Genomic DNA, 144,179 nt, shown 5'->3' with positions numbered 1-144,179 from the left:
CTCCCATTTATATACCAATATGGTAGTAGTTAAATTACCAGGTTCTAGTCTTATCATTCCCGTACTGACAAACAAATATTCTTTATTCGAGGCCATTAGTAACATTGTTCTAAAACGAGTAATTTGTTTTTCAAGTATTATAATGGGTACAAAGCCAATATTAGTTTTTATTAATCTTAAAATGCCAATCCAATTACAACATGAAAGAATCATTAGAACGCAGTCTTCATCCGTATTATCCTTTATATTCACACACGTGACATTATCGATAGTGGTACATATAGGTATTCTTTTAAATATGTGAGCTTGATTGGTCCCGTCGTAAATAATTTCAAATATTGTTCCTTCTTTGGACACAGCTAGGTCGCCAATTTTAGTGTGAAATATTTTTATAAAACTGAAACCTCCGAGGACCATATTTACTTTATTTGTTCTTATTTGTTCTATAGCTTTACCCGAAGTAATAAGTAGAGATTCACCAGAATCGGAACTATTAACGCCAAATATCGGTCCGAGCAACGAGTGTTTTTTTAGTCTTTCCATAGTTGATAGTGTATAACTATATAGTGTGCCATAGTTTGTGCCAATACTTAAGTAGTTATCATTTACAGACAATGATGTCACTCTGCCTCCTGTATAATTTGTATCGACCATTTCCGTTTTCAGGTTAGCATGTTTTAGTAAAACAGTATTAATGGATGATTTATCGACTACATCAGGGACATATTCAGGCTCCATAGGGAAAATCGACATTAGCCAATCTGGATGTGCTGCACAGGAATGGGTAAATTCTGGCACTGATCGAGAAGATTCCGCTGTTGAGTCATATAAAAGATCATATCTGTAGCGGTCCTCAAAACTATACAGTCTTGAATTATCGAGAGTTCTTAAATCGGATATTAATCTTTCATTCATTCTATGAAATATGTAATTTGTTTTGAATACTCTCTGTGTAATTTGTATGCTAACAAGCGCTTAGCTTTAGTAAACGATGTACTTATGACCGACAAAGAAATATTCATAGACGGTATTATTAGATGAATAAAGTAATTTTCTGTATTTAGTTGACGTTTTATAATTTTGAATTGTAGGTTATAGGTTTTACAAAAGATTATTATACAATTGTATGACCTTTTCCCAAGAAGTTGCTTCCTTTTGTTATTTAGTCCCGAAGCTACGGTAACTAGTTCTTCAGGTGTAAGTTTAATGTCTTGCCAAATACCGTTTATTTTAATTCTATATGGCATTCAATTGTGTTGAATGTAACGATTAGCCAACAGGTCTATCGTTACGCACGTCAAGAATTAAAGGTTCGGTTATGGCTTCCAATGAGAACGTATGATCCAGTAATGGTGACGACAAAAATGTTGGAAGTAGATCTATTTTTTCGACTAGTAACACGTAAAACTCGTTTATAAATTGTTTTTTACAATATCTTGGTATTGGGAGATTTATCGGCAAAATAAAGACAAGTCCTTTTTTCGTAGCGTTTATCAGTTTATACAAAATATCCACACACTTGAATACTTTTTCTCGGTTGAAATCAATTAAGCTTTGAGATCGGATTTCAAATTGATTAATCGGTAGATACTTAAAAATGTAGAGATAGCTTTCAGCGATCTGCTGGTCTTCGTTAAATGTTGATTCAGTCAAACGTTTGTTGCAACCGCGACAATGCAAAAGCATAAGATTATCGTCAACCACAATATGACAAAAGGGACAATAGGAATAACAGTTGTTATTCCGTGGTTTCCCGTACGGAAAATATTTCGGACACATACAGTCTACAATAAATAATACTATTTATTATTCCAGCACCAAATTTATTATAGTTTAATTATTATAAAGAATACAAATATAAGGGTATATAAATTATTTGTATCGAATAAAACTATGTTGGCAAATAATATTCCCACTAGGATATCCATTTATGATTTGTGGTAACTTATTATCGCAACGAGTACAACACTTTCCAGTTAGTGGTAAACGGTTTATCAATAAGTATCCATTGGTTAGTCCGGTAATCATTAACCGGTTTTTAAATTTCTGTAGAAATGTTATAAAATTTTCCATTTGAACTGTATACTTGACTGTCATGAACTGTACATCATAAACGTATATTAAGTTTAAATCACATATGACCATCATTTCTCCGGCTCCAATAGCAATTTTCCTAGCATGAGACTCCGATAATCGATATGTTTGAAACTCCAATTTGGCATGTAACATAGCCTTGATGTCAAAAATATAAAGCAGCTGTCCACTATCTGTTTGATCAACACCTACAATCTTCATTTCCCCACTAGTATATAAGTTAAGTGGTTGGTTATCATATGACAGCAATCTTGTTTGATAAATTAGCTCATATTTGAAAACGTCATCGTCATAATAAACTCTAATGAGTGCAACGTTTTCGCCATTTTGTAGAAGTAGAATAAGTCCGTCGTTGGGGTAGAAAAACCGTCGAGCGGATAGTATTCTAAAATCCGTGACTCCTGTGGCCAAATATCCAATAATTTCGTAAGAGACATTGTGAATATTGGCGTCATTGATTTTAAACAATCGCCCCCCATATGTCACTCCAAGTATGCCAAACTCGGTCTTTTGTAGGGAAACTACGCGTTCTTCACCGATGTTTATAATGTTATACGTGTTTGCATTAAAATAGTACATGTTGCTATTGTCGGTAATTATGTACATTCCATTGTCGTTAATTGGTACTATACATGTGATATCATCGGTTGTGGCTATCATTGAGAGACGAAATTGATAGCCGTCGAGACTGTAGACGTAAACATATCCAGTGTTGAGTCCAATGACAATTTCTCTTGACGAGATACCAACTGCTGTCACGTACTTATCAAATGTTTGCCAATCATCGGCTAATAAAATTTCCGTTGGAGCCATTTTCGGATTTATTTGTGTGTATTCCATAATGACATCAGGTTTCAATTGTTCCATCCAATGTATATCTACTGGTTTCAGCTGATCCGATAACCACCAATTACCGTCAATTGGCACTTGTAGGCCAGTGTCCGATGATTGTGTTAAGTCAGACTCAGTTTTAACTGTCATCTCACTCTCATAACAGCCGTGCGAATTTTCAACAAATTGAACAATTGGTTCATCAACCGCATTGAAAATATTAGCCGTGTCATCGAAAGATTCAGTTTTAAATCGTTTAGGTGATACACCATAGATTGCGTCAGTGTCTGTACTGGAAATAGGTGACGTTCCAGACATCAGTTCATCAAACCCAAGAGTATGCATCTCTTCTAATATTTTATTGCTATCGTATGCGGATAATGTATCGAAGAAGTTGTCCATTTCTTGTTTATTAAGTGGAGCAAAGTCTGGACTTTCATATGACGTTGAAGGTTTTGGTTCCATACTACGTAGTGATAAATGTGTTATAGGCAACGCCCTAAGTCGTCATGCTTGGACAGGCCTATAGTTTGTGTTGAAAACTGGCTACGCCCAAAGCCATTCGGCTCGGACTCAGCGCCAGTCGGGTATCATTTGATCCCTCATCGTTGCTCACCAAATGTAGGGGAAGTGGGGTATTACAGACATTTAGGACTAAGCTAAACTAACTTATGTAAACCAAAACACTCGGTAATATACCACCGGCCCTTACGGTTGGGCTCTCAACCCGGTCGGTTTCGTGGTGTGTGGCTTAAGGGGCGAGCGGATCCCCTTGTTCCCCGACATAGTCGGGTAACTCCTACTATACGGGAGTAACCGTGTTCATGTTTATAGTTGACAACGGACATGTCATCGGGTATGCAATTACCTTCAGGATAGGATACCTTATAGATAGATTACCATATACGTAGGTTGCTTTATAGGAGTTAACCCATAAGTAGGTTATCATATACGTAGGTTGCCGTATAGGTAGGTTATCTTATAGGTAGGTAAACATACAGGTAGGTTATCTTATAGATGGACTACCATTTCGGCAGACAACTATAGATAGGTTACCGTGCAGTTAGATTACCTTATAGATAGGTTACCGTATAAGCAGGTTACATTATAGATAGTTTACTATATGAGTAGGTTCCTTATAATCAGATTACAATATAGGTAGGTTACCTTGTAGGTATGTTATCCTAAAGTATTGCATACCTCAGTGCCTCTGTCATGTCGTTAGTTTGGTTTCTCTCGTAGGTTCACCTGTAGGTACTCTCGTAGGTTCACCTGTAGGTACTCTCGTAGGTTCACCTGTAAGTACTCTCGTAGGTTCACCTGTAGGTACTCTCGTAGGTTCACCTGTAGGTACTCTCGTAGGTTCACCTGTAGGTACTCTCGTAGGTTCACCTGTAGGTACTCTCGTAGGTTCACCTGTAGGTACTCTCGTAGGTTCACCTGTAGGTACTCTCGTAGGTTCACCTGTAGGTACTCTCGTAGGTTCACCTGTAGGTACTCTCGTAGGTTCACCTGTAGGTACTCTCGTAGGTTCACCTGTAGGTACTCTCGTAGGTTCACCTGTAGGTTCACCCGTAGGTTCACCCGTAGGTTCACCCGTAGGTTCACCCGTAGGTTCACCCGTAGGTTCACCCGTAGGTTCACCCGTAGGTTTACCCGTAGGTTCACCCGTAGGTTCACCCGTAGGTTCACCCGTAGGTTCACCCGTAAGTTCACCCGTAGGTTCACCCGTAAGTTCACCCGTAGGTTCACCCGTAGGTTCTCCCGTAGGTTCACCCGTAGGTTCACCCGTAGGTTCACCCGTAGGTTCCAATAAGAGTTCGGGTGTGAGACGCCCCCGTATACGGTACGGTGCCGGAGTTCTCATAATAAAAATATTTACTTACGTAATAGTTGTTTAACGTCCGCGTGGTTATGGATGTATTCTGAAGGCGTCCCTTAAGATGTCCAACGATTGGTCCGCGTCGAGAAAGTAAACACACACAAAGTAATATGCAAATACTTTTATTAATTCACTTTAAAGCAATACACGTAGTATGACTCCAAGTGGAGAACTGATTTTGGTGTTTGAGAGACACCTCTATTTATACTAAAGTGTACGTGAGGAAAAAGTGTGTCACATTGAGTCAGGTTTTAATCACTATTAAAACTAGGAGTTTACTATTCACTTTTTTATATAACATTTCAGTGCATTATTTTAACACTGCAATATTGAATAAAAACAAAATAAAACTCTGTTAAAAACAAGGTGTTTACCTTTAGTTTTTCGGTATAACATTTTAGTGCTTTTATAAATTTTTAACAAACAAAAAAGGATAATTTTTGCAATAATTTTTCAGAGAAAAATAAAACAAAAATTCATTACAATATAATTAGTAAATACAACCTTGGCTTCAATATAAATAATATAAAATTATTTAAATGCAACAAAAATTATATTGTTTATACAATAGTTTTTATTAATTAGAAATTTTTGTTTATTCTAACTTATTAAATGTGTTATTTTATTTAAGGATAAACTTTCAATAAAAAACAATTTTAATAGTTTAATAGTTGTTTGCCTCACTATTGTTTGACCCACTATTGCAATAGTAACAATCAGTATTTACCTTAGTATTAGATTCAGTATTAGGCCTTAGTATATCACTACTTATTATTTGCAATTGAAAAGTATTATTAAAACAATATTAAAAAAGTATTAAACTGCAACACACTAACCACTACTTAACAATATTATATAAATATTATTTATATCAGTATTAATAACAATTAGTATTATTACAACAACTAATAGTATTAAACAATTGTATATAAAATGTAATAATTATAACACAAAAGTATTATTCAGTATTACTAAAAAAAACTATATAGTATTAGTACAGTATTTTTTAAGTGCAAATTTACATTTACAATATTCATATGTACTAGTACCAGTAAACCTTATCAGTATTATTAAGTTTACAATTATTTGCATAATAAACAAAATTAATATCAATAAATACTGATATAAGGCATTATGATAGACGTAATGTATGTGTGAATGTATTCAATGATTTTCAAATTCAAACAAACAGTGATGTCATCGATAAGTGTCTGTAAATTATTTAATACATATAAACAAAACACAACAACACGTGAAACACAACTAATTAACAATAATTATAGCGATATTTAAGACACAGTTTTGTAAGTTTTTGTTGTTTTTTTAGTTAATTATTATTTTGATTGCAACAAAACAATGAATAATAATAATAATCAATACAACAAACGATACGGTTTTGTTGTAACCGATTGTTATAATAATAAGTTTAATAAAGTTATAAAATATAATGACATGAATGAAATGAATAATAATATTTATAATAATTGTGAAATGAAACACACATTTGATGATAAAAAATTGATGAATCAATCAATTGATTATCAATTAAATGATAAACAAGTAATAAGTGGTAAAAGTATTGCAAACGGTTTTGTTGTCACCGATTGCTATAATAATAAGTTTAATAAAATTATTAAATTTAATCACTCATTAAGTGAAAGTTATGAAAAGTTTAATAACAATTGTAATAATAATAATACTATTGACAACAAATGTTTGCAAAGTAATAGTAAATATACGGAACAATCAATTAATACTAATAATAATAATTCAAATGATTGTGTAATGAGAGACACATTTGATAACAATAAAGTAATGAATGATAAAAATGTTGAAAACTTTGTGACAAAAACAAATATAATTAATAAAACTAGTATTGAATTCAATACACAATCAGCCAATGAGTATTATCACACTAGTAGTACTAGTGATTATAGTAATTGCAATACTAATAATAATAATGATAATAAATGTTTTGTTAGTGATTCTCCATTACATGTATTAATTCCCTATACTTTTATCGGACCAAAAGAAAATCAAATTATTAAAGACAACAATTTAATAGTAATTAACACAAAGTTAAGTAAAAATGAAACGAAAATATTGACACAAAATTGGCAACAGTTTTGTGATGACTATCAATGCAATGAAAATATGAAAACACGTTTATTAGGATTTTTTTCGTTCAGCAATAACTATACTAAACAGGAGAGGAAATCGTTTCGTTATTTTATGAGAAGCTCACAGTTTTTGTTGCGATTGGCCAACGGTTTGCCTAACCGTACGATTGTCCAGATTTATAACAACGCAAGAAATAAGTTCAATACATTGAAAAGTATGACTGAGCTGTCAGATGAGGAAATAGATAATATCCTACAATTGCGTCGACTATACGGTAGAAAATGGGCTAAAATTGCCGAAAAATATCAGTGAAATCACATTATGATTTCTATTACGACCAAAATGGCGAACCATATGATACGGGAAAGTGGACTCTGGATGAAGACCGACGAATGTTTGATGCAATGATATGAGTGCTGAACACCGATGATCTCAAACAACATATTTATACCAAACAATTGCCGTTCAAACAGTTTAGGGATTCGTCCGAATTGAATAGGAGTGTGTATAGTGTGAAAAATCGATGGAAATCTAATCTTCGGTGACAATTAGCACAATGGGATCAATTGGAGGACAGTTGGACACAGAGAGACACCGCACGACTTATATATTGTTTGTTTAAATATAGTTTTACTGATGAGTCGGACATCGATTGGGATATAATTAAGGAAAAGTTTGTTAATTTTCTTTGGGATAATTTTTTGCCACAATTTATCAAAGACAGTTAAAGGTGTCGATGAATTGGCAGAGTTTGAAATGTTTTTTAATTATTGAAAAATATTGTTTGATTGTTATAATAATAACTTAATTATTAATGTTTATATTACTGTTTTAATTATTGTTTAACTTATTTGTATATATTGTACAGTTTTATATATATACAAATACCGTAATATTCAAATGTTTAGCATTTTTATGATATTAAATAATATTAATAAATATTGTAAAATTTGTTGTATTGATTATTATTATTCATTGTTTTTTTTGTTGTTGCAATCATACGTCAAACTAAATAAAAAACTTACAAAACTGTGTGAATTAATGTCTTATTATTGTTAGTTGTGTTTCACGTGTTGTTGTATTTATTATGTTTAGTGACAAACATATCGTTGACATCACTGTTTGAAATTGAAAATCATTGAATACATTCACACATACATTAAGTTTATAATTATATAATATGTATTTTTTAATATTAATAGTTTAAATAACTATTATTTTCTGTAATTTATAATTTAAAAAAAAATTATATATTATATTTAATAATACTTAATTTATATTATTTATTTAGCAATCTATTTGTTTTATTTTATTTTATAAACTCTTTAATAAAAACTATTGTATAGTAAAAATTATGTTCATTTGTTACAATTGTTTCAAAAACAATTCATATGTGTTGTCAATGGTTGTGACAAAATTTTTATTTTAAAAATCTAAACTTTTAAATCACAAAAACATACACACATTTTGGTATAACTTATATGTTATTTAAATGTAATGTCAATGAATGCAACAATGAAAAAAAGTTATACAACAAAACCTGGATTTAATTATCAAAAAATATTTCAAACTCTTTTAAGCCGTCGTCGTCTGGATTGAGATATTGTGGCAAAAGATTATCGTAAAGAAAATCAATGATTTGTTTATAAGATTTCGACTCAAATGTGGGAACCGTTTGTTTAATTAAACGCCAGTTTCTCATCAATGCGTTGAAAGACGAAATGTTTGCAAACTTTTCCTTAATTACATCCCAATCGATGTCCGACTCGTCGGTAAAGTTATATCTAAACAAACAATAAACAAGTCGTGCGCTATCTTTGTGTGTCCACTGGTCCTCCAATTGATCCCATTGTGCTATAAACCAACGCAAGTTAGTATACCATCGATTAGCGACAATAATCTCACTCCTATTGATTTCTGCCAAATCCCTGATCTGTTTGTACGGAATATTTTTGGTGAATATATGTTGTCTGAGATCATCGGTATTCAGCACTCGTCTCATTGCAGCCAATAGTCGCCGGTCTTCATCCGGTGTCCACTTTCCCCTATAATACGGTTCGCCATTTGAATCGTAATATGTTATATAATATGTGGACAACGATGAAGGATTACATTGATATTTTTCGGCAATTTTAGCCCATTTTCTCCCATAAACTAATGGCAACCGATTGACATCAATTTTGTCGGCATCTGACAACTGACTAATCCGTTTCAATGTATTGAACTTACGTCGGGCTGTATAATAGATTTCATGTATTGAACGATTAGGCAAACCATTGGCCAGTCGTAACAAAAACTGTGAGCTTCTCATAAAATAGCGAAACGTTTTTCTTTCCGGTTTGCTATACCTATCGCTGAAAGCAAAAAATCCTAATAAACGTGTTTTCATGTCTTCATCGCATTCATAGTCATCACAAAATTTTTGCCAATTTTTTGTCAATATTTCCAATTCATATTTACTAAACTTTCCGTTAATTACTAACAAATTATTATCAATTAATAACTTTTTATCTTTTGAATTCATTCTCGCATATGGTATGAGTCGATGTAATGGCGAATCACTTAATAGTGTTTCAATATTTCTATTTTTGTCTCTATTATTATTATTACTATTACTATTGTAATCACTGCTAATAATAGTGTTACTAGTATTGCAATTACTATAATCACTACTACTACTACTAGTGTGATAATACTCATTGGCTGATTGTGTATTGAATTCAATATTATTTTTATTAATTAAAGTTGTTTTTGTCACAAAGTTTTTGTCAATACTTTTATCATTCATTAGTTTTTTGTTATCAAATGTGTCTATCATTTCACAATCATTTAAATTATTATTATTACTATTAATTGATTGTTCCGTATATTTACTATTATTTTGCAAACATTTGTTGTCAATAGTATTATTATTATTATTATTATTATTGCTATAATTGTTATTAAAGTTTTCACAATTTTCACTTAAAGAGTGATTAAATTTAATAATTTTATTAAACTTATTATTATAACAATCGGTAACAACAAAACCGTTTGCAATACTTTTACCACTTATTACTTGTTTATCATTTAATTGATAATCAATTGATTGATTCATTAATTTTTTATCGACAAATGTGTGTTTCATTTCACAATTATTATCTGAATTATTATTATTGTTATTACTTTCACTTAAAATTTCACAATTATTTATATCATTCATATCATTATATTTTATAACTTTATTAAACTTATTATTATAACAATCGGTTACAACAAAACCGTATCGTTTGTTGTATTGATTATTATTAATATTCATTGTTTTTTTTTTGTTGCAATCAAAATAATAATTAACTAAATAAAAAACTTACAAAACTGTGTGAATTAATGTCTTATTATTGTTTGTTGTGTTTCACGTGTTGTTTGTGTTTTGATTGTATTGACAGACATATCGATGACATCACTGTTTGAATTTGAAAATCATTGAATACATTCACACATACATTACGTCTATAATTATATAATATTATAAAATGTATTTTTTTAAAAATATTAATAATTAAATAACTATTATTTTACTGTAATTTATAATTTTTTATTAAAATAAAATTATACTTTTATATTTAATAATACCTTAATTTATATTATTTAAATTATTAATTAACAATTACTTTAATATTTAGATTTTATAGTTTATTTTTTATAAATATTTATTTTACCTACTAATTATAAATAGACAATAATTAATATATAATTTTAATTTATTAGTATTAATATTTACATAGTTATAGAAAAATACAGTAATCACGAACTCCTGAAAGGAGTACGTACTGAATTCTATATGTCCTTCCGTCTGTCTGTCTGTCTGTCTGTCCTTCCGCATTTGATTGAATTTTGAAATTTTGATTTCAGATTTGGATTAAGCATCAAAAATAAGATATAGGGGATCAGCATTAAAATTTTGATATCTCATCAGAATATAGAGAAAATGGCGGCCAAAGTTAAAAAAAATTTAGGTAAAAATTTTTAAGTATAGATTTGAATAAAGCATCAAAAACTAGCAAAGGAATTAGCATTAAAATTTTTATATCTCTTCGGGAACAAAGAGAAAATGACGTTTACAGTACAAAAAATTGAAAACATTATAAATATAAATTTGAATAAAGCTTCAAAAATAAGATATATTGATTAGTATAAAAAATTTAATATCTAAGAACGTATATAAAATGGCGGCCAAAGTACAAAAATTTTAAAATTAATATTTAATACTTGGATTGGAATTAAACATTAAAAATAAGTTATATGAAATTAGCAAACAAATTTTTATATCTTAAATAAAATAGATAAAATAAAGCTTGAGTTAATATTCTTTAAATTTAAGTTATATTTATAGTAAAAATAATAATATATTTTAGTTATTTGATACTCTCTATGAATTGTTTGAGTTTATTTTGTCCTACTGTCATTTGATACCCCACATTACTAAGGTTGAATTTATTTTTTGCATATTTAGTTATTTGATACCCTATGTGAATTGTTGTTTATTTTTTTATACTGAATCATATGATACCCCACATGACTAAAGTTAGTTTATTCTGTCATAATGAGTTATTTGATACCCTACATGGCTACAGTAGTTTATTTTTTTTATACTGAGTCATTTGATACTCCACATTACTAAGGTTGTTTATTTTTTGCATACAGTCATTAGATAACCTATATGAATTGTTGAGTTTATTTTGTCATACTGAGTCATTTGATACTCCATGTTACTAAAGTTGAGTTTATTCTGTGATACTGAGTGATTTGTTACTCCACAATGTGGAGTCCACCTCCATGTCATACTTAATCATTCGATTTTAATTTAATTTTTAACTTGGATTAGGAGTTCGTATGGAAATGCTTTCTAGCATTCTCAACTGGTTTTTATTATTATTTTGTAAATGTAGAATTTTTTGAATATTTTTTTTTAAATATCAAATAAACTATAAATTTTAACATTAAATTTTTAAAAAATTATGTAGCTAATCGATGGTATACTAACTTGCGTTGGTTTATAGCACAATGGGATCAATTGGAGGACCAGTGGACACACAAAGATACCGCACGACTCATATATTGTTTGATTAGATATAACTTTACCGATGAGTCGGCCATCGATTGGGATGTAATTAAGGAAAAGTTTGCAAACATTTCGTCGTTTAATTCATTGATGAGAAACTGGCGTTTAATTAAACAAACGGTTCCCTTAGTTGACAGCAAATCATATAAACAAATCATTGATTTTCTTTACGACAATCTTTTGCCACAATATCTCAATCCAGACGACGACGGCTTAAAAGAGTTTGAATTATTTTTTGATAATTAAGTCCATGTTTTGTTGCATAACTTTTTTTGTTGCATTCATTTAAACATTACATTTAAATAGCATATAATACCCAAATGTATGTAATGTTTTTGTGATTTAAAAATTTAGATTTTTTAAATAAAAATTTTATCACAACCATTGACATCACAATTTTGAAACAATTGTAACAAATGAACATAATTTTTATATTTACAATAGTTTTTATTGAAGAGTTTATAAAATAAAATAAAACAAAAATATTCCTAAATAAATAATATAAATTAAGTATTATTAAATATAATATATATTTTTTTAAAATTATAAATTACAAAAAAATAATAGTTATTTAACTATTAATATTTAGAAAAAATACATTTTATAATATTATAAAAAGTAATGTATGTGTGAATGTATGAAATGATTTTCAAATTCAAACAGTGATGTCATCGATATGTCTGTCACTAAACATAATAAATACAAAAAACACGTTTAATATTAATAGTTAAATATAACAATAAAACATTTTTTTCAGTATAGTTGGTCTAAAATATCATAAAAATGCCAAACATTTGAATATTAATTTATTTATATATATATATTGTATATAACTGTAATTTCAATAATTGTGATCAAATATACAATATATACAAATACGGTCTTTAATTAAAACAGTAATATAAACAACAAAAATTAAGTAATTATTATAACAATCAAACAATTTTTATCAATACTTAAAAAACATTTCAAACTCTGCCAATTCATCGACACCTTTATCACTGTCTTTGATAAATTGTGGCAAAAAATTATCCCAAAGAAAATTAATGATCTGTTTATAGGATTTGCGCTCAAATAAGGGAACCGTTTGTTTGATTAAACGCCAGTTTCTCATCAATGCGTTGAACGACGAAATGTTTGCAAACTTTTCCTTAATTATGTCCCAATCGATGTCCGACTCGTCAGTAAAACTATATTTAAACAAACAATATATAAGTCGTGCGGTATCTTTGTGTGACCACTGATCCTCCAATTGATCCCATTGTGCTACAGACCAACGCAACTGTTGATACCAATGTAGTGCCACATGAGTGGAACTCCTATTAATTTCGGCCAACTCTTTGATTTCATTGTACGGAATATTTTTGGTGAACACATGTTGTTTGAGATCATCGGTGTTCAGCACTCGTCTCATTGCATCCAATAGTCGTTTATTTTCATCCGGACTCCACTTTCCCTTATGATATGGTTCACCATTTTTGTTGAACGATCGGTGATAATAACTAGTTATCGTATACGGAGTACACAAAAACTTTTCGCCAATTTTGCTCCACTTATTGCCATACAATGTATGCAATTGTTTTATCTCATCGATAGTCTCCACCGACATCTCACTCATACCTTTCAATGGCTTGAATGAAGTCCTAGACATATGATAGATATGTTTGATCGTACGGTTAGGCAAACCGTTAGCCAATCGTAACAAAAATTGTGTACTCTTAACAAAATCCTGAAACTGTTTGCGATCCTCTTTCGTATATTTGCCTATATATGCAAAATATCCTAATAAACGTAATTTCATCTCAACATCGCACTCGTAGTCATCACAATATTGATCCCAATTTTGTCTTAATAATTGTATTTCTCGTTTAGTAAATTTTGTTTTAATTACTTTTAAATTTTTATCATTAATAAGCTTATGGTCTTTCTCTGAAATAAATTTATTGGGAATTAATAGATGTAATGGAGAATCACTTATAAGACATTTATTATTTTGATTTGTATGTCTAGGATTGCAATCACTATAATCACTACCAATAGTATGACAATTAACTGATTGTGTATTGAATACAATGTTTGTCACAAAGTTTTCAACACTTTTATCATTCATTAGTTTTTTGTTATCAAATGTGTCTCTCATTTCACAATCATTTGAATTATTATTATTACTATTAATTGATTGTTCCGTATATTTACTATTATTTTGCAAACATTTGTTGTCAATAGTATTATTAAAATTATTATTATTATTGCTATAATTGTTATTAAAGTATTCACAATTTTCATTTAAATAGTCATTAAATTTAATAATTTTATTAAACTTATTATTATAGCAATCGGTGACAACAAAACCGTTTGCAATACTTTTACCACTTATTACTTGTTTGTTATTTAATTGATAATCAATTGATTGATTCATCAATTTTTTATCATTAAATGTGTGTTTTATTTCACAATTATTATCTGAATTATTATTATTGTTATTACTTTCACTTAAAATTTCACAATTATTTATATCATTCATATCATTATATTTAATAATTTTATTAAACTTATTATTATAACAATCGGTTAAAACAAAACCGTATCGTTTGTTGTATTGATTATTATTATTATTCATTTTTTTTGTTGCAATCAAAATAATAATTAATTAATAAAAAACTTACAAAAACTTACAAAACTGTGTCTTAAATATCGCTATAATTATTGTTATTAATAGTTGTGTTTCACGTGTTGTTGTGTTTTGTTTATGTATTAAATAATTTACAGACACTTATCGATGACATCACTGTTTGAATTTGAAAATCATTGAATACATTCACACATACATTACGTCTATAATTATATAATTTTATAATAATGTATTTTTTAATATTATTAATTTAAATAACTATTATTTTAATGTAATTTATAATTTTTTTTATAAAAAAATTATACTTTATATTTAATAATACCTTAATAAATATTATTTATTTATTTAATTTATTATAATTATAAATAGACAATAATTAATATATAATTTTAATTTATTAGTATTAATATTTGCATAGTTATATAAAAATATAGTAATTTTTTAATATTATTTTGTAAATGTAGTATTTTTTGTGAAGTTTTTTTTAATAACAAATAAACTATAAATTTTAACATTAAATTCTAAAAAAAAATTAATTTAATTTTTTTTGTTGAGTTAGTTAAAGTTGATTAACAATAACTTGTTTTCTATGCAAATATATAATCAAATAATTTGTGTTATTATTATTATTATACTATAATTTTTTTTATATAAAAAATTAGTTTCAATTAACTCCTATGGATCTGATGTTTGTGATAATCGAGACCTTGTTTTGATGTAAAACTTTTAATACAGTTATCAATATTACAATTGAATATTAATTGGTTTCCTCTATGGCTGTGATTATGCATTAACAGGTGATATCTATTACCAAATTGTTTATCACAACCATTAACATTACATTTAAAATTATTTTTCCAAATATTATGCAAATGAACCGTACGTTTGTGTCGTAACAGTTGCCGATAAGTTTCATAATGATTATTACAATCATTATAATTACAGTTAAATTTTTTTCGTCTAATTAAATGCGTCCGTGATTTGTGTGGTTGTTGTTGTTGTCGTAAATGATTTTTTGGCAAACTTTCATCAACTAATGAACCATCAAATTGTTTGCTATGTTTTTTAGCCGATTTATGTTGATTTAGATCATAAATTTGTGCAAATGTTTTATTACAACCATAGAAATCACATTTAATTGGTTTGTATTTGCGATTACCAGACAATTGTTGTCTATTATTATCTAAAACATTATTATTATTATTATTTGATAGATTTTTGTTGCAATCATTCACTTGGATATGATTGTTATCTTTATGTAATCGTAGTTCACTAAAAAATTTATAGGATTTATTACAATCAGGATAATCGCATTTATAACGTATGCTTAAATGTTTGACAGTATTATGCAAATGTAATTCATTTTTATTGTTAAATATTTTGTTACAATCACTGACATCGCACTTGAATTGTTCACTATTTGATTGATGATTATTCAATTGATGTCTATTTAATTTGGATTCATATTTAGTTTTAAACCAACAGTCGGGCCAATAGCACGTGAAACGCGTGCTGCTGTCGCTATCCTCACATGTGTTGCTGTCGCTATCCTCACGTGTGTTGCAGTCGCTATCATCACTTGTGCTGCTGTCGCTATCCTCACGTGTGTTGCTATCGCTATCCTCACGTGTGTTGCTATCGCTATCCTCACGTGTGTTGCTATCGCTATCCTCACGTGTGTTGCTATCGCTATCCTCACGCGTGCTGCTGTCGCTATCCTCACGTGTGTTGCAGTCGCTATCCTCACGTGTGTTGTTGTTGTTGTTGTCATATGTGTTGTCAATATATTCATTGAGCATATAATCAGAAACTTTCAATGAATTACAATTAACTGATGATTGATTTAATTGATAATTATTACATTCAATCGCATCACAAATACTAACAAATTTATTGCTAGTTTGTTGTAAACTATTTGCCAAACATTTCAATTGAATTAATTGATTTAAATTCATATTTAAATTGTTGTCTTTGTTGTTGTTGTTGTTGTTGTTGTTGTTGATTATGACTTAACAATAATTGCTTTTAGAAATCTCTTATATAACACATTTAAAGTACACACCAAAAAAATAAACAGTTAGTTATAGAGAATATTATATATATACAGTATATATATATTACTAACTTATAGTATACCTAACTTATAGAAAATACCTTTCATTTGATTCATAATATGATATGACTTTAACTATTAAACTATTAAACCATAAAATCATAAACCGGTTTTATTATGCTATGCTATTTATAACATTAAAATTTTACACTGAGTATTACACTTTAGGTATATAGGCTATAGATTGTATGCATGTGCTGTCAATTATATATTAATATATATATATATATACTGTATATATATTATATTTACCGATATATGTACAAGGTTAGATTACAAATAAAACGGGTTAATCTATAAATAAACTATTTTCGAAAAGTTAGAAATATGTACAGTAAAAGTATAATCATTTGTTTGCTTTTCAATAACATATCAGTAAATTTAATGACACTATAATAGTATAATATGTAGTAAAACTTTAGCTTATATTAGTTTCTTATATATTATGTGTATATATTTGCTATATATATATATTGTTCTGTACTTATAATTCAATAATTGTCGGCTAATATCCATCGGATGTGTCTATTGTTGTCACGCATTCAATGGCGAGTCAATGGATACCCGTTTCGGATGCGATTCAAAGTCAAACTAATGGCTTATTTTGAACGACTGTCCAGTGATCGCAAAATCGGGGTTTAAATATCGGACTAAATATAAGTGCAATGACATTATTATTACTGTTTTTATCAGATTTTTAATTTATTAAAAATAATTAAATATTATGTAATTTTTTTATAAAAATATTTATTTATATATTTATTAATAGGTTATATACTAAAATATTGTCGTTATTATTTATTGGTCTAAAAATTTGCTAAAAAAAATAAAATAATTGTAATTTATAATTTCAATTAATTATTTAATACCTACAATATTATCATAACAAATATAATAAATGCAGAGATCTATTTTAATTTTATTTTTTATAATATATTATAAAATAAAATTTTAATGTAATGCAAATAAATCAATACAATTAGACAATCAATTATATATACATTAAATGTATTATATATCTATAGAAGTAGTAAAATTAAAAAACACTATTTATGATTAAAATAAAATTTTTAAAAATATTATAACAAATAGTTGAATAATATGATTAATTTATTAATATTACAATCTATTTATATTTAAATAATTAATAAAATATTTATTTTAATATATCATAAAAATCTACCATAAAAAAAATTCAATAGAAAATAATAAAATACTTAATCAATAATTTCATATATATATATATATATTCTATAAAATTATATATTTTATAATTAATTATTTTCATTATACAAAACATTTTTTTCAAGAAAAAATATTCAATATTTGTTTTTAATATTTAATATTGTTTAATAATTAAATAAACCTAACTTTTATCATTTGGTATAGTTCTCATGTATAATAAATATAATAAAAAATTATTTTTTATAAATAATACTACATTAGATAATATTTTTATTTTATAATATATTATTTTCGGTATTTAATGTATATTTAATATTATTATGTTGTTATTTTACTTTTAAGTTTTTAAAATTTTATTTATTTGTTAATACTATAATTATAATTGTTAATTATTTTATTATTTAAAAGATTTAAAATATATAATTATTTAAAATATAATTTGATTTAAATTAAATTTAAATATAATAGTATTATTATTATTATTATTATAAAAAGACCTGTAATTAAAAATAATTTAGTTATATGTAAATTTAGTTATTTTGATTATACAAACAATAAATATGATTTATTTAATTATTAATTCACATTTAAAACTAATGAATATTATTAAAAACTATTATTTAAATTTGTTTTATGAAAAATCCGAGCAAAACAAAGCTATCAATTTTATTGAATACTTAATATTATCGACATTTTTGATCGATATTATAAAGTATATATTATTGATTAATGTTAGTAATATTAATATACATTTATTACACTACGATATGCCCTATTTTATGGGTGGTTTATATTTATATAATTCAATATTTTTTTGTTTATCGGGAATGTTTTTTGGCTATCTATTCAAAATATTACATTTATCACGTTATCAAATGTTGTATAAACCATTGAAAGCAATTGATGAACAATTGGATATCAATGAATTTATACCAAATTTAAAGTTTAACCATGCTACTTTGTTAAAAGCAAAATACATTGTTAATTATATTTTTACATTTATTTATAATATCAATTTATTATTAGGTAAGTAGTTATAATAAAACTATTAATTATTAGTTGGCATAATAGTATAAGTTGTGTATTACATACTGTAGTATATATAGTATAGTAATACTATTAACTATAAATTTATAACTATTTTTTTACAGTAATAACAATAACAATAATATGGATCTCAATAATCTATAGATATTATACATTGAAAACATTTAACGATTCAATTGTATGGCAATTGTTACAAATGATACCGATGTATGTCTTAATTGTCGACACTTTTATCTTTATATCGTGTATTATTTCCATTAGTTTTATATCAATGATGTTTATCAATAAGATTAACAAAAATTTATTAATATATAATTCAATTGAAACATCAATTTGTAAATGTGTTAATCACTATATTGAAGATCACAATAGTTTTTGCAAACTAATCGTTGAATACAATAATTTTTTATCAAAAATCTATTTGGCATTTATATTAACAATAACACCAATTAGTTTGCTAATTATACATCAAGTTTTATTTAAACAATTAGATTTTGCGATCAAAATATTTTTTATTATTTTTATTTTGATTGTATGTAATACACTATTTATAATGCAATACTTTTACGCAAAACTGTCGGTTAATATTCATCGGACGTATCCATTGTTGTCACGCATTCAATGGCGAGTCAATGGATACCCGTTTCGGATGCGATTCAAAGTCAAACTAATGGCATATTTTGAACGACTGTCCAGTAATCGTAAAATCGGTATAACTATCGGACCAAATATGTATGTCTTGACGATGACATTATTTTCACAGGTTATTAATATCATTATTATTTGTATTTAAAATTTTTATTATAAATAAATTTAGAGATTGTATTTTTTTAAATTATTAGATTATCATCAAATATTTTCGTTACTATTTATTGGTTTATAAGCTAACAGAAAATTAAAATAAAATATTTAAAAAATATATATATTAAATATAAACTGTATTGTAGTTATAATCACAATATTATTTTTAATAATTTGTTTTTATAGTCTAAATAAAATTTTAAACTTAAAAAAAATAAATTTAAACATAAAGCTCACTTAAAGATTATAATTTTAAAAATTATATCTTAACAAAACTATAAACTTTTTTTAATTTATAGATAAAAGTTATATTAAATTGAAAAAAAATAATTATTAATCAATAATAATTATATTACTATATTTTTCTCTGCTTTAACTGTATTTCTAACATTTTTTTTTGTTTGTTTGAATTAATTAAATAAAATATTAGTAAAATGTAGTAAATAATTATTAATTTATTTTATTTATTAGAAACAAATATGTATAAATCTTATTATTATTATTATTAATTAAATATTTATATTAAAAAGATTACATATATTTTAACATAAAGTATATTTTTTTACTAGTCTATTGGTATTATTAAATAATAAGCAAAATGTAATTTATTTTGAGATTTTTTTTTGCAAACTAATTAATGTTGTATTATTAAAAGTATTTTTTATTAAAATCTTATTTCATTATATATTTTATAAGTAAAAAAAAATATTATTTATCTTTAGTCGTATAAAAATAAAGAATAAATATAAAATATTTTTCATAATAACATATTTTTATTAAATCTTTTGTATATTCAATAAATTTATTTTCTAAAAATATTTCTGGAATTTAATATTGATATATAAATCTAATTTGATTATACTGTAAATAATATACAGTATATGTTTAGTATATTATTTTTGTTTAGTATTTTTTAGACTATTGTGAACAAAACTAGTTTATTACAGTAACATTATATAACTTATACTGTATATACAGTAAATAAAAATATTTATGAAACTTTTTAAAAAAAATATTGCTTACGAGACTAATGTAAAATTATAATAAATATATTTGTAAACTATTTGAATATAATTAATATTTATATATATATATATATATATATATTTCAATGTGGTGATTTAAATTATTTTATTAAAAAAATATATAATTATTAATTTATTAATACTTGAATAAACAAATATGATAAAGTTTATACAAATACTGTTTGGTCTAAATAATAATTATAAAACTATAAACAATATATTTACGGGAATAGCACTGACAACATATATAATGTTAATATTATTGACATTTCTATCAATAGTTTTTCCCGTAAAATCAGATGATTTGATAATCAAAATCTTTACATTAATAACATTCATTGGTTTAATTATTTCGTATATTTATGTTAAAATTAATTCAAAAATTACCGATGAAATCAATTGTGAACTTAATAGTATGTACGGTAAATACAAAATTCACCATGATAAAACACCTGAATATATCTACATAATAACAACGTGTGTATTTTATCCAATGATTATCTATATAACCTTGGTTGATAATTATATTAATCAATTATATCAATCAACAATTTCACCAATATTGTTTACACATCATACTATGTTTAGTGTTAACTATTCAGTCAATTGGCTAATCTATTGTCAAGTAATGAATTTGGAAAATATAACAAAATATTCAACTGTTGTACAGAAAATGTTGAAACAATTAAATAATTTTAATAAAATTCCTTTAAATTATTGTTTCAAAATTGCCGAATGTATTCATAATTTTCAAGTGGACACTAAATGTTTGAATAAAAACTTTATTAAACTTCAATATTTAATTTATTGTTTATTTATTTTGTTTATTACCGATTGTACGGCAATTATATATTATCATATTAATCCAATTGCTAAAATAATATTTGCATTATTTGTATTGTTTTTAATATTATTTTTAACATTTGTCAAATACTATATTAATCATAAACTTATGGTTATTGACAATGTTATCAATAAACTTAATAGTTTAAAATATAATTAACAAAATTTATATCTTATTAATTTTAATTATAAATACTATATTTAAAAAAAATGTTATTTATTATTTTATATATCTTCAATGACATAGATAAACTTAATAGTTTAAGATATATGTAACAAATTTTATGTTTATTGAAAATGTTATATAATCTTATTTTTTATATATCAATATATTATTTTATATTAAATTAAATATTATTATAAAATCAAAAACAAAAATATTTGATGTAATTTATTATTATTATTGCTAATATGTCTACATTTAAATGATATGTTTTTTATTTTTATAATATTTTTTAATAATCTATTAGTATAAATAATAACTAAAAGGTATGTGAATAAAATTTAATGTTAACATTATGTAATATTTAAAATAAAAAAGTATTTATATATTTTATTTTATTATATTAAAATATAATATCATATTCTAATAAATAAGTTTTAAAATAGAATTTATATATATAAAAAAATATTTCTAATAACATATTTTGATTAAATATATTCAATATTTACTAAAAATATTTTTGTATAAAAAATCTAAAATTAAAATATTGATATATATATATATACTAAACATATACCGTATATGTTTAGTATATGTTTAGTATATGTTTAGATTATTATGATATCATAACTAGTTTATTACAGTTAAATTATATTACTGATTTTTCGGCACTTATATATTATCATATTAATCCAATTGCTAAACTAATATTTGCATTATTAGTAATGTTTTTAATGTTATTTTTAATATTTTAAAAATATTATATTAATTGTAAGCTTATGGTTATAGACATTGTCATCGATAAATTTAATAGTTTAAGATATATTTGTAACAAGTTTTGTAAATTTTATTTTTAATTTGAAATGCATACAAAAATACATGTACTGTATATAAATATATATTGTTATTTTTTATGTATGTTAATAATATTTTTAAAATATCATATATTAATATTTTATTACATGGTATTCAATGCCATAAATAAAATGAATAATTTTGAATATATTTAACAAAATATTTGAACTAATAATTTATAAAAATGTTTTATTATATTACTTTTATTAATTATATAATTTTATGTTGTCATTGCAATCAGTATATAAATTTATATTATTTTTAAAAACTTAGTAAAACAAAAACATTTCTAACATTTTTTTGGGCTATGTTTTAATAAAATATAATATTAGTTATAATTAGTAATAAAATGTATGTACAGTATATATTGATTTAATTTATAAAATTTTATTAAAAATATATGATTTGCAATTATTATTATTATTATTATTATTATTATTATTATTTATAAGTAAGAATTTTATTTATTAATTTTTTTTTAAAATATTATTTAATGTCATTTTCAAACAAACTTTAAAAGGTTTGTTTTATGGATTCTATATGTTTGTGTGTGTGTGTGTGTGTGTGTGTGTCTGTGTGTTGGTTTTCAAAGTGCGAATTTTAAAATTTTGATTTCAGATTTAGATTCTCCATCAAAAATAAGGTATAGAAGATCAGCATTGAAATTTTGATATCTCTTCAGGAACATAGAGAAAATGGCGGCCAAAGTACAAAAAATTATGTTATCAGATTTAATAAGCTTAGATAATCTTAAAAATTAAAAATATTATGATTCTATATAAAATTTTATTTTATATATACATAAAAATGGCTGCTAATATACAAAATTTATTAAATTAAAAAAATAGTATATTATTTACTACTATAGAATACAAATTTAAATTTAAACAAAAATAATGCACTTTTATATAGTAATATATAGTAATACATAGTAATATATAGTAATATATAGTAATATATAGTAATATATAGTAATATATAGTAATATATAGTAATATATAGTAATATATAGTAATATATAGTAATATATAGTAATATATAGTAATATATAGTAATATATAGTAATATATAGTAATATATAGTAATATATAGTAATATATAGTAATATATAGTAATATATAGTAATATATAGTAATATATAGTAATATATAGTAATATATAGTAATATATAGTAATATATAGTAATATATAGTAATATATAGTAATATATAGTAATATATAGTAATATATAGTAATATATAGTAATATATAGTAATATATAGTAATATATAGTAATATATAGTAATATATAGTAATATATAGTACTATAATACATAGTAATAAATGGTAATATATATACATACAATACATACAATACATACAATACATACAATACATACAATACATACAATACATACAATACATACAATACATACAATGCTTACAGTACTTACAATACTTACAATACTTACAATACTTACAATACTTACAATACATACAATCAACATTAATAATTGCGTTAACATTAATATTGCGTCAACATTAATATTACGTCAACATTTAATAATTGCGTTAACATTAATAATTGCGTCAACATTAATAATTGCGTTAACATTAATATTACGTTAACATTTAATAATTTTAAATAAAGTGAAATTATTATTTCAAGTCTCAGTTCAAGTCGAGCCATCGAAGGGAATGTACTATCGTACTATGTACGTAATATTTATTTTTAACTAATCATATTACAGATTATTGTATTATATATTAATTGAATATTAAAATTCAAGTCATATTTAAGATCAAGACATTTATGATTATTTGAATAAAATGTCTACTAATAATATGTGCAACATTTGTCAATTGAATGTCGAACTTATTCAATTTGCTCTAATGGAAAAACCTTGTATTCACCGCTTTTGTCCTTCATGTTTGATGTCACTTATAAAGACTGCATTCGATCAATTTAAAGATCTCAACTGTGCATATTGTCGTAATTTATGGATGAATAAAAACGAACTTAATTTTGGAGTAAAAGCACATCTTCTTCAACATCCTAATTACTTTGATATTCTTGAAATTAATGTAAACAATAACTATAATATAGATAATCAAAATATTATGATAAATGATCAAATCGTGTCTTCAGAAATTATTTTTATTGAAGAAATAATTACAATTATTGACTATGAAATTATAACTATTGATTAAATAATTTGTATAAATTTCATTAAAAGGAAATTAATTAAATAAAAATATTTTTGAAAAAATTAATTTGAATAATATTTTCTTTATTTATGTGATTACCTTTTTGTTGCGTCAACATTTTATTGTGTTATAAAGTAGTAATTGTAAGTCAAGTCATTTAAAATCTGTCATTTTAAGGCGAGCTATCGGAGAGAACAGTCGTAATTAGAATAAATTATTTATAAATCTAAATTAGTTATCTTTATTCATAATAAATATAAATATTAATATAAAATAATTACTTTATTTATGTGATTGCCTTTTTGTAACATCAATATTATTATTGAGTCAACATTATTACGTCAACAGTTTATTGTAATATAAAGTAATAATTATAAGTCAAGTCATTTGAAGTCGAGCTATCGGAAAGAACAGTCGTAACTATTATAAATTATTTATAAATTTAAATATGTTATGTTTATTCCTAATTGATATAAATATTATTTTCTTTATTTATGTGATTACCTTTTTGTTGCGTCAACATTTTATTGTGATATAAAGAAGATATTGTAAGTCAAGTCATTTGAAGTCGAGCTATCGGACAGAACAGTCGTAAGTAATATTATAATTTAAAAACGTCTTAATTTTATATAATTATTATTTTTAATTATTTAATAGATAAATAAATATGTCTGATTCACAAGATTTTGACGATGAATTAGATGCTATTCTTGCAAACATAGAATTTGATGATAACGGTAATGTTATTGATATAGCGCAAATATTTGACGAAGAATTTGATGAAAGCCTTCAAAATATTGAATTTAATAATTATGGTCAAGTTATGAGTATAGAAGAAATAGTTCATGATGTTTTAAATCAACTTGTCATTGATGTTTCTCTTGAAATTAATGCTTCTGAATCTTGTGAGGAAACATCAAACGAAACTTCTGACGAAACATCTGGCGAAACTTCATCAGAAATGGATTTTGAAGAAGAAAATGAATCAGATGATGAAATGGATGACGATATTGAAGATATATTAAACAATATTAATACTAACAATGATATTTAAAGCATTGTTATTACATCCATTGTTATTAATCTATATAATTTTATATAAAAAACAATATTCTCATTTTTAATACTATTTGGATTTGTTTATTATTAATGATTAACTTTAAAAATAATTAAAAAAAAATTTCTTAATTACTTTATCAATTAATTTTATTTAAATCTTGTATTTAATAATTTATATGTTTAAAATAAAATAAAAATTTTATATAATATTGAGTTATTTATTTTTAATTAAAAAATCTTATTAAAATGCAAACCCTAATATATGAGTTTTTAAAGTTTGTTTCTGGCAATGCTTTCTAGCATTCTCAACTGGTTTATATTGTACAATGTACACTATATGCTAATACAGTATAACATTTTATATGTTATAATATGTTTTATTAAATAGTATTTTTTTTTTGAATTATTTATATAGTAATTCAAAAAAATATTTTATGAAAATTATTATTATTATTATTGCTTAAATATTTATATTGAAAAGATATTATAATTAAATAATGTTTTTTAATAATTTATTTGTAATATTATTATATATAGACTATTGCTTTGTTAATAACAAATAAATAATATATAGAGAGTCAACATTATATAATATTTTAAAAAGTATTTATATATTTTATTACATTATATTTGATATATAATAATAAATAAGTTTTTAAAAATATTATTATTTATCTTTAGTTGTATAAAAATTAAAAAGAAATATTTCAAATAACGTATTTTGATTAAATCTATTCAAATTTTAATAAAATATTTTTCTAAAAAAAAATTATATTAATAATATTGATAATAAAATAAATAATTAGTATTGAAAGCATATCTAGTATATTACAATTATATATAAATACAAAATTTTTGTAACTTTTTTAAAATATTGTATACGATAGTAAAGTATACAGATTGTAAAGTTATTATAAATATATTTTAAAATTAAACTATTTAAGTACAATAAATATTTTACTGTACTATATCTTACAACAAACAATCAATTATATCAATCAATAATATCTCCAATATTAGCTATACATCATTCAATGTTTAGTGTGTATTATTCAGTCAATTGGCTAATATATATTCAAGTAATGAATTTGGAAATTATTACAAAATATTCAACTGTTGTACAGAAAATGTATTTAAAATTAAATAATTTTAATAAAATTCGTCCAAATTTTTGCTTTAAAATATCCGAATGTATCAACAATTTTCAAGTGGACACTAAATGTTTGATTAAAAACTTTATTAAACTTCAATATTTAATTTATTGTATATTTATTTTGCTTATTTCTACTCTTTTGTCATTTATATATTATCATATTAATCCAATTGCTAAAATAATATTTACATTATTTGTAATGTTTTTAATATTATTTTTAATATTTGTAAAATATTATATTAATTATAAGCTTATGGTTATAAACAATGTTATCAATAAACTTAATAGTTTAAGATGTATGTAACAAGTTTTGTAAATTATTATTTTATTGTAAATAATATATATATATATTGTATATAATTTATTATTTCTATATAATATAGAAATATTATGCTCAACTATAATAAATTTATGTTTTATTTCGTATTATAATATAAAAAATTTATTAAAAAGTATATATGATGTCTGAAACTATTTTGAATGTTAATATTATGTGATATTTAAAAAAATATTTTATACTTTATTTCATAATATTTAATGTATTAATAATATCATCTTATAATAAATAAGTTTTTTTTAAAAATAATTATTTATCTTTATTATACTGTACTGTATATATATAAGTAGAGTATAAAAAAATAAATATATTTAATAAATATTTTTTGATTAAATCTATTCAATATTTAATAAAATATTTTTTCTGAAAAAATATTTATATATTGATATACGAATCAAAAATTTTAGTAAAGAAAATATTTAGTATCTTTATACTAGTCTATTGAGAGCATATCTACTATATTACAATAATATAATATAATATACATTAATATAAAATATAAATACTTAAAAATATTTGAAACTCTTCAAAATATTATTTGCAATAGTTATGTAAACAAAAGTTATAATTATAATAAAATAAGTATTATATTATTTTTTAATTCAACTATTTAATAACAATAAATATTTTATTATATTTAAGTGTAATTTATTATTTAGTAATAGATATTTTTTGTTTATTAAAATTATTAACAAATTAATAATTGAATAAATTAAAATGATTAAACTTATTAAAATACTATTTGGTTTAAATAATAATTATAAAATTATAAACAATATATTTACTGGTATAGCACTGACAACATATATAATGTTAATATTGTTAACAATGAGTTCAATAGTATTTCCAGTAAAATCAGATGAATATATAACAAAAGTATTAACATTAATGACTTTTATTGGATTATTTATTTTGTATATTTATGTTAAAGTAAATTCAAAAGTTATCGATGAAATTCATTGTGAATTGGATGCTATGTATAGTAAATACAAAATTCATCCAGATTATATACCTGAATATATTTACATAATAACAACGTGTGTGTATTATCCAATAGTTATCTATATAATATTTATTGATAATTATATTAATAAATTATTTCAATCAACAATATCTCCAATATTATTCACACATCATACTATTTTTACTGTATTTTATTCACTCAATTGGCTAATCTATTGTCAAGTAATGAATTTGGAAAATATTACAAAATATTCAACTGTTGTACAGAAAATGTATTTACAATTAAATAATTACAACAAAATTCCTCCAAATTATTGCTTTAAATTAACTGAATGTATCAACAATTTTCAAGTGGACACTAAATGTCTGAATAAAAACTTTATTAAACTTCAATATTTGATTTATTGTATATTTATTTTGTTTATTATTAATTCAATGACATTAATATATTACCATGTTAATCCAATTGCCAAAATAGTTTTTATATTGTTTGCAATGTTTTTAATATTATTTTTAACATTTGTAAAATATTATATAAATTATAGACTTAATGTAATAAACTATGTTATTGATAAACTTAATAAACTAAAATATGTGTAATATTGATATTATTATAAAATAAACAATATACTTATTTGTTATTTATTATATTCGTTTGATAATTATATATTAATAAAGTATTTTAATTAACTATATCATCTATTAATATATTAATGTATTTACACGTCAATCAATGTTTAGTTTATATTATTTAGTCAATCTATATATTCAAGTAATGATTTTGGAAAATATTACAAAATATTCAACTATAGTATAGAAAATTTATATACAATTAAATAATTTTAATAAAATATACTCCAATTTATTGATATTTAAAATATCCAATTGTATCAACAGTTTTCAAGTGGACACTAAAAGTTATTATATATTGTTATTTTTTATATAAAATATTTTCAACTATAATAAATTTATGTTTTATTAGATAGTATTCAATACTATAAATATTTTATATAAAATCATATTATTTTTATTATTTAAATATTATCATTTTCTTATAAAATTATCTAAATATAAAATAGTTTAATTCAATTTTATCGTTTACAAGTATATTGTTATTAAATTTTTAAACAATACTAGAAATAAAATTAATACTTTTGGATATATTTAACAAAATATTTGATATAATAATTTATTGAAATATTATATTATATTATTTTTAATAATTATATTATTTATTATACTTTTTTCCCCTGTATTTTATTGTGTAAGTTTATTATTGCAAACAGTCTTAAAATTTATATTATTTTTAAAACTTATTATATTAAAAAACATATACAGTATAACATCTTTTTAGGAAATTTAAAAAAATAAAATATAATATTATTATAGTTATATAGAGTAAAATGTTTTAAATATGTATAGTAGTTTTTGTATAAAGAAAAATAAATATTCATATATATATATATATTGTTTAAGATTATTAGTAATACTATTATTATTAGTTAAAAGAACTTTATTTATTTATTTTTATTGTAAATATTATGTAATATTTAAAGAGTACTTATATAGATTTTATTTCATAATATATTAATAATATCATAATAATAATAAATAAGTTTTTTAAAAATTATTATTTATCTATATTATACTGTACTGTATATACATTATATCAGTAGAGAATAAAAAATAAATAAATATATTTTTTTAATTAAATCTATTCAATTTTTAATAAAATATATTTCTTAAAAAATTAATATTTATTTATGTGAATCTAAATTGATAATAAAGAAAATATTTTGTATTTTTAGACTAGTCTATTGACAACATATATACTATATTACAATAATATATAAATACAAAATTTTTGAAACTCTTGAAAATATTTTTTTCAATAGTTATATAAACAAAATTTAAAATTATTATAAATATATTTTAAAATTAAACTATATTTTACAATATTTTAGTACGATTTATAATGTAGTAATATGTATATATATATATTATTTATTATAGATATTAACTTATTAATAATAAAATAAATTAAAATGATTAAACTTATTAAAATACTGTTTGGTTTAAATAATAATTATAAAATTATAAACAATATATTTACTGGTATAGCACTGACAACATATATAATGTTAATATTGTTAACAATGATGTCAATAGTATTTCCAGTAAAATCAGATGAATATATAATAAAAATATCAACATTAATGTAATTTATTGGTTTAATTATTTCGTATATTTATGTTAAATTAAATACAAAAGTTATCGATGAAATTAATTGTGAATTGGATGCTATGTATTGTAAATACAAAATTCATCCAGATTATTTACCTGAATATATTTACATAATAACAACGTTTATGTTTTATCCAATGGTTATCTATATAATATTTATTGATAATTATATTAATAAACTATTTCAATCAACAATATCTCCAATATTGTTTACACATCATACTATTTTTACGGTATATTATTCACTCAATTGGCTAATCTATTGTCAAGTAATGAATTTGGAAAATATTACAAAATATTCAAATGTTTTACAGAATATGTATTTACAGTTAAATAATTACAACAAAATTTCTCCAAATTATTGCTTTAAAATAAGCGAATGTATTAACAATTTTCAAGTGGACACTAATTGTCTGAATAAAAACTTTATTAAACTTCAATATTTGATTTATTGTTTATTTATTTTGTTTATTATTAACTCAATGACATTAATATATTACCATGTTAATCCAATTGCCAAAATACTTTTTATATTGTTTGTAGTGTTTTTAATATTATTTTTAACATTTGTAAAATATTATACTAATTATAGACTTAATGTAATAAACAATGTTATTGATAAACTTAATAAACTAAAATATGTGTAATATTGATATTATTACAAAAATAAACAATTTATTTTATTTTTAAATTAATTATATTATGTTTGTTTTATCCTATCAGTATTTACGTTACATTTGTTTGATAATTATATATGAATTAAAAGTGGTTTTATTAACAATATCACTTATATTAATGTATTTTCATATCAATCAATGTTTATTTTATATTATTTAGTCAATCTATATTCAAGTACTAATTTTGGAAAATATTACAAAATATTCAACTATAGTACAGAAAATTTATTTACAATTAAATAATTTTAATAAAATATCGTCAAATTATTGATATTTAAAATATCCAATTGTATCAACAGTTTTCATGTGAAAACTAAAATTTTTAATAAAAACTTAAAATTTAATTTATTGTTTGTTTATTTTGTTTAGTATATAATACATGTATATGTAACATGTTTTGTAAATTTTATCTTTATTGTAAATTATATATTGTTATTTTTTTATATAAAATATGTTATTAATTATATTATTAAAATTTTCAAATATAATAAATCTATGTTTTATTAGATAGTAATCATAACATCTTTTTAGGAATTTTTAAAAAATAAAATATAATATTATTATAGTTATATAGAGTAAAATGTTTTAAATAGAGTAAAAAGTTATAATAGTTTTTATATAAAGAAAAATAAATATTCATATATATTGTTTAAATATATAAAATTTACTAGTAATAATATTATTATTAGTTATAAGTAAGAATCTTATTTATTTATTTATTTTTATTGTAAATGTAATATAATCAGAGATACAGAGCATTTGACAAACATTGGCTCATATTAATGCTAAATATGTAAGGGTCAGTTTTTGAATTTTTATTTTGAAGAAAATATATTGTTGAGAACTAAAGTTTAAATTGCATTTTAAATGGCATTATTATCATTATGCGATAAAATAGTTTCCTTACCATAACAATATTTATTTTTAAAATAAAAAGTTCAACTCTATGATTGGATTTTGTCAAATGCTCTGCATGTATGAATATAATCTTATTTTTCATAATATTTTAATATAAAATTCTATAGGTTATAATATGTTTAATTAAATACTATATTTATACTATACTATAATATATAATTAGAGATGGGCAAATAGAAAGTTTCTAATAAATTCCCGTGAGAAAGTTTCTAGAAAATTTCTCATGAATAAATTTCTATAGAAATTTAACTTTTTTGTTATACTATGGGATCCCCATATCTATAGTTATTGGAAATACTATAAATATATTAATGAGACATAATATTGTACATATAATATTATACAAATTGGATACCTATATAAATAAGTATAATTATCCAATAATAATCAGTTTTGTAAAATTTTATTCATCATTTTATTATATTATAGTTAAATAAATTAATTTTTACTTTAATTAATAATTAAAATACTAATAATAATATTTGATTATTACTTGTAATAACAATGTTACAAGATGAAAAATATTGGAATAACAAAATTAACATGGGGATCTCATAGATAGAAATTTCTTTTAGAAACTTTCTAGAAATTTCTCTATTATTTTATAAATTTCTCTTTTTTGCCAACACTATATATAATAAACTATAATTAAAAAAAAATTATGCACAATATTATTATTATTGCTAAAAATATTTATATTAAAAATATATTTCATTTAAATAATGTTTTTGTTAATCCATTTGTATCACAATATATAACTTATTGCTTTGTTACTAAATAATAACTCTATAATATATATATAAAAATAATAAAGATATGTGAATAAAATATAATGTTAATATAATGTAATATTTTAAAAAAATTTATATATTTTATTTCATAATATTTAATATATTAATAATCTCAATAATATCATATTACAATTATTATATTTATCTTTATTATACTGTACTGTATACATATAAGTAGAGAATAATAATAATAATAATAAATATTTTTTGATTAAATCTATTCAATTTTAAATAAAATATTTTTCTAAAAAAAATTTAATATTTTTATATATCTGAATTTAAATTCATAATAAAGAAAATATTTTGTAATTTTATACTAGTATATTGAGAGCATATCTACTAAATTACAATAATATATAAATACTTAAATTTTTTTTGAAACTCTTGAAAATATTTTTTGCAATAGTTATGTAAACAAAATTTATAATTATAATAAAATAAATATTACAAATGTATATTTTTTAAATACAACTATTCACAACAATAAATATTTTATTATATTTTAGTGTAATTTATTATCCAGTAATAGATATTTTATGTTTATTATAATTATTAACATTTTAATAATAGAATAAATTAATTAAAATGATTAAATATATTAAAATATTGTTTGGTTTAAATAATAATTATAAAATTATAAACAATATATTTACTGGTATAGCACTGACAACATATACAATGTTAATATTGTTAACAATAGTGTCAATAGTTTTTCCAGTAATATCAGATAATTATATAATCAAAATATCAACATTAATGACATTTATTAGTTTAATTATTTCATATATTTATGTTAAAATAAATTCAAAAGTTATCGATGAAATTCATTGTGAATTGGATGCTATGTATAGTAAATACAAAATTCATCCAGATTATTTACCTGAATATATTTACATAATAACAACGTTTGTCTTTTATCCTATGTTTATCTATATAACATTTATTGATAATTATATTAATAATTTATTTCAATCAACAATATCTCCAATATTGTTTACACATCATACTATTTTTACTGTATATTATTCATTTAATTGGCTAATCTATGTTCAAGTAATGAATTTGGAAAATATTACAAATTATTCAAATGTTTTACAGAAAATGTATTTACAATTAAATAATTATAATAATATTACTCCAAATTATTGTTTCAAAATTGCCGAATGTATTAACAATTTTCAAGTGGACACTAAATGTTTGAATAAAAACTTTATTAAACTTCAATATTTAATCTATTGTATATTTATTTTGTTTATTATTAACTCAATGACATTAATATATTACCATGTTAATTCAATTGCCAAAATAGTTTCTACATTGTTTGCAATGTTTTTATTATTATTTTTAACATTTGTAAAATATTATATTAATTATAAACTTAATGTAATAAACAAAGTTATTGATAAACTAAATAAACTGAGATATGTGTAATATTGATATTATTATAAAATAATCAATTTATTTTATTGTTTACTTGACACATATATAATATTTATCAATATTTATCATATCAATGTTATAAATTTGATAATATATTTTTTAAAACAGTTAATTTATTTATTTATACATTATAAATAATATAGTGTTTAATGCAAATTATAATTAAATAATCAAATCAAATAATACTTAATAATAAATCTTGTTTTAATTAACTTATTTATTTTCATATTATTCACATATTATATATATATTTTCTATATTTGTTTAAAATTTTATTTATTAGTATTTAATGTATAACAAGAAATATAAGGCAAAATTATCGGTTAATATTCATGTCTATTGTTGTCACGCATTCAATGGCGAGTCAATGGATACCCGTTTCGGATGCGATTCAAAGTCTAACTAATGGCTTATTTTGAACGACTGTCCAGTAATTGCAAAATTGTTTTAACTGTCGGACCAAATATGAATTCTTTAACATTAACATTGTTTTATAAGTTTTTTTAAAAAAAAATACCAAATAATAATTTTAATTAAAAATAATTTTAAAACTTATTATAAGCTAATCATTTAATATTGATATATATTATATTTATTGTTCAATAAGTTTGTCGAAATATTAAATGTTAAATAAAATATTTTATAATACTAATAAATTACATTTATAATTAATATATGTTAAAAATATTTAATATCAATTCATTAATTTCTAAATTTCATATATATATAATATATTTATTTTATTTTATAATTATTAATATATATTTTGATATATAATTTAATATAGCTGTATGTCTATTGTTAGTTTTATTTTTCTTATATTATAAATATTATAAATAAAATTAACATTTAAAATATAACATTATAAATAAAATTAAGATTGTTTTGAAGCTTAAGTGCTTAATTGTTTTTTTTGATGATATAAAATAAATTTAATATTGAAAGATTTCAATAAAATTTTATTTATAAATAATATTTTATTATATATTATACATTTATATTTTAAATTAATTATATTTATTTAGCTGTAGATGTTTGTTTTATATAATATTAACAAATAATTAATAATTATTATAAAATAAAACAATAAAATATTAAAATGATATTAATTAATACAAAAAATAAATACAATATATTCTATAATGATAATTTTTTTAATACTTTTATTTATTTTAGTTAAACTTATTTTTATTTGAAATTAATTTTTTAATTATTATAATATAGTTATTATATATACAGTATATGCAGTATATAGCAATAAATCGATATTTTATATCTATTATATTAAATAATTAATTTATATTAGTTTATAATTAATGAAGTTTTAATGTATAATAATATGTTTTTAAAAATCATTAATATAATAATATTTCATTATTTGTTGTCATAATAGAAAAATAATTTTTTAGTTATAAATTATTGTCACTTTTCTAATGTATGCTTAAATAATGTTTTTAAATTTTATATTCATTTATTACTTTATTAAATAAATTTCTGTTATTGTATTTTTATATAAAATATTATATACAAATAATATTACAAAATATTATGTATTTATAAGTATATATTGATTTATTATTTTTTATATTATTGATTTTTAGTAATTTTAAGTCTTAACAATCGTTTTATATGTTATAAAATATTATTTAGAAAATTTTAATTTCAAATTTCCAATATAAAATACTAATATTAAATTAAAAATTATTAAATTTTTTTAATTCTAAAAAATGATTAAGTTGAAATTTTATTTAAAATTAGTTGTTATTATTAAAAATTATTATTTAAATTTATTCTATGAAAAATCCGAGCTAAACAAAGCTCACAATTTAATTGAATACTTAATATTATCGACATTTTTGATAGATATAGCTAAGTATATATTATTGATTAATGTTAGTAATAATGATAAACATTTATTACTCTATGATATGCCCTATTTTATGGGTGGTTTATATCCTTATAATACAGTATATTTTTGGTTATCGGCAATGTTTTTTGGCTATCTATTCAATATATTACATTTATCACGTTATCAAATGTGGTATAAACCATTGAAAGCAATTGATGGACAATTGAATATCAATGAATTGATACCAAATTTAAAGTTTAACCATGCTACTATCTTACAAGCAAAATACATTGTTAATTATATTTTTACATTTATTTATAATTTTTATTTTTTTAATGGTAAATATATTAAAACTGAAAAAATTATTATTAGATATAATAGAATTATATTAACAATTAACCATTTTTTTTACAGCAATCACATTAACAATAATATGGATCTCAATAATCTATAGATATTATTCATTGATAACATTTATCCAATCAATTGTGTGGCAATTGTTACAAATGATACCGATTTATGTTTTATTTGTCGACAGTTTTGTAATTATTTCCTGTATTTCGTCCAATAGTTTCATATTAATGATGTTTATCAATGAAATTAACAACAAATTACTATTATGTAATTCAATTAACATATCATATTATAAATGTATTAATCAGTTTATTGAAAATCACAATAGTTTTTGCAAATTTATAGTTAAATACAATAAGTTTGTATCAAAAGTCTATTTGGCATTTATAGTAACAATAATACCAATTAGTTTGCTAATTATGCATCAAATTTTATTCAAACAATTAGATTATGCGATCAAAATATTTTTTATTATTTTTATTTTTAGTGTTTATAATATACTATTTATAATGCAATACTCTTACGCAAAATTGTCGGTTAATATCCATCGGATGTGTCTATTGTTGTCACGCATTCAATGGCGAGTCAATGGATACCCGTTTCGGATGCGATTCAAAGTCAAACTAATGGCTTATTTTGAACGACTGTCCAGTGATCGCAAAATCGGTATAACTATCGGACCAAATATGTATGTCTTGACGATGACATTAGTTTTACAGGTATTTTATAATAATATTTATTAATTACTATTATATTAAATACAAAACTATTTATATTTAGATAATCCTAAAATATTGTCGATACTATCTATTGGTTTACAAACTTGCAGAAAGTGCTAAATATTAATAAAATCTATTAATAACTAAGTTTTTATAAATTAAAAAAATAATATTTATTATATTTTATTAAAATTTTTTTTGTTGTACTCATATTTTCGATATATTCTAATTGAATTCTAGAATATTTTATTTGGATTTTTTAATATATATATATATATATATATTATTTTTTCTTAAAAAATAAACATTTATAAAAAACATTTGTTTCAATTTGATCAACATATGATTTTTTTTACTAAATTTAATTTATTATTATAAAGATTTATTACAACAATAAGCTGTTTGGAAATACAGTCCATAAATGTTTTGCAATCAAATATATTAGAATAGTTTATAAAATCTAAACTAATTTATTATATATATATTAATTTTAGTAAAAACAACAAAAAAACTTTTTCTAAAATTATTAGTAAATCTAATTTATAAAACAAAATTAAATATAATAACTTTAAAATCAACACTTTACTAATTACTAATATTTAATATTTAATGATTATGAATAAAATAAATATTATTTATTAAGACTAAGTCTTTATCAAAATTTCTAAATATTATTTTTCATAAAATTATTTAAATAAGATATGTTAACAAAAAATAATTAGAAAATCTGATCATATTAGAAAATAAAATAATAATAATAATAATTTATTTAATATTTTTATTTTTTAATTAAACTTGGTTTTTGAATTATTATAATACAATTATTATACTGTATATATGTAGTATATATCAATAAATTAATATTTTAAATCTATTATATTTCATAATTAATTTATATAAAAAAAATAAATTATAAAATATAAATATCATTTTACTTTATTTCATAATTTACTAATTATATTTAATTATTTATTAATAATAAAATAATAATTTTTTAGTTAATAATTATTGTAACTTTTCTAATGTATACATTAAATAATATTTCTAAATTATATATTCATTTATTACTTTATTAAATAAATTTATCTTATTGTATTTTTATAAAAAAAATATTATATACATATAATATTACAAATATAATATATTTATAAGTATATATTGATTTATTATTTTTATATTATTGATTTTTAGTAATTATAAGTCTTAACAATCGTATTATAAGCTATAAAATATTATTTAGAAAATAATATAATATTTAATAAAAAATTTTGAATTTCAAATTCCCAAATATAAAATACTAATATTAATTAAAAAGTATTTATTTAATTAAAGATATTTTAGTTCGAAAAATATGATTACTTTAAGATCTTATTTAAATTTAGTTGTAATTATTAAAAATTATTATTTAAATTTATTTTGTGAAAAATCTGAGCAAAACAAAGCTCACAAGTTTATTGAATACTTAATATTATCGACATTTTTGATTGATATTATAAAATATGTCTTATTGATTAATGTTAGTAATATTGATAGACATTTATTACTCTATGATATGCCCTATTTTATGGGCGGTTTGTATACTTATAATATAACATTTTTTTGGTTATCGGCAATGTTTTTTGGTTATCTTTTTAAAATATTACATTTATCACGTTATCAAATATGGTATAAACCATTGAAAGCAATTGATGGACAATTGGATATCAATGAATTGATACCAAATTTAAAATTTAACCAGGCTACTATCTTACATACAAAATACATTGTTAATTATATTTTTACATTTATTTATTATTTTTATTTTTTTATTGGTAAGTATAATAAAACTGTAAAATTATTAGTAGATATTATAGAATTATATTAACAATTAACTATTTTTACAGTTATTATAGTAACTATAATATGGTTCTCAATAATCTATAGATATTATACATTGACGACATTTTTCCAGTCAATTGTGTGGCAATTGTTTCAAACGATACCGATGTATGTCTTATTTATCGACAGTTTTATTATTATATCAAGTATTTCGTCGAATAGTTTCATATTAATGATGTTTATCAATGAAATTAACAATAAATTATTATTATGTAATTCAATGGACATATCATATTATAAATGTGTTAATCTGTATATTGAAGATCACAATAGTTTTTGCAAACTAATCGTTGACTACAATAAGTTTATATCAAAAATCTATTTGGCATTTATATTAACACTAACACCAATTAGTTTGCTAATTATGCATCAAATTTTATTTAAACAATTAGATTATGTAATCAAAATATTTTTTATTATTTTTATTTTTAGTATATATAATATACTATTTATAATGCAATACTTTTACGCAAAATTGTCGGTTAATATTCATGGGATGTGTCTATTGTTGTCACGCATTCAATGGCGAGTCAATGGATACCCGTTTCGGATGCGATTCAAAGTCAAACTAATGGCTTATTTTGAACGACTGTCCAGTGATCGCAAAATCGGTATAACTATCGGACCAAATATGTATTTACTTACAATGACATTAATTTTACAGGTATTTTATAATAATATTTATAATCAGTATTATATTGAATTCAATATTATCTATTTTTTAGATAATCCTAAAATATTGTCGATACTATTTATTGGTTTACAAACTTGCAGAAAGTGCTATATAAAAACTATTAATCAGTTAAAAAAATATTTATTATATTTTATTCAAAAATTTTATTGTATTTATATTTTTTATATACTCTAATTGAGTTGTAGAAGGATTTTAAATATATAAATAAATATATTTTATTTATTATATAAAAAATAAACATTTATAAATACATTCATTATGTAATTAATTATGATAATGTTTTTTGAATATTATTATTCATTTTAGATTAACTTATTTTTATTTATTAAGATTTTTTGAATTATTATAATTAAAGTAATATATATTAACAATAAGTTTATATTTTTTATCAATAATATTAAATAATTGATTTATATTATAATTTTAAGTTTAAATCCAATATATATTTAAAAAGCATAAATACTATGATCTAAATAATTATGAATAAAATAAATATTATCTATAAATACTAAATCTTTATCAAAAATATGTTTTTCATAAAATCATAGACTATACAACATATAAATAAGATATAGCAACAAAAAAATTAGAAAATCTAATCTTATTAGAAAATAAAATAAATAAAATAATAATAATAATAATAATTTTTATGGTGAATGTAAAATTTTAAGTTAAATTTAATATTAATGAATGAAAATTTTTAATGAACATAATATTAAATAAAAAATGTTTTATTAAATTTATATTTTTTCAGTTTATTATATTTTGTTGCTATAAATTCAATACAATTTTTTATTTTAGTTAAAATTATTTTAATTTATTACCAGTTTTTTAAATTATTATATATTATATGTAAACAATAAGTTAATATTTTCTATCAATAATATATTAAATAATTGATTTATATTATATAATATTATTTTATAATTAATCAATATGTTTTTTTAATGCAATATGATTTTAAAAAGCATAATTTCTAAAATATAAATATCATAATATTTTATTAATGATATATAATTTATTATTATTTATATAGAAATAATTTTTTAGTTGTTAAGTATTGTTACTTTTATAATGAATGTCTTAAATAATGTTTTTGAATTTTATATTCATTTATTATTTTATTATATAAATTTATTTTATAATATTTTTTTAAAAGTATATAATGATTTATTATTCTTTACATTATTGATTTTTTAGTAATTTTAAATATTAAATGCTTAAATGCATTAATATGAAAATAATTTGAATTTAAAATTTCCAATATAAAATACTAATATAAACTAAAAATTATTTATTTTAATATTATAATATTTTAGTTTTAAAAATATGATTACTTTAAAATCTTATTTAAAATTACTTGTTTTAATTAAAAATTATTATTTAAATTTATTTTCTGAAAAATCCGAGCAAAACAAAGCACACAATTTAATTGAATACTTAATATTATCGACATTTTTGATGGATATAGTAAAGTATATCTTATTGATAAATCTTAGTAATATTGATAAACAATTATTACTCTATGATATGCCCTATTTTATGGGTGGTTTATACTCATATAATACAATATTTTTTTGGTTATCGGCAATGTTTTTTGGCTATCTATTTAAAATTTTGCATTTATCACGTTATCCAATATGGTATAAACCATTAAAAGTAATTGATGAGCAATTGGATATCAACGATTTGATACCAAATTTAAAGTTTAACCATGCTACTATATTAAATACAAAATACATTGTTGATAAAATTTTTACATTTATTTATAGTATTGCTTTATTTTTAAGTAAGTATAATAAATAATTTTATTATTAGTAGGTATAATTCATCAGTATTAGTATTAACTATTAAATAACATTTTAAACAATTTTTTACAGTTATCATAGTAACTATAATATGGGTGTTAATAATCTATAAATATTATAGATTGACAACATTTTTCCAGTCAATTGTGTGGCAATTATTTCAAATGATACCGATTTATGTCTTAATTGTCGACACTTTTATATTGCGTCAAATAGTTTCATATTAATGATGTTTATCAATGAAATTAACAAAAAATTATTATTATGTAATTTAATTGACTCATCATATTATAAATGTGTTAATCACTATATTGAAGATCACAAGAGTTTTTGCAAACTTATCATTGAATACAATAATGTTTTCTCAAAAATCTATTTGGCATTTATATTAACAATAACACCAATTAGTTTGCTAGTTATACATCAAGTTTTATTCAAACAATTAGATTATGTAATCAAAATATTTTTTATTATTTTTATTTTTAGTATATATAATATACTATTTATAATGCAATACCGTTACGCAAAACTGTCGGTTAATATTCATCGGACGTATCCATTACTGTCACGCATTCAATGGCGAGTCAATGGATACCCGTTTCGGATGCGATTCAAAGTCAAACTAATGGCTTATTTTGAACGACTGTCCAGTGATCGCAAAATCGGTATAACTATCGGACCAAATATGTATTTACTTACAATGACATTATTTTTACAGGTATTTAATAATAATATTTATTAATCACTATTATATTAAATTCAAAATTATTTATTTTTAGATAATTCTAAAATATTGTCGATACTATCTATTGGTTTACAAACTAACAGAATATTCTAATAAAATCAATTAATTATCTAAGTTTTCAATTAACTTAAAAATGTTTTATTTTATAAAATTTTCAAACTGTAGTTATTTTTATTTATTTATATTGCCCAATGTTATGTAACATTCACTAGAACTGGTTAGAGCTTAGGGAAATTGGAGACCATGGTCACCAATTTCACCAATTTCACCAATTATAGAGATACATTAGTTTTGTCAATATTCATTAGTAATTCTAATATTGTTTTGTACAACTATTATTATTAACACTATTATTGCTATTATTACTAATTATTTTTGGGGATTAATACTATACTATACTGTAATTTAATTATTATTATTTAATACTGATTTTATTATCAATTATTGTTATTTGATTATTATTATTATTGTTGTTATTATTAACTATTATTATTATTATAATTATTGTAATACAGTCATGTAAAGATGTTTTTATATTGTATAGTGTCACTACTTCCATCTATTGACGGTATACGACACTACTTAAATTAGAGTGTGTAACGGGAATCACGGTTTGTTCTCAATGGGAATAAACGTGATTTTCCCGTCTATAGTACCGAACATACAACACTAGTATAATTAAATAGTATAACACTTAACCAAACTATAGGGAACTTTATGGGAAAATATAGGGAATTTTATGAGAATATTCTATCAAACAACCAGTCTCTTTGTTTATAAGAGGAAATTAAGTTAAGGTATATGAATTTATATTAGGGAAAGAGAGGCTTGTTTGCACACGGCACTAATAAGTGTTGTTCGCAATCAATAAGACCCCATTGTTTTATAAAGTATATAAACCGCTGCATACCATTAATTTGGTTATGAAGTGTTGGGTTCAGACTTAAACCAGTTAACCCTAAAGAGTACTGTGTCTAGGATTTGCATAAAACTGCAGACTTAGATTAAATTATACTAAATTACTATACATATTTACTGTACTTTTATTTTAATTATTATTAAATAAATACTGTTATATTTAACTTCAAAACGGATTCCCTTTTATTTTACTCAACGGTGAGTCAACAGTATTGGACGGTGTCTATCTACAGATAGATACCGGTTGTGTTTCATCGGCTCGTATCGGACCGCTGGAGCGTATTAGTGGCTACGAATTGGTGCAACACAACGCAATATTATAAATATACTGTAATATACTGTATATATGTAATGTAAAGTTAAATGTTATGTAAAGTATAAATACTCTATATATGAAAGTAATTTAAAAAATAGCAATATTTTACTAAAATTTTTTAATATTCTTATTTTTACTTAAATTATATATTTATGCTATTTATAGAAAATATTTTAATTTCTATAATTTTATTGCTTTTCAATAACTGCCGACTATTTTATGGGTCAATCTATTGACTTAAATCCAATATATAAGGTATAGTACTGACCATACCTTTTATGCTCCCGATATCCCAGTGCTTGATAGGACTGCAACATATAAACTATAAATATATTAGAAATCCATAATTAAATACAACTAGTTTTTACAATCTATAGGTGCGATTACTAAATAATTGTCGTAAAACTCATATTTTACATATACAGTAAAATAAATTAATAAAAAATGTTATATGATTATAAAATAGTCAAATATTTTAAAATAATAATAATATTAAATATTTTATCTCACAATTTGTTAGAAAAGCGTGCAAAATATATTATTAGATTTTATTTATAAATTAATTATATTATATTTTTTTATATTTTATTTTGAATTCATAAGTCAAAGATTTTATAAAGTTATATTAATTATAATAAAAATAATGTAATATAAAACACAAAAAATACTGGATTACTTTTGCAATAATAAATTTTATTTTTTTAATGAAATATTTTAATAAATCTAATTTTGAAAACAAAATTTCATATATATATATATATATATATATATACTGTATATCTATATTTTTAAAAAGTTATGCTCATTTATTTAATGTTTTAACATAGTTTAAAATTATATAAAAACCATTAGTTTCGTTTCGTTTAATCTTTTTAGAAAAAATACTTAAATTACATTCAAAACACTTATTATTACTGTATTTTCAATATTATCTATAAATACAAAAATTTTTTAAATAAGGTTTTTTTTATAAAATCATAGAATATTCAAATATTAAATCCAAAAAACATATTCAGTTTAAAAAATGATAAAATATATTAAACTAACATTTGGTTTGAACAATGATTTTAAAACATTAAACTTTATATTTACTGGAATAGCATTGACAACATATACAATGTTTATATTGTTAACATTGATGTCAATTGTTTATCCCATTAAATCAGATAATTTTCTTATTATTAAAATCTTAACATTAATAACTTTTATTGGATTAATTAGTTTTTATATTTATGTAAAAATAAATATAACATTTATTGATAAAATTCATTGTGAATTGGATAATATGTATCGTAAATATAAAATTCACCAAGATAATAAACCATTGTATATCTACTTAATAACTACGTGTATATTTTATACTATGATTATTTATGTAGTATTTATTGATAATTATGTTAATAAATTATTTCAATCAACAATATCTCCGATATTATTCAGTCATCATTCAATGTTTAGTGTATATTATTCAGTCAATTGGCTAATCTATGTTCAAGTAATGAATTTGGAAAATATTACAAAATATTCAAATGTTGTACAGAAAATGTATTTACAGTTAAATAATTACAACAAAATTCCTCCAAATTATTGCTTTAAAATAACCGAATGTATTAACAATTTTCAAGTGGACACTAAATGTTTGAATAAAATTTTTATTAAACTTCAATATTTAATTTATTGTTTATTTATTTTGTTTATTTCAAACAGTTTATCGTTTATACATTATCATATTAATCCAATTGCCAATATTTTATTTGTATTATTTTCAATATTATTATTATTAATAATAATTACTGTAAAATGTTATATTAAATATAAACTAAACATTATAAACATTGTCATTGATAAACTAAATCGTCTAAAATATATGTAACATATTTTTAAAAAATGTTATTTTTTACATTATAATTGTAAATCCTATATTGATATAATGTTTTCATATAAATTATTAATTTAACATAAATTATTAATATATTACTTTTATATTTATAATATTAGCAATTATTTTAAATAAACTATCTATTTCAATATGTAGTAGTTAATATATATAAAATTTATTTGTTTAATATAAAAAATAATATATAAATACAATTGTGGTCTAAAACATAGTAAAATATATCCTATTATTAAATAATTAATAATATAACATAAATACATTTATATCATTTAATTGTAATAAATTTTTAATGTTAACATTTGTAAAACATGATTATATTATAATATTATTGAGGTTTTTAAAACAAAAATAATTATCACATAATAATAATCTGTAATTATCTGTAATAATAAATTTAGAATATTCTAAAAATAATTAAAATAAACAATATTAGATTTTTGTAAAATTTTTATTTATTGTTATTTTTATAATTATTTTATTGTTATTTTTATAATTATTTTATTGTTATTTTTATAATTATTTTATTGTTATTTTTATAATTATTTTATTGTTATGTTAAAAATAAGTTTTATAGTCTTTATTGTAAATTTAATATTATAAAAAAAATATTATTTCATAAAAATGTTGTTAAATATTAAATTTATATTCTAAGCTTATTATATTTTTGGTGTTATAAATAGATAACAATTTTTGTTTTAAATAATATTTTATTTACAAAAATAAAGTATATTGTTATTTGCTTAAAATTTTTGTTAAAAACATAAATTTCATTTGAAATAAATTTTTGATTTATTATAATACAGTTATTATACTTATAAAGTTGTTTGAAAATATATTATTAATTATCAAACAAAAAATATCAAAATAGGTACTGTATATGAATTTATAATAACATAAAATAAGTTTGTATTTAATATATTGAAATTATCAAAAAATAGGTATTATTTTAAGTTATATTTAAGACAATAAAATCCAATTAGAAATGTTTAAATAAAATGTATAATAAAACTAAAAATAAATGACAATATTTCGGGTATACTTTATATACTATATAACGATAAGTCAATATCTTATATGATATATAATATATATATATATTATATATTGATATTATTATTATTATTCATTATAATACTTATATAAAAATAATTAATTTTATATTATATATACAATTATTGATGTTTTATATGAAATATGTTTTCATAAAACATAAATTCTATAAATATTATTATATTTTATTTTATAATTTATTATTGATATTAAATTTATTGATATTATGATAAAATATAAATAATTTTTTTTGTATCAATTGTTAGTATTCTCATAAATGTCTAAATAATGTTTTATGAATTTTGTATTTATTTATAAATATATTATGATTTATTATTGTATATTATTTAGTAATTTTATATCATAAATATGGTATTATGATATATGCTATACAATAATATATAAAAAATAATATCATATCATATTTTACAACTATACTAGAAATATAAAATACTTAAAAACATGATTACTTTAGGATCTTATTTAAGATTTGTTGATATTATTAAAAATTATTATTTAAATTTATTTTATCAAAAATCTGAGCAAAACAAAGATCACAATTTAATTGAATACTTAATATTATCGACATTTTTGATAGATATAGTTAAGTATATATTATTGATTAATGTTAGTAATATTGATAGACATTTATTACTCTACGATATGCCCTATTTTATGGGTGGTTTATATACATATAATACAGCATTTTTTTGGTTATCGGCAATGTTTTTTGGCTATCAATTTAAAATATATCATTTATCACGTTATCAAAAGTGGTATAAACCATTGAAAGCAATTGATGGACAATTGGATATCAATGAATTGATACCAAATTTAAAAGTTAACCATGCTACTATGTTAAAAACAAAATACATTGTTAATTATATTTTTAAATTTATTTATAATTTTTATTTTTTTATTGGTAAGTATAATAAAACTGAGAAAATTATTATTAGATATAATATTAACAATTAACATTTTTTTTATAGTTATCACATTAACAATAATATGGGTGTTAATAATCTATAGATATTATACTTGGATAACATTTTTCCAGTCAATTGTTTGGCAATTGTTACAAATGATACCAATTTATGTCTTAATTGTCGACAATTTTATTTCTGTGTCATATATTGTGTCAAATAGTTTCATATTAATGATGTTTATCAATGAAATTAATAATAAATTACTAGAATGTAATTCAATGGATACATCATATTATAAATGTATTAATCTGTTTATTGAAGATCACAATAGTTTTTGCAAACTTATCATTGAATACAATAAGTTTATATCAAAAATCTATTTGTTATTTATATTAACAATAACACCAATTAGTTTGCTAATTATGCATCAAGTTTTATTTAAACAATTAGATTATGCGATCAAAATATTTTTTATTATTTTCATATTTATTGTATGTAATCTACTATTTATAATGCAATACCGTTTAGCAAAATTGTCGGTTAATATTCATCGGACGTATCCATTGTTGTCACGCATTCAATGGCGAGTCAATGGATACCCGTTTCGGATGCGATTCAAAGTCAAACTAATGGCTTATTTTGAACGACTGTCCAGTGATCGTAAAATCGGTATAACTATCGGACCAAATATGTATTTACTTACAATGACATTATTTTCACAGGTATTTAATAACAATATTTTTAAACACTATTATATGAAAAATTAAAAATTATTTTTTTAGATAATTCTAAAATATTGTCGATACTATCTATTGGTTTACAAACTTACAGAATATTAAAATAAAAATCTATTAAATGTCTAATTTTTGTGATATAAATAAAAATAATACACTAATATGTATATAAAATTATTATTTGTTAGATGTTATATTGATATTATGTTTAATACAAATTATTTATAAATAAATGATTTTTTTTTGTATGTTATTTATAATTGTTTTAAATATACAATATATATATATATTAATATATAAGTCTACTATTTTTATAAATATTCATTATTTAATTAAATTTATTGTCATTGTATTAAAAATAAATATTTTTTAATTTTTTTACAGTAAAATATTAAAACACATAAAATTAATTTCTAAATTACTAATACAATAAGATATAGTAAGAAAATTAAATGATTTTATTTGAAAATATAAAAGTAAAATAATTATTATTTATAATATTTTTATTTAATCATGTAAATAACAAATAATTATTACAAATTAAAACAGTAAAATACTAGTGAGGTTTTATACTTTTAAAAATATATAATAAAATAAATATAATATATTCTATAATTAAAATAATATTTTTTTAATATTAGTTTTTATTTTAGTTAAACTTATTTTCATTTATTAATAGTATTTAAATGATTTTATTATAATACATTTATTACTAGTATACATATATAGAGTATATAACAATAGATCGATATTATATATGTATTATATTTTTTTCTCTAATTTTGTTTTCAATGACTAGTTATATAAAATAATTGATTATTTAATAATTATTGATGTTTTATATGCAATATGTTTTAAAAACATAAATTCTAGAAATTCTATAAATATTTCATATTTTTTAATATTTTATATTTTATAAATTATTACTGATATGTATTTTATTATCATTTATATAAAATCGCCTTTTTTGTGTCAATTGTTATTTTTTTCATGAATGTCTAAATAATATTTATGCATTAAATATTTATTTATATGAATATATTATATTGTTATAAATATTATATATAATGTATTTTAAATGATTTATTATTATATTTTATTGATATTTAGTAATTATATTATATATAAAAAAGTAATAAAATATCATATTTTATAACATTATAACTATAGAATACTAATATTAATTAAAAATTATTATATTTTTTAGTTCTAAAAATATGATTACTTTAAGATCTTATTTAAAATTAGTTGTTATTATTAAAAATTATTATTTAAACTTATTTTATGAAAAATCCGAGAAAAGCAAAGCTCACAATTTAATTGAATACTTAATATTATCGACATTTTTGATAGTTATACTAAAATATGTCTTATTGATTAATGTTAGTAATATTGATAGACATTTATTACTCTACGATATGCCATATTTTATGGGTGGTTTATATTCATATAATATAGTATTTTTTTGGTTATCGGCAATGTTTTTTGGATATGAATTTAAAATATTACATTTATCACGTTATCAAACGTGGTATAAACCATTGAAAGCAATTGATGGACAATTGGATATCAATGAATTGATACCAAATTTAAAGTTTAACCATGCTACTATGTTACATGCAAAATACATTGTTAATAATATGTTTACATTCATTTATAGTATTTATCTATTGTTAGGTATGTATAATAAAAATCGTTAATTATTAGTAGTTATAAAGGTATTGGTTGTAGTATTATTAACTATTAACCATTCTTTACAGTTATCACATTAACAATAATATGGGTCTCAATAATCTATAGATATTATACATTGAAAACATTTTTCCAGTCAATTGTGTGGCAATTATTACAAATGATACCAATGTATGTCTTAATTGTCGACAATTTTATTTCTTTATCATTTCTTGTATCCACTATTTTTATATCAATGATGTTTATCAATAAAATTAACAAAAATTTACAATTATTTAATTTAATTGACTCATCATATTATAAATGTGTTAATCAGTATATTGAAGATCACAAGAGTTTTTGCAAACTTATCATTGAATACAATAATGTTTTCTCAAAAATCTATTTGGCATTTATATTAACAATAACACCAATTAGTTTGCTAGTTATACATCAAGTTTTATTTAAACAATTGGATTATGCCATAAAAATATTTTTTATTATTTTTATTTTGGTTGTATGTAATACACTATATATAAATCAATACCATTTAGCAAAACTGTCGGTTAATATCCATCGGATGTGTCTATTGTTGTCACGCATTCAATGGCGAGTCAATGGATACCCGTTTCGGATGCGATTCAAAGTCAAACTAATGGCTTATTTTGAACGTCTGTCCAGTGATCGCAAAATCGGTATAACTATCGGACCAAATATGTATGTCTTGACGATGACATTATTTTTACAGGTATTTTATAATAATATTTATTAATCACTATTATATTAAATTCATTAAATTTATTTATCTTTAGATAATTCTAAAATATTGTCGATACTATCTATTGGTTTACAAACTTACAGAATATTAAAATAAAATCTATTAAATATTAATTAAATCTCAATTAAATTAAATGTCTATTAAAAATCAATTTTCTTGATATAGATAAACACAATAGACTAAAATTTGTATATATAATTATTATTTATTAAATGTTATATTGATATTATGTTAAACAAAAATTATTTACAAATAAATAATTCTTTTTTAAATATTATTTATTAAATGTTTTAAATATACAATAAATGTATTAATAAATATATTTGTGAAAATTTGGAAACAATAATCATTTATATACTAACCAGTTTTTGACCCATCAATTAATAAAATAAATGTTATCAAATAATATTATTTGATTTATTTATAATTAAAATAGCTTAATATTATTTTAGTTATTATTACTTTTATATAGTTTAATAAATAAATAGTTTGTTTAACATAACTAAAATATTTTAAATAAAAACATTTTAATTTATTCTATTAAAATTATTTATATAAATATACAATTGTTTTATAATAAAGATATGTATTTATATCATTATATTGTTTTAAGTGATTTTACATTACAATAATAAAAATGCTTTTAAATTAAAATATAGCAATTCAAATAAACTCAAATATTTAATGAAATTATACAATTTAGTATTTTTAAAATATTAAATAAATATTTATATATACTATATATTTATATATACTGTAGTTTAAGTAAAGTTCACTAAATTAAGTAAATTATAAATAAAATTTTTTAATAATTATTATAATTATTTATAGAAATAATCTAATGTATAATCATTATTAAACTTTGCAATAATATAATTTTTTTTAAAAATTAAAATTAAGATGAATTCAAAAAAGTCAAATATATAATAAAAATTATATTTTTAAATTTTTATAGTAATTATAGTAATTATATTTTTTATATTAGAAATTTATGTTAATATATTTTCATTCAATTTTATTAATAGTCTACAATTATTACATATTATTATTGTAAATTTTTATTATATTGTATTAAAAATAAATATTGTTTTTTATGAGAAATATAAATATTTATTTAAAGAAATGATGTCAACAATAAATTTACAAAAAAATAGTTTATAGTCTAATTAATTATTATTTTAATTTGTTTTGTCATTTTATACAAAACATGAATTTCAATTTTGAAATTTTTTTTTAAAAACTAATAGTGTTTTATATGATACATATAAATATTATTTAAAAATGAAACCAATAATAAATATTCAAAAATTAGTGTATAATCTAATTAATTATTGTTTTAATTTCTATTATAAAATATTAAATAATCATAATTTTATTGAATATTTTCTATTTTTCTTATATTTAATAAACATTTTAAAGTATGTCCTATTAATTAAAATCAATAATAATAATAATAATATTGATATAAAAATTTTATTTTTCGATATTCCCTATTTGTTTGGTGGTCTATATATATATAATAAAATAAATATTTTGTTGGCTTTTATATTTTATGCTTATCTATTTAAAATGTTACATTTATCACACAATCATAACTGGTTTAAATCATTGCTAACAATTGATGGACAATTGGATATTGAAAAATTATTATCAAATTTCATAGTTGATTATGATACTTTAATAAAAACATCAAACATTATTAATTATATTTATAAAATTATTTGTAAGTGTTTATTACCTATGACATGTAAGTGTTTAATAATAATATAAATTATAATTAATAATGTTATTAAATGTTAAATTAAATGTATTTATTTTTTATTAAACAGTTATTTCAATAACAATATTATGGATTTTACTAATCTATGAATATTATACATTGAAAACATTTTTTCAATCAATTGTATGGCAATTATTAACAATGGTTTCATTTTATACAGCAATCGCAGATAGTTTTAATTGTTTTGCGTTTATTTCAGCACTTAATTATGGATTATTAATCTATATAAATAAAATCAATTCAACAATTATTATATGTAACCTAAATGTTAAATCATTTTACAAATGTATTAATATGTTTATTGATAGTCACAATAGTTTATGTCAATTAGTCAATGAATACAATAAATATTTTTCAAATATTTATTTAGCATTTATACTGACATTAATGCCAATTAGTTTGCTATTTATTCATCAAGTTTTATTTGAACGATTAGTTTATTACGTAAAGTTATTATATATTATTTGTAGTTTATGTATATTTTTAGAAATATTTATATTGCAATACTATTTCGCAAAACTGTCGGCTAGTATTCATAGGATGTGTCTATTGTTGTCACGCATTCAATGGCGAGTCAATGGATACCCGTTTCGGATGCGATTCAAAGTCAAACTAATGAGTTATTTTGAACGACTGTCCAGTGATCGTAAAATCGGTATAACTATCGGTCCAAATATGTATGTAATGACAATGACATTATTTTTACAGGTATTTTATAATAATATTGAGAAACATTATTATATTAAATCATTATATGTTTTTTTAGATAATCCTAAAATATTGTCGTTATTATTTATTGGTCTACAAACTTGCAGAAAATTTTTAATTAATTAAAATTTCCATGCAAAAATAAATTGTATTATTATTAATGTATATTTATTACAATAATGTTTTTAATATTAAAAAAAATACACTCATAATGTTTTTAATACGTTTTGTTTTAGTTTAATTATTAAATTAGAAAAAAATAATAGTTAAACAGCATTCAAATAAACTTTATATTAAAACCAAACAAATATTTATTTTATTAATTGTATTTTCTATATGCTAAGATTATTGATAAAATTTATTGTAAAATTTATTTTATGTATTTGCAAATACAAAATTTATCCAGATAATACACTTGAGTATATCTACATTTTTATATGAGTATCATATATTGTATAATCAATATTAATTTACAATAATAATAATAATAAACATGTTTTCATATTGAAATTATTATGAACTAAAAAAAATTTACTGTATATTATTTAATTTTTATAGTAACTATAGTAATTAGTTTATATATATATATTAGTAGTAATTTATTTCAATATATATTTTTATTCAATTTTATTAATAGTCTAATATAATTAATGAAGATTACTGTCAATAGTCAATAGTTTAATTAAATTTCATTGTATTATAAATTAATATTGTTTTATGAAATATTTAAACATAAATTTAATTTTAATCAATTTAGTTATTTTTATTAATTGATATTTATAATATTAAATAGTAATAAAATATAGTATACAATTATTATAATTGTTATTATTATAGATTAATATACTGTATATATATATATAAACAAATAAACATTGTTTACAATATATAAATAGTTTGTGTAAAGTTAACAAAACTAAAACTTTTTTTAATAAAAACTTTTTAATTAAATCTATTAAAATTATTAATATAAATATACAATTATTTTATAATTAAGATATAATATTGTATCTATATAAGTATATTTCATAATCAATATTACTGTATAATAATAAAAATGTTTTCAAATTAAAATATAGCAATTCAATTAACGTTAAATATAAAAATGAAATTATATAATTTAATTTAGTATTTATGCAATATTAAATATAAAAGTTAAAGTAAATATTATATATTAATATATGTATAGTTTAAGTAAAGTTAACATAATATAAATTTTTTAATTAAAAACTTTTTTAATTAATTTTATTAAAATTATTTATAGAAATATTGTATAACATTTTCATTAGTAAATATTGTAATGTATGATCAATATTAAACTTTGCAATAATAAACTTGTTTTCAAATTAAAATTATGATGAATTCAAAATTTTTTTTTAAATATATAATATCTTAGTTGTTGCTGTATTTTTATAGTAATTATATTGTTTTATAGTAGTAGTAATTTATGTCAATATATTTTCATTCAATCTTATTAATAGTCTAATAGTATTAATGATTATTATTAGTGAATGAAAATATATTTAATTAAATAAATAAATTTTAATTAAATATTATATACATTTAAAATATAAATACATACAAAATATTTAATTAAATATTTAGCATTTTTCGTAAATATAATAAAATATTAATACATAAAACTGTAAATATATGCAAATCAATAGTACTGGTCATCAAAAATCATTGAAAAATTGGAGATCAAAACAAGTGTCAGTACAACAATCACTACTAACACCAAAAAAAATGATTTCAATAGTGATTTGTGTAAACTGTTGGTGACATTGAATATACCGTTTCATAAAATGATAATCAAAAATAAATATTTAAATAAATATTTTGGTATTTTTTAGCAAATATTTAAATAAATATTTTGGTATTTTTTAGTAAATATTTTATTGAATATTTTCAGTTTTTAAATAAATATTTTTTAATGCACTAATTATTATTGTAAATTATAATTATTTAATTATTTATTTATTGTCATTGTATTTATAAATAAATATTGTTTTTTAACGAAACATATATATATGTTTTTTTTAAAAAAGAAATGATACTAACAATAAATTTTCAAAAATTAGTTTATAATCTAATTAATTGTTGTTTTAATTTGTTTTATCAAAAATCAAATAATTTTATTAAATATTTTCTATTTATCTTATATTTAATAAACATAATAAAGTATATCTTATTAATTAATGTAGTTAATAATAATAATATTGATACACAAATCTTATTTTATGATATACCTTATTTGCTTGGTGGTCTATATCTATATAATATAATAATTAATTTGTTGGCTTTTATATTTTTTGCTTATCTATTTAAAATGTTACATTTATCATTGAATCATACATGGTATAAATTATTGCTAACAATTGATGGACAATTGATGGATATTGAAAAATTAATACCAAATTTGATAATTGATTATGACAATTTAGTAAAAATAACAAACATTATTAATTTTATTTATAAAATTGTTTTTAAATATTTACTACCTATTATATGTAAGTATAAATTATAATTAATAATACAGTGTTTTTTATTTAATTAATATAATTAAATGTATATTTATTGTTATTAAATAGTTATTGAAGTATTAATATTATGGATTTTAATTAACTATGAATATTATACATTGAAAACATTTTTTCAATCTATTGTCTGGCAATTGTTAGCAATGGTTTCATTGTGTACAGCATTAACCGATAGCTTAATAATTTCAACATTTAATACGACACTTAATTATGTATTATTTATGTATATAAATAAAATCAATTCATTGATTATATGTAATCTAAATGATAAATCTGTTCAACTGTTTATTAATAGTCACAATAGTTTTTGTCAATTAGTCAATGAATACAATAAAAACTTTTCAAATTTGTATTTTGTATTTATACTGACATTAATGCCAATTTGTTTGCTATATATTCATCAAGTTTTATTTGAACAATTAGTTAATTACGTAAAAATATTATATATTATATTTAGTTTTGGTATATGTTATTTTATTATTATAATACAATATCGTTTTGCAAAACTATCGGTTAATATCCATGGGATGTGTCTATTGTTGTCACGCATTCAATGGCGAGTCAATGGATACCCGTTTCGGATGCGATTCAAACTGAAACTAATGTCTTATTTTGGACGACTGTCCAGTGATCGTAAAATCGGTGCACTTATCGGACCAAATATGAATGCAATGACTTTAACATTGTTTTATCAGGTTTTTTAAAATATAAAATAAAAAAAATTAATCTTATTTTAAAATATTTTCTAAACATATTTTTAGATAATCATAAAATATTGTCGTTACTATTTATTGGTCTATAAGTTTGCTCAAAAATTAAAATAATTAATAGACAATTATAATTTATAATTCTAATATAAAATATAATAGTGCTTATAATTATCATATAGTAATTATATAAAATATTACAAGTTTATTATTACATGATTTATATTATATTTATATATTATTTATTCATTATAAAAAATATATTAAAAAATATTCAACTTAGAAATGTATTTTAAATTAAATAAATTATTGTTTAATAATTCACTAATGTATTTAGCAATTTTAAGCTGGATACTAAATGTCAAAATTATATATATATACAATAATATATATATATATATATATATTATTGATTTATTTTATTTATTAGATAATTAGTTATTATCAATTTATTAGATTATGTTGAATTATTTTTTTTATTTGTTTGTTTGCTATTTATTTAACTAAAAGCTTACAGAATACTAAACTAATATTTATAATGTATTTATCAATTACATTAATTCAGTTTTAAAAAAAATATTTTTAGATATAATACATACTTTAAATATTTATTTTTTATTAAAAAAAATAATTTAATTCTATAAATTTTTCATTAAAATAAAATCATAATACTAACTCAATGTCAGATTTAGCTCTAATTATAATATATTAAACAAAATAAAAACAAATAAAATAAAATATATTTTATTTTATTTTTTTTGAAAAAACAAATATTTATTTATAGTTGAAAGAATAAGCTCTAAGAAATAAATCAATAATTTAACTAAAAATAAATATACTGTATATAAAAATAATTTTTTTTTAGTAATACAAAATATATTTTTGAACACATATTGGAAAAATAATTTAGAAAACTAATAAATTATATTAAAAATAAATAAATATATATATATATTATATATATTATAAAAAAAACATTTAAAACAAGTATGTAATCTATTTATTGTAATATTAACTCTACATATATATTATTAAACTATAAATATATTTTTTATTAAATTAATGTGCGCATATAATAATAATATATAGTAATATATTTTTAAAAAAATGTTGTATATAAGTACTGTGCAACAAAATTACTAGTACTTAAACTACATTATCATTTTAGTTACCAAATAACAAATAAATTTTAGCTATAACTAAGTGTAATGTTTAGTATATAAATAAGTTATAAATATTTAATTTTTCTATTTTTAATTATGTGTTATAGAATAAAATGTATATATATTTAAAAAAAATATTAAAAATATTTTTTTCAAAATTTATTTACTGTGAATCAAAATAAATAATATTTTAATTGAATTATAAAATCTAAATTGTTAAATTATATATATATACTAGTATATATATTTAATTAATTAATGTGACCACATAAAAAATAATTTATTATAATATTTTTAAAAGTTATATCATTTTATTTAACAAATCACAAATTAAATTAAACTATAACTAAGTGTAATATTTATGATATAATAAGTTATATAATATATTGTATATATTGTATGATCTACATACTAAACTGTAAAAATATAAAAAAAAAATTATAACTAAAAATATTTATATCTCAATTGTTTGGATTTTTAAAAAAAAAATTATAAAAAATTATTAACTCATTTAATAAGATATATAATAACATATAATAGCATATAATTAAAATAATATCATATAATAAATAATAATAATAAAATGATTAATTATATTAAAATATCATTTGGTTTAAACAATAATTATAAAACATTTAACTTAATATTTACTGGAATAGCAGTGACAACATATATAATGTTAATATTGCTAACAATAATATCAATTGTTTATCCCATAAAATCATTGAATAATAATATCATAAAAATTATAGCATTAATAATATTTGTTGGTATATTTATTATATATATCTTAGCAAAAGTAAATTCAAAAAATATTGATAAAATTAATTGTGAACTTGATGATATGTGTCGCAAATATAAAATTAACCCTGATAATCTAACATCATCATATATTTACTTAATAACAACGTTGGTGGTTTATCCAATAATTATTTATATTATATTTATTGATAATCATATTAATAAACTATTTCAATCAACAATATCTCCAATATTATTCAAACATCATACAATGTTTAGTGTATATTATTCAATCAATTGGCTAATCTATGTTCAAGTAATAAATCTAGAAATATGTTTAAAATATTCACATATTTTACAAGCAATGTATAGACTATTGAATAGTTTTGATTGTATACCACAAAAATATTATACTCAAGTTACTGAATCAATCGAAAATTTTCACCTAGATAATAAATGTTTCAAAAAGTTTATAATTAATATTCAATATTTTTATTATTTATTAATTATATTACTTATTATCGATAGTGTGATATATTTAATTTATGAAAATAATATTATTGTAATAACTTTTGTTACATTATTATTAATGTTTTTATTATTGTTTTCAATAATTGTACATTGCTATATTAATTATAAGTTTAAAATTCAAAAAATTATTGTAAATAATATCAGTTTATTCAAGTATAAAATTTAATATTATTTTAAATAAATGTATTATAACAGTTTATCATTAATACTATTATACTATTAATTTAATTGTAAAGTTTATATTATTAGATTTATTTTTTAATATTATAAATAAAGCATGTACTGTATATAAAATAATTATTTAACTATTACTAGTACAAATATTTGTTTTATATTTTTAATTAATTATTGTTGTTAACTAATACTGTTTTTTTTAATAATGTGAATTGCCTCTAATACAGTTTTTTTCATTTTACATATAATATATACATTAAATATTTATTTTCTTTTAATAAGATTAAAGTATGATAAGTTAATTCTATAAATTTTTTAATTAAAATATAATCAGGATTATTTTTTTTGATACTAATTAAATGACAGATTTAGCTATAATTATATTATACTAGTATTATATAAAAAACAAATATAATAATATATATTTTTTCTTGGAAAACAAATATTTATTTAGGGTTGAAAAATAAGTTTTTAGAAATAAATCAATAATTTATAAAAAAATAAATATACTTTATATAAAAATATAATTTTTAGTAATACAATAAATAAAACAAAATATATTTTTGAACATTTAGTGAAAATATAATTTAGAAAAATAATTAAAAAAATATTTATTTATTTAGTGATTAAAAATAAATAAATAAATAAATATATATATATATATATATATTAGAAAACATTTAAGACAAGTATTTAAATTATATATTGTAATATTAACTCTATATATATTATTAAACTATAAATATATTTTTATTAAATTAATATGCGCATATACTAAAACAGTAATATATAGTAATATATTTTTAAAAAAATATTATATATAAGTAATGTGCATAAAAATTATTAGTACTTAAAATACATTCTCATTTTAGTTACCAAATAAATTTTAACTATAACTTAATGTAATATTTAGTATATAAATAAGTTATAAATATTTAATATTTCTATTTTTAATTATGTGTTATAGAATAAAATGTATATATATTTTTAAAATATTAAAAATATTTTTTAAAAATTAATTTATTGTGAATAAAAAAATAATAATATTTTAATTGAATTATAAAATCTAAATTATTAAACTATAAATATATATTTAATTAATAAATGTGAACACAAATTGTAATATTTTTAAATGTTGTAACATTTTATTTAAAAAATCACAAATTAATTTTAAAAATAACTAAGTGTAATATTTAGTATATAATAAGTTATATAATATACAATATATATTGTATGATGTACACACTAAACTCTAAAAATAATATATTTTATTATTAAAAATATTCATATCAATTGTAAAAACTTATAAACTCATTTAGTAAGATAAAAATTTATAATAATAAATAATAAATAAAATGATTAAATATATTAAAATATCATTCGGTTTAAACAATAATTATAAAACATTAAACTTAATATTTACTGAAATAGCACTGACAACATATACAGTGTTAATATTTCTAACAATAATATCAATTGTTTATCCCATAAAATCATTGAATAATAATATCATTAAAAGTATAGCATTAATAATATTTGTTGGTATATTTATTATATATATCTTAGCAAAAGTAAATTCAAAAAATATTGATAAAATTAATTGTGAACTTGATGATATGTGTCGCAAATATAAAATTAACCCTGATAATCTAACATCATCATATATTTACTTAATAACAACGTTGGTGGTTTATCCAATAATTATTTATATTATATTTATTGATAATCATATTAATAAACTATTTCAATCAACAATATCTCCAATATTATTCAAACATCATACAATGTTTAGTGTATATTATTCAATCAATTGGCTAATCTATGTTCAAGTAATAAATCTAGAAATATGTTTAAAATATTTAAATATTTTACAAGCAATGTATAGACTATTGAATAGTTTTGATTGTATACCAAAAATATATTATATTCAAGTTACTGAATCAATCGAAAATTTTCACCTAGATAATAAATGTTTTAAAAAGTATATATTTAATATTCAATATTTTTATTATTTGTTAGTTATATTACTTATTATTGATAGTGTGATATATTTAATTTATGAAAATAATATTATTGTTATAACTTTTGTTACATTATTATTAATGTTTTTATTATTGTTTTCTATAATTGTACATTGTTATATTAATTATAAATTTAAAATTCATAAAATTATTGTAAACAAACTTAATTTCTTTATGTCCAAAATTTGATTTTTTTAATAACTGTATTATAAGTTAACTACAATATATTTATTGCTATTAAATTGCTGAAAATTGATCGACAATTGTATATTCAAAAATTAATACCAATTTTTCATAATTGATAATGATATTTTAGTAAAAACAATAAAAAATTAATAATTTTAACTATAAAATTGTTTTTAAATATTTACTACCTATTATATGAAAGTATAATTTAAATTATAATTAATATTACAGTGTTTTTTTATTAATATTTTATATTATATATATATTAAAGTATATAATATTAAAATTTTTAAATCTTATTTAAGAATATTTTTTAAAATATATTTTTAGATAATCATAAAATATTGTCGTTACTATTTACTGGTCTATAAATTAGCTAAAAAATTAAAATAATTATTAAATAATATACAATTAAAAATTTATAATTCTAATATAAAAAATATAATCTGCAAATAATTTATTATTACAGTAAGAATATCAAAAATTACAAGTTTATTATTACATGTTTTATATTATATTTATATATTATGTATTCATTATAAAAAAAAATATATTACAAACTATTCAACAAACAAATTTAAAAAATTATTGATTAAAAATTTTCTAATGTATTAGCAATTTTTGAGCTAGATACTAAATGTCTATATTATATATATATATATTATTTATTAAATAATTATTATCAATTTATTAGATTAAGTTGAAATATTTTTGTTTGTTTGCTATTTATTAATCTAAAGGCTTACAGAATACTAGTAAACTAATCTTTATAATTTATTTTTCAATTACATTTTAAGGTGGTTCACATATTACGTTCGCACTTGAGGCGAAGGAGGGGGTTGACAAACTGCGAACTTTTGCGAATGAGAGGGAGGGAGAGGAGGGTGGATACTTTAAGATATTTTATTTCTTGTGGTGCGGGTGGGTTGGGACATGTGAACGAATTTTTTTAAATGGCTACATGCAAACAATTGCGAACATAGAGGAGGGAGGGGTTCTAGATTTTTTAAAAAGTGCAAACGTAATATGTGAATCGCCCCCTAATACAGTTTTTTCGTTTTACGTATAATACATACATTAAATATTTATTTTCTATTAATAAGATTAGAGTATAATAAGTTAATTCTATAAATTTTTAAATTAAAATATAAGGCGTGATGTCAAATATTACGTTCGCACTTTTTAAGAAATCTAGACACCCTCCTTCCCCTATGTTCGCAATTGTTTGCGTGTAATCATTTAAAAAAATTACGTTCGTATGTCCCTAACCGCTACCCCCTCCCCCTCCACCACAAGAAATAAAATATCTAAATGCGAACGTTTTTAAAGTTTACCCTCCCCTTCGCCTTGTTAACCCCCCTCCCCTCAAGTGCGAACGTAATATGTGAACCACTCCTAATAATAATTACTATTATTTTATCTTTAAAATACTAACTAAATATCAGATTTAGCTCTAACTATAATATATAATATATAAAAAACAAACAAAAAATTTGTTGAAAATATTTATTAACGGTTGAAAAATAAGCTTTTAGAAATAAATCAATTATTTATCTAAAAATAAATATACTGTATATAAAAATATAATTTTTAGTAATACAAAATAAAACAAAATATATTTTTGAACATTTATTACTAATTTTAGAATTTAGAAAAATAATAAATAATAAAAAATATTTTTATTATTTATTGATTAAAAAGAAATAAATAAATATATATATATATATTATAAAACATTTAAGACAAGTATTTAATCTATTTATTGTAATATTAACTTTCAATAATATAAAGTCTATATATATATATTATTAAACTATAAATATATTTTTATTAAATTAATGTGCGCATATAATAATAATATATAGTAAAATTTTTAAAAAATGTATTATATAAGTACTGTACATAAAAATTGTTAGTACATAAAATACATTATCATTTTAGTCGCAAAATAACAAATAAATTTTAACTATAACTAAGTGTATTGTTTTATATACAAATTTAAGATATAATTATTAAATATTTCTATTTTTAATTATGTGTTATAGAATAAAATATATATATTTAAAAAAATATTAAAAACATTTTTTAAAAATTTATTTACTGTGAATAAAAATAAAAATAATATTTTAATTGAATTATAAACTCTAAATTGTTAAACAATAAATATACTAGTATATATATTTAATTAATTAATGTGATCACATAAAAAATTATTTTATTTAACAAATCACAAATTAATTTAAACTATAACTAAGTGTAATATTTATGATATAATAAATTATATTATAATAAGTTATATATTAAGTTATATATTAAGTTATATATTAAGTTATATATTAAGTTATATAATATAAAATATATATTGCATAATCTACATACTAAACTGTAAAAATATTATTACTAAAAATTTTGATATCAATTGTCTGGATTTTATAAAAAAATATTATAAAAACTTATTAACTCATTTAATAAGATAAAAATTTATAATAAACTAATAATAAATAAAATGATTAAATATATTAAAATATCATTCGGTTTAAACTATAATTATAAAACATTAAACTTAATATTTACTGGAATAGCAGTGACAACATATACAGTGTTAATATTTCTAACAATAATGTCAATTGTTTATCCCATAAAATCATTGAACAATAATATTATTAAAATTATAGCATTAATAATATTTGTTGGTATATTTATTATATATATTTTTGCAAAAGTAAATTCAAAAAATATTGATAAAATTAATTGTGAACTTGATGATATGTGTCGAAAATATAAAATTAACCTGGATAATCTAACATCATCATATATTTACTTAATAACAACGTTGGTTGTTTATCCAATCATAATTTATATTATATTTATTGATAATCATATTAATAAACTATTTCAATCAACAATATCTCCAATATTATTCAAACATCATACAATGTTTAGTGTATATTATTCAATCAATTGGCTAATCTATGTTCAAGTAATAAATCTAGAAATATGTTTAAAATATTTAAATATTTTACAAGCAATGTATAGACTATTGAATAGTTTTGATTGTATACCACAAATATATTATATTCAAGTTACTGAATCAATCGAAAATTTTCACCTAGATAATAAATGTTTTAAAAAGTATATATTTAATATTCAATATTTTTATTATTTGTTAGTTATATTACTTATTATTGATAGTGTGATATATTTAATTTATGAAAATAATATTATTGTAATAACTTTTGTTACATTATCTCTAATGTTTTTATTATTGTTTTCTATAATTGTACATTGTTATATTAATTATAAATTTAAAATTCAAAAAATTATTGTAAACAAACTTAATTTATTCAAATATAAAATTTAATGTTATTTTAAATAAATGTATTATAACTTATAATTTATAATTTTTTATCTACAGTTTATCATTAATACTATTATACTATTAATTTAATTGTAAAGTTTATATTATTAGATTTATTTTTTAATATTATAAATAAAGCATGTACTGTATATAAAATAATTATTTAACTATTACTAATACAATTGAGTAATGTAAAACAAAATTAAATATTATTATAATACCACTCATATAATAATGTATCAATAACCAAATATTTGTTTTATATTTTTAATTAATTATTGTTGTTAACTAATACTGTTTATTTTTTAAATAAATTTATTCTTATGTATTATATATTAAAAAAATAAAATAAACAATAAATATTTTAAATATCAAATATAATAAATAACAATATATTGTAATTATAATATTATTATTTTTTTTGGATATTTAAGCTGGATCAAATGAAATATGATATTTTTGTTAAGTTGGATATTTCAAAATAATATATAAATAGCAAATTATTTTGAATAATATAATAAATTCTAGACATATTATATCTAAATAAAAATATATCCAAATTAAAAACAAGAAAAAAATAATATAAAATCAATTTTTACCTTGAAAAAATAATAATCCAATTCAATTGAGTTATAAAAGTAAAATGATATTTTTGAATAAATAAAATAATTTTTATAAAAATAAATTGATTTTAATATAAGCATTTAAATTCTATTAAATTATATTTTATAAATAGAATATTTTAGTTTATTAAAAAAGAAATCATGTTTTTAGAAAAATATTAGTAAAATATGAAAAAAATAAAATAAAAAATAGACTAATTATTATATATAATATGTTAAGCTTTTTAATATAATAGTCGTTAAACATTTCATTGAAAATATATTTCATCAACAATTTGTACAATTTTATTTTTTATATTTTTATTCATTATATTTGATATTTAAAAATATTTAATATAGAATTATATATAATGATAAAATTAAAAAAAACATTTTAAACTATTTAATGCTTGATTATATTCATATGTTGTATTAAAATATATAATTAAATATAATAATAATAACAATAATAATAATAATTTTATTTTGCATTCAATTGAAATATATTTATATAACAAGTTGTAACATAAAAAAACATAAATATAATTCAAATAAAATAAATTAATTTTTTAAATAAAACAAAATATTTATTTATACTATATTTTACTGTAAGTTATTTGAAATTTTTATCATATTTTTAGATAAAACACATTTTGTAATAAATATAAAAACAATATAATTAGAATATAATCAATAATTTCAATAAATTTATATAAAACAATAATAATAAATAATTTTATTAAACTTAAGTACAAAAATAATATCTATTTAAAAAATATCAAATTTTCATAAAAATATAACCTTTTAGAAATAAAGCTGTAATTTATCTAAAAATAAATATACAGTATATAAAATTATTTTTTGATGCTATAAACAATTTTTATCATTATTATCAATAAAAAATTTAATGTAAAAATTTCTATGACATTTAATGCAAATATAATTTATAAAAATAATTTTGTATTTACGGATCTATTAAATAATATATACAATATATATATATTAAAAACCAGATGAGAATGCTAAAAAGCATTTGAAGACAAACTTATTTTTAACTATAATATTATAGTGTAATAAATAATTTAATATGTCAAAAATAAATAACCATTATTATGATGATAATTTTTTGTACTTATTCTAAAGTAAAGATAATTTTTTTTTAAAATTAATTTTATCGTCATTGTTTTAATAAATATAAAACATTGATTCACAATATTTACATACTATATTTTAATGCTAAATCTAAAAATTTAAAATATAATTTTTTTAACATTGGCTGCCAATTTTCTCTATGCTGCTGAACATATAAATAATATTTTAATTTATCACTTATTGTTCATGATGTATAATAAAAATAAAAATTTAAAAAATTCAAAGTTTGCTACAGACAGACATTTAGAATTCAGATATCTATTCCTTTTAGGTGTTTGTGAAAACAATTTTTATTTATTTACAATATATATAAAGAAATATTAACTAAATTGAAATTATTAAATCTAAATATTGTTTAACTATAAATATATTTTGATTAAATAAATGTGAGTCATATAATAATAATAATAATAATAATATACAGTAATATTTATTTTTTAAAAGTTGTATATAAATACAGTATATAAAAATTTTTTAGTACATAAAATACATTATTATCATTTTAGTTATAATAAATTAATATAATTAGTTAATAAGTTAATAACATTACATCATAAAAATTATAGCATTATTAATATTTGTTGGTATATTTATTTTATATAATTTTTTGTTAAAGTAAATTCACTAATAATTAATTATTTATTTTTTGTTGCATTTATTAAAATTACATTCAAATAATGAAAAATTTATGAATTGTCACATTCATTGTAATCGCATTTGAAATTTCGGTTTAATTGATTATATCTCTTATTTTTTTTGATAACAATTATTGTTGTCGTAAACAATTGATTTGTTGTAAAATTTTTTCAAAACATTTATTTACTGAACAAACAAATCGTTTGTCACATAAATGTATTGATTTTATGAGTTTATATAAATTTTCAATTTTCCTAAACATTTTTGTTTGTTGAATAATTTAAGTTCAAATTTATGACTTTGTTTTATTTTTGATGTAATTTTAAATTTGTTTTTTTGTTTGTTTGAATAAACTTTCGCACACTGTATTAAAATTATAATAAAAATGTTTGTTTATTTAAATGCCTAATAGATTTATGATTATTTAATTTATTACTATTTTGTCCATTTTATAAAAGTAATTATTTATTGCAATCATTACCACTATAATTAAATTGGTTAGAAAATAGGTGACTAAATAAATACAAATATATAAATTAATATCAATTATTATATCAATATTTAATTAAAATATTTGCTAATATTAGAGCAAATATAAATATATAATAAATTTTTTTTATAATTTACATTAAATACATTTGAACTTTTGATCTTTAATTTGTAATTAATATAATATTTATATAATAATGTGTGTTTTATTTATTTATTTATTTTGTTTTAATTATCAATAATATCTCAATACATATGTAAATATTTGAATTATAAAAAATTAATTTCTATAAAAATAAAACAATAATATTGAATAATTTATTTTTAATAGTTGTATATTTTTTAGTGATTGTATCTAAATAATTATTATTTTTATTTTTTTAATGTTTATAAATAAAAATAATAATAAAATGTTACAATTAATAAATTATCAAAAATTAATTAATACTTTAATTAATTATTATTTTAATTTGTTTTATGAAAAATCCCACCAAAACAAAGCACACAATTTTATTGAATATTTAATATTTTTGACATTTTTAATAGATTTTATCAAGTATTGCCTATTAATTAATATCAATAATATTGATATACAACTAATACTCTATGATATGTCCTATTTTATGGGTGGTATACATCTATATAATATGATTGTATACTTGTTTCCGACAATATATTTTGCTTATCTATTTAAAATGTTTCATTTATCACATAGTCAAACATGGTATAAACTATTCAAAACAATTAATAGACAATTTAATCATGAACAATTGATATTAAATCTAAAACTTGATCATGATACAATATTAAATACAAAATGCATTGTTTACTATATTTACAAATTTGTTTCAATTTTTTTTTGCATTTTTAAGTAAGTATAATACAGTATCAATAAATTAATTATTAATAAATAGTAATTTACTTTTTATTTAATAGTTATTACAATACCAATAATGTGGTTCTCAATAATCTATAAATATTAGACATTGAAAATATTTTTCCAGTCAATTGTTTGGCAATTGTTACAAATGATACCATTTTATACATTAGTTATCGATAGTTTCATATGTTATGCATCTATAATATCATTTATATATATTTTATTTGTATATATTAAAAAAAATCAACTTAACAGTAGTGTTATGTAATTTAAATGACAAATCAAAATATAATTACGTGAATCTGTTTATCAAAAATCACAATAATTTTTGCCGATTACTGAATAATTTTAATAAATATAATTCAATATTATATTTATTAACTTTGATGACAATAATACCAATCAGTTTGTTAGTCATACATCAAGTTTTATTTGAACCGTTAGATTATGTTATAAAAGTATATTACATTGTTATTATAGTTTGTATATTTAGTGTATTATTTATTATACAATATTATTACGCAAAACTATCGGTTAATATCCATCGGATGTGTCTATTGTTATCACGCATTCAATGGCGAGTCAATGGATACCCGTTTCGGATGCGATTCAAAGTCAAACTAATGGCTTATTTTGAACGACTGTCCAGTGATCGCAAAATCGGTTTAACTATCGGACCAAATATGTATGTAATGACGTTAACAATGTTTTATCAGGTATTTAATTAGCAAATTATAAAATTTAATTTTTATATTTAAAACTATTTTCTAAACTTTTTCATACAGATAATCATAAAATATTGTCGTTACTATTTGTTGGTCTATAAGTTTGCTAAAAAATTAAAATAAAATTAATGTAATTTACTTATAATATTTATATTTGTTTATATTGTTTAGTCATTTTTAAATTATACCAGATATATTTTGTTATTAATAATTTAATATATAATTATTATTAATGTTTTTTATTATGTGAATAATTTTTAAAAATATATGTAAAATACTGTATATAATCAAGTTATTTATTTATTTAAGTATTTAAAAAAATAAATAATTAATACATAATTTTATTTGTTATTTGTAATTAATAAAATGAATTTTATAATAGTTTTATTTAAATTATATAAAATAATTATCAAAATTACTCTATTAAATCCTGTTTTTTAAAATCACTTTGTTTTAAAGCAATTGATTTGTTGTAAAACTTTTACAAACAAATCGTTGTTCCCATAAATGTATTGATTTTATGTTTATATAAATTTACATTTTCCTAAACATGTTTTTCTTGCAATAATTGACGGTTTCATATGTCGACTAATACAGTAGTTAAAATTGATTAGCATTTTTATGTTTAATTAATTCCCATTTATTATATATTTTTTCATTCATGTATAGTTTAATTATTTTTATATAATATATTATTTAATAATTATTTATACTAAACATGTTTATAGATTAAAATATATTCTAATTTGGAATTAATACAAAAAAATATATAAATTAAGATTAATAATTATATCAATATTTAATTCAAATATTTGCTAATATTTGAGCAAATATTAATATATATTCAAATATATTGTAATTTATATTAAATAAATTTAACTTTTGATCTTTAATTTGTAATTAATATTATTATAATATTTATATAATATGTTGTGTTTTTATTTATTTTATTTTAATTCTCGATAATATCTCAATACATATGTAAATATTTGAATTGTAAAAAATTATTATCTATTAAAATAAAACAATAATATTAAATAAAAATATTATTTTTTATATTAAATAGTTGTTAAATTAAATTAAATATAACTATATATGTTATAGTAATTGTATCAAAAAAATATCTTTATTTTGTAATGTTTAATAATAATAATAACAATAATAATAAAATGTTACAATTAATAAATTATCAAAAATTAGTTTATTTTTTAATTAATTATTCTTTTAATTTATTTTATGAAAAATCATATCAAAACAAAGCACACAATTTTATTGAATATTTTGTATTTTTGATATTTTTAATAGATTTTATCAAGTATTGCCTATTAATTAATATCAATAATATTGATATACAACTAATACTGTTTGATATGACCCACTTTATGGGTGGTATACATCTATATGATGTTATTATATACTTATTGTTAACAATATATTTTGCTTATCTATTTAAAATGTTTCATTTATCACATAGTCAAACATGGTATAAACTATTCAAAAATATTAACAGACAGTATTAACAGAAATAGTCTAATATTATTTAATTTTTTTGTATTATAGTTATTACATTAACAATAGTTTGGTTCTCAATAATCTATAAATATTATACATTGAAAACTTTTTTCCTGACAATTGTATGGCAATTAAAACAAATGATATCATTTTATACATTACTTATCGATAGTTTCATATGTTATGTAACTGTAACATCATTTATCTATTGTATATTTTATTTGTTTATATCAATAAAATCAATTCAACAATAGTATTGTATAATTTAAATAACAAATCAAATTATAATTACGTAAATCTGTTTATTAAAAATCATAATAATTTTTGTGGATTACTAAATGATTTTAATAAATATTATTCAATATTATATTTATTAATAATAATGACAATAACGCCCATCAGTTTGTTAGTCATACATCAAGTTTTATTTGAACCGTTAGATTATGTTATAAAAGTATATTACATTGTTATTATAGTTTATAGATTTAGTGTATTATTTGTTATATAATACTATTTTGCAAAACTATCGGTTAATATCCATGGGATGTGTCTATTGTTGTCACGCATTCAATGGCGAGTCAATGGATACCCGTTTCGGATGCGATTCAAAGTCAAACTAATGGCTTATTTTGAACGACTGTCCAGTGATCGCAAAATCGGTTTAACTATCGGACCAAATATGTATGTAATGACGTTAACAATGTTTTATCAGGTATTTAATTAGCAAATTATGAAATTAAATATTTATATTAAAAAAACTATTTTCTAAAATTTTTTAGATAATCATAAAATATTTCGTTACTATTTGTTGGTCTATAAGTTTGCTAAAAAATAAAAATAAAATTAATGTAATTTACTTATATTTATATTTGTTTTATATTGTTTAGTCATTTTTAAATTATACCGGATATATTTTTAATTAATAATTTAATATATAATTATTAAATTAAAAATGTGAAAAAATTATTATTAATATTTATTATTATGTGAATAATTTTTAAAAAACATATGTAAAATACTGTATATAATCAAGTTATTTATTTATTTAAGTATTTAAAAAAATAAATAATTAATACATAATTTTATTTGTTATTTGTAATTAATAAAATGAATTGTATAATTGTTTTATATAAAATAAATAAAATAATTATAAAAAATTACTTTATTATAATGTCTTCAATAATCTATTAAATCCTGTTTTTTAAATCAATTGGTTTTAAAACAATTGATTTTTGTGTAAAACTTTTTCAAACACTTGTCTACTGAACAAACAAATCGTTGTTCCCATAAATGTATTGATTTTATGTTTATATAAATTTTCATTTTCCTAAACATGTTTTGTCGCAATCATTGACGTTTCATATGTAACTAATAGTCAAATTGATTATCATTTTTATGTTTAATTAATTTCCATTTATTATATTTTTTTCATTAGTTTAACTATTTTTATATAAAATTTTATTTAATAATTATTTATAGTAAACATGTTTCTAGATTAAAATATATTATAATTTGGAATTAATACAAAAATATATAAATTAATTTAAATAATTATATCAATATTTTATTCAAATATTTGCTAATATTTGAGCAAATATTAATATTTATATATTCAAATATGTTGTAATTTATATTAAATACATTTGAACTTTTTATCTTTAATTTGTAATTAATATTATTATAATATTTATATAATATGTTGTGTTTTTTTATTTATTTTATTATAATTCACAATACATATCTCAATACATATGTAAATATTTGAATTGTAAAAAAGTTAATATCTATAAAAATAAAACAATAATATTGAATAAAATTATTTTTTTTATAGTTTTAATGTTATAGTGATTGTATAAAAATTTATTTATTTTTATTTTTTAATGTTTAATAGTAATAATAATTTTAAAAATGATACAATTAATAAATTATCAAAAATTAGTTAATACTTTAATTAATTATTATTTTAATTTGTTTTACGAAAAATCACACCAAAACAAAGCACACAATTTTATTGAATATTTTATATTTTTGACATTTTTAATAGATTTTATCAAATATTGCCTATTAATTAATATCAATAATATTGATATACAACTAATACTGTTTGATATGACCCACTTTATGGGTGGTATACATCTATATGATATTATTATATACTTATTGTTAACAATATATTTTGCTTATCTATTTAAAATGTTTCATTTATCACATAGCCAAACATGGTATAAACTATTCAAAACAATTAATAGACAATTTAATCATGAACAATTAATATTAAATCTAAAAATTGATCATGATACTATATTAAATACAAAATACATTGTTTACTATATTTACAAATTTGTTTCAATTTGTTTTGCATTTTTAAGTAAGTATAATACCGTATAATTTATAGTAAACTTTTACATATGTTAAATAAATAGTATAATATTATTTATTTTTTTTTGTATTATAGTTATTACATTAACAATAGTGTGGTTCTCAATAATCTATAAATATTATACATTGAAAACATTTTTCCAGTCAATTGTATGTCAATTGATACAAATGATACCATTTTATACATTAATTATTGATAGTTATATATGTTATGCGTCTACGATAGCATTTATCTATATTTTATTTGTATATATCAATAAAATCAACTCAACTATAGTATTGTTTAATTTAAATGACAAATCAAATTATAAATATGTAAATTTGTTTCTTAAAAATCACAATAATTTTTGCCGATTACTGAATGATTTTAATAGATATTATTCAATATTTTATTTATCAACATTCATGACAATAATACCAATCAGTTTGTTAGCCTTACATCAAGTTTTATTTGTACCGTTAGATTATGTTATAAAAATATATTATACTATTATTATAGTTTGTTTATTTAGTGTACTATTTGTTATGCAATACATTTACGCAAAACTATCGGTTAATATCCATGGGATGTGTCTATTGTTGTCACGCATTCAATGGCGAGTCAATGGATACCCGTTTCGGATGCGATTCAAAGTCAAACTAATGGCTTATTTTGAACGACTGTCCAGTGATCGCAAAATCGGTTTAACTATCGGACCAAATATGTATGTAATGACGTTAACAATGTTTTATCAGGTATTTAATTAGCAAATTATGAAATTTAATTTTTATTTTTAAATAAACTATTTTCTAAACTTTTTTTTAGGTAATCATAAAATATTGTCGTTACTATTTGTTGGTCTATAAGTTTGCTAAAAAATTAAAATAAATGTTAACTTATCTAACTTAATAAGTAATATTTATTACTTATTTTATATTATTTAATTATTTTAAAATTATATCGGATATATTTTGTAGTTAATATTTTAATATATAATTATTAAATTAAAAATGTTAAAAAATTATTATTAATGTGAATTTGGATATATTATTAAATAAATATTTTTTTAAAAATCTTTTTTGTTATTGAATAATATGAGTTACAGTAATTAATAATATTATATAATAATAACTTAATTAAAAATTAGCATTTTTGTTGTTATAAGTTATTTATTTATTTAAGTATTTAAAAAAATAAATAAATAATACATAATTTTATTTGTTATTTGTAATTAATAAAATGAATTGTATAATAGTTTTATTTAAAATAAATAAAATAATTATCAAAATTACTTTATTATAATGTCTTCAATAATCTATTAAATCCTATTTTTTAAATCAATTGTTTTTAAAACAAATTAAATATAAATATATCTTTATTTTCTAATGTTTAATAATAACACTAATGATAAAATGTTACAATTAATAAATTATCAAAAATTAGTTTATTTTTTAATTAATTATTCTTTTAATTTATTTTATGAAAAATCCTACCAAAACAAAGCACATAATTTTATTGAATATTTAATATTTTTAACATTTTTAATAGATATTATCAAAAATTTTCTATTGATTAATATCACTAATATTGATATACAACTAATACTCTATGATATGTCCTATTTTATGGGTGGTATACATCTATATAATAGTATTGTTTACTTGTTTCCGGCAATATATTTTGCTTATCTATTTAAAATTTATCATCTATCACATAGCCAAACATGGTATAAACTATTCAAAACAATTAATAGACAATTTGATCATGAACAATTGATATTAAATCTAAAAATTAATCATGATACTATATTAAATACAAAATGCATTGTTTACTATATTTACAAATTTGTTTCAATTTGTTTATTATTATTAAGTAAGTATAATACAATATAATTAATAGTAAACTTTTCAATATATTCAAAAATAAATAAATAAATTTATATATTCAAATAATATAATATTATTTTTTTTAATAGTTATTACAATAACAATAGTGTGGTTCTCAATAATCTATAAATATTATACATTGAAAACATTTTTCCAGTCAATTGTTTGGCAATTGATACAAATGATATCATTTTATACATTACTTATCGATAGTTTCATATGTTATGCAACTGTAACATCATTTAACTATATTTTATTTGTTTATATCAATAAAATCAATTCAACAGTAGTATTGTCTAATTTAAATAACAAATCAAGTTATAAATACGTAAATCTGTTTATTAAAAATCATAATAATTTTTGTCGATTACTAAATGATTTTAATAGATATTATTCATTATTATATTTATTAACAATTATCACAATAATGCCCATCAGTTTGTTAGTCATACATCAAATTATATTTGTACCGTTAGATTATGTTATAAAAGTATTTTATATTTTTATTATAGTTTGTATATTTAGTGTATTATTTGTTATACAATACTATTTAGCAAAATTGTCTGTTAATATCCATGGGATGTGTCTATTGTTGTCACGCATTCAATGGCGAGTCAATGGATACCCGTTTCGGATGCGATTCAAAGTCAAACTAATGGCTTATTTTGAACGACTGTCCAGTGATCGCAAAATCGGTTTAACTATCGGACCAAATATGTATGTAATGACGTTAACAATGTTTTATCAGGTATTTAATTAGAAAATTATGAAATTTAATTTTTATATAAAAAAATTATTTTCTAAATTTTTTTTAGATAATCATAAAATATTGTCGTTACTATTTGTTGGTCTATAAGTTTGCTAAAAAATTAAAATAAAATTAATGTAATTTACTAATGATATTTATATTTGTTTTATATTGTTAATTATTAAGTTAAAAACTAAAATTATTATTAATGTAAATTTGATTATAATATTAAATAATTATTATTTTTATTGAATAATATGAATTACAATAATTACTGATATTAATAAATAATAGCTATTTAAAATTTTCGTTATTATACTTATTAAAAATATATATACAGTATATGTAAAACACTTTATAAAATCAAGTAATTTATTTATTATATTAAATTATTTATTTTAAAAAAATTAATACATAATTTAGTTTATTATTTGTTATTAAAATAGTTATTTATTTACTAGTTTTATTTAAATAAAAAATTTTGTAATTTAAATTAAATATAATAATTATTACTAGATTATTATATTTTTTATATATTAATAAATTTTTAATAAATTAAATTAAATTATATTACAGTATGTAATTGAACTAATAAATATTTTTGTATTTATATACTGTACTATATTTAGATAAATGATTTAGAAGTAATACTGTATAAATTTTCAGCTATAATAACAATTATTTTTACAAAAGTAAACAATACTAAATATAATTGTATATTTAATTATTTAAAAAAATGTATTATAAATAAATATATTACTAATTATTTCAAAAACTAATATCATATGCATGTCATATATATATATACTACTATGAAAAAATATATAATATATGAGTTTAATATTATATTTATATAAACAAATAATTATTTCTATCCTCTTATAGATATATTAATTAAATTTTTCATAATATAAAATAATTTATTAAAATTATTTTTTGTTACATATCACTGTATATTAATCAATACAACAATCAATAATATATTTAAAAAAAACAATAAAATGTTTAAACTAAATAAATTAATATTGATTTTGTTAACAATAGTATTAATAAATTTTTAACTTTAAATAATTATCAATTTTAATTTAATAAACAAAAACAAAATTTGAATATAATTAAACTTTTTTCTTGTTGTTAAAAATATTTAATTTAATTTTGTAATTAATTTAATTAAATATATCATCGACTAAAAAATGAGATGTTGTATAAACTGTTCAATTATTTTAGAGAATTTTTTATATTTATTTATAAATAAATAAATAAATAGATAAGACATTTACATTTTGTATAATTTAATTATTATTTATATTAATAAACTTAATAAATATTAACTAAAAAATACATTAAATGTACTTAATTTATTATTATTATTATTACCGTAAATTATTAATTTATTATTTAAAACTTATTTTACATTAATAATATGTCTAAATAATATTTATAAATAAACTATTATAATAAAACATTTAAAAAATTGAAAAACAAGTAGAAAATATAAAATTCAATTATTGAAAATAAAAATATCAAATTATTTTTAAAAAATATTATTTCCAAACTATTAATATAATAAATAGTTTCTTATATATCATATCTTTTAATTAATACTTTTTTTATAGTAGTTATATTCGAGTAATATTTAATGAAAAAATAAAACAAAAATAATTTATTTGAAATTATTTGAAATAAGAAAATTATGTGATTATTTTAATATTGTTTAACATAAGATTTTTATATATATATAACAAATATACTGTATTAATAACAACAAATGTTGACTACAAATAAATTATCGTTTATTTTGATATCAATGATAATAGTAGTGTTAGTATTAGTAGTAGTAGTGGTGAATGGTTTGCACTCACGTATCAAACAATACCCGAACGTAACACTAGACACGTGTGGTATCGGCAGACAGTCATTGTTGATGACTACTACTGGCGGCGGCGGCGGTGGAAAGTGTCTGAAATTGCCGCCCAATATGATAGCTAGTAGTCTACAAAATGGACGGATACCCGAATCGGGAGAGTTTCCATGGATAGCCACAGTTAACGGTCGTAAACAATTTGTTGGTAACTTCAAGATTTATGTGTAATTATAATAATTATTTATTTTTTAAATGTATATAAATTAATGAGTTTTTTTTAACTTTAAGTAATTATAAAATTTATTATTTAACTTTTAATTTACATAAATATTATATATTACAGTATATTTTAAATAGTTATATTTAAATAAATTATTATAGCATAACAATAGTAATTAATAAATAAATCTATAAAATCTAATAAATATTTACATTGATATACACTAAGCTTATTAACTTGATTTTTAACAATATTTAAAAATTATTTAGTTATTTTTATATTTATAATGTTAATATATATTTATATATATTGTAGGATAAAAATTATTAATTATAATTTACATGTAAATAAATACATACATATATATATATATATTATATTATTATTTAGTAGTTATTTATTATGTAGTAACTAATTATAACATATTTTAAAAAAAATAATACTATAAAAATTTATTTATAATAATATTTATAAAAAATATTTTTTTAAGACATCAATGCAGTGGAGTTATATTAAACAAACTATGGATTTTAACAGCAGCTCATTGTGTAAAGTAATTATATATATATATATATATATAATTTAATTTAAATAATTTTTTTAATTAATTAATTTTTCGTATAAATATATAATTAATTAATTAATTAAATTTCAAGTTCCGATTACACTTATTTTGTACAAACTGTTCAAAATCAATTGCATGCAAACCATACCTATTTTGTGTCCGATTTGTTTATACATCCCGACTATGAGGCCACTGATCGACCAATTCATAAGTTTCTCTACGATATTGCACTATTAAAACTAGAGTTACCGGGAATTGTCGAAATGACCAGCAGTCCATTGGTGGCCACTACTACTACTACTACCGCCGGTTATTTCAAAGTAAACGGTATTTGTTTGCCCGACAAAGATCTGGTCAATACTGATGACGAGTTGGCATTGTTTGCCGGTTTCGGCGATATTGATAATCATCGGCGAAATGATGGATCCGTACGTATGGGTTGGTTGAAAATTGACAAATATCTAGACTATCATCGATTTGGACTAACCATTCGTGCCCATAGATTTCCTACTAAAATAGGAGTGGGCTTATGTGTGGTCAGTTAGGTTTTTTTGTTATTGTTGTAGTTATTGTATAATAGTTATCAATATATTGAAACTTTAATTATTTTGTTTTTAATTAATTAGCTTCTAGTATATAATACATAATACAGTAGTATTACTACTATTGATATACTGTAATTATTAAATAGTATTATATACTGTAGTTTAGGTGTTAATAGGCTTTTAGCTAAATAATAATAATAATTAAAAACTGATTTTATTTTTATTTAAAAAAAATCAATCCAAACTGATATTCTTAGGGTATTTTATACTTTACTATTTTTTAGCTATATATTTAAGTTTATAATTAAATTAATTATTGTTTATAAATGTTTTAATTTAATTATTTTTCTATATATATTTATAATATATTAAATATATATACAGTATATACATAAACTTATCTTTAAAAAAATAAATTATACTGTTTTATATATATATATTATTAATATTTTAAGGGTGATTGTGGTGGACCATTGATACAGTACGTGCCAGGTATTGGATACTCATCCCAGGCCGTACTTATCGGTATCAATGTTGGCGGACATACTAATACGTGCCTAACTAATGAACATTACAGTCACATGTATTTTACACGTGTATCAACACACGTGGACTGGATTATCAAAACTGTTGCTAACAATAATAATAATAATTAAGATTTCATTTTTTTTATTATTATAATTAATTTTAAATTAACTTTATGAATGTACACATTACTGTACACAAACTAATTTTATATTAAATATCATATTTATAAATGTAAAGGTCTATAAATTTTATCTACAAATTATCAATAAATTTATAATATTAATATAAAATGTAATTTTATACAATCATTAATGTTTCTATAACTATATATAGTTTTAAAACAAAATTGTAAAAATTATTTTTTTTATTATACAGATATATTTTATTGCAACAGTATATAATACAAAATAGTAATATTTGTGTTTTATTTAATAACAAAATATTTAATAATAAATTAAAAATTTTTAACATTAAACATTATAAGTATATAAGTGTTTTTGTTAACAATAATTAATTAATCAAATAAAATATTAAATTAAAAATAATTTCAAAAAAATGTTTGAAACTAACTATAAATTATTATTAAATTTGATAACACTATCGATACTAATAGTATCACTAGCAGTAGTAGTTGTAGTAAATGGTTTGCACTCACGTATCAAACACTATCCGAACGTAACACTAGACACGTGTGGTATCGGAAGACAAACACTGTTGACTACCGGTCAGTGTCTCCGGTGGTCATCCAATATGAACACTAGTAGTAGTCTACAAAACGGACGGTTAGCCACACCGGGAGAGTTTCCATGGATTGTCTATCTTTTGCAAACAAAATATATGTTAGGAATTTTCAAGTTAGACAGGTATGTCATAATGTCATCTGTTTATATATATATAGCCTACAAGTAATACAAGTAATAGATTACAAACATATACTTGTATTAAGTAAAGCAATTTAATTTCAAATTTATTTGTAGTTTATTTATATAAATAAAATATTTTAATAAAAATTAATATTATATTTTTCCATCATTAAAACACAAAACAATTGTAGCTTTGATTGTACGGGTATTATACTAAACACCAAATGGATTATAACGGCTGCCCATTGTATTAAGTAAATTAAATTTTAATAATAAAATTAATTTTTGATAAATAGTAATACTAATAATAATACTAACAAATACATAATTAAGTGATCATGTATAAATTATATAATTGAATTGCATATTCAATAAATAACAAAATAAATATTGTTGAACACTTTTTTCAAAAAAATAGACCCGATCTAAGTCTAACTGTTAGCACTGTCCAAAATTGGCGACTACCTGGCCATACCTATCGTGCAGACAAATGGTTTATACATCCAAACTATTCGTCTGCTGATAATAGACCGGAAAACCAATATCTTTGGGACATTGCATTAGTAAAGTTAGTATCGCCGGGAATCGTGATCGACCCCTACCAGCGGGCAGCCGCTGCCGGTTATTACCAGATAAACGGGATTTGTTTGCCCGATCGTGATCTGGTTAACAACAACTACGAGCTTGCATTGGTAGCCGGTTTTGGCAAATTGGACAATAATGTGGACAGTGATGGACGGCTGCGTATGGGTTGGCTAATGATACGCAAGTATCTAGCATTTCATCCGTACGGCTATACTATACGCGCCTATAGATTTCCCAATTCAAAAGCAACAGGGTTGTGTCAGGTCAGTTAGCTTTTTTTGTGTGTGTGGAAGTGTGTGGGGAGGAGAGGGGAGGGGAGGGGGTAAACAAACAATATACTGCATATATATTATCTACTGTTATTATTATAGTTCAATTTTTTTATTACCAACTTATAATCACATTTTTTCTGAAAAAAATAATAATAAATACATTTTTAATTATAGCATAAAAATTAGAGTAAAAAATTATATTTATATTATACTATATAATAATTATTGTGATAAATAATTTTTTACTTTATTTTTTTATTAATTTAATAACTATAGTATTGCTTAAAAATTATATTATTAATATATTATTGTAAATACATTGTTTAATAAAGTTTGATTGAGTATACAATTTATATATATATATATATATATATATATATATTCATATATGTTCAGGGTGATTCTGGCGGTCCATTGATTCAATATGTGACGGCTGGTGATAGTGGTGGTGACGGTCGTACTCATAATACCGGTGCTGATAACGGTGGTCGAGCCGTACTGATCGGTATAAACCTAGCTATTGATAAAAATCCCGATCAAATGTGTCTAACCAGTAGATATGATGGTCTAATGTATTTCAATCGGGTATCCAAACATGTCGACTGGATTGTCGATACTGTCAATAGAAATTAAGGGAAAAAAATTTAAGGTTTTTTTTGTTGTTAATTGTTTTGTTTTTATAATAGACACATAATAAAATTCACATTTAACACGTATACTTTACAAATACATTAGTATATAAATTTAAATATTATTAACAATAAATAAATATAATTAATTGTTGTCAATACAACAACAACAAAAATACAGTACTTATAATATTATAATAATATATTTTTAAAAAAAAATTATTTCTTAATAATTCAAATATTTGTTTCAATTTTTTCTAATATAATTTTTTTAGTGATTAGTTTTGTCTATTGATTATAATTTTGTTTTTTTTAAATATACTATATATTTTTTTAATTATTAAGTTAATATGCATGTATATTTTTAATTACTAATTATATAACAAACAATAATATTTATTTTGATAATCATAATTACTATAATATATTGTACAATTTTGTTATATTAAATGAAAATCTGATTTGTTTTATAAATAATTCTGATATATTTAATTTAATTCATTGATTATAATAATTATTATTATAATTAGAGAAACAAAATTATTATTATTATATTTTTTTCAAATAAAAGATATATTAAATTTCAAATATGTTTGTTTTTGCAAACTAATAGTAAATTATATGTATATGTAAAGGTATAATATTATTGAAAACGCAAATATTTTATTATTGTCTACCGTAATTTAATATTACCGTAAAGTAAATTAATATAGGAAAATTATTTGTTAAAAATTAATGTTTTTTTTATATAATTATATATTTATCTCATATTTTATTGTAACAGTTATTTGATAACTAAATTAAATGATATTTGAGTATAAATTTTTTATTTAATACTGGTATTAAACCGGTATAGGTTAGGAATTTTTTTTAACACATAAAACATAATAAATAGTGATATTAAGTTAAAAAAAATATCATTTAATTTTTTAGTTTAACAAAAAGAAAGTCAAACAAACAAACAATTAAACAAAATGTTTGCAACTTATAATAAAATACTATTGTTTTCGCTATCAATAGTTATAGTATCAGTAGTAGTATTAGTAGTGAATGGTTTTCATTCAATAATACAACACTATCCGAACGTAACACTAGAGACGTGTGGTATCGGCAGACAATCGCTGTTGACTACCGGCCAGTGTCTCCGTTGGGGATTCAATTCAAACGCAAGTAGTATACAATACGGACGGTTAGCCGATCCGGGAGAGTGGCCATGGGTTGTCTATATCACTGGTATACGATATTTTACGAATCCATTTTATATATCCAAGTAAGTTTTCAATTGTATTATTTATTTTATTTTAATTTTTTTAACTTTATTTAACATTCATATGTATATATACTATAGCATATATAGTTTATTTTTGTAGTTTTAATTTTATAGTTTTTTTTGAATTAATTACAAATTAATTAACTGTATATAAATAACATCCATAAATAGATGAGTTATACTAACAATATATATACCTACATAATAACGCTTATAAGGATTTATTTGTAGTATAATATAGATAGACCTATATTTGATATTATTTTTTTTAAAAATATAAGGGGCGATTCTTAAATTACGCTTGCACTTTTTTATTAAAAAATATCCCAACAGCTAACCCCTCCCCCAACACTACAAGAAATAAAATGATATTATTTAAATGAGAATGTTTTTAAAGTCTCTACCCTCCCCTCCTCCTCCTCCTTGTTTGCAAAAGTTCGCTTTTGCCAACCCCTTCCCCTCAAGTGCGAACGTAATATATGAACCACCCCCTAATCTTAATTTAAAATTAAATTCTAATGAATAGTTTATTAAAATATAAATTTTTATTATTAACTATTATTATTATTATTACTAATATAATTGTTTGACAATAAATTATGATAACTAACTCACTCTGCAAATAATAATAATAATAATTATTATTATATAAATACAGCCCATTTTTTTAGTGTAGATAATATTGAAACTAAATAATTAATCCTATTTTTACTAAATTTTTTTAATAGTAAAATTATTAATAAAAACTATAATTATATTATGTTATTTTTTTCATATAGATATCCTATTTGTAAAGTAGTGTATTATTTATTATTATATTATGATATTATGTATCATTAAAAAAATATTATTACAATAGTTATATCATATATATATAATTTTAACTATAATTATATGTTATGGGTATATGTAATATAATACCATAATTAATAATACAGTAATCCTATTATACAAAAAAAAAATAAAATAAAATTTATTAAATAAATATTTTATATACAGACAAATATGTGGTGGTGTTATATTGAATCAACTATGGATTATAACGGCAGCGCATTGTATGCTGTAATTATTCAATTTTTATTATTATTAATTATGATTTTTTGTAATTGTTTGTTTTGTAAGGGGCTGTCCACATATTACGTTCGCACTTTTTTAAGTAATCTAGACCCCCTCTCTCCCCTATATTCACAATTGCTTGCATGTAGTCAGTATAAAAAATTACTTTCACATTACCACATCACCCCCACTACAAGAAATAAAATATTATTTAAATGCGAACGTTTTTAAAAATCTCTACCCTTCCCCTCCCCTTCGTTGGCAAAAGTTTGCTTTGGCCAACCCCCCTCCCCTCAAGTGCGAACGTAAGATGTGTACCACCCCTAAACAAAAATATATATATTTATATATTAAATTATTAATTAAAAAAAATTGTAACCTCCCCCCCTCCAAAATAAAAATTCAGTGAAAATTACAACTATACTGTAAAAACTGTACAAAATTGGCGTCACCCTGGTCATTCATACCAAATAAGCAATTTTTATTTATATCCCGACTATGAAGTTGGATACGAATCGGTTAGAATTTTTCAGCACGATATTGCATTAGTCAAATTGAAACCGCCGGGTATTCAGATGACCCTAAACAGTGACGGCTACTATACGGTAAACAGTATTTGTTTGACCTACGCAAACATGGCCAACAAAGTGGAAGAGTTGGCATTGTTTGCCGGTTTCGGTGATACCGATAATTTTGTCGAAAATGATGGACCGCTTAGGATGGGTTGGGTAAAAATCTACAGACATATACTACATAATCCATACGGTAGTGTTATTAGGGCAATGAGATATCCCGTTCAGACAGGAGCTGGCTTATGTAATGTTAGTTTGTATATATATATATATAGTATAATACAATATATAGCATATAACTGTCTCAGTATACAACCTAAACCAAAACAAAATAGAAAACGCATCAAAAGCACACATAGATTACACTTACCGTCCGTACGCGCATATAACCCCCCCTAAGGCATCCGGGGCTATATCTAAAACTACGTATATATATGTGTGAGTTACAGTCATAAATCAAAAGTTTGATTTGAATGAATTCACAAATAGTCCAACTATTGAATTTTTTTGAAACACTATTTTGAACCATCCCCCCCCTATCGTTTCCTATCCCCACGACTTTACATATAACCCCAGTAAAGGGGGTTTATGTGAGTTACAGACCACACACAAAAAGTTGATTTTTATTTCTTAAAAAACCTACTAGAGTGGGCTATATGCGCGTACATACGGTAATATACAGACAAAAATGTGTATAAAGTCCGCCCCTACCCTAAGCATTATATCTAATAATATTGCGCGCATATACATGGACTACTGTGCGATATAGGGTATCATTGTGTGTGTGTGTGTGTGTGTGTGTGGTGGCCATTATTGTTTTGGTTTAAGTTTTACTGAAACAGTTATATATATATGTTATATTTAAAATTATCAAAAATAAAAATAAAAATATTATACATGTATATATAAAGGGTGACTCTGGTGGACCATTGATCCAATACGCAGGGGGTAGACGTTTAGGCTATGAAGAAAAGGCCGTACTTATCGGTATCAATGCTGGCGCCCAAACTAACACGTGTCTAGTCGAAGACTGGTCTGGGCAAATGTTTTTCGCGCGTGTGGCCACAAAAGTCAAATGGATTGTCAATACTGTTGAAAATAATTAGTTTTATAGATATTTTTTCCTAAATTTATTAATTGATTTTATTAACTATAGGAAAGTACACACACACACACACACACACACACACACAAACAAACAAACAAACAAACAAACAAACATACATACATACATACAAATAAATATACATACACACACACATACATACAAACAGATATATACACGCACACATACATATATACACACATACACAGAAAAACACATATATACACACACATACAAACACACACACACACACACACATACATACAAACACACACCCAAACATATATATATATATACAAACATAATTTGTAATACAAATTAGTATAACGTAAGGATAATATAATACTTTATTATTGATATTAATTTGTTTGTTTGCTATTTAATTGCTATAATATATATAAATACAATTATAATAATACAGTAATTGTATAACAGATTATGTATGCGATTGTATTTTATGATTATTAATTTAATCTAATTTTTAATGATAATTATATACTATGATAATTAGTAATATTATTTTATAAATTAGTTTAGTTTTAATTTTATTAATAGTTAGAAATTTAATTAATATTTTATATTTGTTTAGATTTCTATGACTTTAACAATTTATGATTATATTATTATATATTGTTTTACTTATAACATTATTAATTAATAACTTTATATTACTTGTAATTTAATAAATTAAGGTATCATTTAATAAAATTAACTGTTATTTAATAGTTTTCTGTTATTTTATAAAATATATTTTTTTTAAATATAACAAATTTAAAACTTAATTTTATTATAATATTATAATATAAAATTTATAACTATATTCATATCAGGGTTGCTAAAGGTTTTCGATTTCAGGGGGGGGGGGGGGGGTATAGGGTAGGGTAAAATGGCAAAAATCTCAAAAAAGCTAGGGTGGTATAGGGTGGGGTGAACATTTTTATTGCATTTTTAAACGACAATTTTTGCCAAATTTGAGTAAATTCCCAATAAATTCCCATTAAATTCTCATTAAATTCCCATTAAATTCTCATTAAATTCCCAATAAATTCCCAATAAATTCCCACTAAATTCCCACTAAATTCCCACTAAATTCCCACTAAATTTACACTAAATTTCCATTAAATTCCCAATAAATTCACACTAAATTTCCACTAAATTCCTTATTAATTCATACTAAATTCCCATTAATTCCCTATAAATTCTCAATAAGTTCTCACTAAATTATCTATAAATTAACTACTAAAAATATTACAAACTTAATTTCTCAATACTCAATGTTTTCTAAAATTAATATTCATTTTTACAAAAATTAGAAAAATAAAGAAATGAATAAATATATATAACTTTTTAATTGTGATAATTAATTGAAAATACAATTAATTAGTTTTTTAAAAATTGTTATTAATTAAAAAATCAATGATATAGTACTGTATTTATAATTATGTCTTAATAATAATAATAATATTGTAAGAAATAATTATAAATTAACTCTTAATAATTAAATTAAAAATATAACTACATATAGTATATCATATTGAACCATAGCTAACACATTTTAATATAAAGTCTAAAAATATTAAAATATAATAATTTTAAAATTTATGCTAAAAATTTGTTTTCTACTTTTAATATGAAATAATATATATATATTATCATTTATAAAGAGCTAAAAAATAAAATAAAATATATTTCATTTTTTTAAATTGGTGGGAATTTATTAGGGAGATTTTTTCCCTTGTGGAATGCCCCAACTCTATTTATGTAATATTTAGTTAATATCATAATTATTATTTTTAAAGCACATAACTAACACATTTTAATATAAAGTTTAAAAATATTAAAATATAATTATTTTAAAATTTATGCTAAAAATTTAAGTTTTCGACTATTAATAAGAAATAAAATATATATTATCCTTTATAAACAGCTAAAAAATTAAATAAAATATCATTATTTTTTGAAAATTGGTGGGAATTTATTTTTTAGCTTGTGGAGTGCCCCTACTAGTGTAAATAATGTGAAATTGATGTAATTAAGTATTTTTATCTATTTATTTTCTATACATAAGCTATTAATTTATATTAAAACTAATTTAATATTTATTATTTTGTCTAATATAAAATTTTACAGTTATAAAATTTATAGGGGGCCCCTAACTTTTTGGCTTCAGGCCAGGGGGGGGATAAAAGCCAAAATTTCTCCATCTCAGGGGGGGTAAGAGCTCTTACCCTACCCTACCCCCCCTTTAGCAACCCTGATTCATATACATTATTTATATTAAAAATTCAATCAAATGCGGATATTTACTCTTTAGTTAAAAATTAATTTTTTATTATTATATATTTATCTCATATTTTATTGATACAGTTATTTGATAAATAAAATAATGATATTTGAGTATAAATTTTTAATATATAATAATAAAAATACTGTATACTGGTATATACCGGTATAGGTTTTAAGAATTATTTAAACACATAAAACATAATAAATAGTTTGTTTAAGTAAATAAAATATCATTTAATTTTTTAGTTTAGAAAACAAAATAAAATCAAACAAAATGTTTGCAACTTATAATAAAATACTATTGTTTTCACTATCAATAGTTATAGTATCAGTAGTAGTGTTAGTAGTAAATGGTTTTCATTCACATATCAAACACTATCCGAACGTAACACTAGACACGTGTGGTATCGGCAGACAATCGCTGTTGACTACCGGTCAGTGTCTCCGTTGGGAATTCAATGCAAACTCAACTACTAGTAATAGTATACAATACGGACGGTTAGCCGATCCGGGAGAGTGGCCATGGGTTGTCTATATCAGTGGTTTAAGATATTTAACGAATCCGTTTTATAGATCCAAGTAATTTATTAATTGAATTCATGTTTTATTGTTAAAAATTTTTGTTTATTTAACACTCAAATATTTTTTTCTTATACAGACACGTATGTAGTGGTGTTATATTGAATCAACTATGGGTTATAACGGCAGCGCATTGTATGATGTAATTCAATAATTATTATTGATTATAATATATGATGATTTTGTTTGTTTTGTAACCAAAATATATATATATATATATATATATATCAGGGTTAAGTAAGGGGTAGGGGTGAGGTTAGGCCAAAATACCCTCCCCTAAGATCGAGAAATTGGGATTTTACCCCCCCCCAACAAACTTACATGAATTTAAATGGGAATATTCGGGAATTTAAGGAATTTTTATGGAATTTTCTTTTAATTTTGACCCCCTTGATTTTGGATTTTTAATACAATAAAAATTTATACCCCCTATACCCCCAAGATTTTTCAAGAATTTTGTAAATTTCACCCCAGTCTACCAGTCCACCCCAAAAATCCAAAATTTTGCTTAACCCTGATATATATATAATATTTATATATTTTTATATCAGGGTTATATTTATTAAATATATATAAAATTATTTATTAAAAAAAATTGTAACCTACCCCCACCCCCCCCCAAAAAAAATCAGTGAAAATTATACCTATACTGTACACACTGTACAAAATTGGCGTCACCCTGGTCATTCATATTTGGCTAGCAATTGGTTTATATTTCCCCAGTATGATCGTTCAGATACTCCGAGTAGACGATTACAATATGATATTGCACTAATCAGATTGCAATCGCCAGGTATTCAGATGATGACCCTCAACAGTGACGGCGGCTACTATACGGTAAACGGTATTTGTTTGACCAACGAAAACATAGCCAACAATCGGGACGAATTGGCATTGTTTGCCGGTTTTGGTGATACCGATAATTTTGTCCAAAATGATGGACCACTTAGGATGGGTTGGATAAAAATTCATAGACATATACTTAAGGATCGTTACGGTACTGTTATTAAGGCTCATAGATATCCCACTCAGATAGGAACTGGATTATGTGATGTTAGTTTGTATGCATTGATATATTGTATATAATTGTTTCACTGTAAGCTAAACCAAAACACAAAAAACAATAGCAGACATAGATTACCGTTAAATTGTGTTTTCCCCTCCCATATGAAAATTATAGTTTTTTTGTTTTCTATAATTATTTAGTGTTTAATTAATTAGTGTTGATTTGGTTTAAGTTATACTGAAACAGTTATATATATATATATACATACATGTTAATATATATTAATTAACAAATAGATGTTTGTTTTGTGTTATATATATATGTTATATTTAAAATTTTCAAAAATATATATCATATATATCTATATAAAGGGTGACTCTGGTGGACCATTGATCCAATACGCAGGGGGTATACGTTTAGGCTATGAAGAAAAGGCGGTACTTATCGGTATCAGTGCCGGCGCGCACAGTAACACGTGTCTAACCAATGAATTGTATAGTCAAATGTATTTCACGCGTGTGTCCACAAAAATCAAATGGATTGTCAAAACTGTTGAAAATAATTAGTTTTATAGATATTTTTTCCTAAATTTATTAATTGATTTTATTAACTATAGAAAGTACACACATACACATACACACATATACAAACAAACACACACATTTTGTATTACAAGTTAGTATAACGTAAAGATAATACTTTATTATTGATATTAATTTGTTTGTTTGCTATTTAATTGCCCTAATATATAAATACAATTATAATAATATAGTAATTGCATAACAGATTATGTATGCGATTGTATTTTATAAATATTAATTTTATTTTAATTTTAATGTTAATTATATACTATGATAATTAGTAATATTATTTTATAAATTAGTTTAGTTTTAATTTTATTAATAGTTAGAAATTTATTTAATAATTTATATTTGTTTAGATTTCTATAACTTTAACAATTTATGATTATATTATATTGTTTTACTTATAACATTATTAATTAATAATTTTATATTACTTGTAATTCAATAACTTAATGCATTATTTAATAAAATTAACTGTTATTTAATAGTTTTCTCTTATTTTATAATATATTTTTATAAAAATATAATAAATTTAAAGCTTAATTTTAATATAATATGATAATATAAAATTTATAACTATATTCATATTCATTATTATATTATAGTGAATCTGTTAAGCAATTAATGTTTAAAAACATTTTTGAAAAAACAATGAAAATGTTAACAACTTATAAATTATTATCTAATTTAATATCAATAATAGTATTAATAGTAACAGTAGTAGTGGTGGTAAATGGTTTGCACTCAGGTATCAAACAATACCCGAACGTAACGCTCGACACGTGTGGTATCGGCAGACAATCACTGTTGACTACCGGTCAGTGTTTCAATTGGTCATCCAATGTGATCACTAGTAGTGTACAAAACGGACGGTTAGCTAAACCGGGAGAGTGGCCATGGATTGTCTATTATGAGAATTATAACTATTTTCTAGGTTTCATACGGACATTCAGGTCTATAATATATATATACAGTATATTATTCAATAAAATAAATTTATATTTATCAATGTTAGTCAATAAACTTTATAATGTGTTAACTTTATAATGTTTATTTATATATATTATATACAATATATACTCGTATATACTAGTATATATATATATATATAACAAATTATTATCTAACGGAGTCAAATTAAAAATAAAAATAATAATTAAATTAAAATACTTTTAATTTTAAAATTATAATAAATATAAATTAATTAATTATAACAAATTAAAAACATATATATATTTATATTTATAGATTATACTGTAATGGTATTATACTAAACCACAAATGGATTTTAACGGCTGCCCATTGTCTTGAGTATAAAAATAAATAAATATATGTTTAAAAATATTTTAATATATATATATAATTGTTTGAGTTTTCAAAGAAAAAAATATGAAAAATTTCTAAAATAATAAAAAAATTTCTTTAGGAAACTTACTGTCTTTTGTGATTTCAATGTTAATTTTTAGTTAGTTTTTTTTAAATATATTTTAGTTATCTTGTATATCATGAAAATTATAATTATAAATAATAACTAAAAATTATTATTATTATTACTAGTATTTTTAATATAATATGTTGAAAGTAAATAATTAATCTATTATTTAGATTACTAAAAACTAAAAAATATATAACTGAATTTTTTTTTTAAAAATAAAATTAAAAAAACCTATATTTATATATGATATTAATTTCTAAAATAGTCTAGTTTATAGATATATATTATTTATGTTATAAAGTTACCAGTATATATTATGGATTGTAATAATAATAATAATATTTTAGAAATACTGTATATTCCTAAAGAAATTTACTAGAAATTTCCAATTTTTATCTCTAAATACCCAGTTTATAGACTATTATTATTATATATAATTAATATTTATTATTTATTATCAATTAATAAATTTTCAATGAATATAATTGTTTGTTTGTTTGGTGGGATAAGTCCTGCTTATACTATAACAGTGCGCACTGTTCAGGATAGACGAGACAATAGCCATACGTATAGTATGGACAAGAGGTTCATACATCCCGACTATAGATCAATAGGTTCGGATGATAGTGAAAGACGGGTTCAGTTTGATTTGGCACTCATAAAACTGGCCGAACCGGGAATAGTCGAATGGGCCAAACATGATGGTTATTATACTGTAAATTCAATTTGTTTGCCCGACAATGGCGGCCGAGATGACGGTATTAACCGTAGAGGAGAACTGGGATTATATGCCGGTTACGGCTTTATACGTGAAGGTACCGAAAATGATGGCCCATTGAGAATGGGTTGGTTGATAATACAGCCCTATCTATACAATGCAATTTTCGCTATGAAATATCCGAGTCAAAGTGGCACTAATTTATGCCAGGTAATTTCAAAAATTTTATTTATTTAAAAACTTATTTACATATATATATATATATCAGGGTTACTAAAGGGGGTGGAGTATTGAGAAATTAAGTTAGGAATATTTTTATCTATTGAAAATTTATAGGGAATTTAGTGTGAATTTAGTGGGAATTTAGTGGGAATTTAATCAAATTTGGCAAAAATTGTCGTTTAAAAATGCAATAAAAACTATTCACCCAAACTTTTTCGAGCTTTTTGCCAATTTACCCCACCCTATACCCCCCCCCATGAAATCAAGATCCTTTAGAAACCCCCTGATATATATATATATATATAAAGTATTGTATATAGTTTGTTTATTTTTTTAATAAAAAACACTTGTATACACTTATATACAGTATATACTGTATATACACTAATATTTATATATTATATTTTATAATTTTAAAAATTATTTGTAGATAACATATACCTGTATATATTTTTTATATAACATATATATATTTAAAATGCAAAACTTATTTATTTATCTATTAATTAATTAAAAAAAACCTACCAGGGTGATTCTGGTGGTCCATTGATTCAATATGTGACCGCCAATGATGGTAGTCGTCGGGCGGTACTAATTGGCATATATTCCGGCGGAACTAATAGTGATTGTAAGGATAAACCGACCGCTCAAATGCTTTTTGCTCGGATATACAATCAGATTGATTGGATTGTCAATACTGTCAATGAAAATAATTAATTAATTGTTATTTATTTATTTTTTAAAAGAAAAAGATTAAATAAATTTATATTCTCAAAGCAAATGTTTTGTATACATGTATACTGTTTCACACACACACACATACACACACACACACACACACACACACACACACAAACACACACACACACACATACTCACACATACACACACATACAAACAAACATACACACACACATACACACACATACACACACACACATACACACACACACATACACATACACACACACATACTCACATATACTCACATATACACACACACATACTCACACATACACACACACACACACACATACACACACACACACACACACATACATACACACACAAATATTGTTATTTGTTTAATTAAATTTGTATTTTAATTTTTTTTAATTATATATTTTTGTAATTTCATAAAATGAAATATAATAGACTAATATAGTATTAATAATTACATAATTGTCCATAAATACAGTATATAATAATGTTATGTTTATAACTGTTTTTCTATAAATATTTAATATAAATTAATTTTTTAAAAGTTTTTTAAAAAAAAAATATTATTAATAAAACGTATATTTTTAAGATTACTACTGATTTTAAGTTATATTAAATTTTAGATATATTATCTAAATAATTGTATTGATATTTGTTGTGTATTTATCAATTTAATTATATATTAATATATATATAGTATATACAGTAAATCTATTATCTTATTATTTAAATAAAATCAATTTTATATCTAAATAGTCTTTAAACAAAAAGTTATATTTATTTTAAGTGGGGGTGTGAGGGTGGGATATAAAATTATAATCAATGTATTGTGTGTGTGTGTGTTGTTTATGTGGAAAATTTTATAATTATCAAAAACAAATTTTAAAATTAAAAATTGGGTCAGAGTTTGGATGTCAAAATTTTAAATTAGGTTAAAATATCTTTAATCTATCAATATATATATATATATATATATATATATAATACTACTACTATTAATTTGCTTAACCCTGATACAAAATAAAAGTAAATATAGATATAAGTCTATGTAAAATTAAATATTGTATCATTAGACCACAAATAGGATTATAAAAGCAGCCCATTGTCTGTAGTGTATGTAAACAAGTGTTTCATATTATTAATATAATTAATTAAAGTTTTTAATTTGTTATATTTTAATATAATAATAATAAATACTTAAATATAATATTAGCTAACTATTATAATTATATCATTTATATATATACAGTATTAATTGTTTAATATTTATTTATAAATTTATATTATAAATATAATAGTATTGTGATATTATACAAGATCATTTAAATATAAACAATATATTTACAGTTATAGTTATTTTATATTTTACAAATATAAATATTCTTTTAAGTTAAAAATATATCAAATAAATTTAATCTATATTATATTAGTATTTCTGTAATTAGTTATTGTAAATCACTTACAAAATAAATAGCATAAAATAATCTATTTAGAAATTTATATCATATTTCAGATTATATTATATATTGATACAGTATAATAGCTATTGTTAAAACAAAAATTTTTGACAATTTTTCCTCAATATCAGACACATACATACATACACACATAAATACAGATACATACACACACATATATAAATACATACAAACACTACAAACACATACAAACACACACACACACACACACAYACACACACACACACACACACACTATCCTTGATATTGCAATAATTATGTTAAGCAATAAAGTTTGTTGAATATATACATGTAGTATGTTATCTACTTTAAAAATATTTATTATTATTAATAAACTAAATCAATAGCTATACATAAATATACACATGTACTGTACATGTACTGTATATTAATATATATTTTTTTAAAAATAAAAATAGTTGTTTAGGTCCTGTTTTTTATTACTTATTATATTTCAAAATTCAATGCCATATGAATAAATTAAGTCAATCTGATTTGACTGTATATTATTTTCAATGTCTAAATTATTATTACTATAATTATTTAATGATAAATATATGCTATATAATGTAGTTTAAATTGATTTAATTATTGATATTATTATTACTATTATTAGTATTATTTATAACAAAATATCTTAAAAGTACTTAAAAATGTAATATAAATTAGAGTAAATAATAATAATAATGTATATACTAGTAGTCAATAAATTTATATATATATTATATATATTAATATTTTAAAAGCTATTTTTTATTAAATTTTACATTGTATTTGTAAATATTATTTTAATAAATAAATAATAATAAATTTTGTAAATTTAATAGTTATATTTATTATAATTTATAACTTACAATATCAATAATAATAATAATAATAATAATAATAATACTGTATTAACAGTATTCATTAAAAATACTGTATTTATTTATAGCTAATTTTATTAATGCAAAAAAATTGTATTTTGAAAAAAACTGTAGACAATTGTATATCCTGTTTGTTCAATGTATTAATAATTATAATAATACTAATAATATACTGCAGTAGTAATAATAATAATAATCTAATAATATTTATAATAAATATTAAGTTCAATATTCAGTATACTGTATAAATAAATATACTATTTATAATTTAAAATTATTATTTTTTTGTTAATGCAGTAGAAAGTTTACTATATCATAGTGTATCAATTTTATCACAATATTTATCAATGTATAATCAATTATATACTATATATATATATATATATTATCAAATATTATATATTTTCTAAAGTGACAATGTTCAATTATTTTATATAAACATTTTTGATGTTAAAGTTTAAAAAAAATCAAATTCAATATTTTATTAATTTTATTATATAATTTTGTTATTTTTAATTTTTTTTTTAAAGTTAATTTTAATTTATTTTTTATTTCAAATGTCATCAAAAATTAATAGTAATAAAACTAATAGAAAAATTGTTATCAATAAAAATGTTATTGAAAACAGTGGTAAATCAGTGGCCAGAAGTCGGGCGTATACAGTGTTGGCTGTATTTGCGGCCATAATATCGCTATATTTTTTGCCCGTTTGGCAACACATTGACCACTGGTTGACATTCAATTTGGACATCGATCGCAATACCGTAAGTCCCGCAACATTATTAAAACAGTATTATTATTAGTAAAATATTTTTCAAAACTAAAACAAAAAATTATTAGTTAATTAAAAGTTATTAGAATTATATATATATTCAGCTTTTATTAGAATACAAATAATTTTTTAAAACTATAACTATAAATATATAATTATAATAATAATAATTAAAAAAAACTTTTTTGTTTTTGTTTTATATACTAAACAAAAACTAATAATAAGTCTGAAATTATTTATTAAAAAGTAAAAAAAATATTCATAATATTTTAGTCAGAAATTGTTAAATCACGTGGTTTTCAATCGGAAACACATTATGTCGAGACAGCCGACGGTTATCACTTGACGGTCATCCGTATTGTTAATCCTTATGTCAGAAATCGGTTGCTATTAAAACCAATACTATTACAACACGGCTTTCAATGCAGTTCCGATACATGGCTTATAGCATCAATGGGACAGTTGACCCGAGAAGGCCGGTATGTAGAAGATTGGATGACCGCGACAAACAATGGCCACAACAAAGTGGGCAATAGTTTGGGATTTGTTTTGGCCGCCAATGGCTACGATGTTTGGTTGGCTAATATGCGTGGAAATCGGTATTCACTAAATCATACGAGCTATATAAGTGATGGTAATTATCAGTATATATTTAATAGAAAGTTTACCGGAAATATTTTTTTAACAATTTTATTATTATTTTATTGTATAGACACAGAGTTTTGGCGTTTTTCTATCGATGAGATGATTGAATACGATTTGCCGGCAATGATAGAGTATATCAAAAAACAAACAAAAAAAGGTATTAATATATGAATATAATTACATAATATTTGAATTATTATGTAATAACTATTTAAACAAAACAGAAATATTTTTTAAAATGTATAAAAAGTTTATATTAAAAAAAAAGATATTTAAAAACTATTAACTTATTTTATAATGCAATTAATAATTAATAATTTTATTATACTTAACAAATTAATGGCTTAAAGCTATTACTACCTTAAAAATATTGTTTTACATTATATTACATATAAACTATAATTATGTAAAAATTATAAAATATAGTATTTTTTGCAATACATTAATTTAAAATTATGTAACATTATATCCAATTATAAAAACAAACAAACTTTCATATGTTAACTAATTTTATTTATTAATTAAATTATTTATTTTTAATCCTAATTTAACATTAACTGATGAAACAGTAATAACATTTAATAATTTTTTTAAAAATTGTTATTTTATTTATGTATGTAAATCATCCTAGATGAAATTGGCTATATTGGCCATTCCCAGGGCACTTACATGATGTTCTCGTTGTTGGCAACACAACCGCACTATTCAGACACTATTAAGCCATTTATTGCCATATCTCCCGTTCCCTATATGGGCAATGCAACATCATTGTTGGTCAAATTAGGACAGTATGTTTACCCGCTTCTCAGGTGAATATATGAATATCAACATAAAAGAAAGTATAACTAATTAATAATTTTTTATAACTTTTTTGTAAAATAATAATAATAAATAAATAGGAGATCCGAGACATCATTTCTTTTAGTTGAGAGACCATTGAAATTTTATGCCAAACTATGCGACACTACCTACTGGGCTCAGGTAGTCTGTCATCGTATATTCTATTTGCTACTTGGCTTCCAAAGTTCTCAATGGAATATGGTATGTAATAATAATAATTTGATTAATATAACTACAATGTACTCAAAAAAATTTAGCATGCCAATTATTTATGCCTGTTTATTTGTTGATCAATAGACAAGGACAGGGGTCTACATATCAAACATACCGTCAGGCTCTAGTAGCTGGAATGCTGCCCATTTGTTACAGTCATCCCGATCTAACCGTCCCGAACGATACAATCACTGGGACTCCCGGGACAATGAGCGCCAGTATAACTCAGACGTACCGCTAGCCTACGATATGGAAGCCATAAACTCGACCGATATTGCGCTCATCTATACGGCCAACGATTGGCTCAATCATGTCGACGACGTCCGCCTATTAAAAGATCATCTAAAAGGTTTGGCTATAGTTTTTTTTAACTATTATATAACTATTTATATATTATATTTAAAGTAACAATTTTTAAAATAATTATCTATTTACTTATTTTTAAAAAATAATTTTAGTTAAATTGTTGGACGACTATTTAGTACCCGATAGCACCTGGAATCATATGGAACTTCTAATGGGTACCGGTGCTGGACAGTATGTAAATGTACGGGTACTCGATTTGTTAGCCAAATATTAAAGTTAATGATTAAAATTTTATAATGATTTTTTTGTATTTTATTTATTTTTATTTAATAATTTAATGCTTTTTTAGTTGACCTTAAAATGACATAATAAAATTGTAATTATTTTTAAATAAATAAATATTAATATTAATGATTTGTTTATATTGTTATATAATATCCAATATATATATATAGTACTTATATTGAATTATTTATCGATATACATATAATGTATATTATAATATATATAAATATATATTACTAAAGCAAATACTATTTGAGGTTAATTACATTACCTTTATATTATGTATAAAGTAAATCAATGATATATTAATGATTGTTTCTATTTTTATATAATACTGTATCAATTATATATATTTTTTCATATATTTAATTATTTATACATGTACAGTATAATATATATTTTATAATGAAAATTTTTATTACATATCATTATAAAAAATTACATTTATCTGTATATCAATTTAACTATGTCTTAATTTTAAAAAAATCTAAGTAAAGTCTATTTTTATTAATGTAAAAAAAATATTTTATTTTGTTTTGATTTTATCTTATTATCTATTTTTCTATTCATTTATAATTCAATGTCACCTAATATTGTAAAAAATATTAAATTTAATAATAATAATAATGTTAAAAATAGTAGAAAATTTATAAAATGTTTGGCGTATATAGTGTTAGTAGTGTTTGTGTTAGTAATATCTCTATATTTTTTGCCCGTTTGGCAATACATTGACCGCTGGTTGACATTCAATCTGGACATCGATCGCAATACCGTTAGTATAGATAAACTAATAAATTATTATATATATCAATATATATCTCAATTTATAACAACAAAAATAACTACTATCACTATTAGTCATATTTTTTTGTCACTTTAATTTTTGTTGTTGTTATTGTTCAATAATTGACTAATACATATCTATAATTTAATATAATAGTTTTGTCTGTCTGTATGTATGCGTGCACATTTCACCAACAACCATATTTTAATTCAAATCTAAAAATCTATTGTTATATTTTCAATTTTTATTTAAAGCAATGTTATTTCTATGGGAAATTTTAAATGATTATTGAGCTCAGGTAGGTTTTAGGGACAGGTAGGCAGGTGTTGTGTAATAACATATTGCTATATTATATGAGTCTCATGGCACCGGGAGGTAAGCTACCTGTGCTATATTTTTGTAAAATTTTCTCAAATACAAAAATTTTCAATTTGTATTAAAATTTTCAATTTTTATTGAAAGCAATGTTATTTCTATGAGAAATTTTAAATAATTGTTGAGCACTGGTAGGTTTTAGACTCAGGTAGGCAGATGTTGTGTTACTCAATTTTGCTATATTATATGAGTCATAGGGCACCGGGAGGTAAGCTACCTGTGCTAAATTTTTGTAAATTTTTCTCAAATACAAAAATTTTCAATTTGTATTAAAATTTTCAATTTTTATTGAAAGCAATGTTATTTCTATGAGAAATTTTAAATAATTATTGAGCACTGGTAGGTTTTAGACTCAGGTAGGCAGATGTTGTGTTACTCAATTTTGCTATATTATATGAGTCATAGGGCACCGGGAGGTAAGCTACCTGTGCTAAATTTTTGTAAATTTTTTTCGCAAAAATGATAAAATTTTCAATTTTTATTAAAATTATTTAAATATATATAAAAACTAAAATTTCTCAAAAGTTTAGTCGAATTAATGTGTATTGGTTCAGTAGTTTTGTTACATTAGGCTATGTAGTAGTTGTATAAACAAATTAAGTCTCATTAAAATTACTTATGATGAATATTATAAAATTAGTAAAAGAATTGCACGGCTATACATGTTGCGCGGGTTAAACTAGTAGTATTTATTTTAATTATTAAATTAAAAAGTAAAAATAAAATATTCATAATATTTTAGTCAGATATTATTAAATCACGTGGTTTTCAATCGGAAACACATTATGTCGAGACAGCCGACGGTTATGTCTTGACAGTCATACGTATTGTTAATCCTTATGTCAAAAAGCGGTTGCTATTAAAACCAGTACTATTACAACACGGATTTATATGCAATTCAGACATATGGCTTATAGCATCAATGGGACAGTTGACCGGTGAAAGAGGGTATGTGGAAGATTGGATACCAACGACAAACAATAGTCACAACAAAGTGGGCAATAGTTTAGGATTTTTTTTGGCCGCCAATGGCTATGATGTTTGGTTGGCTAATATGCGTGGAAATCGGTACTCATTAAATCACATACACTTATCAAGTGATGGTAATTAACTTAGTTTTTTATTTTTAAATTGAAAGTTTATGGAAAATATTTTTTAAAGAAATATTTTTTAAATAATTATTTATTATTATAATTATTATAGACTCAAAGTTTTGGCGTTTTTCTATCGATGAGATGATTGAATACGATTTGCCGGCAATGATAGAGTATATCAAAAAACAAACAAAAAAAGGTATTAATATGAATATAATTATTAAGCATAACTTACATTACATATAATACATATATATATATATATATATATATATATATATATATATATATATATAATACATTATAAATATTGTATTATATTATACTATTTATAATCAATAATTTTATAAAAATGATAAAATACAGTATGTTTTCTCAAAAGTAATATATTTTTGCAATACAGTAATTAAAATAATAATGTACCACTATATCCAATTATAAAAACAAACAAACTTTAATTAATTCAATCAAATTCATTTGTAAACTAATTTATTATTAATTAGTAATTAAAATATAATAGTAATTAATAAGTAATTTATTTTTAATACTATATTAACATTAACTGATGAAAGATTAAATAGTACTAAAATTTAATATAATTTTTTAAAAATTATTATTTTATTTATGTATGTAAATCATCCTAGATCAAATTGGTTATATTGGCCATTCACAGGGAAACTATATGATGTTCGCATTGCTGGCAACACAACCGCACTATACAAACACTATTAAGCCATTTATTGCCATATCTCCTGTTGTCTATTTAGGCAATGCAACATCATTGTTGCTCAATTTAGGACAGTATGTCTACCCGCTTCTCAGGTGAATATACACCTAAAAGTGCTTACTATTATATAATACTAATTAATAAATTTTTATAATTTATTTTTTAAAAATACAATAAATAAATAGGAGATTTGAGTTCTCATTTCTATTAATTGATAGACCATTGAAATTTTATGCCAAACTATGCGACACTGCCTACTGGGCTCAGGTAGTCTGTCATCGGATATTCTATTTGATGTTTGGCTTTCAAAGTTCTCAATGGAATATGGTATGTAATAATAATAATAATAATAAAAAATTTTTTGATTAATATACCTAAAAGATACTTAAAAAATTTTGCATATTAATTATCTATGATTGTTTGTTTGTTTTAACAATAGACAAGGACAGGGATCTACATATCAAACATACCGTCCGGCGCCAGTAGCTGGAATACCGCTCATGTGCTACAGTTGTCCAGAGCTAACCGTCCCGAACGATACAATCACTGGTACTCGCGGGACAATGAGCGCCGGTATAATTCATCCGTACCGTTGGCCTACGATATGGAAGCCTTAAACTCGACCGACATTGCGCTCATCTATGCGGCCAACGATTGGGTCAATCATCTCGACGACGTCCGACTATTGAAAGATCATCTAAAAGGTTTGGATATAGTTTTTTTTAACTATTATATAAATCATTATATAAATATTTATATGTCATGTTTAAAGTAATCATTTTTTTAAATGATTATCTATTTACTTATTTTTTTAAAAAAAATATTAGTTAAATTATTGGACGACTATTTAGTACCTGATAGCACCTGGAATCATTTGGAACTTGTAATGGGTACCGGTGCTGGACAGTATGTAAATGTACGGGTGCTCGACTTGTTAGACAAATATTAATTAATTATTATAATTATAGTGATTCTGAATATTTTATTTATTTTTATTTAATAATTTAATGTTTTTAATAGATTTTAATATGACATATGAAAATTGTAACTTAAATCAATAAAATTAATATTAATGATTGTTTATATTGTTATATATATATATATATATAAATCTATATTAATATTGTACATATATTTAATTATTTATACATTTACAGTATAATATATACTGTATGTTAATAAAGCTATTTGAATTTAATTACATTACCTTTATATTGTTCATAGATTATATACTGTATAAAAAATATAAATGTTAGTTGTAGTAAAAAATTAATTAATTAAAGTCAACATTTATTTTTAAATTAATTACTGAAAATACTACAGTATTAAATTTAGTTAATTATATTCAAAAATTATTTTATTAATATTGACTTTATATGTTTACATAAACATTTTAATTACATATAATTGTACAAAATATTATGATTACCTGTATATTTATCTATTTATGTCTTAATTTTTTTTTAAAAATCTAATTAGAGTCTATTTTTATTATTGAAAAAAATATTTTATTTTGTTTTTATCCTATTATCTACTCATTTTTAATTCAATTAAAATTAAATGTCACCTAAAATTGTAAAAAATAGTCCATTTAATAAAAATAATAAAAATGTTAAAAAAAGTTGTAAATTAAAAAAAATTTTGGCGTATATAGTGTTAGTAGAGTTTGTGTTAGTAATATCACTATATTTTTTGCCCGTTTGGCAATACATTGACCGCTGGTTGACATTCAATCTGGACATCGATCGCAATACCGTAAGTATAGCTAAACTATTAATGTATTACATATCTAAATATATATCATAATTTCTAGCAACAAAAATAACTACTATTACTAATAGTCCTATTTATTTGTTTTATTTGTTTTATTGTTTTTGTTGTTGAAATAATTAATTATTTATTAAAATGTAAAAAAATATAATTCATAATATTTTAGTCAGAAATTATTAAATCACGTGGTTTTCAATCGGAAACACATTATGTCCAGACAGTCGACGGTTATGTCTTGACAGTCATACGTATTGTTAATCCTTATGTCAGAAAACGGTTGCTATTAAAACCAGTACTATTACAACACGGTTTTATGGGCAATTCAGATGCATGGCTTTTAGCATCTATGGGACAGTTGACCGGTGAAAGCGGGTATGTAGAAGATTGGATGTCCACAACAAACAATAGCCAAAACAAAGTGGGCAATAGTTTAGGATTTGTTTTGGCCGCCAATGGCTTTGATGTTTGGTTGGCTAATATGCGTGGAAATCGATATTCATTAAATCACATACGCTTATCAAGTGATGGTAATTAACTTATAGTTGTTTTTTTTAAATTGAATATTTTTGAAAATAAAATATTTTTATTTTAAGTTTTCTCAAAGTTTTGGCGCTTTTCTATCGATGAGATGATTGAATACGATTTGCCGGCAATGATAGAGTACATCAAAAAACAAACAAAAAAAGGTATTAATATATGAATATAATTATTATACATAACTTAATATTTTAAATATTATGTATTTAAACATAACAGAAACTAATGTCTTTAAGCTATCAATACATTATAAATATTATTTTACATTATGCTACTTATAATCAATAATTTTGTAAATATTATAAAATACAGTATGTTTTTTTCAAAAGTAACATTTATTTCCTATAAAGTAATTAAAAAAAATTATGTAACATTATATCCAATTATAAAAACAAACAAACTTTTAATCAAACTCATATTTTAACTAATTTGTGTATTTATTTATTTATTTATTAAGTAATTTATTTTTACTACTATTTTAACATTAACTGATGAAAAATTAAATAGTAATTACATTTTTTAAAAAGAAATTGTTATTTACCACTAAATATTTTATTTATGTATGTAAATCAACCTAGATCAAATTGGCTATATTGGCCATTCCCAGGGCACTTACATGATGTTCGCATTGTTGGCAACACAACCGCACTATGCAAACACTATTAAGCCATTTATTGCCTTATCTCCCGTTCCCTATTTAGGCAATGCAACATCATTGTTGCTCAATTTAGGACAGTATGTCTACCCGCTTCTCAGGTAAATATAGAATATAAATGGTTACTATTATATAATACTAATTAACAAAATTTAAAAAACATAAATAAATAGGAGATTTGAGTTTCCATTTCTATTAATTGAGAGACCATTGAAATTTTATGCCAAACTATGCGACACTACCTACTGGGCTCAGGTAGTCTGTTATCGGATATTCTATTTGATTCTTGGCTTTCAAAGTTCTCAATGGAATATGGTATGTAATAATAATAATAATAATAATAATAATAATAATAATAATAATAATAATAATAATAATAATAATAATAATAATAATAATAATAATAATAATAATAATAATAATAATAATAATAATAATAATAATAATAATAATAATAATAATAATAATAATAATAATAATAATAATAATAATAATAATAATAATAATAATAATAATAATAATAATAATAATAATAATAATAATAATAATAATAATAATAATAATAATAATAATAATAATAATAATAATAATAATAATAATAATAATAATAATAATAATAATAATAATAATAATAATAATAATAATAATACCTAAAATGTACTTAAAAAATTTAGCATATTAATTATTTATACTTGTTTATTTTTATGATCAATAGACAAGGACAGGGGTCTACATATCACAAGTACCTTCCGGCTCCAGTAGCTGGAATACCGCCCATTTGATACAATCGTTCTTAGCTAACCGTCCCGAACGATACAATCACTGGGACTCGCGGGACAATGAGCGCCGATATAACTCATCCGTACCGTTGGCCTACGATATGGAAGCCATAAACTCGACCGATATTGCGCTCATCTATGCGGCCAACGATTGGCTCAATCATCTCGACGACGTCCGCCTATTGAAAGATCATCTAAAAGGTTTGGCTAATCTTATAAATATAATATTTTAACTAATCATTTAAAAAAAATATTAATAATTTATTATTAAATACCTAACTATTTATTTTTTTATAATTAGTTAAATTATTGGACGATTATTTAGTACCCGATAGCACTTGGAATCATTGTGAACTTGTAATGGGTACCGGTGCTGGACAGTATGTAAATGTACGGGTGCTCGACTTGTTAGCTAAATATTTAAATTAATGATTATAATTTTATAATAATTCTCAATATTTTAGTTAATTTTATTTAATAATTTAATATATTTTACTGCTATTTGGAATTTACTTAAATTTAATTTATATTATGTATAGTGTATATCAATAATATAAATGTTAGTAAAAATTTAATTAATTAAAGTCCACATTTATTTTTAAATTAATTACTCAAAATATTAAAGTATTAAATTTAATTAATTAAATTCAAAAAAATAATTTTATTAATATTGACTTTAATATGTTTACATAAACATCTTAATTATATTTCGTTACCTTTATATTATGTTTACCTGTATATCTATGTCTGATTTCGTATTAATTAATTGATAAATTTAGTTAAAATCTACTTTTTTATTGTATAAAAATATTTTTGTTGGTGTATTTTTTCTAATTTTTAATTCAATTAAATTTAAATGTCACCTAATAATGTAAAAAATATTCAATTTAATAATAATAATAATAATTATAATAATGTTGAAAACAGTTGTAAATTTACAAGAAGTCGGGCGTATATAGTGTTGGCTGTATTTGCGGCCATAATATCGCTATATTTTATGCCCGTTTGGCAATACATTGACCACTGGTTGTCATTCAATCTGGACATCGATCGCAATACTGTAAGTATAGCTAAACTATTAAATCATTATATATGTCAATATATTACAATATATCTCAATTTAACTTAATTTATAGCAACAAAACTAATTACTAACACTAGTGATCATATTTTATTGTTAGTTTAACTTTTGTTGTAAAATTTATTAAATAGTAAAAAAAAATATTCATAATATTTTAGTCAGAAATTGTCAAATCACGTGGTTTTCAATCGGAAACACATTATGTCGAGACAGCCGACGGTTATGTCTTGACAGTCATCCGTATAGTTAACCCATATGTCAAAAATCGGTTGCTATTGAAGCCGATACTATTGCAACACGGCTTTCAATCCAGTTCCGACTCATGGCTTTTAGCATCTATGGGACAGTTGACCGGTGAAAGAGGGTATGTGGAAGATTGGATGCCCACAACAAACAATGGCCACAACAAAATGGGCAATAGTTTAGGATTTGTTTTGGCCGCCAATGGCTTTGATGTCTGGTTGGCTAATATGCGTGGAAATCGGTATTCATTAAATCACATACACTTATCAAGTTATGGTAATTAACTAATAGTTTTTTATTTTTAAATTGAAAGTTTATGGAAAATATTTTTAAAAGAAATTATTTATTATTATTATTATTATAATTATTAAAGACTCAAAGTTTTGGCGTTTTTCTATCGATGAGATGATTGAATACGATTTGCCGGCAATGATAGAGTATATCAAAAAGCAAACAAAAAAAGGTATTAATTATATATAATTACATAAGATTTCAAATATATTGTATTACTATTTAAAAAAACAGAAATGTTTTTAAAATATTTAAACAGCTTAAATAAAAAGTTATTTTAAAACTATTAACTTATTTTATAATACAATTTTATTATACTTAGCAAACTAATGTGTCTTTAAGCTATTAATATATTAAAAACATTGTATTTTAATAATAATATTTAACTATTTAATCTAATTTTTAGTTACATTATATTTTAGTATATTAATAAAACATTTTATTTGATACTAATTGTCTACAATTAATTTTTTAGTTGTATTAATTATTTTTGAATTAAAAAATTAACATAATTAACCTAGATCAAATTGGCTATATTGGCCATTCACAGGGCAACTATATGATGTTTTCGTTGTTGGCCACACAACCGCACTATACAAACACTATTAAGCCATTTATAGCCATATCTCCCGTTTCCTATTTAGGCAATTCAACATCACCTTTATATAAAATAATACATTATGTCTACTCGCTTCTCAGGTTTTTACATTTATTTTTAATAATATAAACATATAATATAGTATACGGTATATATATATACTGTATATAACTATATTGTATAATAATAATAAATTTAAAAAAAAATTCCATACAATAAAATAATTAATTAATAGAAAATCCGAGTCATCAATTTTATTAGCAGATAGACCATTGAAATTATTTGCCAAACTATGCGACACTACCTACTGGGCTCAGGTAGTCTGCTATCGGTTATACTATTTGTTTCTAGGTTTTCAACGTTCACAATGGAATATGGTATGTAATAATTGATTTTTTTTCTTAAATCTAACATGCTAATTATTTAATCATCATTGTTTATGTGTGTGTGTGTGTCAATAGACAAGGACAGGGGTCTACATTTCAAACATACCGTCCGGCGGCAGCAGTTGGAATGCCGCCCATCTATATCAAGTATGGCGGTCTAACCGTCCCGAACGGTATGATCATTGGGACTCCCGGGACAATGAGCGGCGGTATAACTCGTCCGTACCGTTGGCCTACAGTATGGAAGCCATAGACTCTATAGACATTGCGTTTATCTATGCGGCTAACGATTGGCTCAATCATGTCGACGACGTCCGCCTATTGAAAGATCGTCTAAAAGGTTTTGGTTACAGTTTTTTTGTTGTTTGTTTATTAAAAAATAAATTATTTATTTATTTGTAAAACCATTAGTTAAATTATTGGACGACTATCTAGTGCCCGATAGTACCTGGAATCACATTGAACTAGTAATGGGTACCAGTGCTGGCCAGTATGTAAATGGACGGGTGCTCGACTTGTTAGCTAAATATTAATTAATTAGTAATTAAAAAAATTTTAATTAATAACAATTTTTTAGTGATGTTATATAATTAAGATATTATTATTATTATAAATAATGTAATTTAAACAAGAAACTTAATAAGTAATGCTAATTATCCTATAGTTTTTGTTTTTTAATTGAAGGATTATATTGAAGCAATATTCAAGGATTGTTGAAATAATTAAAATACATAAAATACAGTAAAACACAATTAGTAAAAGTTTTATTTTACAGTATATTACAATTATATTAAATTAGTAATTAGTTTATATTATTATTATTATTATTATTTGAAACTATTTTAGGATTTCAAAATCTAATAGCATATAATATATTTAATAGTTTTGAATTATATAGTCTATAATATTTATATATAAACATAAATTATATTGATTGTGATAATAATAAAAATAATATTTGATAGTTGATGATAAAAATAATATTATGAAACAATTATTATTATTATACAGTATATAAGGAATTTTTTAAATAAACAAAATCAATAGTCAATTTTTTTTGTTAATCATTAAATAAAAATGTTATATTATTATACATATTATCTATCAATTATACCGATGATTATCATATCAATGGTATATAAATACTGTATATCGACAACAAAAAATTATTATTTGTTTAGACATTTATATTAATTAAACTTGAAAAACCATAATTTGTTGATTTCAATATCTAAAAATAAAAGATTAATTAATTTATAAAAATTTCTAATTATTATTATTAATAGTTTTATAACTTTTTTTTAATGTGTTTTATCAAAAATGAATTTTAAACCTATTTGTTTAAATTTATTAAGTATGTATTATAAATTTATATAGATATAATTAATTATTTTAAAGATAAAATAATTTTTGTTTTTTTCCCATTATAACAATTACAACAACAACAACAACAGTACTAACGGTACTATCAGTGGTAGTCAATGGTCAGCCTCGGCCGCAGCCACAGTCACGAGTCAAACACTACCCGAAAGTAACAGTCAAATCGTGTGGTATCGGCAGACAGTCATACAAATATCAGTCCAAAACATTTATCGGCAAATGTTTTAAATGGCACAGTAGTAGTAGTAATGGTGCTTATGGTGGTTATGGTGGTGGTGGTGGTGGTAATGTACCGGAAAATTTACAATATGGACAGACAGCCGTACTGGGAGATTGGCCATGGATTGCTTATATTAAATTAGAAAAATACTCGTTTAGGTATTTAGAAAAATAATAATTAAATATATAAAATTAATTTTTTTAATAATAATAATATAATTATTAATATTATTAGTAAGGAATGATTAACATATTACGTCCGCGCACTTGAGTGTAGGGGGTTGCCAAAAGTGAAATTTTTGCGAAAGAGAGGAGGGGGTAGAGACTGGGGGGAGAACGTTCGCATTTAGATAATATTTGATTTCTTGTTGGGGGGGGAGTTGGGATATTTATTTTTTAAGATGACTACAATTGCGAACATAGGGGAGGAAGGGGTCTAGATTTTTTTTTTAAAAAAAAGTGCGAACATAATATGTGAATCGCTCATATTTAATATTTTATTGAAAAAAACTAAATTAATAAATTAAAATTATTTAAAGGTCTATTTCAGTGATTACATGTACAGGCGTTATATTAAACAAACAATGGATTATAACGGCAGCCCATTGTATTGGGTAATTAAATTAAACATTATATAATAACTAATCTAATCTAGTACAAAATAATGTGTTTATTTTATATTTAATTTCGGAAAAAAAACAATATGACTAAAAAAAAGACAATTTATCAATCAATTATTATTAGTTTAATTTAATAATATTTCTAATTAATAACTAAATTTTTTTTTACAGAAAAGATTATACTATAACAGTACGTATAGTTCAAGACACCAGAGATAATAGGCATACATACGGTGTGGACAAGTGGTTCATACATCCCATGTTCAATGTAGACCCTGACCTAACCAACTATGATATGGCATTAGTCAAATTGGTCGGTAATATTTGGGAACTATGGGAAGAGGACAGTTGGAAAGCATATCCACGGGTTAACGGTATTTGTTTGCCCGACTACTATCTGAACATCAAAACCAGTTACGCCAACGAATGGGCACTGATGGCCGGTTTCGGTATGACTGATTTCGGCGTCGATAATATGGGACCATTGTATACGGGTTGGGCTAAGATTAGACATTATGACAATCAATCAGATGGTACTATATATGCTCAAAGATATCCACCGAAAGTTGGTCCGGGTATTTGTCAGGTATATATACAGTATATATATACAGTATATATATATATATATATATATATATATATATATATATATATATATATATATATATATATATATATATATATAGTGTATATAAAACAAAATAAAAAACCCATTTTCTATAAAAAATTATTATTATTTAGCTTATAACAAAAAAAATAAACACAGCATAAAAACTTTTAACTAAATATTGCTTATTATTATTATAATTATACAATAAATATTTTTTTGTTGTTTTTAAATAATTATATATAAAATTATTTATTTTTTTAAAAACATTAATTATAGGGTGACTCTGGCGGTCCATTGATTCAGTACGATATGTCTGGTCATCTGCGAGATAGTGGTCGGGCAGTACTTATTGGTATTACTTCTGCAGGTGATGGCAATGAATGTCTGGATACTACTTATAGATTAAATAATATGTATTTTACTCGTGTGTCTAAATTAGTTCAATGGATTGTTGATATTGTTAGAAATAATTAAAAAACTATATTATTATTAATACACAATTTAATATATGTTTTGTTTTTAAGTAATTTTTATATATAATAATTTTTTTTCGGTCAAATTTTTAATCTATTTATATTACAATATTATATACATGTACAGTACAAACATTATCTAATTTCGTATAGCAAAAATATTGATATCATTAACTTTAAACTTCAATAACTTTTTTATTACATAAGAAAAATCAACAAATTTAGTATCAAACTAGAGAGTAATAACTCACAATTAAATTGATATACTAGATGGTAAAAACTAATATTTAAATAACCAAATATATCAAGGTAAAGTTATAGGTGTCAATAATTTGCGTACAAAAATTATTTTCGTGTTTTTGAAACGCGCGTGATTTCAGACACATTGTTGGGACCAATTGATTCCAATGCATTGTTATTAATTTGAATACACGTAAATGAGTAGTAAATGCAGTGATTATCATTAAAATGGTTAAAATCCAAGAGTTTTCAGATAAAATTCGTCAACAATGTATGATATGAGAGTCAGCACCGGAAAGTCATACGCAAAGATAGCAGATGTGTTTGCAACAACAGATAATACTGTCCGATCGATTGTACTAAAAGTCCAAAAGTACGGGACAGTTAAAAATCTCACAAGAAGTGGTCGAAAAAGGTGTACAAATGCAAAACAAGATCGGATTTTAAGTAGAATAGTAGCAAAAAATAAGAAGTTAACCACCGATGAGATAAGGGAAGAGTTGGCCGACCGAAATATTTTGTGTCATAACAACACCATTAGACACCGGATCCGTGAAATAGGTTATTACAGTGGTATTGCTAGAAGACGTCCAATGATAAGCCTAACAAATCAGAGAAAAAGGTTAGACTTTGCACGAAAGTACATCCGGATGCCGATGTCATTCTGGAAGAAGGTTTTGTGGTCAGATGAGTCTAAATTTGAGATAATTAACACAAAACGTCGCCAAAGAGTGTGGAAAAAGAGAGGCGAAAGTTTAAATGCCGAAAATATATGCCCAAAAGTAAAGCACTCAAAATCAGTGATGGTGTCGGGATGTATGACAGGCCAGGGAGTCGGCCATTTGGTGGAAATACCATCAACTATGGATCGCTATGTTTACGTTAATGATATTTTGACCCCACATTTGATTCAGAGCGCAAGAGATCTCCAAATTAACAACGATTTTGTATTTCAAGACGACAACGATCCGAAACACACATCGAAATTGCCTAAGAAATGGTTGTCTGACAACCATATTGAGACACTTGAGTGGCCACCACAGAGCCCGGACCTCAATATTATTGAGCATTTATGGGATGAATTGGACAGACGTGTTCAAAAAAGCGAAAGAAAAAGTTTTTCTGTGTTTAAAGAATCACTATTTAATGTTTGGAAAAATATACCACAAGAAGTCACCGAAAAACTGATCCAAAGTGTTCCCAGAAGATTACAAGCTGTCATCGATGCCAGCGGAGGAAATACTCGCTATTAACATCGTTTATACCAATTTAATGCACTTATTTTGTTAATAATTTTTTAAGTTTTGTTTTCACGAAAATACTTTTTGTAATTAATATTTTTACCATTTCTTACTTCTTGTGCTATTTTTATAGATATCTTAATAATTTATTAAATTTTATCAATTGTCTTAGAAATTAGTTAGTCTGATATTTAATTTGATACTAAATTTGTTGTTTTTTCTTATGTAATAAAAAAGTTATTAAAGTTAAAAGTTAATGATATCAATATTTTTGTGATACGAACTTAATTTATATATGTAGTGTAGTATTAATAATATGATCTATATAAACAATATATTATACATATAATCAGTATAAATTTATAACAATATGTAATCTAGTATTTAACTAAAAAAATCATATTATTTTAATATACTAATTAGAAAAATAAATTAGAAAAATAATTTTTATTATTGAATTATTCATATTATTTTATATCATATTGTATTTACATATTTCTATTAATAAAAATAACTATTATTTTATGAATAATGAAAAACAATTATTGTAGTAATAGAAAAAATATTGTTAAAAATATTATTATTATGATAAATCCATGTATAGTATTTTTGATATATACAAATATCATATTTTTAAATAAACAATAATTAATCATTATAAACATTTATAAAATGTAATGTCATTTATATTAATAACTTAATTTTTATAGTGTATTTTGTTTTGTATTAAATAATGTATTTCTATTATTATATAAATAATAAATAAATAATAAATTTTATATTATTATTATATTTGAAACTATTTTTGAATTTTAAAATCTAATAGCATATAATATATTTAATAGTTTTGTATTATATAGTCTATAATATTTATATATATAAACATAAATTATATTTATTATTTTAATAATAATAAAAATAATTGATAGTTGATGATAAAAATAATATTATCAAACAATTATTATTATTATACATTATTTAAGGAATTTTTTAAATAAATAAAATTAATAGTGAATTTTTTTTGTTAATCATTAAATAAAAATGTTATATTATTATACATATTATGTATCAATTTCTATATAAATATATCGACAACAAAATTTTTTTGTTTGTTTAAACATTTAATTTATATTTATTATAATTGAAAAATTATAATTTTGATTTTAATATCTAAAATAAAAGATTAAGTAATTTATAAAAATTTCTAATTATTGTTATTAATAGTTTTATAATGTATTTTATTAAAATGTATTTTAAACCAATTTGTTTAAATTTATTAAGTATGTATTATAAGTACTTTATAAAGTATTATAAACAAAAAATATTGTATCAAAAAAAACAAATATAATATATATATAAATAATTAATAATTTTAAAGATAAAATTATTTTTGTTTTTTTTCTATTATAACAATTAAAACAACAACAACAGTACTAACGGTACTAACAGTGGTAGTCAATGGTCAGCCTCGGCCGCCGCCACAGTCACGAGTCAAACACTACCCGAAAGTAACAGTCAAATCGTGTGGTATCGGCCGACAGTCATACAAATATCAGTCCCAAACATTTATCGGCAAATGTTTTAAATGGCACAGTAGTAGTAGTAATGGTGCTTATGGTGGTTATGGTGGTAGTGGTGGTAATGTACCGGAAAATTTACAATATGGACAGACAGCCGTACTGGGAGATTGGCCATGGATTGCTTATATTAAATTAAAAAGGTTTTGGTATTTAGAAAAAAAAATTTAAATATATAAAATTAATTTTTTAATAATAATAGTAATAAATTATTACTAATAATATAATAATAATAATTATTATTATTATTATTATTAGTAAGGAATGATTAACATATTACGTCCGCGCACTTGAGGGTAGGGGGGTTGGCCAAAGTGAACTTTTGCGAACGAGGGGAGGAGGGGTAGGGACTTTTGGAGAACGTTTGCATTTAGATAATATTTTATCTCTTGCTGAGGGGGGGGGAGTTGGGGGACACGCTTGTGAATATGCGAACATATTTATTTTTTTAATGACTACAATTTAATTAAATACCTAAACATAGGGGAGTAGGGGTCTAGATTTTTTTAAAAAAAAGTGCTAACGTAATATGTGAATCGCCCATATTTAATATTTTTTTTGAAAAAATATATTAATAAATTAAAATGTTTTTAAGGTCTAATTCAGTGGCTAAATGTACTGGCGTTATATTAAACAAACAATGGATTATAACGGCAGCCCATTGTATTAAGTAATTAAATTAAACATTATATAATAATTAATCTATAATCTAGCACATCTATAAAATCTTTAAAAATAATGTATTTATTTTATATTTAATTTCGGAAAAAAACAAAATGACTAAAAAAAGATAATTTATCAATCAATTATTATTAGTTTAATTTAATAATATTTTTAATTAATAACTAAATTTTTGTTTCTACAGTAAAGATTATACAATAACAGTACGTATAGTTCAAGACACCAGAGATAATAGGCATACATACAGTGTGGACAAGTGGTTCATACATCCCATGTATATACACCCTAACCAAACCCAATACGATATGGCATTAGTCAAATTGGTCGGTAATATTTGGGAACTATGGGAAGAGGACAGTTGGAAAACCTATCCACGGGTTAACGGTATTTGTTTGCCCGACTACTACCTGAACATTAAGAACAGTTACGCCAACGAATGGGCACTGATAGCCGGTTTCGGTAAGACTGATGTCGGCGTTGATAATATGGGACCATTGCATACGGGTTGGACTAAAATTAGACATTATGACAATCAATCAGATGGTTTTATATATGGGCAAAGATATCCACCGATAGTTGGTCCGGGTGCTTGTCTGGTATATATATATATTATATTGATATATATAAATTGTCATATTAAAAAATGCAATTAAAATTGTTCACCCCACACTATACCTCCAAGCTTTTTGCCATTTTACTCCTCTATACCCCCCCCTCCCCATGAAATCGAAAACCTTTCGCAACCATATATATATATATTATATATGGTATATAAAACAAAACAAAAAAAACACATTTAGTAATATTTCTATTAAAAAAAATAATTAAATGTTGTTATTATTATGATTATGTTAAAAAAATACAAATATATATAATAATATTTGTATTTTTTGTTTTGTTTTAAATTATATATTAAAAAATTATTTTTTTTAATAACATTAATTATAGGGTGACTCTGGCGGTCCATTGATTCAGTACGATATGTCTGGTCATCTGAGAGATAGTGGTCGGGCAGTACTTATTGGTATTACTTCGGCAATTAATGGTAGACAATGTCTGAATAATACAAATCAATTAAGTAATATGTATTTTACTCGTGTGTCTAAATTAGTCCAATGGATTGTTGATATTGTTAGAAATAATTAAAACTATACTATTATTAATACACAATTTAATATATGTTTTGTTTTTAGGTATTTTTTTATATATAATATTTTTTTTCGGTCAAATTTTTAACCTATTTTTATTACAATATTATATACATGTAGTATTAATAATATAATCTATATAATCTATATAATCAATATATATATATATATATAATCAGTATATAGCAATATATGTAATCTAGTATTTAACTAAAAAAATCATATTATTTTAATATACTAATTATATTATTAATAAAGAAAAATAATTATGACTAATAAATTTTATTATTGAATTATTGATATAATTTTATATCATATTGTATTTACATATTTCTATTAATAAAAATAACTATTATTTTATGACTTATTGAAAAAACAATTGTAGTAATAGAAAAAATATTATTAAAATTATTATTTTAATGATAAATCAATGTACAGTATTTTTGTTATATATATAAATATCATATTTTTAAATAAACAATAATTATAAAATATTTATAAAATGTAATTTTATTAATTCAATCATTAAATCAAAAATATTTAACGTTTATAATAAAGCCAAATAATTATATATTTTTTTTAAAAAATCAATCATTTATTATTAATAACTAAATTTTTATCGTGTTTTTTCGTTTTTGTATTAAATAATGTATTTTTCTAATTATATAAATATTAAAATATTATTTATTAATTTATTAAGTATGTGTACTATTTTATATACAAAAAAAACTAATAATCTAATAATTTAATAATTAAAACTTAAAAATATAATTAATTTTTTTTCAAAATAATATTTATTATTATTATAGTGTTAACAATGTTAGTGACGGTAAGTTTGTCCTCACCTATCATCAGACACTACCCGAACGTAACACTAGACAAGTGTGGTATCGGACGGCAGTCATACAAATATCGGTCGACACTATCGGTCAACAACAACAATCATATGTCGGCTAAAATTCAAAACGGACTGATCCCAGCACAGGGAGATTGGCCATGGATTGTCTATTTGAAAAGTGTTAAATATCTTATATGGAAATTCATACCAATTAAATAGTAATTGTATATAAATAGATAAATAGATTTATAGCAACAAAAAAATTGCTAATCAAATATTTTTATATAATAATTATTATTTTTTTAAACAAAATAGTGATTAATGATAATTATTTATATATATATTTTTGTTTTATTTGTTTGTTTTTTTTTCATTCAATAGTGTTTCATGTACTGGTGTTATACTAAATAAACAATGGATATTAACTGCAGCCCATTGTTTCCGGTATTTATTTTTTTAAAAAAACTAATTGTTTATTTTGTTTAAAAAAATATTTAAATTAATATATTTTATTTTTATTAAATATTACTAAAAAAATTATTATTCTAAAATATTATTATTTTTTTAACAATAATTTTCTTTGATTATTTAATTAAAAGACAAAATTTCAAGTCAACTGTACGCTTGGTTCAGGATCTGAATGATAATAGCCATACATACGGTGTAGACAAGTGGTTCATACATCCCAAATATAGGGCCAACCAAAAGGGATTAAAAAAATTGAGATACGATGTGGCTCTACTGAAATTAGATACAAAATTAAGTGAAATAACCGATAAGTTTCGTACGTATCCAACGATTAACGGTATTTGTTTGCCCGACAACACCAACAACAACAACAAAAACATTGTTATCAACACCAATGTCGACAATGACGAGTGGGCACTGATGGCCGGTTTCGGTAAGATTGATGTCGGTGTTGATAATCAGGGACCCGTACTACGGGCCGGTTGGACTAGATTTGAGTATATGTATTCACTCTATGATGGTGTTATACTAGCTTCTAGATATCCGGAAAATGTTGGTGCCGGTAGTTGTGCGGTACATACAGTTTTTTTTATTATTTGTATTTATTATAATTATTTGTATGTAATTTTTAAAAAAATATATTTATAGGGCGACTCTGGCGGACCATTGGTTCAGTACATAACTGATGGCAATGGTAGAGATAGTGGTCGGGCAGTACTTATCGGTATAGCCATATCCATCGATGGCAACCAATGTCTGAATAAGTCTAGCGGTAATTATATGTATTTTGCACGGGTATCTAAACTAGTCGATTGGATTCAGGATACTGTTAGATATAATTAATATGAAACACATAATATATAATATTAATTAAATATATATTTTTTATTATTATAAAAATTTTTATTATTATAATTAATTAGTAATTTAGTAAATATGATAAGTAAATAAATAAATAAAACATTTGATGTTCAATATTATTAAGTAAATATGTATTTATAATTATATAATGTATAAAAAAATTATTAATTGACAAAATATATATATATTTATTTTTATATAATTTAATAACTAATCTTTAATAAATATATAAAAAATCATTTTAAAAATTATTATGTAATTAATTTTTAATGAATAAAACTAATATAATTTAAAAAAAAAAAAAATAAATAATATTGTTTGTTTTTTTGAAGCACAGTTACCATAACCAGCCGAAGCCAACTTCGGCAACAGTAAACTTGACATTTGACACCTCAAACAGCAAAAACTTGCGACTCCTGGCCAATGCCCAGGAGGTCGAGTAGTTGTGGGTACCGCCAACCGATACAAACCATTGGCTATTATATTTTGAACAAATCTGGTCACGTATTTGGACGCTAACTGTTTGGTATAGGTTTAGACTACTATTTAGGTCACCACTACTGCTACTACTATCAGTATTGTCTGCCATCATCAGCACCTGTAGGTGCTGTTGTTGTTGTTGACTACTAATGGCATCCAATGCTATATTGATGATCATTCGTTCAATAGGTGCCTCAAGATTGACACTACGTTTGAATATACGGACAGCTGTGGGATCGGTGGTGTCGGCACTACTAACTACCGGTTCTATAGTTGTTGTTAATTGTTGACTAACTGTTGTTGTTGTTGGTGGTGGTGGTGGTTGTGGTGATGGTGTTTCACCAATGGTTGCCACAAACTGTTGTAAACAAAATAAATTGGATTTAAATTTTTTTAATAATAAAAAAAATAATATGAAACTTTAAAAAAAACTTTTTATATTTAATATTTTTTTACTTATGTACTAATACTACAGTATTATTATTTTAGTTTATAATAATAATTTTAATTATCAAACAAAAATATCATATAAATAGTTTTTTTAAAATAATATTATTATAACTTATTTATTAATTTTTTTAAAAATTTCATATAATGTAAATAGATTATAATATTTTATAATTAAATTCAGTTTATTTCTATTTCTAAAAATATCTTTATTATTAATAATATTAAAATATAATAATTTTAATTAACTAAAACGTGTAAATATTATATATATATATATATATATATATATGTATATATATACTGTATATAAAATAATTAAATTATTTAAATATTTTTATTTGTTTTATACAAAAAAAAAGTGTATAAATAATTTACAATATGAATACTAAAGTATAAATACTCTCTTATTTTTATCTTTAAAAATTTTAACTTATTATTATTATTACTATAATTATTAATACTATTACTTTAAATAACTTATCTGTATCAGTTTAGTTTTATTGTAACAATAATAAAAATATTTGTTAATTATTGATGAATAATTTAATAAAAATATGTTTCAAAGTATTTTTAATTTTTCAAAACTGTAAACAATAAAATGTTCAATATATTTGATGTTTTTTTATTTTAATTAATATATCATAATTGAAATTGATTAAAATACTTATCAGAGTTAACTTATAAGTAAATTTTTATCAATAAATATTATGATTTTATTTGGATTTAATTTTATTATTAAAATTTTTAATCTACTATTTAATTAGTCAATCATATTATTGTAAAAATTATTATTATTAATAGTTTAATAATTTTGTTGAGTAAATAAATTTATAAATTATGTATAAATATTATTTTAATTTTTTATTTAAAAAATTAAAAAATAAACTTACCTCGTTATTATAATCTCCATGAGCTGGCACACTAGTAATATCATTGTCATCAATATTATTATTATTATTATTAACTAGATTATCAATATTACTATTATCTTGATTACTATTATTATTATTTAACAAATTAGTATAACTATTATTAATCGTTTGATTTTTAAATATTACTAAATGCCAGCACTTATTCAACGAGCATAACATATATGTACCGCACTGGTAGTTCAGCGAACCGGTATGTATACCACTACTACTACCACTACTACTATTAGCCGACATAAGCCAACAGTTCCACTGGCGGCCAAACTTGTCGTTCAATTTGTTGGCTAACTTGTCGGCCAGTGTGTCGACAATACTAACCGAGACCCCCGACGTTCCCTTTTGTGGCCACAATTGTCGGATAGCCGATACTGTAAACTGTTTGCACAGGTTATCCATTTCGGTGGTCAAAACTTTTAGCTTTAGTTTACTATTATTAAGATAATAATCGGTTGTTTTGTTGTTGCATTTATTGTAATCACTACTATGATTTCCACTATTATTGATTTGGCTACCGGTGCTGCTGCTACTGTCATTGAGCTCAACGTAAAACGATGGTGTCCTCGATGGACTTAAAGCCCTGGCCACCCCTCCCATATGCTTAGCTAGCCTACTCTGATGATGATGAGGTAGACCACCTTTTGTTAGGTTATGTTTGATATAGTGTTGCTGTTGTTGTTCAACATTGTTAGCTTTGTCAGCACCGGTAGGTCCTGAAACAGTACCCGACAATGTCTGACATTTATATACTGCTAGTTCATCGGTGGTTATCTTTAGTTTGGCAGTCAAATCGACAATAATTTCCTATTAAAAAAGTAATTAATTAAAATAATGTTTAAAATAATGTATTTAATTACTAATTTTAATTTAGTTTTTAAATCTATACTTTAATCTATAAATAACAATAAAATAGTTTTATAGATTAATTATAAAATTACTAGTAGTATTTATCAATCAATTAATACCCTCTAACACACACACACACACATACATACACACACGTATATACACACACATACATACAAAAAACATACACACACATACATACACACACATACATACACACACACACACACACACACACACACACACACACACACACACACACACACACACACACACACACACACACACACACACACACACACACACACACACACACACACACACACACACACACACAGTACATACACACACACACACACACTAGAAATATTAGATAAAAATTTGATGACTAAGTTAATAACTAATCAATAAAAAAACTATAATATTATCAAACAATATACATGTATTTGAATAATAGATTAAAAATATTTTCTGATTTCTATGTTTTTGGAAAACTGCGATTTTAAGATAAAAAATTTTTTATTACTATATATTAATATCAAAGTTAAAATAATTTTTTTTAAAAATATATTTTTAAAAATATAAAAACTCGCTATATATGATAATTGCTAGTAATTAATCAAGCAGTTGTGGCCGAGTGGTTAAGGCGATAGACTCGAAATCTATTGGGCTCTGCCCGCGTAGGTTCGAATCCTACCAACTGCGATAAGATTTTTGTTTTTTAAAAAATTTAATACTTATTTTTTATATATTAATTTTGTAACTTTATTATATTGATTTTATTTTTTTAAAAAATGATCATATAATTATAAAAATGTGTAACAATATATTAATAGGAGGATAGATAAAGTGAAACAGTTTTAACCTTGATAATTTTTTGTAGTTGTTAACATGAGTTATAATAAATGTTATAATATTTTTTGTGATTATTTTGACATTAGTGTATCTATGTTTCTAAAAAAATAGTTATTTAAATATTTATTTAATAAAAATATTATTATTATGTATTAAATTATAATAAAATTGTAATAAATTATTAACTAAAATATTTCTATAAAAACTTTTACTTTTATTATTTTATTATATAGTTTGATAACAAAACATATACTAAGCATTTTATTTTTTGTTGCTTATTATAGCATTTTATTATTATTATTATTATTATCGTTGTTATCTACTATTAATAAAATTTATTACTACTAAAATTATATATATATATATTGATACATAGTTTTAATATTAATATAAATTGATTTATTTTTTTGAGATTTGCAATTTTAACTTTTCACAACAATTTTAACCAATTTATTTATAACTTAAGCAGTTGTGGCCGAGTGGTTAAGGCGATAGACTAGAAATCTATTGGGCTCTGCCCGCGTAGGTTCGAATCCTACTGACTGCGCAAAAGTTTTTTGTTGTAGTTTTTGTTGTTGTTGTGTTTCTAATAAGTAATAGTTAACTATTGAACAAATATTAAAACTTGAATATATTTTTTTTTTAAATTAATGACTAATACATTATTATATTTCTTTAATAAAGTTTAATATATTTATATTGTTGTTATCTACTATAAATTATTTATACTATAATATATATGGTATTATACTGTATTATTGTATCAACTGTTAGAAATATACTGTATTATACTAATTGTACTGTATAATTGATACAATACAGTACATTAATATTAACATTAATATACATGTGCATTATTATAATATATTAATTAAGTTTACACCCACATACATTTGTACCTATATATATATAAGAAGGCGGTCAATCGATCTTGAGCGGCGTATTTTTTGAATAACTTTTGAACGGTAAGACATAATTTAATTCTGTAAAATACATTTAAGAATATCATATCGACCACACTTAATATACACGAAATCACAAAACTAGGATGACCAGATATACAAAATATCGGGACCAACGCAAGACACTATGCTACAGGTCAAACTATAACAGACTAATTTTTTATGACAATGTAAATTTGTAGTCAAGAAATAATAGTTTAATATAAAAAAAGAATCATCAAAATCGGATTGATACTTTTATTTTTATACCTTGTTAAATTTGTCATAAATCACATTGTATAAAATTGTCTAAAATAAAATTGACGTTATTTATGACTATTATATATTTAGAAAATTAAATTTTCAATTATATTATTATTTCTAAAAACAAAATTTTATTATGTCGACTAGTTTTCGAAATAATCGACTTTCAATATAAATTACACTATTGTAATTTGATATTATAATTTATATTCAAAGTCGATTATTTCGAAAACTAGTCGACATATTAAAATTTTGTTTTTAGATTTAGTGATAACATGAAAATCTTCATTTAATAAGTATATAATATTTACAAATAACGTCAATTTTATTTTAGACAATTTTATACAATGTGATTTATGACAAATTTAACAAGGTATAAAAATAAAAGTACCAATCCCATTTTGATGATTCTTTTTTATATTAAACTATTATTTCTTGACTACAAATTTACATTGTCATAAAAAATTAGTCTGTTGTAGTTTGACCTGTAGCATAGTGTCTTTCATTGGTCCCGATATTTTGTATATCTGGTCATCCTAGTTTTGTGATTGTGTGTATATTAAGTGTGGTCGATATGATATTCTTAAATGTATTTTACAGAATTAAATTATCTCTAACCGTTTAAAAGTTATTCAAAAAATACGCCGCTCAAGATCGATTGACCGCCTTCTTATATATATATATATATATATATACAGTACTATATATTTATTCAAGTACATTATTATAATAAATTATTATAATAACAATTATTATTATTATAATAACTTTTATTAACTTATGTATATTGAAAATAAAAATCATATTTAAATTTATGTAATTAATTTAAAGATAACATAATATTGGTAGTATTACTTAAAACTAATATTAATAACAATTAGATATATTAAATTATAACATTTTTTTTGTTAATAATATTATTTTTACACCTAAAATTTGATTGTTATTATTATAATATAAAATATACAAAGTTAGATTACTAAATAAATAAATAAATAATCTATCATAATCTAAATATAAACTAACTAACTAAACAAATAATTATTGATTTTTTAAATATTTACAAATTGATTGCAAATACAAATAAAAATATATAGATATTTAGTTGATTTAGTTGATTGTATTTGATTGATAAAAATACTAAAAATATTTATTTATTATTATTTTTGTTGTGTGAAACAAATGTTAAACAAAAAAAAGTAAAACCATTTAAACTAAATACATACACAAAAAATATATATTGATTTATTTATTATAGATATATAATATCTAATATTTAATAACTAATATATATATATATATATATATATATATATTATATAATGTATAATATAATAGACTACTTCCCTAAACAATAGGTGTACCGACAAAATAATAATAATAATAACAAAAAATACAATTTTTACAATAACTTACTTCCGATATTTCGATGGTCTCCTGGACTCGCATTTCGGTAACATTCAGACACTCCCGTAGTCTTTGAATCTCCGACTCATTAGTTTCGATACAATTTTCCTGCCAATCGTTAATACGTTTGACTTCCCGAAGCTCTTTCTCACAGTCGGCTAATCTAGACTCCAGTTCCCTCAGTCTATCCCTATTGACATCCCTTTCCCGTTCAGTTGCACTCAATTTTTCGGTCAACTCTTCGACATTGTTGTCGTCGACAACAACTACTGCTGTTGTTGTTGTTGTTGTTGTCGATGATTGTCTAAGACTGGCGTCAAATTCATCCAAGTTTTTCAGCTGCATATCAATAATACCGATGATATCGGGACCAACTGTATGATCAGTACCGCCGAACCAACCGTTCAAATGTTTCGGTGAATAATAACTAATTGGTTGTTGTTTTTGTTGAGAAACTTTTGTTGTTGTTGTTGTTGATTGAAAATTGTTGTCAATTTTAATCTTATCCATAGATTGTTAATTAAAACATAATTTATTTTAATTTTATTTTATAAATAAATATCAAATTATTGTTTTTTTTTTGAAAAAAATATTAACTTAACACTAAAATTTTGATTACAACTTTAATTTTAGTTGACTATTATTTTCAATAATAATAATAATTATTATTATTAAGTTTATAAAACATTTCAAACGTAATCGTCATTTAAATAATAATATAATAATTAATTAAATAAATAATAATTTCTTTATACATATAAAACTATAAAAATAATAGTTAAATAAAATAATAATAATAATAATTTAAAGTTGATTTTCAAAAAAAAATAATAGTTGGCTAAATTATATAGATATGTATTTATTGTATAAATAACTAATAATTACACTTTTACATTTTTTTTATAAATAAATAATTTTATATAAAATCTATTTAGTATAATCAAGCACATATTTTTGGTACAATGATTCATATTACTGTAAATGTATTATACAGTATTAATAATAATAATAATAATAATAATACGTTAAATGCAATATCATTATTGCTCCCACATATTATTATAATGATAATAATTATGGCGCAATATTAACTATTTTATATATATAAAGATTATTGACCATGGTAACGTTAAAAAAAACTGATAGATTAATTGTACTGTAACTTTATTTCAATGTTTTAAGTATTTTATTTTATTGTACTTTATATATATAGTATTTTTTGTTAGATTAAACATAATTGCTATTAGAAAGATAATAAAAAAAATGTTTAACAATTTATTACGATAATAATAATGTAAAAAAATATTTAAAACAAATGATGTGAGTATTAGTTTTTAATTATTTTTTTTGCAAGTAAAACAATATAAATAATAAAAAAACGTCTATATTTTTTTTGTTGCATTCATATTAAACATATTTAAAAAAAATAAAATAAATTTAATATTAAAAACGATATTTTTTATAATAATGTGATATAATATGAAATGTTTTTTTTCAAATATATTGTATTTATTTTCAAGTATTTAGTTATTATTTAGATATTGATATACTGTTATATACTGTTATATACAGTATATTTAGTATATAAGCTTATAATAAATTCTAGTTTAATGTATTTTACTTGTTTGTCATATAAATAAAATATTTAATGCTATATTTAAAACAAAATAATGATATAATAAAATCAATATTAATAACTATTATTAACTTATATATATTAAACAAAATTAGGTTAGTTTATTTTTAAACATGTAAAATATTTATTATTAAAGTTAATTGTTTTATATAATTAAATATTACTGTACATGTATATTAAACAATATTGCAGTAAATTTTATATAAACTAAATTTGTAATTTCAAATAATAATTACATGGTTTTATTTAGTAAAATAATTTATTTTTAAATTATTTAATTTAATAAAAACTATTTAAATCTATGTTGCAATATTATCTTATAATTTTAATTAAATAGAAAATTATAGTGCAGTTTATTGTTTATTCATAAATTAAAATATATTATTAAATTTTTATTTTTTAACAATATTAAAATATTTGTTTATATTTTTAGAGAAAAAAATATCCAAGTACATTATTTGCAAATAGATTAGCCAATTAAAATTAATTTGTAATGTGTAAACAAAATTAATGTTAATTTTTATTTGAAATTTTTGTAATTTAGATAATCATCTAGACTTATTGTATAGATAATTATAAGATAATCAAGGTCATAATATGAATTTTATGATTTATGTAATGGACATATAATTTTAGTTCACTATTAGTTTTATTTATAATTTATTTTGTTTTGAATCTAATTTGACATAAATATAAGAAATAATTTATATAATGATAGTTATTAATGTAAATATTTTTTAATTATATTATGATTTAATTTTAATGTAATATAATAATTAACATCAATGTTAACATTATTGATACCGCTATTTTGAAAGTGCTATTCCTGTAAATATAATATTTTGTATATAATTATTATTATTATTATTATTTAAACAAAATGTTTATTGAATAAATTTTATTATTTTAGATATTATATATACTGTATATACTACCGGCATATATATTTATATATATATAATAACATTTTTTTATTAACATTCAAATAAAGTAATCAAAATAAATATATTTTGTATTTTTTCCAAACATAATAATTATTACCTAAAACATTGTAAAAATAATTGTATAAATAATTTTACATTATTAGTCATTATATTTAATTTATTGGCAAATAAAAACATTACATGTGACACATAATTTAGACAATTAAAAATAATCTATAGATATATATTAAATCTTAAAGCATAAAAATATTAAAAAAAAATTTTTTTTAATATTAAGTCTAAATCTTTCATGTTATTATAATTATTTTAATTCAAAATTCAAAATAAATGCATTTACTTTACTAATATAATATATATAATAACTTATATATACACTATATATATATATAATATTCAAACACTGTATTATATTGTTATGAAAAATAATAATATTTATTAATAAAATATTTTTAAATAATGAATTTAAAGAATTTAGTAATTTTTAGGTTTTTTAATTTAGATAAAATTATGTACAGAAAAATGGATATTATTATAAAAATGTTTAATGTTATGTTAAATTATGTTAAATGTTTGCAAAAATCATATTTCAAAAAGTTAATTATATTTATGAGAAACATAATAATCTAATAATTAAATTTATATTACAATGATTTAAATAGTATTAAAATGTAACAATAAAATAAAATATTGTTAATAACAAGTAATTTTAATATATATATATATATATAATTCAATTCAATAATCTAATAGCAGATAATTGTAAAATTAATTTTAGATATTTTATTGTACAAAAAATGTTAAATATGTAATAAAATGAATAATATATTAAAATTAAATATATATATATATATATTTATTATAATATTTAAATATTTTGGTGTCAAGGTCAAAATTTTTAAAATAAAATTAATTTATTTATATTTTTTAGAAAATAAATTGTTTTAGTGAAAATATTTAGTTAGTTAATATAGAATTAATTTATTTAAAATTAAAATATTGAATTCATTAAAAATTAAAATATTGAATTCATTAAAAATTAAAATATTAAATTCATTAAAAATTAAATTTATATATAATAAACTGTATATATATTAATATACTGTATATATATAAATTGTACTTGAATATTAATCTAATAGAGAAAATGAGCACAATTTTTATAATTAAACTATTATTAATTATTAATATTATTAACAAAATACTATATAGTTAATTTTTACATATAATTACAATATAATTAGATTTTACTTAAATTTACTAATAAATACTGTAGAAAATATATAATTATTATTATTTTTCTTATTTTATTTTATAGTTATTTTTCCTAATAATTATTTATATTATATTAGTACATTTAAAAAATATACAAGTTTTATTAGATTTCTAATTTCAACAAAATATTTTTTTGATGATAATTATATATATATTTTTTTAAAATTACATTATTATTATTAAAGTCAACTAACATTTATCAATTATTTACAGTTTTATAAACTTTTATTTCCACTAAGCTTAGCAAATTAAATAAATAAAATCAAAATATTTGTTTGAAATTTTTTAGAGATTATATATTCAGTTTATATTATATAAATTATATGCTTTATATGACTTTTATTAATATATTTTATTTTATTTTTTTATTTTTCTCTATAACTTTTGCTTATACTGTACTTTTAGTTTAATCCAATTTAATATTAATAATATTGTTATTATTATTTTTTTGTGATATACTATCAAATCTATTTTAGTAAATGTTTAATTATTAGTGTTTTCTAATAATTATTTAAACTAGAATTGTATTTAAATTATTTTGATATTTTTAATAAAAATATTTATTATATTTAAAATTAAAATTTACATTTTATTAGCTATTTATTTTGTCAAAATTAAATTTTTTCATGAATAATTTATATATATATATATATATATATATTGTTTTAAAAATAAGTATATTTTAATTACTTGTTTAGATACTTGTTGACTTTAATCAGCCAAAATTGTACATGTCTAAATATATTATTTTTTTAATATAAATAAAATAAAAATAGTAGAAAATAAATTTTCCCATTTTAATTACAAACACCATAATTTTAATTTTAAAAAATTATATTATATTAACTATTATTAATTAATCTAATTATAAAACAAAACATACAAAACATTTTTACTAAACTATTATAAGTATTATCAAATAAAGTATTGTATAATTGATTTTTATCCACTAATTATATTTACATTTTGTGTACTATAATATTACTTTATTATATATATATAAACAGTATATACTGTATATAAAAGATATATTATATATCAGGGTTGCTAAAGGTTTTCGATTTCAGGGGGGGGGTATAGGGTAGGGTAAAATGGCAAAAATCTCGAAAAAGCTAGGGGGGTATAGGGTGGGGTGAACATTTTTATTGCATTTTTAAACGACAATTTTTGCCAAATTTGAGTAAATTCCCAATAAATTCCCAATAAATTCCCACTAAATTCCCACTAAATTCCCATTAAATTCCCAATAAATTTTCACTAAAATTCCACTAAATTCCCTATAAATTCCCACTATATTCCCATTAATTCCCTATTAATTCCCTATAAATTCTCAATAAGTTTTCACTAAATTATCTATAAATTAACTACTAAAAATATTCCAAACTTAATTTCTCAATACTCAATGTTTTCTAAAATTAATATTCATTTTTACAAAAATTTAAAAATAAAGAAATGAATAAATATATATAACTTTTTAATTATGATAATTAATTGAAAATACAATTAATTAGTTTTTTAAAAATTTTAAATCAATGATATAGTACTGTATTTATAATTATGTCTTAATAGTAATATTGTAAGAAATAATTATAAATTAGCTCTTAATAATTAATTAAAAAATATATCTACATATACTATATCATATTGAACCATAACTAACACATTTTAATATAAAGTTTAAAAATATTAAAATATAATAATTTTAAAATTTATGCTAAAAATTTGTTTTCTACTTTTAATATGAAATAATATATATATTATTATTTATAAAGATCTAAAAAATAAAATAAAATATATTTCATTTTTTTAAAAATGGTGGGAATTTATTAGGAAGCTTTTTTCCCTTGTGGAATGCYCCAACTCTATTTGTGTAATATTTAGTTAATATCATAATTATTATTTTTAAAGCACATAACTAACACATTTTAATATAAAGTTTTAAAATATTAAAATATAATTATTTTAAAATTTATGCTAAAAATTTTAGTTTTCGACTATTAATAAGAAATAAAATATATATTATCCTTTATAAACAGCTAAAAAATTAAATAAAATATCATTATTTTTTTGAAAATTGGTGGGAATTTATTTTTTAGCTTGTGGAGTGCCCCTACTAATGTAAATAATGTTAAATTGATGTAATTAAGTATTGTTATCTATTTATTTTCTATACATAACCTATAAATTTATATTAAAACTAATTTAATATTTGTTTTTTTTTTGTTTAATATAAAATTTTACATAGTTGAAAAAGGTTTACATAGTTTGTAAGAGGCCCCCTAACTTTTTGGCTTCAGGCCAGGGGGGGGGTAAAAGCCAAAATTTCTCCATCTCAGGGGGGGGGGGTAAGAGCTCTTACCCTACCCTACCCCCCTTTAGCAACCCTGTTATATATATATATAATATAATATAAAATCAATTAAATTTATTTTTAGAATAGAAACAAATCAAGTCTTAAAACAATTTTATTTATAAAAAAATAACATTAACTTAGTATTATATACAAGTTTTGTAAAAAAATAAAATAAAATAAACTTACCTTTTATCAACAGTATATATACAGTATATTACTAAATAAATATTATTGATATATTACATTACATTTAAACTATTAACTAAATAGATAAGTTGATAAGTGATTTGTTAATTTGTTTATAAGTTATAACTTATAAGTTATTGATTTATTAGGCTATTTTGCTAATGAAATATATAAATATATTTATTTATTAAATAAAACATGTGTCCATGTTGCTAAATAATTATTGACATTGTAAATCACTGTATGATATATTTAGATTAACAAGCAACAAATATTTGATATTGTAAATATACATTTTTAAAAATTATATATAGATATATATATTATTTAAATTTATATTAATATACAGTAACTTTTATTTAAACAATATATATTTATATACTAAAAATTTACAAAAATAATTTTTTCTATGCTAAAAATAAATATTAATATGTCATTTTATTTTATTAAGTTAGATATTACTAAATATATATATTTTTTTAGTTTATAAAATATTTTTTTACATTATTCAATGATTTTAAGCTATAATATAAAGAGAAATATACTAAATAAATAAAGATATGTTATTGAATTTTAATACAAAATAATTATTTGTTTAAAAATTTTAATAATAAGATTAGTTTAAAGTTAAACTAAATAAATAAAATAAAATTTAATCTTAAATTGTAATATTTTCAATCAATTTTTATATTGTATATTATGTTACTTTTTAGTATATTTGATAAATATACATTTATATATTGTATAATATAAATAAATAAATCTTTCAAATTAGTTAATATATAGTACAATACATTGTTTAACTACTGAGTCTTTTTATTTGTCAAAATTAACATAACAATAGAAATAAATATTTATTAAATAAAATACACTTTTTTTATATTTTCATATATAATTTTAGACTCTATTTCATAGATATAAATATTAATACAAAAATAAATAAGATTTATAATAATCATATAAATAATTTTTTAATACTAATTAAAATTAAAAGTGTAATGTTTATATAAAATATTAATATAATGTTTTAAAAGCTAATTCAAAAACAAGTTAAAATATTATTTTACATTTTACTATTAAAATAATTATATTGAAAACAAAATAATATATTGTAATTACACTTATAGATTATCATTTATTTTTTAAAATAATTTAATTACACAATAATATGATAACTATTGTTATTATATTTTTTAATTGTAAAAAATGAGTAAATTATATATAAGAATCAATTGTTAATATATATATATACATGCGTTAATATTATTAAAAAATTTTATATAAAAAACAAAAAAAATAATTTTATTCAAATAAAATATTTTTAGTAAAGTAAATTCATATACAAATAAAAGATTTTAAATAAATATTTTTAGGTTTATTCATTTTGTATTATTTTTAATGACTTGATATATAATTTTTTTAATACATAAATAGTTATTATAATCAATAAAATAAAAATATTATGAATATTTTAAAATTAAAAAAACTTAAATCAATAATAAGTTAAAAATATATTAAAGTATAAAATAGACTTAAAACTAGATCTATAAAATTATATATATAGTAATATATAAATTTTGCTTTAATTTTTAACAATAGACATAGTATATTATTATTATATATATATATATAATTTATAATAAAAAAAGTTTTTTTACATCAAAAATAAAATTTTATTTTTTTGTTAGTATCGTAATAAAATATACATACAGTAAATATATATATATATAATAAAATATTTTTTTAAATAGTGATAGTGATAGTGATAATGATAACATAGATAACAATTTATAAATATAAACTATCTTTAATATTACATAAATATTATTTTTGATTATATATATCTGTATAATAATTATTGTTATACTGATAACATTTTTTTTAAATTACTGTATATTACATATGATTAAGTAATTTAAGTTTATTGATAACAATGTTTATTAAATTAAATTTATGATTAATAAAAACTCTAATAACTATTGGAAATACTAGAATAAGCATTGAAAATAAACTATATATAATTTTGACATTTAAATTTTTATGATTATAAACTAATACAAGACTAATCATAACTGATAAAATATAGATCTTATAAATAATTAATTGTAAATAAATAAAATAATTATTTATACATTTAAAATCTAATTGAAAATTTTCAATACAATCAGTTAGTTGGCAGCAATAAATTGACGGTATTTTATCAAAACTATTCAATTGTTTCGACATTTTCTGTAATATTATTGAATATTTTCTAATCGATTCCAAATTTCTTAGTTGAATATAGTGTAACCAATTCATTGAATAGTAGACACTAAACATTAAATGATGTTTAAATAAAATTGTAGAAATTTCCGATTGAAATATTATATTTAGAAAATTATCCGAAAATGTTGAATACATAATCATTGGATACAATAAACTAGTCATTATTATATAGACATATGATAGTTGATTATCTGGATGATTATTATTATTATTATTATTATTATTATTATATTTTTGACACAATTCATCAAGTTCCAAATTGATTTCATCGATTATTTTTGAATTTATTTTCACATAAATATAGGATATTAATAATCCAATAAAATAATACAATGAAAATATTTTTATTAAATAATTATCTGAATTGATTGGAAAAACAATTGACATCAATGTTAACAATATTACAACTAAATATGTTGTCAATGCTATGCCAGTAAATATTAAGTTCAATGTTTTAAAGTTATTGTTCAAACCAAATGTAATATTAATATATTTTAGCATTTTATCAGTTTTTTTAAAAAATATAAAAATTATTTAATAATTGTGTAAACTTAATAAAATACTCAGAAACAATTAATCAAAATATATATATATATATATATATATATATATATATTATTATTATTAACTTTAGACAAATTTTGATTATGTTTTTTTTAAAATTAATTTTTAGTGACTGTTAGTATAAATTAAACTAATAAATAAATACCGTATTTTATATTATCATATATATATATAACATCTATCAATAGTATATATATATATATATAATAGATCTAAATATTTAATACGTTTGCGCAATATTACTATTGATGGGCAAATAAAAAATGTCTAAAAATTTAATGTATTTTATAATTAGTGTATTAATTGATTTTTATTTTGAAAATAAAATAAACATTTATAAAAATACAATTTTATACTTGCGCACATTATTGTAATATAGCTAAACTAGTTATATATTTCACAATATATATATATATATATATATTTGATTTATTAAATATATAATAAAATCATATATAATATCAACTAATCAACTAACTATCATAATTACAATTTATTAATATAATTTTATACACAATTTTCGCACATTATTGTAATATAACTGAGCTAATTATATTGTTCACAATATAATATATTAAATATATATTAAAATTATCTAATTAATTTATCATTATTATAAATATATAGATATATATAGATATATCAACTAATCAACTAACTATCATAATTACAATTATACAGTTTAGTGATTATCCATAATATACAAATTATAAATAAAACTATCCTGTATAGTTTTTATTTAATATAAAAAGTTTTTTAATTAAAAAAAAAGTTTTTCAATAAAGTCAACAATTCATATGTAGATATATATATATATATATATATATATATATATATATATATATATATATATATATATATATATATATATATATATATATATATATAATTAAAATAAAATACAGTAAATTACAAATAGTTTACTAAATATTTTTGAATAGATTTCTAATTAATTACACAATTTTATTTTTATTAAATTTGTTATATACAGTAATATAAGATTATATGTATATAATGGACAACTGTAAACTTTATACACAAAAAATAAATTAATAATAATTCAATCAAATATTCAAAAGTAAACCAATTTATTAATATGCAAATTACAATAAATACATTCAAAATATGTTAATATAGAATATTTTATAATTAATTACTCTGTTTTTTTTGTTAATTATTTAATTTAAGGATCGCATAGTTTTATTGATGTGTTTATTATATTCATGTATAGTTATTTAGAAATAACTCAATATAATTATAAATATATAAATAAAATGTAAGTTTAATTCAAATTAATTCAATGTCAATATATAGACAAAAAAAATAATTTTAAATTAAATTCAAATAAACAATAGTTTTAAATAACTACAATTATATTTTTTTTGTTGTTAAAACTTTGATGTCAAATGTTTATTAAAATAATTTTATAATTTATATTTGAATTGAATTTAAAATGGGTGTTGAAAATTTGTTTGATATACTTTATTTAGATAATCATCTATAATTGTTGAATAAATAATTATTGACTGAAATTTCAACGTTGCTATTATATAAATATATCTCGGGTGTATTATCTGGGTGATTTTTATATTTAAGATACATATCATCCAATTCACTATGTATTTCATCAATAATTTTCAAAAAAAACTTGAAAAGTTTTGTTTACTGAAATCTATAATGGCTTTTTGAGTCTGTCTGTGTGTGTGTCGCATATTTTTTTGTGAATTTTGAAATTCTGACTTCAGATTCAGTTAGAGGACTACTAATAATGTATTGAAAAGTTTCATTAAAATTTTGATAACTCTTCGGGAACATAGACAAAATGGCGGCCAAAGATAAAAAAATTTTGGGTAAAATTTTTTAAGTATAGATTTGAATAAAGCATCAAAACAGGCATAAAAAATATGTATTAAAATTTTAATATCTCTTCGGGAACATAGAGAAAATGGCGGCCAAAGTAAAAAAATTTAGTTGAAAATTTTTAACGTTTAAAATTGTATAGAGCATAAAAATAAGATATAATAGATAAAAATTATAATTTTATTTTTTCAAAAAATGGTGGCAAAAAATGATTATAGTTGTTTATTTTGTCATACTGAATCATTTTATACCCTACATGACTAAAGTTGAATTTATTTTGTCATACCGAGTCATTTGATACACTATAAAACAATACTTAAATTATGTATATTTGACCAGCTTTTAAATTTTTATATGTTACTATATAGCCGCTATAATTATACAAACTAATGGTTTCAGTGCTATTCAAGTTTTTTTTCTAAAAATGCTTTCTAGCATTCTTAACTGGTTTTTTTGAATTTAATTTCACGATAAATATAGTAAATAATTATAGCAATAAAATTTTTTAATGAAAATATTTTAATTATATAATAATCTGAATTTACCGGAAAAACAATTGATATCAATGTTAACATTATTTATACAATATATGTTATCAGTTCTATACCAGTAAATATTAAGTTCAATGTTTTAAAATTATTATTTAAACCAAATATTAGTTGAATTAATTTTATCATTTTAAATATGTAAATTACTTGTATTAAAAATAATATTAACTTAATATTATTTACTAGTTTTATAAAAAAAATAAAATAAACTTGCATTTTATAAACAGTTTATATATATATATATATACATGTAATATTTACTAAATAAATTTAATTGATATTACAATATTTTTAAAGTATTAACTAAATAAATAAGTTGATAATTGATTTTTTAATTTGTTTCTAAGTTATAACTATTGTTTTATTAGGCTTTTTGTTATTCAAATATAATAGCTTATTGAAATCTATTTATAATTTATTAATTAATTAAATAAAACATGTTGCTAAATGATTATTGACATTGTAAATCACTGTATGATATATTTAGATTAACAAATATTTGATATTTAAAATATAACTTTTTATTTTAATTATATATATTATTATTAAAAAAAAGTTATATTTATAAATAGAATAATAATTTACAAAAATAATTTTTTCTATACCAAAATAAATATTAAAATGTTATTTTCATTTAATTTTATAAATATTACAAAATATTTTTTAATTTATATAATATTTTTTACATTATTCAATGATTTCAAGCTATATATAGATATATATAATAAATAAATAAGATAATTATTTGTTTAAAAATTTTAATAATAAGATTAGTTTAAGTAATACTAAATAAATAAAATAAAATTTATTTTTAAAATGTAATATTTTCAATCAATTTTTATACTGTACATTGTTACTTTTTATTATATTTGATATTTATATATTATATACTATAAATAAATAAACATTTAAAATAATTAAATATAAGTCTTATATATCTTATATATTTATATTATTAATATATTATATTAAATATATATTTATATAATAAAAAACATTGTATAACTACTAAGTCTTGTTATTTGTCAAAATTAACATAACAATAGAAAATAGATATTTATTAAATAAAATATTTTTTTTTGTATTTTCATATATAATTTAGACTTTATTTCATAGATATAGATATTAATATTAATACAAAAATAAGATTTATAATAATCATATAAATAATAACATTAATAAATAACACGTGTTGAAATACTATTTTTTAAATAATAATTAAATTAAAATGTAATGTTTATATAATATATAATTTTTTAATATCTAATTCAATAACAAGTTAAAATATTATTTTACATTTTATTATTAAAATAATTATATTGAAAACAAAATAACAAAATAATATACTGCAATTACATTTATAGATCGATATTTATTTTTAATAACTTAATTAAACAATAATTTGATAACTATTGTTATTATATTTTTTAATTGTAAAAAATTATATAAAAAATCGTTAATATATATTTGCGTTAATTTTTAAAAAAATCTTATATTTTACTTTTTAATTAATAGTTAATAAAATATGTAATGTATTTATTTAGAAAATATACTTTTATATAGAAAAAAAATAATTTTATTCAAATAAAATAAAATATTTTTTGTAGAGTAATTTTATATGCAAATAAAAAAAAGATTTTAAATAAAATTAAATATATATATATATGTAAAATATTTTAAAAAGTTTATTAATTTTGGAATTTTCTTTAATGATACATAATTTTAAATACATGAATAATTTTTAAAATTCGTTTAATAAAAATATTATGACTATTTTAAATTATAATAATTAATAAATCAATAATAAGTTAAAAAAATTGATTAAGGTATAAAAATAGACTTTAATCTATATAATAATATATAGTATTAAATGAATTTTGCTTAAACTTTTAACAATAAGTATATTATTTCATACATTTATATATATATATATATAATTTATTATAAAAAAACTTTTTTACATTAAAAATAAAATTTTATTATTTAATTAGTAACATTATAATAAAAATATACAGTAAATATATAAATATAATACAATATTTTTAATAGTGATAACATATTTAACAATTTATAAATATAAAATATCTTTAGTTTTACATAAATATTATTGACTACATATACCTGTATAATAATTATTGTTATACTGAAAACAAAATTTATTAACAAAAAATTATACATTACATATGATTAAGTTTTTTAAGTTTATTGATAGCAATGTCTATTAAATTAAGTTTATGATTAATAAAAAATTTAACATTAATTGGAATTACTAACAAAATCATTACAAATAAGCTATAAATAATTTTGACATTAAAATTTTTATGATTATAAATTACAGTAAAACTAATCATAATTGCAAAAATATAAATCTTATAAATAATATATTGTAAATAAATAAAATTATTATTTATACATTTAAGATCTAATTGAAAATTATCAATACATTCAATTAGTTGGCAGCAATAAATTGACGGAATTTTATCAAAACTAATCAATTGTTTTGACATTTTCTGTACAATTGTTGAATATTTTGTAATAGTTTCCAAAATAGTTAGTTGAATATAGTGTAACCAATTGATTGAATAGTAGACACTAAACATTGAATGATGAGTGAATAATATTGGCGATAGTGTTGATTGAAATATTTGATTAAAATAATTATCATAAAATGTTGAATACATAAGCATAGGATACAGTAAACTAGTTATTATTATATACAAATATGATAGTTGATTATCTTGGTTATTATTATTATATTTTCGACATAATTCATCAAGTTCACAATTAATTTCATCAATTATTTTTGAATTTATTTTCACATAAATATAGGATATTAGTAATCCAATAAAATAAAACAATGAAAATATTTTTATTAAATAAGTATCTGAATTGATTGGAAAAACAATTGACATCAATGTTAACAATATTACAATTAAATATGTTGTCAATACTATACCAGTAAAGATTAAGTTCAATGTTTTAAAGTTATTGTTCAAACCAAATGTAATATTAATATATTTTAGCATTTTATGAGTTTTTTTAAACATTAAAATTATTTAATACTTAATTAATATTAATATAATACTTATTTAATATTATAGTACCAGTAATTGTGTAAACTTAATAAAACACTCAGTTTTTTACAATTAAACAATTAATTAAAAATATATGTATATTATTATTAACTTTAGACAAATTTTATTTGTTTTTTAAATAAATTTTTAATGACTGTTAGAATAAATTAAACTAATAAATAAATACCGTATTTTATATAATCATATATAACATGTATCAATAGTATGTATACCAGATAGAGATGGGCAAATAGAAAATTTCTAATAAATTTTCGTGAGTAAGTTTCTAAAAAAATTCTCAGAAATAAATTCCTTATCGAAATTTAACTTTATTGTTATACTATGGGTTCCCCATAACTATAGCTATTGTAATACTATACTAATAATGAAACAAAATGTAAAATAAACTAAATGTAAAATAATTATAATTATTTAATAATAATCAATTTTTTAAAATTAAAAATAATAAATTAAAAAAAATCTTTTTATTATATATATATAAATTTAAATTAATTAAAGTTATTTATTTTTACTTTAATTAATAATAATATATTTATACTAATATTTAATTATAACTTGTAAAAACATATATCGAAAAAATTATCATGGTGATCCCATAGATAGAAATTTATTTTAGAAACTTTCTAGAAATTTCTCTTTTTTGCCAACACTAATAGCACAGTAGATCTAAATATTTAATACGTTTGCGCAATATTACTATTGATGGCCAAATAAAAATGTCTAAAACATTAGTGTATTTTATATTTAGCTGATAATCATTGTATTAATTGATTTTTTTGAAAATAAATTAAATATTTATAAAAAAATACAATTTTATACTTGCGCACATTATTGTAATATAACTAAACTAGTTATATATTTTACAATATTTATATATATATATATATATATTTGATTTATTAAATATACAATAAAATCATATATAATATCAACTAATCAACTAACTATCATAATTACAATTTATTAATATAATTTTATACACAATTTTCACACATTATTGTAATATAACTGAGCTAATTATATTGTTCACAATATAATATATTAAATATATATTAAAATTATCTAATTAATTTATCATTATTATAAATATATAGATATATATATAGATATATCAACTAATCAACTAACTATCATAATTACTATTATAGTGTTTAGTGATTATTCAAAATACAAATTATAAATAAAAAAATTATTGTATAGTTTTTTTAATTAAAAAAGTTTTTCAATAAAGTCAACAATTCATACTGTATGTTGATATATATATATATAAATTATAAATAATTAAAATAAAATACAGTAAATTATGTCAAACTAATAAATAGTTTACTACTAAATATTTTTGAATAGATTTCTAATTAATTACACGATTTGTTTTAATAATATATATTTTTAATAAAACTTTTATATACAGTAATATAAGATTATATATATATAATTAGACTACTATAAACTTTATACACACAAAATAAATTAATAATAATTCAATCAAATTTTCAAAAAGTAACCCAATTTATTAATATGCAAATTATATGATTTCAATAAATACATTCAAAAAATGTTAATATAAAATATTTTATAATTAATTACTTTGTTTTTTGTTAATTATTTATTTTAAGGATCGCATAATTTTATTGATGTGTTTATATTCATGTATTGTTATATAGAAATAACTCAATATAATTATAAATATATAAATAAAATGTAAGTTTAATTCAAATTAATTCAATGTCAATCACTATATATATAGACAAAAAAAATAAATTAAAATAAACAATAGTTTTAAATAACTAAAATTAGATTTTTTTTTTTTGTTAAAACTTTGATGACAAATGTCAAAAGTAAAAGTATTAGATAAATAATTTAAAAAAATATTATTACAGTTATATTTTTATATAAAATTAACTTATTTACAAATAGAGTATTATATTACAATTATACAATAGTAATATAATTTATAATAAATAACATATATATATATATATAAGTGATAAAATAACCAAAAATAAATCAGCTTAAATATATATATATATATATATATATATTATATATTTAATAATTAAAAAAATATGAAAAAAATGTATAAGTAAATATCATATGATAAATGTATGTCATTATTAATATCTGAGCCCAAATCTCAAATAAAAAATTAATAATAAAACATAACAATGAAAACTTATATTTTTATAAATTTTATTTTATTTAGTTTATTATTTGTTTATAAAAATATTTATTTTAGTTATGTTATTATAAGTTATAGTAAGATATTACATATTATACGATCAATAATTAAAAATAAATTTTATATGTAAAATAATTTGGAATTAAACAATAATATTTTATGTTAATATATCATTTAATAAAATATTTAATTAAAATTTAATATAGAGTAAAATAATGTTACATATTTAATAAAATACAATATTTTTTTAATAATATACAATATTTTTCATATTTTTAGCAATATTTTTAGTAAAATACAATATGTATATATATAATAAAATAAAATATATTTAATAGAAATTTATAATTATTCTTATAATTGAAAATTTTATATTAATTATTTTTATAATAACATTGAAAAATATATAAATAAAATATAATATTATTTTCCAGTATTATTTTATAGTTTCAATAAAAATATATTAAAATATATTTAATAAAATACAATTAAATTTATTAAAAATAATATTATGCTTAACAAAATTTACATTATATTCATAAGAAAAATATATTATTATTATAACTTTTATAATTATAATTATTTTATATTTTTTTATTCAACATTTTATATGAATTAAGTTTATTAATGATTAAAAATTTAATTTTAAATTTATAATTTAAATAACGTTGTATGATTACTGTAAAAATTAGTAGAAAAATAAATATAATTGTTAGTAAACAGTTGGCAACTAGATTTTTATGATTAATAATAACAAACGCAAAAATACTGATAATTATTGAAAATATCAAACACCAGGATACATATTGTATTTTAATAAAATATATTTTCAAACATTTAGTATCCAGGTCAAAATTTTTGATACAATCGGTAATTTTTAAACGATAATCATTTGATGGTATAATTTTTTTATCATACATTAATAATTTTGCAAACATTTTTTCCAGTAAATTAGTATATTTTAGAAAAATTACCAAGTTAATTGTTTGCAAATAGATTAACCAATTTAATACATAGTAACCATTAAGCAATGTATGATGTGTAAACAAAATTGGTGTAAAATTTGTTTGAAATATTTTATTTAGATAATCATCGATAATTGTTGAATAAATAATTATTGGTTGAAATATAAACATTGCTATTATGTAAATATAGCCGGGTATATTATCAGGATAAATTTTATATTTACGACACATATCATCCAATTCACTATGTATTTCATCGATAATTTTTGAATTTATTTTGACATAAATATAGGAAATAATTATAACAATAAAATTTATTAATGTAATTATTTTAAGTATATAATAATCTGAATTTACGGGAAAAACAATTGATATCAATGTTAACATTATTGATACAACATATGTTGTCAGTGCTAAACCCGTAAAAATAGTATTTATTGTTTTATTATTATTATTATTATTATTATTATTATTATTATTATTTAAACCAAATGTTAATTGAATTAATTTTATCATTTTTATAAATACATGTAGATTACTATTATATTATTAAAGGTAAAAGTTTTATTATAAAATTATTAAACTATACATGTTATTTAAGCAACAACATTTTAAATATAATAAAACAATTGTAAAGTTATATTATGTTGAAACTGTTGAAATATTACTATAAAAATATTTTTTAAACATTATTATAGCGTATTTATACAGTAGATTACATTATATTATTTATTATTAATAAAATATTTTACATTTGCGCACAATTTAAACAATATAAATAAATTTATATATATTAATATATACAGTATTATACAGTATATAAAATATATTAATTCTTAATAAAAATAAGCTTAATATAATGATGAAAATATTTTATAACATATTCAATATAATACAAATAAATATAATATTATAATAAAATAATTTCAATTTTTTATTAATAGAAAAAATCTGTTTTATATAGATTTTAATAAAAATAAATAAATAATAAAATATTTTCCAAATTAGTTACTTATTTTAAACATAATTCAAATACTTGTAATATATAGTATATAGTGTATAATATAAAATACTGATTATATGGAAACCTTATTATTGTATTAAATATATAAATCAATTTATCGCAAAAAATTATATATACATTAGACTAAACTTGTTTATAGTAGACTGTATAAAGTTTATTATCTGTATACTGTTTGATATATATATATATATATACATGATATAACTTATCAAATAACATCAATTAATTTGAATCTTAGCTAAATTTTTTGTGTAATAAAAATATTAAATAACACAATTTAATTGAAAACCAATTATCAAAATCAATACTAATTAGGAATTTTTTATATATATATAAATTATATTATTTATACTACAAATACATTACCCAATTAATTAACTAAATTTTTATTGACACTACAGTTAATGTTAAATTTCTAAACATAAATAAAATTCTAGGAATTATATTGTTTATGTAAAAAAATAATAATAATAAATTTTGTAAAACAATTTTAGATAATAAAAAATATTTTACATTTACTATTATAATATATAAATTTTGTTGAATAGTTTTTTTTATTGACATTAACTATATGATAAATCTAGAAATAATATAATATAAAAACACATAATTTATTTCAAAAAAATCATAATATTTTTCTATTGAAAATTATTAATCTAAAAAAATTATTTTTTATATACTGTATATAACTTAAATATAATACATTTTTTTAAAAAA

The 144,179-nt window shown here is 20.4% G+C and overlaps 10 protein-coding genes, 1 long non-coding RNA gene and 2 other non-coding genes across 13 annotated transcripts; 11 read left to right on the top strand and 2 right to left on the bottom strand.

The window, feature by feature from the left end:
* Positions 1-8,474: 8,474 nt before the first annotated feature.
* On the bottom strand, positions 8,475-9,716 carry LOC128954442 (cyclin-D-binding Myb-like transcription factor 1). The gene has a single exon (XM_054300022.1). The coding sequence runs from the start codon at positions 9,714-9,716 to the stop codon at positions 8,475-8,477; it is 1,242 nt and encodes a 413-aa protein (XP_054155997.1).
* Positions 9,717-77,606: 67,890 nt separating this feature from the next.
* LOC128954433 (chymotrypsin-like elastase family member 2A) lies at positions 77,607-79,547 on the top strand. Its single transcript, XM_054300012.1, has 4 exons — positions 77,607-77,785; positions 78,272-78,334; positions 78,438-78,882; positions 79,347-79,547. The coding sequence occupies exons 1-4, from the start codon at positions 77,622-77,624 to the stop codon at positions 79,545-79,547; spliced, it is 873 nt and encodes a 290-aa protein (XP_054155987.1). The 5' UTR covers positions 77,607-77,621.
* A 659-nt stretch (positions 79,548-80,206) lies between these two features.
* Positions 80,207-80,797, top strand: LOC128954437 (uncharacterized). Its single transcript, XR_008484486.1, has 3 exons — positions 80,207-80,282; positions 80,474-80,536; positions 80,701-80,797. It is a non-coding gene; the product is annotated as an uncharacterized LOC128954437 (long non-coding RNA).
* A 1,890-nt stretch (positions 80,798-82,687) lies between these two features.
* On the top strand, positions 82,688-86,042 carry LOC128954436 (U21-ctenitoxin-Pn1a-like). The gene is made up of 4 exons (XM_054300015.1): positions 82,688-83,038; positions 84,038-84,100; positions 84,501-84,915; positions 85,578-86,042. Exons 1-4 carry the CDS (start codon positions 82,743-82,745, stop codon positions 85,770-85,772), a joined length of 969 nt encoding a protein of 322 aa, XP_054155990.1. The 5' UTR covers positions 82,688-82,742; the 3' UTR covers positions 85,773-86,042.
* Positions 86,043-87,513: 1,471 nt separating this feature from the next.
* On the top strand, positions 87,514-98,715 carry LOC128954432 (uncharacterized). The gene is made up of 16 exons (XM_054300011.1): positions 87,514-87,532; positions 88,378-88,636; positions 88,716-88,771; positions 89,373-89,689; positions 90,014-90,110; positions 90,939-91,179; positions 91,475-91,537; positions 92,172-92,589; positions 93,130-93,229; positions 96,227-96,429; positions 96,711-97,071; positions 97,150-97,239; positions 97,714-97,891; positions 97,982-98,123; positions 98,220-98,484; positions 98,594-98,715. The coding sequence occupies exons 1-16, from the start codon at positions 87,514-87,516 to the stop codon at positions 98,713-98,715; spliced, it is 2,931 nt and encodes a 976-aa protein (XP_054155986.1).
* A 1,708-nt stretch (positions 98,716-100,423) lies between these two features.
* LOC128954431 (lysosomal acid lipase/cholesteryl ester hydrolase-like) lies at positions 100,424-102,655 on the top strand. Its single transcript, XM_054300010.1, has 8 exons — positions 100,424-100,438; positions 100,628-100,815; positions 100,891-100,988; positions 101,089-101,178; positions 101,624-101,801; positions 101,892-102,033; positions 102,146-102,410; positions 102,534-102,655. The coding sequence occupies exons 1-8, from the start codon at positions 100,424-100,426 to the stop codon at positions 102,653-102,655; spliced, it is 1,098 nt and encodes a 365-aa protein (XP_054155985.1).
* A 79-nt stretch (positions 102,656-102,734) lies between these two features.
* On the top strand, positions 102,735-105,876 carry LOC128954430 (lysosomal acid lipase/cholesteryl ester hydrolase-like). The gene is made up of 9 exons (XM_054300009.1): positions 102,735-102,750; positions 103,361-103,461; positions 103,643-103,838; positions 103,896-103,997; positions 104,070-104,162; positions 104,592-104,769; positions 104,842-104,983; positions 105,384-105,648; positions 105,749-105,876. The coding sequence occupies exons 1-9, from the start codon at positions 102,735-102,737 to the stop codon at positions 105,874-105,876; spliced, it is 1,221 nt and encodes a 406-aa protein (XP_054155984.1).
* Positions 105,877-106,432: 556 nt separating this feature from the next.
* LOC128954429 (lipase member M-like) lies at positions 106,433-111,349 on the top strand. Its single transcript, XM_054300008.1, has 11 exons — positions 106,433-106,507; positions 106,687-107,047; positions 107,145-107,234; positions 107,584-107,761; positions 107,896-108,037; positions 108,122-108,386; positions 108,458-108,532; positions 109,501-109,804; positions 110,185-110,259; positions 110,437-110,851; positions 111,152-111,349. Exons 1-11 carry the CDS (start codon positions 106,445-106,447, stop codon positions 111,347-111,349), a joined length of 2,166 nt encoding a protein of 721 aa, XP_054155983.1. The 5' UTR covers positions 106,433-106,444.
* Positions 111,350-115,392: 4,043 nt separating this feature from the next.
* On the top strand, positions 115,393-116,233 carry LOC128954427 (urokinase-type plasminogen activator-like). Its single transcript, XM_054300006.1, has 2 exons — positions 115,393-115,683; positions 116,036-116,233. Exons 1-2 carry the CDS (start codon positions 115,393-115,395, stop codon positions 116,231-116,233), a joined length of 489 nt encoding a protein of 162 aa, XP_054155981.1.
* Positions 116,234-117,052: 819 nt separating this feature from the next.
* Positions 117,053-118,384, top strand: LOC128954426 (chymotrypsinogen A-like). The gene is made up of 4 exons (XM_054300005.1): positions 117,053-117,291; positions 117,455-117,517; positions 117,673-118,114; positions 118,190-118,384. The coding sequence occupies exons 1-4, from the start codon at positions 117,053-117,055 to the stop codon at positions 118,382-118,384; spliced, it is 939 nt and encodes a 312-aa protein (XP_054155980.1).
* Positions 118,385-118,739: 355 nt separating this feature from the next.
* LOC128954425 (uncharacterized) lies at positions 118,740-125,081 on the bottom strand. Its single transcript, XM_054300004.1, has 3 exons — positions 124,581-125,081; positions 120,391-121,062; positions 118,740-119,240 (listed from the first exon to the last, which is right to left on the bottom strand). Exons 1-3 carry the CDS (start codon positions 125,079-125,081, stop codon positions 118,740-118,742), a joined length of 1,674 nt encoding a protein of 557 aa, XP_054155979.1.
* Trnas-cga (transfer RNA serine (anticodon CGA)) lies at positions 121,728-121,809 on the top strand. The gene has a single exon. It is a non-coding gene; the product is annotated as a tRNA-Ser (tRNA).
* Trnas-aga (transfer RNA serine (anticodon AGA)) lies at positions 122,425-122,506 on the top strand. The gene has a single exon. It is a non-coding gene; the product is annotated as a tRNA-Ser (tRNA).
* Positions 125,082-144,179: the final 19,098 nt, after the last annotated feature.

The sequence above is a fragment of the Oppia nitens genome, unplaced genomic scaffold (genome assembly GCF_028296485.1).
Source record: "Oppia nitens isolate AA-2021 unplaced genomic scaffold, nextdenovo-longstitch-racon4-pilon3 scaffold27_pilon_pilon_pilon, whole genome shotgun sequence".
Classification (NCBI taxonomy): Eukaryota; Metazoa; Arthropoda; class Arachnida; order Sarcoptiformes; family Oppiidae; genus Oppia; species Oppia nitens.
Note: the sequence above shows the minus strand (reverse complement) of the source record. Positions and strands in the feature narration are given on the sequence as shown.

What these genes read in the sequence shown, in the direction of transcription:
- LOC128954436 (XM_054300015.1), top strand. Translation starts at nt 82,743, where the DNA reads ATGTTTGCAACTTATAATAAAATACTATTGTTTTCGCTATCAATAGTT. An exon ending in AATCCATTTTATATATCCAA is followed by an intron (nt 83,039 to 84,037) that starts GTAAGTTTTCAA and finishes TTTTATATACAG; the next exon opens with ACAAATATGTGGTGGTGTTA. An exon ending in ACGGCAGCGCATTGTATGCT is followed by an intron (nt 84,101 to 84,500) that starts GTAATTATTCAA and finishes ATAAAAATTCAG; the next exon opens with TGAAAATTACAACTATACTG.
- LOC128954427 (XM_054300006.1), top strand. Translation starts at nt 115,393, where the DNA reads ATGGCATTAGTCAAATTGGTCGGTAATATTTGGGAACTATGGGAAGAG. An exon ending in TTGGTCCGGGTGCTTGTCTG is followed by an intron (nt 115,684 to 116,035) that starts GTATATATATAT and finishes CATTAATTATAG; the next exon opens with GGTGACTCTGGCGGTCCATT.
- LOC128954442 (XM_054300022.1), bottom strand. Translation starts at nt 9,716, where the DNA reads ATGAATGATAAAAGTATTGACAAAAACTTTGTGACAAAAACAACTTTA.
- LOC128954431 (XM_054300010.1), top strand. An exon ending in CTTATAGCATCAATGGGACA is followed by an intron (nt 100,816 to 100,890) that starts GTTGACCGGTGA and finishes AGTGGGCAATAG; the next exon opens with TTTAGGATTTTTTTTGGCCG. An exon ending in TATGTCTACCCGCTTCTCAG is followed by an intron (nt 101,802 to 101,891) that starts GTGAATATACAC and finishes ATAAATAAATAG; the next exon opens with GAGATTTGAGTTCTCATTTC.
- LOC128954432 (XM_054300011.1), top strand. An exon ending in CGGCGGAACTAATAGTGATT is followed by an intron (nt 93,230 to 96,226) that starts GTAAGGATAAAC and finishes TATTTCAAATGT; the next exon opens with CATCAAAAATTAATAGTAAT. An exon ending in TGGACATCGATCGCAATACC is followed by an intron (nt 96,430 to 96,710) that starts GTAAGTCCCGCA and finishes ATAATATTTTAG; the next exon opens with TCAGAAATTGTTAAATCACG.
- LOC128954426 (XM_054300005.1), top strand. Translation starts at nt 117,053, where the DNA reads ATGTTAGTGACGGTAAGTTTGTCCTCACCTATCATCAGACACTACCCG. An exon ending in AAATTCATACCAATTAAATA is followed by an intron (nt 117,292 to 117,454) that starts GTAATTGTATAT and finishes TTCATTCAATAG; the next exon opens with TGTTTCATGTACTGGTGTTA. An exon ending in TTGGTGCCGGTAGTTGTGCG is followed by an intron (nt 118,115 to 118,189) that starts GTACATACAGTT and finishes ATATATTTATAG; the next exon opens with GGCGACTCTGGCGGACCATT.
- LOC128954433 (XM_054300012.1), top strand. Translation starts at nt 77,622, where the DNA reads ATGACTACTACTGGCGGCGGCGGCGGTGGAAAGTGTCTGAAATTGCCG. An exon ending in GGTAACTTCAAGATTTATGT is followed by an intron (nt 77,786 to 78,271) that starts GTAATTATAATA and finishes TATTTTTTTAAG; the next exon opens with ACATCAATGCAGTGGAGTTA. An exon ending in ACAGCAGCTCATTGTGTAAA is followed by an intron (nt 78,335 to 78,437) that starts GTAATTATATAT and finishes TTAAATTTCAAG; the next exon opens with TTCCGATTACACTTATTTTG.
- LOC128954430 (XM_054300009.1), top strand. An exon ending in ATCTATGGGACAGTTGACCG is followed by an intron (nt 103,839 to 103,895) that starts GTGAAAGCGGGT and finishes GCCAAAACAAAG; the next exon opens with TGGGCAATAGTTTAGGATTT. An exon ending in AAAGTTCTCAATGGAATATG is followed by an intron (nt 104,984 to 105,383) that starts GTATGTAATAAT and finishes TATGATCAATAG; the next exon opens with ACAAGGACAGGGGTCTACAT.
- LOC128954425 (XM_054300004.1), bottom strand. Translation starts at nt 125,081, where the DNA reads ATGGATAAGATTAAAATTGACAACAATTTTCAATCAACAACAACAACA. An exon ending in AGACCATCGAAATATCGGAA is followed by an intron (nt 121,063 to 124,580) that starts GTAAGTTATTGT and finishes CTTTTTTAATAG; the next exon opens with GAAATTATTGTCGATTTGAC. An exon ending in TGAATAAGTGCTGGCATTTA is followed by an intron (nt 119,241 to 120,390) that starts GTAATATTTAAA and finishes TGTTTACAACAG; the next exon opens with TTTGTGGCAACCATTGGTGA.
- LOC128954429 (XM_054300008.1), top strand. Translation starts at nt 106,445, where the DNA reads ATGCCCGTTTGGCAATACATTGACCACTGGTTGTCATTCAATCTGGAC. An exon ending in AGTAATGGGTACCAGTGCTG is followed by an intron (nt 108,533 to 109,500) that starts GCCAGTATGTAA and finishes CAACAACAACAG; the next exon opens with TACTAACGGTACTATCAGTG. An exon ending in TTGGTCCGGGTATTTGTCAG is followed by an intron (nt 110,852 to 111,151) that starts GTATATATACAG and finishes CATTAATTATAG; the next exon opens with GGTGACTCTGGCGGTCCATT.